This window comes from Podarcis vaucheri (assembly GCF_965113315.1).
Source record: "Podarcis vaucheri genome assembly, chromosome: Z".
Classification (NCBI taxonomy): Eukaryota; Metazoa; Chordata; class Lepidosauria; order Squamata; family Lacertidae; genus Podarcis; species Podarcis vaucheri.
Genome location: NC_138758.1, coordinates 3,421,091 through 3,563,153, shown reverse-complemented (window position 1 = coordinate 3,563,153; position 142,063 = coordinate 3,421,091). Strand labels below are relative to the sequence as shown.

Sequence of the window (142,063 nt, the reverse complement as noted above, 5' to 3'; positions counted from 1 at the left end):
ACCATGGACAGCCTATTTTCAACCCAAACACTTCTCCCTCCTCCATCCAGAGAGAAGGGAACCATCAGGGAAAAGCAGATGGCTCAGTGTGGACTGGTTGTCTGTAGTTAAGTCTTACTCAGAGTAGACCAATTGAAATTAATGACCCTTACTTAGCCATTCTAATTAATTTCAGTGTGTTTACTCTGGGTATATCTAGATGCAGCCTGTTAGGTTCAAATCACAGCTACATTTTGGCTCACCTCATCATACCCCACAGCAGTTTTTCCAAGCTCAAAACCCCACAGTCCAGCACAGACATGATAAACTGGCCCTCTCCAAAAATAGAAGCTTGATGTGATGCCTGGTCTATTTATGGCATTGACGGGCAATGCAAATCATCATTTCCTTGGCACAAGATCTGTTTGTGCACACAAACATCACACTCATTTATTCAGTCAGTGATCTGGAAATATGCCCCTGCCCCGTCCAACGGAATTACAATGAAAGAAAGAGGAAAATCTCTCCACTCTCTATTGGCTTGCCTGGCTAATTTGCCTCCCTAAAGCCCCCTCTGAAAATAGGAATGCTGGAAATGTGCTCTCTGTTGTTCAGGGTTGGCATTTGGGCATCCACTGTTATTTGATCAGACTTAACTTAATAACCAGCACCCAGTATTTAATGATTCCCTCTCTGATGTTGAGTATTGGGAGTTTATGTTTGATACTATTACTGAAAACCAATTCCTGGTTTCCTCTCATCCCCACACCCCAAGCTGAAGGATATACAGCTTCCTTCATTTTTTCCCCTTGAAGGACTTGCTTTTTTGGGGGGGGGGGTCTCTTCTGAATACTTTCAAACTTTCTTGAATGGTGGTAATTATTCACTTCAAGGATCATGCTTGGCTCAATGGCAGAGTAGCTGCTTTGCATGCAGAAGATCCCAGGTATCAATCTCTGATGGCATCTCCAGGTAGGGCTAGGAAATTCTGCCTTTACCCTGGAGTGAGAGTTCCCGTCAGTGTTGACAATACTAAGCTAAAAGAATCAGTGGTCTGGCTCAGTACAAGGCCACTTCTTCCTATGCTTCTATGATTATGCAAATCAACTCAGTTCTCCAGGTAAGGAGCCCTTGCGTTCAGAGTAAAGCCATACTGATCGCTTCTATATTGGTTAGACGATGCTATTAATACAGCTCAGAAATTGCCACGCCTGTTCAGTTTGTTGCTCACTCTGCTATCCTTGCCTCATTTAATGCAATACATTTTCCCTAGTTGAATTAAAAGAAAATCAACCCTAAGATAAATCCAGATTAAAACACATGCCAACACTTTACATATTTGGATTAGGTTGTCTAAATAAAAATATTTTTAGCAGGTGCTGAAGAGTATAGTGAAGGCGCCTGCTTGATATGAGCAGGCAGGGAGTTCCAAACTGTAGAGGCTGCGACACAAAAATATGCATTTCTTACAAATGCAGAATTGGTAGTATGTGGCACCTGTAATTGTGCCAGTTCTGCAGGTCAAAGGGGTCAACTGGGCACATATTGCAGATAAACTGGTCCCAAGTTATTAAGGGCAACTGGAAACTACCCTCTGTTTTGGAATTCTGTTTTGGAATACTGGGATTCCTTAAAGCAGTATTCTATGCCACACTCTCCTTGCCCCACATACTGAGGGTTAGCTTCCCATCCTCTTGTGTTAAAATGCTGGGAGGCCAACATGAAACAAAAGAGAAGATTTCCTTGGCGTATTCTGTGTGTGTTGGTTTCCCTAATTTAGATGACATCATAAAGCGCAACAAGAAAGGGCAGACAAATGCAAAGGAAAACAGATGGAAGCAGCCGCTCAAGAACTGGAATCCAGCCTATAGCAACAGAAGACGTCGATTTTGGGGCTGGGTACCAAGGAACCTGCAAGGTATGTGTGAGAAGCAATAGCAGGAAGAGAAGGGTTGGGAGTTGGCAAAATTCAGGAAATATGGGGGTAGGGCTTTTTGTAACGGTTGGCATCCTGAGTTATCAACCCCCCCTTCAGCTTCATGCAAGTACCTTTAGCTTGGGGTGACCAGAGGAGGGTACATAAAATGAACATTAAAATGAATATTAAATAATGAATGAATTAATATTAAAATGAAAATAATGAACATAAAAAGAGACAAAACGTTTAAGTGATTTATAGCATGAACTGGCTCCCAGTATGACTTGAGCACAGCTCTTTCAAACTGGAGCACAGAACTAGGAATACAGCACAACAAAGAATCTCCTTCTTTTATGGTTAATGGGCCTTTGATGAAGTGGGAAAATAATGTATCAAGGTAGGGATCAGTAGTGTTGTGGGAGAACAAGGATCTGCAGAGGAGGGGTGCTCCTGAATTGAGATAGGCTTTTCATGTTGGAGATAGACAGATGGGGCTTGTCAACCTGGGACAAGCCATCTAGGAAAAGGAAAACTCTGATCCTAAACATCATCATCATCATCATCATCATCATCATTAAAGTTTGTATACTGCCCTGTACCCGCAGATCTCGGGGAGGTTCACAAAAACAAAGACAACCCAATAACCCCCCTCCCTTCCATAACATATTTTAAAAGGGTATCAGATGTCAATCAGCCAAAAAGGCCTGGTTGAAGAGGAACATTTTTGTCTGGTACCTAAAGGTGCATAATAAAGGTGCCAGCTTGACCTCCCTGGGGAGAGCATTCCACAAGTGGGGATCCACTGCAGAAAAAGCTCATTCTCAAGTTGCCACCCTCCGGACCTCTCATGGAGGGAGCACACAAAGAAGGGTCTCAGATGATGATTGCAAGGTCTGGATAGGTTCATATGGAGAGAGGCGGTCCCTGAGCTATTGCAGTCCTGAGCTATTTAAGGCTTTATAGATTAAAAACCAGCATTTGAATTGGGATTAGAAACTAGGTGGTAGCCAGTGCAGTTGGACCAGGATCCAACTTCAACCAGGCCTCTGGCTGATTAATATTCTACAGCCTTTTAAATGTGTTTGTGGGGGGAGGTGCTATTGTTTTGCTGTTTTTATTTTAACTATTTATTTGTGCTCTACCCTTGTGAACAGCCCTGAGATCTTTTAATGAAGGGTGATATATTATTATTAATAATACAATAGCAAAAGTGCAGGTAATCTCACATACTCATCCCCCTTTGGAGGAAGGCGCAGGGGAGAGTCAGATGTGGCAAATAGCAGAGAAACATTGTTTTTAATGATAAATTGTCGACACCTGAGGATTGATGAGGAATCACATTCTGCATGGTGTGTCTCTTTAGGACCCAGCAAGTTCAGAGGAGAGTTTCCAAAGCAGCAGAATTACAGGAAGCCTTTCTGGAATGGGGTGACCAGTCCCAGGAGGAGAGCAGCCCTTGGGCCAAAAGGCATGAGCCCCCTAAATCGGCCCAGCTCAGCTCAACAGGTAGGACTATGGCAATCTTTGCCAACTGATACCCTCCAGGAGTTTTGGACGGCAGCTCCTATAAACCCAGACAGGACAGGATGGATGGGAGTTGTAGTCGACAACATTTGGCAGACTCCAGGATGAGGAAGGCTGGGCTTCAACAGCTGTTCCCCTGCCCATGATGCTTTATGTTCAAGAAGCCAATCCTGAGGCAAACTATGCTAATTTGTAGGTGCAGCAGGAAGATGCTACCTTGGTTGGGAGCAGGGATGGCACAACACCCAGTACCCAGCAGAGGGATCCCACAATGGTCAATCGCTTTCGAAGGGCAGGAGCTGCTCCACCAACCGCCCAAAGGTAAGGAAGCTTGGTTTCGGGAGGAGTAGACTTCTGTGCAGGGGGGGAAACCTGAATAAAATATTGGAGTGGGGAGGTAAGCCCTACTCTGCCCCATTGATCACAAAACGCAGCACATGCACACCAGTTGAATGGCAATGCCCATCAACTTTTGGGGGGAGGGGACGATCCTCTCAAATATTTTATTGGAGGAGCCAATGGGACCTCAACCCCTAGGAACTGGCTCCTATGCTTCCCTGTTCCCACAAAAGTGTGTGTGTGACTGCCGGCCACTTTGCAGGACACGGTGTCAGTTTTCGCCTCCCAATCCTGGGGAATCTGAACATTTGCAAAATCAAGTAGCAAATGGCTGGACAATTTTTCAACTGAGATTCCAAATTCAGCAAATGTATTTTTATATGTTTGGGGAGGGGGTCAGGATCCAGATCACCTGCCACCTACTTGGACACGACGTCATCGCCTTGTAACGTAGAAAAACAGAGCCAGAGTTTTGTGTGGGAATTTGGCTGATGCTGGAAGCTGAACTGTAAGGCTGTGATTTGCCTGGAACCCCAATGAAAGACCTGCTGTGGTGTGAGTGCTCTGAGCCCCTCTGTCCTATGCTTTGTAAGAGTAGCCATACTTACTAAAGACACCACAGCCTACTCTGACCTTCATTCCCTAGATACGGAGCCCTGCGTAAGAATAGTCACTCCCAGAGTCTCGCCACTTGGAGACTGGCGTATCTACCACAGTATCTATGGCTTGAGTGTGCGCAGAAATTTGTGTTAATATAGGGTCCTTTTATTTCCCCCCAGTAACCAGCCTTTCCGGCTAAACCGAAGACCAGCTTTCTTCCAGAGGCAATCCAGATTCAACTTCAACCGAAGGGTGAGTTCTTCATTGTCTTTTATATCATGCTTTTGAATTCTGGTGCTGGGGGAGACTCTTGAGAGTCCCATGGATCAAACCTATCCATTCTTAAGTAAATCAGCCCTGAAGATCAAACCTATCCATTCTTAAGTAAATCAGCTCTCAGTGCTCACTGGAAGGACAGATCCTGAAGCTGAGGCTCCAATAGTTTGGCCACCTCATGAGAACAGAAGACTATCTGGAAAAGACCCTGATGTTGGGAAAGATTGAGGACACAAGGAGAAGGGGACGACAGAGAATGAGATGGTTGGGCAGTGTTCTCGAAGCTACAAACATAAGTCTGACCAAAATGCGGGAGGCAGTGGAAGACAGGAGTGCCTGGTGTGCTCTGGTCCATGGGGTCACAAAGAGTCGGACATGACTAAACAACTAAACAACAACAACAACTATTTTTTCCCCCATCTGTACCCCAACCATTTCTCCAAGGAGCTTAAAGTGGTTTACATCGTCCCTATTGGGAAGACCTCTCTGAGTGCATGGTCTGGAAGTTGGGCAATAGGGGCAGTACAGGATTCCTTTTAGTGTACCAACCTCCCCACTGTGCCAAGGATTCCCTGCCCGAGCTGCTTCAGGTCATACCAGATGTTCTCCTGGAGACGCCTAGTTTGGTTGTCTTAGGGGATTTTAACATCCATGCCAACACAAGCTTACAAGGGGCCACTCAGGATTTTGTGGAAAGCATGGCCTCCATGGGGCTGTCCCTGAATAAGTTTGGCCCAACTCATAGTCGCGGACATGCCTTAGATCTGGTGTTCACCTCTAGTGACGTGGGTGATCTGACAGTAAGTAAAAGTGAAACAAAAGAAGTGCCATGGTCAGATCACTTCCTAGTGCAACTGGACTTCTCTGCGACCCTTCCCCTCTGCAGGGAGGTGGGACCGATTTGGATGGTCCGCCCCTGCCACTTAATGGATCCAATTGGCTTCCAGAGAGTGGTAGGGGATGTTTTATCCCATGTTGATGGCCTTTCAGCTGATTCCCTGGTGGATTCCCTGGTGGAATGCAGAGTTAACCAGGGCTATCGACTTTCTGGCTCTGAGTGCCCTCTCCAATTGCCTGGAGCCCGGACAGTCCTGTGGTTATCTCCAGAACTGTGGGCGAGGAAACAATCACTGAGACGGCTAGAGTGCCAGTGGCAGAAAACTCATTCTGAATTGGACCGGACATGGGTCAGAGCTCAACGTCAAGTCTACCAAGTGGCAACGGTGACAGCAAAGAGGACCTTCTTCACCGCCTCTATTGCATCTGCAGAAAACAGCAGCAGGAGACTCTTTCAGGTGCTTCACAATCTATCGGAACCACCTTCGTCACTGGGGCCTGGTAGGGACCCCAAGATCTCCTGTAATGCTTTTGCATAGCTCAGATTTGGGAAGAGGTAGACTCCACCATGGGAGCAGGGCTGGGGCGGGAGAGTGCTAGAGTCCTGTCTAGTCAAGTTGAATGGGATCAATTCCAATCTGTTACCTCCGAGGATGTGGACAGGCTGCTTGGATGAGTGAAACCAACCACCTGTCTCTTTGATCCTTGCCCATCTTGGCTTATAAAAGCTAGCCAGGAAGGGCTGGGCGATGGGCTTCGCGGGGTGGTGAATGCTTCTTTCTGTGAGGGAGCCTTCCCAGACCTGCTGAAAGAGGTGGTCATTAAACCGCTTCTTAAAAAAACATCTCTAGACCTGGCCAATATGGCCAACTATCACCTAGTCTCAAATCTTCCATTCTTGGGCAAGGTGATAGAGCGAGTGGTTGCTGAACAACTCCAGGCACACCTGGAAGAAGTGGACCATTTGGATCCCTTCCAGTTGGGATTCAGGCCTTATCATGGGACTGAAACTGCCTTGGTCGCGCTGGGCAATGATCTCCAGCGGGTAGGGACAAAGGTGAGAGCAGTTTCCTAGTTCTGTTGGATCTCTCAGTGGCTTTTGATACCATCAACCATAACATCCTTCTGGACTGTCTAGAGGGGCTGTGAGCTGGGGGCACTGTTATACAGTGGTTCCGCTCCTTTCTCCTGGGCCGTGTCGAGAAAGTGGTGTTGGGGGATGAGTGTTCAGACCCCTGGGCTCTCACTTGTTGGGTGCCTCAGGGTTCTGTCCTCTCCCTCATGCTTTTCAACATCTACATGCACCCTTTGGGAGAGATCATCAGGGGGTTTGGGTTGGGTGTTCATCAATATTCAGATGATACCCAGCTCTACCTCTCTTTCGAATCAGAACCAGTGAAGGCGGTGAAGGTCCTTTGTAAGTGTCTGGAGGCAGTTGGAGGATGGATGGGGGCTGAGGTTAAATCCTGACAGGACAGAAGTACTGTTTTGGGGGACAAGGGGCGAGCAGGTGTGGAGGACTCCCTGGTTCTGAATGGGGTAACTATGCCCCTGAAGGACCAGGTGCACAGCCTGGGAGTCATTTTGGACTCACAGTTGTCCATGGAGGCACAGGTCAATTCTGTGTCCAGGGCAGCTGTTTATCAGCTCCATCTGGTATGCAGGCTGAGACCCTTCCTGCCTGCAGACTGTCTCGCCAGAGTGGTGCATGCTCTAGTTATCTCTTGCTTGAACTACTGCAATACGCTCTATGTGGTGCTACTTTTGAAGGTGACCCGGAAACTACAATTAATCCAGAATGTGGCAGCTAGACTGGCGATTGGGAGTGGCCGCCAAGACCACATAACACCGGTCTTGAAAGACCTACATTGGCTCCCCATATGTTTCCGAACACAATTCAAAGTGTTGATACTGACCCTTAAAGCCCTAAACAGCCTTGGCCCAGTATACCTGAAGGAGCGTCTCCACCCCCATTGTTCTAACCGGACACTGAAATCCAGTGCCAAGGGCCTTCAGGCGGTTCCCTAACTGCAAGATGTGAGGTTACAGGGAACCAGGCAGAGGGCCTTCTCAGTAGTGGCCCGGCCTCCCACCAGATGTCAAGGAAATAAACAGATATCAGACTTTTAGAAGACATCTGAAGGCAGCCCTGTTTAGGGAAGTTTTTAATGTGTGACATTTTAATGTATTTTTAATATTTGTTGGAAGCCGCCCAGAGTGGCTGGGGAAACCCAGCCAGATGGGTGTGGTATCATCATCATCATCATCATCATCATCCCTTCCCCTCCTCATTCAATCTCAGCAGCAACCCTGGCCACCCACTCAGCTTCATGGCTGATGGGGATTTGAATGCTGGTCTCCTGGGTCCCAACCCGACACTCTCCCCTCTACACCACATTGGCTCTCAGTGATCCAGTGAGGGATGTGTTGCCATTGCCCTCTGGCTTCAGTTGGCCCTGCAACCCATTCTTAAAGGGGCAACTGTAAGACTGACCAGATTTAAAATTGCATTGTGTTTTCCCTAAGTAGTCACAGTATTCTACAAACATTTTCTCTGTAATCCTTACAACAATCATGTAAGACAGAGGAGAGGATCTTAAATAGTTTTTAACAAATGTGGTTTCTTACTGATAATTTTATTACTTTATTCTTTTTGTAATCTGTTTAGAGGTTCTAAGATTTTGCAAAATAAACAAGGAATCCACTTTAAGCTACAGTCTGTGGAGAGCTTCGATCCATACTGTGGAACAAAGTCTCCTTGCTTTGGGAGTTTTGGTTTCTGTCATGCTTGTTGTTCTCTACCCTCTTACAGCAAACAAAGTCCAATGTGGAAGGGAAGCCTTTAAAGAGGAGGAGGTAAGTTGTGGAAAGAGCCCCCCTTTTCTGAAGGAAGAAAAAGCAGTGGTGAAGGAGAGAAAGTAAGGATTGGCAATATGCCAGAGCACCTGCTCTGTTTTTCCCCAGGTGGGAGGTTCTAGGGTTGCACTGACCTTACTTTGTAGGAGAATTGTAGAGGGCACCTCAGTTGGATCTTGATGAGTGTCTGACCTTTGGAGCCTTCTCAACCTCCTCCAACGCTGGCATGTCTTCATCAGTCTGTGCTCCATTCACTCCAGTCCTCCTCCTCCTCCTGCTGCTGCTGCTAGGAGTCTGGTTCTTTGCTTCCTCTCCCTGTCTCTCTTTCTCTAGGTGGCAGCCAGAACCCAATCCTGGAGGTGTGCTGACCGTTTCTGTGTCTAACCCCCAAGCAAGTCAAGCAAGCATGTACGTTATGTTGCCTTGAGTGAAAACAATGCCCATTCTCTATTGTGCATCTCACCTTCCTGCTCTATCACTCTTTCTTTCTTTCTTTCTTTCTTTCTTTCTTTCTTTCTTTCTTTCTTTCTTTCTTTCCTTCCTTCCTTCCTTCCTTCCTTCCTTCCTTCCTTCCTTCCTTCCTTCCCTTCCTTCCTTCCTTCCTTCCTTCCTTCCTTCCTTCTTTCTTTCTTTCGCACATTTATCTCCCTCCTTTCCCCAAGCTACTCAAGGTGGTATGCAGAGTCCACCCCGCCCCCACTCACACACATTTTATGGTCACACAACAACCCTGTGAGGTTGGTTGGGCTGAGAGTGAGCCCAGGAAGCTTCCTGGCTGAGTGGGGGCTTGTACCCTGGTCTGCCAGTTCCTAGCACAGTACTCCAACAACTGTGCCACACTGGCCCTCGCTTTGGATTTCTGGCCCACCAGGCCTGTGACACTTGCAGCCAGCTCCCCTTTCAGAGCCAGGGGCATAGGCGAGGGGGGCCACAAAATTAGCTAGAAATATGTCCATAAATATGTCTATAAATAAATAAAAATATTGATTGCCTAATAAGGAAAGGTTTTTAATAGAGAGTGAATTGAATTGGAGGGGGGGTGTTGGAGGAGAGAAGGAAAGAAGAGCTAACTTGTCTGTAGGTAGGGGGCGCAATCTGGATGGTTCTGCCAGGAGTGCAAGATCACCTAGCTACGCCTCTCCGCCTCTGGACCAATGCAGGGGTGGATGGTGCTCATTGGGACTGGTAGGGTGGAAGGCAAAGAGGCCAACAGTAGGTGGCGCCAGAGGCAAGGAGTGGCAGAGCCAATGTGTTCTGCGCCTGAGATGGAGTGGGAAGGGGCAGGCAGCCCTCATGGACTGGCCAGAATCCACTGGGCAAATGCTCATCTTTCAGAGTGTGGGTCTTCTGCCCTCAAAGTACAGAACTTCTGCTGTTGCTCTCTCTGAAACCATGCGCAGGTGGGATGTTTCGTTTTTCTTAGCTGCTTGATCCCTGAGGAAGTTGTAGGTGACGCAACTCCGGCATCTCTTACTTGGGAAGGTTTGGGAGATTAACAAATTCCACCCTTCTTCCTTGGCTCCATGGAAAGAAGGCATATTTATATTCTGCGTGCATTTCACAGGCCAGGAGCCAAGCACCCCTTCCTGAGGGGGAGAAGAGGCCCAGAAAAGATGAGCCGTTCCCAGCCCAAAGGTGTTCCCCTGAGATTCAACTTCCGGGCTATGGCTAACCAGGTTAGGAGCAGGAATATTGGGAGGCTTTTGGAGCAGGAATATTGGAAGCAGGAAGGAACTGATGTCATCTGCCAGAGCAGCTGGCTAATTGAAGGGAATGAGGTGATAACAAGGCTTTCAAATCTTAACTCTTGTTTGTAACCAGGATAGAGGGAGGGACACGGGTGGCGCTGTGGGTTAAACCACTGACCCTAGGACTTGCCGATCAGAAGGTTGGCGGTTCGAATCCCCGCGACGGGGTGAGCTCCCGTTGCTTGGTCTCAGCTCCTGCCAACCTAGCAGTTGGAAAGCACATCAAAGTGCAAGTAGATAAATAGGTACCGCTCCAGCAGGAAGGTAAACGGCGTTTCTGTGTGCTGCTCTGGTTCTCCAGAAGCGGCTTAGTCATGCTGCCCACATGACCCGGAAGCTGTACGCTGGCTCCCTTGGCCAATAAAGCGAGATGAGCGTCGCAACCCCAGAGTCGGTCACGACTGGACCTAATGGTCAGGGGTCCCTTTACCCTTTACCTTAGGATAGAGGGAGGTGGAGAAAGAGGGCAATATGAAGCAGACTCTGGGTAGTTGGTTCCTTTTCTTTTTTCAGGTTCCTACGTCAAACCAGCAATTTAAATGGCAACACTCCTTTGCAAGATTGTCCGCCTTTTTAATTGTTTGTAATCAAGAAAATGATCAAGAAAATGATAAGTTGATCAAGAAAATGCTAAGTTGCCGCTGCCAAAGCATTGTATGTCATCTGGCTGAAGACTTTTTGTTAAAGTTCAATTGTGCTAAAAGTTGAACCTATGCTGGGGGTGCGGTAGGGGGTGTTCATGTGGCCACCTCTAGCCACCTGCTGAACTTAGGAGTGGGGAGGAAAGCCCTGTTCTTACCTTCTGAGCGTTCTCATGCTTCAGAGGACCCACGTAATGGTGCCCTGGGGGGCGGTACTAAAGTGTTCAGTTTAACCTGGAAATTAGCCAAGCTTCCCCTCAATTCTGGGGACATTAGTTTGTCTCCCTTCCAGTCCAACCCCCAGCTTGAGCTGGGGTTGGGTGGACTCCTCATCTCTTAACTCCTGGGCTTCAAAATATAGAAGGTGGGTTTTGTACCCTATTACACATGCCCTCAAGGAAACCATTCCTTGCCATGGGCAGTTCGTGCAGGAATGTTTGAGTGTGATGGATTTTTCTCACTTCAGAGCAGGTTGTGTTTAAGCTGAAGGTCGCCAGGAACTCACATGAAGATAGTGGTCATACATGTGTTGTCTCCAAAGCTAAATCTATCTGTGTTCAGCAGAGCTGTGTATTCACCATTCCACCCCCTCCAAAGAATAACAAGAACCTTAGTTTTCCTTTCACAGTGCTACAGTTCCCAGCACCCTTAACAAATCATTGTTCTCAGGACTTTTTGGGTGTGTGTGGGTGGGAGGAGATGTGCTTTAAATGTGCTGTGTGCAGACATCTCCCAGCACATGTGTGTGGGGATTCAAGACTAACTCTTATGTTTTTCTTCCTTAGACAAGCTTGACGTTGAACGAAAGGTTCTCTGGGTTGAGGAACACACGCCATTTCACAGCGAAGCAGAACACAGGCCGCATGGTCACTCTGCCATTGCACTTGGTGAAGTCAGACTGGCTTTGCAAAGGAGCTTGCCCCTGAAGCCAGTTGGTTGGTTGCCTGCCTCTGTCTGGGTGGCAGCTTGGCATCACCAAAACACAAAGAGACAGCCCCATGCAACCTCACACTCAAAGATTTCTGCCCATGCTTCAGACATGCAGCCCTAAGAGCAGCTCTGACTCCCACTCTAGGCCCCTCTGCCCCAGACTTCCTCCTGATGTAGCCTACTGTCTGATCCAGCTTTGAGGTGTGATTCCGTATGGCTGCTAGTACAGTTGTGTTTTTGCCGGAGAGCCATGTGTTAAGGAAGATCTCCAAGCAAGCTTCATAGGGGCCTTCTTTAATCCTCAGATGTGCCCACAAAGGCATGATCCAGCACCCTCATGCCACAGCTGCCTCTGGAGTGACCCTCCCTCCAGTAAGAGGCATGCCTCACAGCTGAGTGCCTGGTTGTTTGTGTAGGGCGGGGGCAGGGAATCTTGTGGGCTCCCAGATATTGCCAGACCCAATGGCCTTCTGCCCCAGCCAGCATGGCTGACCGTCAGGGGTGATGGAATCCAACAACATCTAGAGGGCCACACAATTCCTCATCCCTGGTCTAGTGAATTTGAGGTTCTTTGTTTCTCTCCCTCTGCCCCCTTTTGCCTGGAAAAGCACTTTGGCAGATTCCTTTGAAGGATTTGGGTGTGACAAGCTGTAGCAGTGCACTGAATAAAACAACTTTGAGAAGCTGAAACACCGGGCTGTTTTCTTTTCTAATAAAAATATTTACTATGGAGTTCACAGGCACAAAACACAATGTTGATATTGTCCAGGAAATGGGTTTCAGTTGGAGTGCATGGGTTGCATGAGAGCATGTTGTGTGGGATAACCAGTCTCGTATAACCAACATCTCATATAACAACATTCTTCAGTCTAATTAATGCTGGAAGGGGTTAACGTCATAGAGTAAGCTGTCCTGCCATCTTAGCCATGTCACTTCCCCTTACCTTGGGAGGAAATAGGTAATCAAGGCTATTGTCCCCCACTCCTGGTCTACCTGAAAAACTCAGTGTGTGGAGAGAGTTGAGCTACTTGCTCCAGCTCAACCACATGGCTCTCACCAGACACTCTGGAGCTCCTATACCAATAATCTTTTGGAGGGATTTAGATAAGTAGGAGAAGATACTTTATTTAGCCATTATCCTTCCTCTTTCTCATTTGTGTGAGAATGCAAATGATCTGTTTCAACATAGTTAAATATCACCATGCAGTTTACCTCTGGAAGCTATGAGGACAAGCCTGCAATCTTCTAGAACAAGGCAGTCCAACTCTTCATACCAAGTGGGTCTCAAGAGTACTTCAGTGGGCTTCTGGGAATTGGACTCCAGACTGGGGGGGGGAGGTCTGGCTGTGTGGTGTAGTGGGTAGAGTGTTGGGCTGGGACCTAGAAGGCCAGGGTTCAAATCCCCACACAACCACGAAGCTCCCTGGGTGACCTGGGGGCCAGTTCCTGCCTCTCAGCCTAACCTGCCTCACTGGGCTCTTGTGAGCATAAAATGAGGAGGGGGGAGACCCTTGAGCTCCATGGAGGAATGGGGGCAGAATATGGCTTGGCCTCCACAAGGGTTGCTAACATGAATAAAAATGAGGGGAGGGGAGTAAGCCCCTCCCTGCATAATCAATCACGCACACCAATTGAAGGGCAATGCCCATCCACTTTGGGCTGAGAGCCACCTTTGGAGTGAAGTCTAGCCATTGGAGATAATGCAATAAACACATCAATCTCCTGTTCCACACACTGGCTGACTAGATGCCTCTGGGAGGCCCACAAGCCAGGCAGGAAAGCAACCTCCCCACATGCTGCTTCTCCCCAATTTTACAAGGGTAAAATACAAAGGTACCCAAGCTGCCTTTAATTTGCCCCCCTTTGAAGCTTGGTGATCCAGGGAGGCAAAACGAGAAGCCGTTAACATCTATTTCACTTACGCTCCAAGTCTCCTGTAGAAATACAATGTCATACCCTTGGATGAATTGGACAAAAGACACGTCAGATGCCTTTTTAGACCATCCTGCTATATTCCATGTTGTAAAGCTAAGGTTGGGTTTGGCTTTGCTAAAATTTAGTCTTTGTCAATTATCTTCTGAAAAGTTTTTGGAATTTGCCTATTTATGTGGCAGCTGGGTGTTATTTATTTTAACAGTATCTTTGCACGGGGAACAGCCCAGGAGTTTGATGAATTCAGACAATGGATATAAAGTACTCACACTGAAAATTGTAGAGCCTTTGTTTACCAGGGCACCCACCGGAGGATGTTCCATCTGCCTGGAGCCTAGTTCCTCCTCATCTAAGTATCTCATTTTAGTCCTGAAACCCGGTGAGGTCACCATGGTGGTGGTTTCCCTTTTTGGGGGGGCAATCTACTACATTCTCCTATGAAGGCAGATTTATCTCTGTCATTACCTGAAAGTTGTGAGGGTGACAGACTGCCAAGTTGTGTGCCTGAGAAGGAAACTCTTCCACCATGGGAACCTTTTTGGAGGGAGTCTGGTCGTCTGCTAGATCCTCCTCTCTGGCATCCATACATTCGTCCTTTTCAGTTAATCTGTTTCTAAGTGTTGTCTTTCTAAAATTTTGATTTGTGCTAAGGAAGGTAATGACTTATTAGAGCATTTTCTTCTGGAGAGAGATTATCCTTCCACTCATTTGCAGGATGATGCAAACCATATAAGGGTGCACCTTTCCTTTTTGATTTTAGAGTCTCTTGTTTATGATGGTCGAACAGGGCTTTTTGGGACCAGTGCCCCTTCCTAAATTTTTCCTGTTCCTCATTGGTCATTGATTTGTCGCTCTTGGTAGCAGAGAATAGGGTCATTGGTAACCTATTTTCAAAAAGTCTTGGTATTATTATTCTTTTCTTCAGGAATAGATGTCTTAATCTGTGGATAAGTTTAGCCAGGTTCTGATCTTGAAAGGTAATAATTGTTTGTACCGAATAACCATCATAGTATAAATTATAGAAGCAATGTCGTTTGGCTTTACTACATGTGGCAGCATATCATTTAGGATGTTCAGAAGACGCATTATGTGGTCTGTCCATGATAGAAAGGACGTCGGTTATGGGTAGTTGACAAATACAAGCTTGGTATCAACATCTAATTCTATCCTTTTCCCTGGGCCAAAGTTTGCCAGGCAACTGAGTTTCCCTGTAATATGTCACAATCAATGTTATGGGTCATATCTTCTCTGATATCTGTACTTCCAGATGTTTTCCTTCCAGGGTTCAGGGGTATTGCTTCTATTGCTTCATTTGTTTCGATACCCTGCTTCAGGATAGTGGCTTGGCATCTTCTACACTTGAGGGATTGCCTTACGCCCTGTGTGCCTACGCAACCTGCACAGCTGGGACTGTTACGGCTGCCACGTCAGACACATTCCACACTTGCAAGAAATCTCTATTTTAGGGCAACAGCACTAACACTTTGGAACTCCCTGCCTTCACTGTACTCTCCCCCGTAAAGCCTCCGTAAAGCCTTCAGGTTCAGGGGCCTTTGGAAGACATGTGGAAGGCTGCAGGGTGTGGCAAGCCTTTTGCTTACTGCTGAGTTTAATGGTCATGGCAATATTTTGAAATGTGTGCCTGTATTTCACTGCTTCATTAAACATTTCCATGAGGAGTTTTTGTAAACTTGCTTTAAGTTTTTTTGACAATCTAGTGGGGTAGAAATGATATAGGATGAATATACATTAAATTTAAATGAACTCTGTTGAAATTGAATCCAAAGTGGTGAAGGTCTAACTCTCTGCTTGCAGCATTCTTGTGCTTCTGCCTGATTTTGTTTTGTCTGGAAACTGAGTGAGATAAAAACTTCTCATGCTACAGCACCCGTCCCCCTGCAGATGTTCAGGACCTCAAGGACGCTAACCCTTTCTCCAAATTCTTTTTAAAAAATCAATTTTTATTAAAAGATTTCAACGTAATACACAATACACGGCTCTGCTGTGCCTCATTCTGAAGGAAACGGGAATCCTGGGAAAGTGCCTGGAAGCCCTGGAACCTCGTGTTGCTCAGAGATTGGGGTAGCCTGCAGCATGTGTGCATATGTGCTTGTGTGCATGAAATAGAAATTTGGGTCTACTTCTGGGTGTTAAGGAAGAAGAAAATGCAGGGAGCTCATTTCCCATGGTCTCTCCAAGTAGAGCTGGCCATTAGATTAAAACATTGCACCCTCTGCCACAGCCACAGATGTAAAGATGAAGTAGAGCTGTGAATCAGCAACATATTGCTGACAAGGTACTCCAAAACTCTGGATGAACCCATTTAAACAATGACTGTGTTGCCTAGACTCACATATGTGTGTGTAACATAGAAGTTCAGGGGACAAAGTGCATGCAGTATGCTACTTGTGAGGTGCTCAGAAGGAAGAATATGCAGAAAGATCCTTCCAGGTGACCTGTTTATTGAGCATTCATCCTGATTTGTTTGTGGGGTGGTGATACTACATGCAGTCAAGCTTTCCAGGGCTATCGCTTTTCTTCTTGCAAAAAGCCCAGCTGGGGTGACCTGGAAGTGTGCGGGGAAGAGCAATTTTGTAGTGGGTTTGTTGCACAGGAGCACCAAGTTCACTAACTGGCTGATTCAGATTGAATCCCATTCAAAAAGAGTGCAATGGTGTGTGTTTCAGCCAGCCATCCGGCTGCTGCAACTATTCCCTGGGTGCCACCACACTATCCTGTCTGTGTGTTTGGAAGGGAATGGGAGCTATGCTCCCCCTGGAGACACTCCACTCCTTCTTCCTTAGCTGTGTTGCTCAACAGTTGAGGCAACCTTCACAGTTCTGGGATGCCAATGCCAACGACCTGGAAGTGTGCTGTCAATATATTTACAGTGCAGGGGTTCCTCCGGAGGAGACGACCACTTGTTTGTTTTGCGTTCATGTCTTGCTTGCCCAAAACTTAACACAGTGGTTAGACTCTACTAAGGGAATGGTCAGAGTGCTTTAATCCATTCTCATTGGAAAAGCTGAAGTTCTGGGCTGGACCTGAATCAATCCCACAAAATACTGACAGTCTGAAAACACCCTGGGTGCAAACATGTTTTACTGGGGAAAGGATCTTTGCCTCTTCCTCCTTCCTAATCTGCAAATCACAAAGTGCAGGTTCCCTTCATGGTACTCACAGCCACACCGCTTCTAAGATTATACAAATTTAATATATCAACAACAAAGAAACACAATAAGGCTATAATGATACAATCTGAATCATTAGGGGTGCATTGCAGCAGTCATTGCAAATCTCCATGAGTCGCCTTTCAGCCAGAAGCTCTGCAGCACAGGTGGTTCTGATGATTCCCCTGTAAGGAAGGCTTACAATGTAGGAGGCTTTGGGGCTTTGCGAGAGGGGGGAAAGTGGGGACATCATAGAAGTATACATGATGTGGGAAAGGTGCAGAGCAATGCTTTCTCCCTCGTAATATCAGAACCTGGATCTCTTTAAGAAAGCGGAATGTTGGAAGATTCAGGCCAGACACAGAGTGCCTAGTGACACTGAAATTTCCTCCTTCCAGAGGCACTGACGGGGATGGCTTTAAGAGAGGATTCGTCAAATTCATGGAGGGTTAGACCATGTTGCATCTCCAGCCGCAGAGGCAGTCTACCTCTGCCTACCCGTTGCAGGCGTCCCCAGTGGGGAGAGGGGGGCTGCATTTGGAATCTGCTTGGGGCTTCCCTTGGACATCTGCTGGGCTGCTGAGAGCTGGACTAGATGGGCCTTGGTCTGATCCTGCAGGGCTGTGACAATAAGAGCCTGGAGTATGGCTGCTTTGCGAACAATTCAGGGAACAGTAGTGCAGAATTTCATCTCCCTGGGAAGGAGCACATGCTCAGTAAAGCTGTCTCTTGCTTCTGGTCCTATGAGTTGGGGTGGGGACAGGGAGGTAAGGGGTGCAGGCTTCTGTAGAGGCTGGAATCTCTTTCCTACCTCTCTCTGCCACCTCTGATGTGCCCTAAAAGGCAGTTGGCATAGGAAGCAAACTAATAGTCAGGTCCATCTGTACTGGCTCAGTTTGACCTATTCTGCCAGATGCTGCCTTTCATATTCACGCCCAAGAGCCTTTCCGCTCCAGAGATCTGGGCCTGAACCCCAGGAGTCACTCCCCCCCCCTTTCCAAATGCGGTTTGGTTCTCCTCATTCTTTTTGTGCCCTCCAGGGTGCCAACTTGAATAAAATATCCCCACCCGACATAATCAATCACATGACATGGTGCATGCACACCATTTGAATGGCAGTACACATCAACTTGGGGGGGGGGGCGTCCCCCTCAAATATTTTATTGTGGAAGGGGTCCAAGGGGACCTGGGCCTGTGAGAGCTGGCTCCTGTGATGCTCTCTCGCTCCTTCCTTGCCTGGTCTCTCCTCCTCTCTCTGCCATCCTAAAACTCTCTCTGGGTTTTGCTCCACTCTCTCTCCCTCCCTCTCTCTTTCTGTGTCCATGTTGCTTCACTTTCATTGTCCTCCTCCCTTCAGTCTCCACTATGGCATTATGCCCCCTCTCCTGGCCCACCCATGGGCATTCCACTGCCTGCAGCATGCCAGGGTTCTACACATCCAGAAGCAAAGCCTCAGGTGTTTCCCCTGATTGCATCTTCACCACAACCCTGAGAGGAAGGCTAAGTGGTTGGTAAGGGACTGGCCCAGTATAGCCCAGTGAAGCTGCCAACGCCAGCAGGATGGCGGTTAAGATTAAACACACACACACACACACACTTTCCCCTCAGATGAGGAAGCCGGGATGAGTTATGCCAGCAGCCTGTGGCCTTGATGGGCTTAGAGGCAGCCCAGCACACCTGGTATTCCACCTCTCCACCAAGGAAGAGAGAAAGAGCCAAGCGCCACCAGCGCAATTAGCAGCCACCTTGATGAGGAGCATCCAGGACCCTTTCACACAAAAAGCAGCCCGTTAGCAAGAGCCACGCGGCAAAGGGCACGGGCAGAGGCGGGCACCCCAAGGCCAGGCGGTATCTCTGCCCGCCCCCGTCTCTGCCCCCTTGTCTGCAAGCAGGCTGCCTCCTGGGAGGATCAGCGCTTTTCTCACGGGACACCAGCGCACGACTTCCCCCTCCCACTTGCCGCCCGCCCCAGTCTTTCTCCGACGCCTCAGATCGGTGCGCGCAGAGACTCGTCCCAGGTGGGAATTCGGGTGGCGTTGCTTGCAGAAAGCGACAGAAACTCCAATTCTTCTTATTCGGTAGGTTTTCTGTGATCCAGACAACTTTTTACCAAAAAGTAGGGGTTGGTTACTGATTTACCATTTAAACGGCAAAAAGACCTAGGTTTGTAGGGCAGGTGAAAAAAAACCCATGAATTACATTTAAAGTTCTGCGAGATGCGAAGGAAAGCTTGCGTTTTAGACTTCTGTTTTACAGCTTGTTGCTTGGTGCGGTTAACGGAATGGGGGATATTGAGAAATAAGAGACTTTGGGAATTAGAAGGTTGGGATTTAAGGGTTAGATGGCTTGGATATTTGTGGTAGATAAAATTAAAGTAATTGCGCACTTTAAGAACCACTCTGTTAGACGTGCGTGGCGTGTTAAGAATCTGGAAATAAAGTTCGTTTATGCGCAAAGGCTCCATTTTGGGTTTCACCAGAAGCCGCTTTTTACAGAAAAGGGGTGACGGATAAAGAGAAATGGTTAACCTGTCGAGAGTTCTTAAAGTCGAAACGAGGAGATTGTAAAATTAAAACAAGGGAACAATTAATACGGGAAGGTTACAATTTCCAGTGGTTTTCTCTTTTACAATTTATAAAAGAGGGCTCGGTTCTTTTTCGGGGGAGGGGGTGGCGGGGATGTTTGCTGTTGCTGATGTTAATTTTTTACCTCTTTATTTTGGATCATATGATTTATGTGGAATATTATGATTTACGTGGATTTTTTCCAGTTTGGTTGTGTACCTTTTGACATTTTGTTCATTGTTTATGACTAGTTTTGCTGTGTTTGCAGTTATGTAATATTTTATTTTTTGTAAGCTGCCTTGCACATGGTTTGAACTTTGGAAAGGCAACATACACCACTGGGTTTTTCAGGTATCCAGAGAAATTGTGGATTTTAGGACTTAGAAATGGGCAGTAGCTTTATTTGGCACTGCCAGAAAAGACTGTCCCTTAAAATTCTGTTTCTAACGCGTAGTATTTAAACTATATAAAGGCAAATTTTATCCTGTTTTAAGGCAGGAGTTGGGAATTCTAGAATTCCTTTTTACACGTTCTTACTTCCTGTACTGCTTGAATGGAAGAGTAAAAACTTCACTTACTAATTAATTATGTTAAGCGAGGCAAACGTTAGGTCAGGAAGCGAAAGAGAGACTATGGAAAGAGAGACTAGAAAGCCGAGTAAATGGGACTGTATTGCCTTCGCTGCCCATTTCTGCCTTCAGGCACAGAGCACAATAATATTTCAGGTGTTCTAGTGTATAATTCGGAGACAGGAGTTGATTTTACTTATTGTAACATCCTGGTGAGCACAGAGAGAAGTACGGCTATGATAAATGGAGAAAGAGAAAGCTGATGGGTCTGTATGCATTTTGAGCAGAGGAGGAGGGTCTGTGGAACTGCCCACCACTGCCGTGTACTGTTCCCAGGATAGGTAAAGATCATTAAACAGTTTTCAAATTGAAAAAGGTGTTTCATTTTTTAGATCCTTAGTAACACCATCCAGTTCATTTAACCACAACCTACGACCCTTGAGGTTTTTACTGAAGCAAAAGGATTGATTCCATCCCTGTATTGTGATTTGAGGATCGCCTGTTTCAAAACCTTGGCCTACCCCCATCCCCTGTAGGTTCTTCTTCATAAAACTCCAAGAAATATTGTCGAAAGCTTTCTCCACGTCCACAAATATCAAAACTGCATTAGTATTTATGTTCACTTGTAATTTTTCTAAAATATTGATTCTATTTCTCACATTATCAGATAGATGTCTGAGGGAAGCTTTTAATAATAAAAGGGAAGCTTTTAATATCTGAAGGACTTTTGTATTTTAATATTTTGTTGGAAGCTGCCCAGAATGGCTGGGGAAACCCAGCCAGATGGGCGGGGTATAAATAAATTATTTTTATTCTAATTGCAATTTGTTTGAGATACATGGCAAGGAGTATAAGTAAGACTTGTTTTGATGATCCAACTCCCTTTGGGGTGATTTTTTTTCAATGTCTCCGGGGTGTTGACTGAATGGTCAGTTTATAAAACTGTGCTGTTGTGGTTGGTCGCTTTTCTGAATAATAGATTTAAGTTTTATATTGGTTGAGCTATTTTTACATAAAGTTGCTCTGTTAGGTGGATTATTTAATCGTATGTATATATTGTGATAATTTCAATTCTTTAAAAAGTGTTTTACAGGTGTTGTTCAAATAGATAGATAGCATTTCATTGTTTTAAATAATGCCCTTTCCTCTCAAAATGCCCCTGGCCTAGTACCCCGCTTTGGTACTGATCTCCCCACTCCTCTTCCTTTCTTTCCTTTTCTTCCTAATGATCTGATTTTAAAAGCGAATTGGAATTTAATTCAAACATGTTGAAGACCACACTTAAAGCTTTAGCAATGGAGTCATTGCTACTTTTTCCCATTGCAGAAAGTATCTTACCAGGCTGAGGCATTTTTCTGCTGGAGAGGTGGCTCCACAGAAACACCCTCGGTCATACAAGCAGTCCTCTGCAAGGAGATCCTTGGGCTGGGAGGGACCATATTCCAGATGAGGGGGAGCATGAAGCCTGGTTCTGGGCTTTCGTTTCATGTTGGAATGGAGATGTAAAATCACCTCTTTTGTGTTCAGGTCAGGACAACAGATCCACATCTGGGAGCTTGATGGAGGGTGAAGGGATCAACGGTAATCCAGGACAAGCTGCACTTGCTGCTCAGGTAAGGCCAGAAGGGCAGTTGGCAGATGAATGGTTTCTATAATAACTGAAATGTGCTTCATTTGCAACTAAGTAGAGCCTGTGATGCCTTTAGCACCCTGGGGTGGATCTCCTTCTCAGTAATAGCACTGTCTGCTTATTCCCAACTTCTTCAACCAGTGCCTCTATGCCTTCTGTAAATGTCTGGAGTAAATGTCTACCAGGAAGTGTCTGTCCTCTCCAGGTCATCGCAAACATGAAGGAGGTGCTCAATGGCCTTAAGACGGCGGTGAAATCAGTATTAAAGCAGGTTGAAGCATTTTTTGGGAAGCTCCAGGAGCTTGAAGAAAAACTCCAGCAGATGCTAGCAACACTCCAGCAAGCAAGAGGTATTTTTGAGAATCCTGTCTTCACAAATTCCAGGGACATGGCCCTCCCAATGATGTTGGGTCTCAAGTCCCATCATCCATGATGAGCGCTGGCCATGTTGGCTGGGGCTTAGGGGAGTCCCACCACAGTCTGGAGCACATTTCAGTGCGCCTTTGTGGGCAGCTGGTAGCCATGCCAGGGCTTGGCATTGGGTCTCTAGATCAGGGTTGAGGTGGTGGTTCCAGGAAATGGGCTCCAGTGATTCAGGCCCCTTCCATGGGCACTGCCATTACAGTCCCTCAAAGGGTTTTAAAATATTGATAAGAAATGGACTGAAAATAAAATAAAATAAAACTTGTCTTTTTGCTGTGGCCCCTGCACTAGCAGAGGAGGGCCCGTGCCTTTCTTTCCCCTGGCTGGTTCCTCTGTTCTTTTGCTCCAGTTGCTGGGGATATGGGCTTGGGGTTGGGCCTGGGCTGGGTGGTGCATTCCCTCATGGCTTCCCTGTCTCTCCCGATTCGCTCCTATCATTCTCCTCCTCCACCACATGTTAACTGTGGGTGCACTTTACCAACACAGTCATGCCTTGCATCCCAGAAGTGACTGTTCCAGTTTGCAAACTATTTTTGGAAGCCAAATGTCTGACGGGGCTTCCACAGCCAATCGGAAGCCGTGCCTTGGTTTCCAAATGTTTTGGAAGTTGAACGGACTTCTGGAATGGATTCCGTTTGACTTCCAAGGTACCACTGTATATGTTCTCAGAGCAGGGGCAACCCTATTGCCGCCTTCAGTTCTGGTAAAGCTAAGAACTGCTTATGCAGATCTTGATGCCCTCAAGACCGAGGCTGTCATCTGATGCGACCAAGTACTCCTATTAGAGAACCAAATCCTCAAATAGTTGAAATGCCTCACTTGTTCAATTGATTGTCCATTTAGGAGCCATTTGTGCTTCTTGGGCTGTGCCCCCAATACAACGGCTTTTGTCTTGGTACAATTTGTATTCAAATGTTTGTTATGACCCAGTGTCCCAAAGTTCTTTAGTACCTCATACCCACTTGTGTTTGTGCTAACAACACTGTATCGTTGGCATGTAGCGAAATGGATACATTATGCTATGAAACTGAAACAGGGGAAAAATCTGGCCATTTTGGTTCCTTTATTGCATCATTTACATAAATGTTAAAAAGCACAATTTTAAAAAGAATTTAAAAGTATTTAAAAATATTTAAAATTATTTAGGAATTACAAGGTTAACCTTTTTAAAAGATATTTACAAAGTTTTAAAAGCCTGTATGTGTAACTGATGATGATGTTGGGGGGGGGGTGGCGGCAGGTGTGGTTGTAAGACTCCCTTAAAACTGATTTACAATGCTGGCTCTTGGGGATTGAAAGGGCACATAAAAAGGCCTTACCCCAAATTAAAGAAAAAAACAGCAAACAACCCAGTCAAACAATTAAAAAAAAAACACCCGTAGAGCTCAGATGAACAAGTCCCACTTCGGTGCCAACTTCACCCGAATGACATGCACAGATGCTCCTTTCCTTTCCTGAGTTATAGCAGCTCTTTTGGCTGAGGTGTGGCATGCATGCTTGCCTAGAGAATTCGGGGACGGCCACTTCCAATCTACCAGGAAGCCTTTTTTCTGCTGGAGAAACAGCTTGCACCAGCAGAGGGAGGCAGCACTCCACAGAAAAAAACTGTCATACAAGCCGTCCTCTACGGCTGAAAAACATGAGGTATCCTAGCACTGCATGACAGAGGGGGAAACTGCTTTGGCTGGGAGGGGACTGGAAGTGACCATATCATAGCTGTCAACTTTTCCCTTTTCTTGCGAGGAATCCTATTCAGAATAAGGAAATTTCCCTTTAAAAAAGGGAAACGTTGACAGCTATGGACCATATTCCAGATGAGGGGGAGAATAAAGCTCTAGGCTTTAGTTTTATGTTGGAATGGAGATGTAAAATAACTTGTTTTTTATTCAGTTGAGGCCATGAGATCCAAGGTGACAATCAATGGGGATCATCCAAGTTTTGCTGTGATATCTGCTGAGGTAAGCCCAGAAGAGTTGCTGAGCTTTGGGGGGAAATCGCAAAAAATGGACATCTTTGAGCTTTTTTATAGTAAAATCACCCCAAACTGCACTGCTGACATGGGTTGCCATACGTCTGGATTTTTCTGGACATTTCGTCAATTTCTGCCCAGACATTGCTTCCTACAGCAGTATTCCATGTATGTCTGGGAAATTCTGGATGTATGGCAACCCTAGGGTGGGTGGCAGGTTAACTTAATCTGGTTGGATCATTTAAATTGCCAGAAAAAGGGCCAATTTAAAGCAATAGCTGCCTAGTTCACATAGTTCCTGAGCAAGCATACATGGAAAAATGGTTTCTATAATAACTGAAATGTGCTTCATTTGCAGCTAAGTAGAGCCTCTCTGCTAATGCAGAGCACAATCCAAAACTTCAGGCAATGCCATTTATGTACCCAGAATCCAGAGCAGCTCTGAAGTACCACCGCTGTAACACCAGCGCTTGGCCTTCTGGCACCTGCAGGCTAGGGAAAGAGCTCTCTGGGCACTACCTGTGATGCCTTTAGCACCCTGGGGTGGAGCTCCTTCTCAGTAATAGCACTGTCTGCTCATTCCCAACTTCTTCAACCAGTGCCTCTATGCCTTCTGTAAATGTCTGGAGTAAATGTCTAGCAGGAAGTGTCTGTCCTCTCCAGGAAGTTGCAAACATGAAGGAGGCGCTCAATGGCCTTAAGACGGCGGCAGAAACAGTATTTATGGCTGCGCAAATATTTCTTATGAACCTCCAGGAGCTTGAAGAAAAACTCCAGCAGCTGTCAGCGATACCCCAGGAGCCACAAGCAGGAGGTATTTTTGAGAATCCTGTCTTCACAAATTCCGGGGACATGGCCCTCCCAATGATGTTGGGTCTCAAGTCCCATCATCCATGATGAGTGCTGGCCATGTTGGCTGGGGCTTAGGGGAGTCCCACCACAGTCTGGAGCACATTCGAGTGCGCCTTTGTGGGCAGCTGGTAGCCATGCCAGGGTCGCCTTCACTGCGTGGAAGGGGTGGCATCCCTCCGCCCAGGAGTCCAGAGGCCAGTAGCAGACTGCGCATGTGCCTCTGAAGGGCACAAAGGTTTGCTGTCTTCCTTGTGTGTCCATTTTTTGCCATAAAAAATGAAAGTACAGCATAATGAAAACATACCCTCCAACATTTCTCTGATGAAAATAGGGTGATCCTAAGGGAAAATGGGACATTCTGGAATCTAACTGGAAACTGGGATGGCTTCTCTAAATCAGGGACACCCCTGGGAAATAGGACACTTGGAGGGTCTGTGAAAATACAGTTTATGGTTGTACATGCCATATATCAATTTTAACTGGTGGTTCTTTGGCTTTTCCCTCAGCTATTCTTTCACTTGAGGAAGAAGAGGAGGTGGAGGAAGTGGAGGAGGAAGAAGAGGAGGAGGAGGAGGAGGAAGAAGAGGAGGAGGAGGAGGAGGAAGAGGAAGAAGAGGAGGAAGAGAAGGACGAGGAGGAAGAGAAGGAGGAGGAGGAAGAAGAGAAGGAAGAGGAGGAGGAAGAGAAGGACGAGGAGGAAGAGAAGGAGGAGGAGGAAGAGGAGGAGGAGGAAGAAGAGGAGGAAGAGAAGGAAGAGAAGGACGAGGAGGAAGAGAAGGAGGAGGAGGAAGAGGAGGAGGAAGAGAAGGACGAGGAGGAAGAAGAGGAGGAAGAGAAGGAAGAGGAGGAAGAGGAGGAGGAGGAGGAAGAGGAGGAGGAAGAGAAGGAAGAGAAGGATGAGGAGGAAGAGAAGGAGGAGGAGGAAGAGGAGGAGGAGGAAGAAGAGGAGGAAGAGAAGGAGGAGCCCCCGAAGAAGAAAAACAAAGAAAACTGAGGGAATATATTTTCATTTATATTTCTCTTATCAGTTATATTCCTATAATTATTTTAAAAGTTTAGCAATATGATGTGTATTTATACTGAATGGAGATTAGTCTTCTGAGCACACTCTGTGAAAATGTTTCTGAAGATCAGCAGCACTTGGCTTTAGCTTGCTGCTAAGAAATCACTTGTTGCTCTTGCTTTTCATATATCACTGTTTTATTGCAGTCCTTGCCATAGCTGTCCAGAGAAGTATTCTCAGGATCCTGTTGAGGTTTCTGCCTTCCCTCCTTCCCCCCGGACAGAACCGGTTCTTTGGAATCTGGTAGCCACTGTCCTTTAAAGTTTAGCCTTTTGAGACGCAGGACCCACTTTTCACCCAAGCATGCACCTGAGAGCTCCTTTCTTAAATTTCTGGGGCACGCATTTATATTCCCTGAATTGTGGAGGCTCCATTGACAGCAACGAGAAACCAAGCCTTTAGAGTCATCAGCCCAGACCTGTGGAACTCCTTGCCAATAGAGATTAAGAGGGCGCTTTCTGTGCCAACTTTTAAACGCCTGCTGTTTCATTCCACCAGGCCTATGCGGGCACACCTCCCACAATGGTATATGGGTGCACTTATACATTTTGTCATTCAGTGGTATATATTCCTTTATTAATAAATAAAATAGTTAACTGAATATGTTGAGAGTGCTTCTGTTGTGACCCTCCCTGACCCCAGCTGAAAGCAACACTTTAAAGCAGGTGTGGGGAACATCATCCAGATGTTGTGAATCTGTAGCACCCCAACCTCTGGTTATCAGCTGGGCTCCTGGAGCTGTTGGGAGTTGCAGTTCAGCACCATCTGGGGGGTTGCCTTGGGTTTCTGCCTTCGGTTTCTGACACTGTGATGGAAACCCACAATGGAGATGGCGCAGCAGAGGAGGATGCACAGACCGCTTTGCATTACAGTGCAGAACATGTCTGGGTTCACTGGGATTAGAGATGGCAGCAGTGACCAACCCTTTTTCCCGCAGCCAAAGGGCCCCCCTGCCTCTCATCTGGGGCTAGTGTGTCAGTGATGGCTGTGGCCACTGCCAACTCCCACCTCACATGCACCCATCAGAGCACCACAGTGACCAGCTGGCAACCCCTCTCCTGTAAAATCCTCAGCAAAGGACAAGGGCGGGGGGGGGGGCAATTTCCTCCCCATCACAGCGCTGGGATGGGCAGAGTGCTTGAAATCTCTTTGCTCAGCCCAGTGCCAAGATGCGGAGGAAAACTGCAACCGCTCTGCTCTTCAGATGAGAGGCAACAGGACTTGGTGTTACCTATGAGATACTCAAGGCCACTGTCGTCCACCTCCTTCTTCCAAAATTCCTGGATCTGGGCAGTGCAAGGATTCTTCCATGAATCATTCTTTTAATTTCCCCAGGCAGTTTCAGTTTTTGATTGACTCACATTCCTGGGAATGTTGAACCTTCCTCTTGTTCCTGTGCTGTTACATAAACAGCCGTTCAGTAGTTGATGGGGGAAGTTTCTCTAGGGTGTCTCAGTCCAACCATCTAGTTTCCAACACATTCCCATCTAATTGGGGGGTTGGGGTTGGGAATGTGCCAAAAAATACTTCCAAAGCCTTTGGCAGCAGAATGGGGCTTCCTAAACATTTCTTGAGCTTTATACATGCTGCTGAGGTCTTCCAGGTTTCACTGAAGGTGAGGAGCCAGCCTACCTTCTCCTGGCGAGCGGCTCCAAATCTTTGCTTTCAAAGAAACAATAAATGTCATAATTCACGAGGAAATACTCAAAATGTAAGTCATTTTCAAAGGAGGTTGAATCGGTGCACATACGCTCTCTTTGACTTGCTCATAAATTCTGGTAAAATATTGCGGTGGCACATCAGCACAATCTGTTTCTTTTTTGAAACCTTTGTTTCCTGCTCTTCTGGTGCAAAAAACCAGCACACCGGGCGGCTTATGGCTTTTAACATTGCAATGACATTTGAAGCAATATAAAAAAATTGTGCAAGGTGACAAGGTTGGTGTTTGAAAAAAGGCTAAAACGTATCATCTGCCAGTATCACCTACATTGATGGGCAGCAGCTCTCCTGCATCCCAGGCAAGCAGAAGCCCCTGGGAGGACAATAAACACTTTTTGGGAACTGTGCAGGAGAGGAGTTTTCCCCTTAACTGAGGACTCTGGAAGAAGCTATTCTGGCAGCAGGACATCTCTGAAGACTCAGCTGGGGTTCTGTAAAGCCTGGTGATACATCGCATTGGTTGAAGTGTGGTGAGCTACAGACTGACTCCCACAAGTCACCAACTGAGAGTTCCATGGTCCCGATCCCATTACACCCAGAAGTACTGAAAACTTTAGCAACTTTAATGGCTTTGAAAGGAAATCAGAGAAATTCAATGTTGATATTTATATGCTGTCCATCAGACTGCCCCAGCCATTCTGGGTGTTCCCAGCAAACTAAAACATCAAAAACAGTAAAACATCAAACATTTTAAAAAAACCTTCCCTATACCGAAGCCAATTGGATAGACTGTTGAATCTTATTCCAAATACTTTGGAAAGGACAGGATCTTTCCCTGCACTTGAGAGCAGTCAGCTAATGTAGGGGTATAGGCCAGGCCACAGGCCACTCACAGGTTGGTCCCCTCACCTCGGCATCTGCTGCCTGAGGCAGCTGCCTCACTCTGGCTCATCAGAGGTCCGGCCCTGCTTGGGAATATGAGTGGGAGAGGGCCATTGCACTCAGGTCCTGCTTATGGGTTTGCTGTGAGCCTCTGCTGGGCAACTATGGGGAACAAGGTGCTGGATTAGATAATCCATTGGTCTAATCATAGAGTTGGAAGAGACCACAAGGGCCATTGAGTAATCCAGAAGGACTGTTCTTACATCCGGGGTGGAAATGGACTGGAGTCAACTCCAACTTGCAGAAATCCCTGGAACACCAAGACTTGCAGCCTCCCACACTAGCAGAAGCTGGCTGAACAAATGAGCTATTGCTTCACTTCTTTAAAAAAACAAAAACAAACCCCTTTTGCCAAGCTTGGCGATCACTTCTAGTAGCAAACATACAAATTAAAGTTGCATTTTTGCGTGGGTAGGAAGGGTGTCATTGCGTGTCAAAACCCCTCCCCCAGAAAGAAAGACACAGGACACAATGTTTAAGTTTAATGGGCATGAAATGGCCACAACTTTATTGATTAGAGAATTGAAGGTATTGGCCCTAGGCATTGGCTCCTATCCGCTACCCGGCATGATGTCCGGGAAGGGTTAACACTAACCGTGGGAGGCCCCCGTTGGAGTACGCCAACTAGGATCCCACGGGTGTCACCGCTTGGGGCGTGCCGGGGGCCCTTACCTAGGTAGGTTTCGGACAAGACAACGCCCCTCGGAGTCCTGTACCGGACTACCCCATTTCCTGGGGGAAGGTGATGGCGTTCCTTCCCCCCCCATCCATTTGCATAACAATTGAACCCCAGCCAATGCCTAACCGCCACTCGAGCAAAGCTCGCCGCCAATACCTTCAAACCTGTAACCAACTCCTACGCCCTGCTATGGAAACCCCTGAACCCAGGACCTAATCCCCGCTATGATATCACCCAACCATAGGTCGTTCCCTGCATCTGACAGATGCACGCCATCCCTTCTGTAGAGGGCCTCGTTGCTGAACTGGATGCCCGGGTGTCTGATGACGAACCCGCCCAGAGCTGCCACTCTACGTTCCACCACTCGTTCTAAAACCTTTCTCGCCTTGTTGACTCCTACTGGGCTCACGCAATCTCTCCATGTCCTCCTCTCAAGCAACGAGGACCAAATTATTGTGATATGTGGGTATGCAATTACCAACTCGGTCAGATCATCAAAAATGTGCCACCTCAGATCGATCGCCTTGCGATAAGCGAGATCGTTTTCCCCCAATTGAATCACTAGGGCGTCAGGCGGACCCTCGGCCGCAGCCCTGGCCATCACGGCTGGTTTGAATTCACTCCAGCGCATCCCTCTACGCGCTATCCAAACCAGCTCCACCCTGGGATGTAAACTCAGGTTGCCGCCCAGACTGCTTCTCAAGGCATGAAACTTGGCCCAGTGCACGATGCTGTGGCCCACCAACCAAATGCGCAATCTCGTGGGTTCTGAAAGGCAAATAGAAAAGTGGGCGGAGGTCAGGGGTGTAACACACAGTCACAAGTTGCTTCTCACATAGGCCTTGTACGCGTTAGATTTCCACCTCCCCAAGTCTTTAATCCTCTCCGTGGGGAGCCCCATATGTACTGCAGTGGTGGCTGCGCCAATACGGAAGGAGTGAGCAGCAAATTCTGATGCCGGGAAACCACAAGCCGACAATGCCGACCGCATAACCCTAGTGAACTGGTGTCTAGTAAGGCGGGATCCGTCCGCATGTATCAGAAGCGGATCGGGTCCGCTAGGCCTTAGGTAAAGAAAACGCCTCGTGTCCCGAACCGGACAAGGGCCCTTCCCGAGAGCTGCCGGCAGCCGGAGCAGGGCCCCCTTGCCCTGCTGATCTGTCTTTGAGCTCCGCACCCGCACTATGAGATCAGTTCTAGAAAGGGTCAGGTCGCTCATCAAAATTCCCCTCTGAGACTGGGTGGCATCCCCTTCACATACTACCTCGCCTACACGTAGGGCGCCGAAGAAAGCTATGGAAAACGCTGCTGAGAATAAACGCGCTTCGTGCTTTGACCAGCAAATTTCACGAAGAACTTTGTGAATCTTAAACAGAATTTCATAAGTTACGGGCTGCCTCCTGTCCACACATGGGGGTTGCTGTCTGCGCCATCCCTCCAGAGTTTTGCGCACAATGAAGGCTGCGCATGGGTCTTTCTCGAAAAATGTTTTACAAAAATACGAGATCCCTGCTGAGTGAATATTGAGTGTCTTAGGAGCCCGGCCTAACTCCCTCATGTGTGCCAAGTAGCGGAGGACCTCCCTGGTTGAGGGAGTGGTGTGACTACTAGAGAATAAAGCTACGAGCCACTTCCCTGCTAGAAGGTCCCTTTCTGTTGATCCACGTGGTCGCAGCGATGAGAAGGACGACCTGACCTCTCAGCTGGTCGGGAGTGAAGAGGGCGGACCCTGGGCGTGCCCGGCTTAAAATACCTTAAGCCACGCCTCCCCCCGGCCCGCCAAGGTTAGCCCCCGCGCTTGGGGAGGAGGGGCTAGACCGCAACCCCCTCTCCTCCCCATAGTCGGAAATGGCTTTTCCCTTTTGCTTATTTATGTCCTCGGCTTTTAGTCTCCACAAGTGGCACAAACACAACTGGAAATCTTGAAAGGGAGGTATGGTTTACAGGCAAGGTGACACAGCCAGTTATGTTTCCACAAAAAAGGAAGGGAGGAGGAGGAAGAGCGAGGAAAGAGCTCTCCACCTCAGCTCAGAATTATTTTGGAAGAGAGGAGGGGGGAAGAGGAAATCTTTCTTCCCTTTCAGTCTCTCCCCCCCCTTCTTCTTTTTTAAGAATATGCCAACTCACCCATAGAGGTAGAATAGGATGCAGGCCCTCCAAGACTTGCTCCTCTGCTGTAAACATAGTTAAAATTGAGCTGCAGCTAGTAAGACCAAGCGCTGGGCGCCTCTCACAGAAAGCATTCTCTCCAGAATCTCTTTACAGGATTATAGCTTCACATGTCTCCTTCTAATTGCAAATTCATCTGGGAAGACCTGATAGACGGTAGCCAAACACATGGAAAACACATTTGGGGGTGGAGAATAAGAGTGCACTGCTCCACAAACCTTAAAAAGCACCCTGTTGTGTCCCACCCCCCCGCCCCCGGCCCGGGGCTGTGGGTGATGAAACAATTACTGAGACAACTAAAGTGCTGGTGGTGAAAAACCCTTCCAAATGAGACCAAACACAGGTTAGAGCTCAATGTAGAGCCTTACCAAGTGGTGATAGCGACGGAGGAGGAGCGAGGAGGACACTGTTGCTGGATCTGTTGGTGAAAACAGAACCAGGAGACTCCTTCAGGTGGTTCATAGTCTAACAGAACTACCTTCACCATCAGGGTCTGATAAAAACTCCAAGATCTCCTGTAATGACTCCTGTAATAAGTTTTTTTGCAGATAAAATCACTCAGGTTTGGAAAGAGGCAGACTCCACCATGGTAGCAGGGCCGGGGTGGGAGGGTGCCAGAGCTCTGCCTAGTCAGAGACATAATATGGCTTGCCAGTTCCCGGGGCCACGTGGAGGAGGGGGTAGGAGGGAGGGAAACAGACGGAGTATGCATGCGCATTCAACTGCCTAATGGCATCCACATCACCCAGGGGATCACAGCCACAGAGATAAGAAAAGAAGAGTCATCCCATTGTCTGGAGAGGTCGCTTACTTGTTCTCATGGACAAGCCATTGTCATTGCACCCCAGTGATGGAAGAGTGCAGCTGTACTGAGGCAGCACCAGGTGCTGAAATTTTGCACCTCTAACAATTTTGTGCCTGGGGCAACTGCCCCTGTGCCTCCGCACCCCACTATGCCACTAGGTCTAGTCAAGTTGTATGGGATCAATTACAACCTGTTGCCTCTGAGGATGTGGGCAGACTTGAATGAGTGAAACCTACCACCTGTCTCCTTGATCCTTGCCCATCCTAGCTCATAAAAGGGAACCAGGCATGACTGAACAATAGGCTCTGTGGGCCGGTGAATGTTTCCCTCTGTGAGGGAGTCTTCTCGGACCCCCTTTAAGAAGTGATTATTAAACTGCTTATTAAAAAGACATATTTGGACCTGGCCATTATGTCCAATTATCGTCCAGTCTCAAACTTTCCATTTGATTGAGCAGGTACTGAACAACTCCAGGCATGTCTGGAGGATAATGCAAAATATAGATGTTTTTGGCAAAATCTCAGGATATACCATAAATAGGTCCAAATCGGAGTTGATGTTATTAGGAAATTTTTTTTTTTGTTCAACTGTTTAAACAATACCAATTTCATACTTGTACAGAAAATGTTAATTATCTAGGCACATTAATACCGTGAGATTTATCAGCAAAGTATTCCCCTCCTGACTAGGCTACTTCTGTGGGAGAAGAGAGCTGTCACGTACCTTGCCCACCACCTTTCTAACAACCCAGCTGACCTCAATGCATTTTGTCCTTTCCCTCAGGCAGCAAAATGTCTTAGGCTGGCCTTGGGCTGGGAGGAACACTGAGCATAAGTACTCGCCACATTGCAACATTTTGTTTCAGAACCCACTTGCATAAATTAAAAATGGGAAAGAAGGGAATGCTTTTTTAAAAAATGATTCGCTGAGAACTCCTTTCTCTGATCAGCGAGTAAGTCCAAACAGCTCTGTTATGTACTGAGTTGAATAGGATCCAAAAGGCAGCAGTCTGATTGGTCCTAGAACAATAGGATTCAGAACGCAGCAGTCTGATTGGTCCTAGAACAGTAGGGTCCAGAATGCAGCAGTCTGATTGGTCTACAGGAGCCACCCAATCCAGCTCCAGGTGAATCCACATGACAAAAAACAACTCTGCAGCTGAACCAGAAGAGATACTTTCAGAACTAGAGGAAGAAGGAGCGGAAATACTGCTGGTGGAAAGGGCCAACCAGAAGCCTACAATTGTGGTATATAAAGAAAACAAGGAAATTGTGGATTACAAAGAAAATAAGATTCGGATGATGAGAATTTGGACTGAAATTGAGTATGAAGTAGGGAGTGATCCCTTTATGGAGATGAAAGGGGAAGCCTTTGGGACATTTGGATCATTGGGACTTAAAAGAAGCAAGAAATATGATTGGGGCTCCCTTTTGGAATATGGAGGACTGGTTGGAAGAAACTTGGATCCTATTGGGAAAGAGCTCCTTCGAGACCCGATGACCAACATAAAGGACTATCAACAAAATCGGCGGAGAGGAACTGATGGGGACTTGAAGGCCTCGGACGTGAGAAATCCAGGCTAAGAACTGATATTGTGGACATATTTTGTTTTGTTTTGTTTTGTTTTGTTTTGAGGGATCGTAACCGGGAAAGGGGGGGGATGAGAGCTTTTGAATCCAAAAGGAGGAGAATTTTATGATGTTTAAGTTTAGGGTGTTTAGTAACTAATATTTAAAATTGGGAAATTTGTGGAAGGGAACTTAGGTCGACTTTAGAAAAGGATGTTAAGATTAGAATTGATGTAGAAGTTAAAATTGGTTAATTAAGAAGAATCAAGTAAAAAAAAAAAGATTATAATAATATTTTGAAGATGAGAGTAAGAACTTGCTGAGCCAACTACTGGAATTAGGATGTATGAGGGGGTGGTGCGGGGAAGTCAAAGAATGTGGTTAAGAAAGTAAGGTTTTGAAATTATGCATGTTTGTCTTTGTCTCTGTGTGTTTGTGATGTCAATGTAAAATGTGAAAACTCAATAAAAATTTATTTTTTAAAAAAGGAAGTGAATCCACAACCTGATTGGCCTACAGGTGAATCCCGGAATTAGCCAATCACGTGGGGCCCATTATGTAAATAATGTATATAAAGCAGACATTCTGGGGGAACTTCCATTCCTCCTCACCACTATGAGCTGAATAAAGAGCATGAAATCCACTCTCGACTCCGAGTATATTTCAAGCTCCCACACATCTGGGCTTAGGACTTCCAGAGTAGATGTGTGATCCCAAGCTATTGTTTGACATATTTTTCACTTCAGAATAGGAGCACTCTTGCAGAGACTGTCCCTTTGTTCAGAATGTCACAGGCCTACAGTGAAAAACTGACACTTCTGATTTCAGGTTCAGGCCCTCCAGGTGTTTCTGGACTCCAGATCCTATAATCCCAGATCATTGGTCATGATGGTGATGGGCGCTGGAGGCCAGCAAAATCTGAAGGGGGACAGATCCCCCACCTCAGCTGTAGAAAAATAAGCTTCACTGTCTTCAGGCAGGCTTTGAAATGTGGATCCAGCAACTCCCAAGTTAAGGGGCAGAGCAGTGATAGCTAACCCTAGTTCAGGATGAGGGCCACACTGATTCGTGGTCAACATCTGGGTGGGGGGGCACATGTCAGAGTAAGTGCCACTGAAGTGTAAAAGTGGGTGCAGGCTTTTTTTTTAATGACCACATTGTTTGGGGCTTGGTGGAGTCACAAAAAGCTTTGTACCTCACAGAATAACAGCAAGGGATCCTCAGGAGAGGTCAGTTATAACAGTACAGTGGTACCTCGGGTTACATACGCTTCAGGTTACAGACTCCCCTAACCCAGAAATGTTACCTCGGGTTAAGGACTTTGCTCCAGGATGATAACAGAAATTGCGCGGCAGCAGCGGGAGGCCCCATTAGCTAAAGTGGTGCTTCAGGTTAAGAACAGTTTCAGGCTAAGAACGGACCTCCAGAACGAATTAAGTTATTAACCCGAGGTACCACTGTATTAGGGACGCGGGTAGCGCTGTGGGTAAAACCTCAGCGCCTAGGACTTGCCAATCGTTAGGTCGGTGGTTCGAATCCCCGCGGCGGGGTGCGCTCCTGCTGCTCAGTCCCTTCTCCTGCCCAGCTAGCAGTTCGAAAGCACCCCCGTGTGCAAGTAGATAAATAGGGACCGCTTTATAGCGGGAAGGTAAACGGCGTTTCCGTGTGCTGCTCTGGTGCCGGTTCGCCGGAGCAGCTTTGTCACGCTGGCCACGTGACCCGGAAATGTCTCCGGACAGCGCTGGCTCCCGGCCTATAGAGTGAGATGAGCGCACAACCCCAGAGTCTGTCAAGACTGGCCCGTACGGGCAGGGGTACCTTTACCTTTACCTTTACCACTGTATTATTTTCCCCATATGTGGGGTGGAGTGGGGGGGCAGGGCTTATAAAGTGAAGTTGATCCTCCACTGTGGGCACTGGTGGAGGAAGAGGAGTGCGGGGGGAGCGCACTGCTCCTGGCAGCACAATCCCAGTAGGGTGCCATGGTGGCTGCCCCCCTCCCCCGTGCTGGGTGTCCCGCAGATGGTGCGCCCTGCGCCCAGGACGCGCACCAGCCCTGCTCCCGTCTGCTCTCCGCCCCCCAGTGCCAGAGCATGAAGCTCCGCCACTGACTGTGGGTTACTTTTGTTCAAAGCAAGGTTCCTCTGGGGGGGAGAGGAAGTTGCAAAGTAAGTCAGAGGCAAAGCAGCCAAAAGCCAGGTTCTATATTTGCACACATGATTTGCAGTGAGCCAAAGGCTCAATTGCTGCTGTTGTTTCATAGCCTAGAATAGCAGGTGTAGGCGAAAGGTCTAAAGTTAGACAACCAGGTCTTTGTCAAGGCATTTGCTGACCAGCAGGTCATAGAGAAGAGGAATATCAGCATTTCAACTCTGAGCCAAAAGTTTGGCTTTTGCTATTTTTTGACACCCTTGGTCATGAGCCAAGTGTGATTCTCGAACTCTGAATGCTGAATTTGCCAAATCCATACAGGCCCTTTTCATCTCTCATGCTCAGGAAGTAGCAGCCACAGCTCAGGAGAGGATTTTTCATTTGCTCCTTTTCCATGGGGTGGGGAAAACCCAACACTTTTAATCTTTTCTTATTTTTATGCAAATTGGGTGATCCAAAACAAGGAGGGTTATATCTGCACCCTCTCGTTAGCACAGATGGCCTGCAGGAGAACTTCCTGTCCTTAAAAGTAAAACTGAGCTTTTTTGGCTGGGAAGGCATTGTCTGCCACATTTGCAGTTGGAGGCAGAGCTGGGGTTTTTTTTTTTGGGGGGGGGCAGGAAGGTTCAGCAGAGGGCAACCAAAATTATCAAGGGGCTGGAGCAACTCCCAGAAGAGGAGAAGCTGAAACATTTAGGGCTTTCTAGTTTAGGGGGGAAATGAGTAACAGAGGACACAGTGAGGGTACATGCATAGTGTAGAGAAAGTGGAACGTAAGGAGTTTTTCATCCCTCCATAATTCTAGAACCCAATGGCACCATCCAATTGTGGGTTACTGGGTTGTTGTTTTTATTTTGATTACAGGTGTACCTTGGAAGTCAAACGGAATCCATTCTGGGAGTCCGTTTGACTACCAAAATGGCCAGAAACCAAAACACGGCTTCTGATTAGATGCAGGAAACTCCTGCAGCCGATCAGAAGCTGTGGAAGTCCCGTCAGACATTCAGCTTCCAAAAATAGTTTGCAAACCAGAACACTCACTTCTGGGTTTGCAACGTTCTGGAGCCAAAATGTTCGGGAACTAAGCTGTTCAAAAACCAAGGTACGCCTGTATTTATTTTATGGCTTTATGTTCTCATTTTTCTCTGTGAACCACCCTGAGACTTGTGGGTATAGGGTGGTATATAGATTCAATAAATAATAAATAATTAAATAATATATTGAAAAGCAAAAAAAGAGGACAGCCTGAGGCGCTGCCAGCCCATGCTGGGAATAGAGGTGTGCAGGGTTGCCACTGCCATGCCCCTTTCCCCAGCTCGGGCTGGCAGGGGTGATGGCGGGCAGAGCAGCCCAATCCCAATCCTGAGCCACCTGAGCCCAAGCCCCCCAACAACTCCTCCTCAACCTGGACATTTCCTTTAAAATGTAAAAAATCACCCAGATAGGCATGTTGGTCCCCAAAAAGAGGACATGTCCAGGTTTCCCCAGACATATGGCAATCCTAAATTGTGGTGAAAGATGACCCTGGAAAACTGGCAAAGCCTTGTATGGTACAGCATGGAAAGGGGAACTAGAATAAAGGACTGAAGGGGCTGCATTAGTGAGGTTGTTAGAGCTGTTTGCATAAGCACTTTTAGACATTAAAAGTTAGGGGTTCTCCAAAATGGGTGTTTTATTGTGTGTGTATCCTACACGTTCCTGCTGCAATTTCAGCAGAAGTGGATTTATTCTGCTTTATTTGGTGCTGTGATGCTGCCCCAGTGCTGCCCTATTGTTGCATGCCAACACAATCTCTGAGCAGTGCAAGATACCAGGGGTCCCAGGCACTTACCCAGGACTCAGTTTCCTTGGAATGAGGCTCAGCAGAGATTGTGGTGTCTTTATGATATATGGCTTATTCACACACACACATATACAACCTGAGCCTAAGACGGAGAGGCTCACAGCATTAACGCCCCAGCAGGTCTTGCTTCTTTCAGTTACAGCCTTCGAAGAAGAAATCAGGCATGGCTCTCTCTCTGTGACTTCTGCCAACTTCCAGCCCAGCTCTCTCACACAACTCTGACCTTTTCCTTTCTCATTACCAGCCAGGTGAAGGAGGAGGACCACCCTCATTTGCCCTCTGGCACAGAGCAACCTCAAGGAACATAGCTGGCAACTATGACCCTTGCTTGGTTAATTCAACAAAGGAATCCTCCATTAGATTTTCACCCTTGCAGACTAGCTCCCAAACTCACAAGGCTGAGGGACTAGAGAAGACATACTTAACTGCCAGAGCACTGCCTAACCTGTGAGCAGCACCTCTGTCTAACTGGGACAGAGTTGTTTGTATTCAGGATAGATGATAATTCAAAGGAGAGGAAATGTGCTGAAAAACGATCCTGGAGAGACTGACAATGCCTTATATGGTATAGCTTTGAAAGTGAAAGTAGAACCAGGACTGAAAATAGTTTGCTAGGGCTTCTGAAGAGCCACTTTTAGACAAGTTGTTGAGTGCAGCCTAATCTCTGGGTGGTCTGTGCTTCCCTTAGGCTCAGTTTCTTTGGAGCGAAGTTCAGTGGAGACGGTGAGGTCTTTCAGATAAATGGTTTTATTTACACGTTTATATGCAACCTGAGCATAGGCTGGAGGGGCACGCAGCATTAATGCTTCAACAGATCTTTTTAGGTTCCCATGCTATGCGTTATGTCCAGCATAGAGCAAGACAAGTGCCTGTGTCTCCGGTCTCCAGCATCAGCCAATCCACTCCCCCACCCCCATCTGTTGTTCTTCATCCTAGAATGATGTGGCATCCAACCAGGTTAAGTGGGGAAAGGTCCCTTTGCCTCTTTAGCAAATTCTTCGGACATGTAAATGGAAGTACTTAACTGTAAATGGCCAGCTAAGCCCATTATCTTACAAAGAATCTTGTCTGGTTCAACAGCATCTTCTACTAGATTCTAAACATCACTGGATACAGAACCACAGGCCTGGAAGGGGCCCATGGATACAATCCAGACTGACCCCCCCAAACTTATAACAATATAATTTCCACCATCCAAGAATGGGAAGTAGAGCATCTCTGTAGCAGGTGGAAAAGTGAAGATGAGTGATGGATCAGGGAATAGGGACAAGGCAACTGTTTGGCATTCAGTCTCAGGCTGGTCCTTGGTACCAACATCCCATTCATCCAGCACTCCCCCCACCCCAGAACAGGATGCTAATGCAACATGGCTGACTTTGTAACAACCTGACCTCATGGAAAGGGAGGAAATGAGAAATGTTGTGGTTAAGGACAGGAAAGGATTTCTCCACCAAGGCTATTTCAAAACCAATTTTTAGGTGCATTTAGCTTTGTGTTCTATAGCTTTTAGCCCAATATTGATCAATGGGGAATGGAGGCTTATTTTGGGATGATTTGTGGTGCACAGCCCTGTCTTGTCTTATGCTCTTGTGTGTGTGTGTTTTTCAAGGTCTTTTTGCTTGTTCATCGGGATCCTTCAGAAGGAAGAGACAAAAGAATACAGTGGTACCTGGGGTTAAGAACTTAATTCATTCTGGAGGTCCGTTCTTAACCTGAAACTGTTCTTAACCCGAGGTACCACTTTAGCTAATGGGGGCTCCTGCTGCCACCGCTGTTCTCATCCTGAAGCAAAGTTCTTAACGCAGGTACTATTTCTGGGTTAGCGGAGTCTGTAACCTGAAGCATCTGTAACCTGAAGCGTCTGTAACCCGAGGTACCACTGTAGTGGCATTTTGGGGCAACATAACAAAAATTTATGCAGGCATAGCCTATTCCATCAGACGCATAAAGGAGACTGGGGATGTTGATTGATAGTTCAAGGTATTGGTTGAGGCCAATTTATCTGAAAAATCCTATCACCCCTTATATACCCAATTGATCACTCTGCTCTGCAGATGATGGCTTCCTGCAGGTACCATCTTATGGGGGGTCCATTCTCTGCTGTCTTTTCAATGCCTACTTCCTCTTTCTCTTTCAAGAAGCCTTCTAAGGAGAGATTTTTGGTTGTTTAACTGTTGTGTCTTTGCTGCCCTGGACTCCTTTGGGAGGAAGGGTGGGATATAAGGATGCCGAGTAGTGCCTCCTGCCCATACCTGAAGGTTTTGTGGAGGCGCCATAGCCTCAGTGTGTCAGCACCTGCATTGCATGCAGAAGGTCCCAGGTGCAGTCCCTAGCACCTGCAGTTAGAAGCTCAATGTAGGTAGGAGCCTCTCTCTGCCCAAGACCTTGGAGAGCTTCTGCCACTCAGGCTGGAAGTGGGCAATACTGGGCTAAATGGATCAAGAAGGTTTAGGATCAGGGACCTCCTTCTCTTAAATGAGCTCCCTTCCCACTGCTCTTCACTTCCCTCTATAGCACAGGCAGAAACCGCCTTCTTGACTGTTGGACCTCCTAGTGGTCTCATCTGCTCAGTTGCCTGGAGCCTGGATGTCAGGCCTAATTCAGGTGCAATTCAGCACCGAAACTCAGAGATGAGCAGTAAGGTGGACTCTTTATTCAGAGAGACAAAACCCAACAGAGAAACTCCACAGGCAGGACTAGCCCCAGTTGCCAGAACGGAGGATCTTAGCCTCCTCCTACACCAACAACTTCTGGGTTGTCCTTTAAAAAGCTCAACAAATGTGGGGTCTTCCTAAAAATAGTTCAACAGCTTTCAGGGTGTCTTGGTTTCTACTTTTAGAAATATGGCATCCCTATCCTAACGCGGGTGGCGCTGTGGGTAAAACCTCAGTGCCTAGGACTTGCCGATTGCATGGTCGGTGGTTCGAATCCCGGCGGCGGGGTGAGCTCCTGTTGTTCGGTCCTAGTGCCTGCCAACCTAGCAGTTCGAAAGCACCCCCGGGATAAATAGGGACCGCTTACCAGCGGGAAGGTAAATGGCGTTCCGTGTGCTGTGCTGGCTCGCCAGATGCAGCTTGTCACGCTGGCCACATGACCCGGAAGTGTCTGCGGACAGCGCTGGCTCCTGGCCTATAGAGTGAGATGAGCGCACAACCCTAGAGTCTGTCAAGACTGGCCCGTACGGGCAGGGGTACCTTTACCTTTATCCTAAGGCTCCTCCCCAGTCAGCTGACTCAACAGCCGTGGAGGGGCTCTCTGTGCCTTTTGTTCTGCTACATGTAATGCCTCCCTTGTTCCTGGGGACAAAGGAGGAGGGGAGAAGGGAACATTGGACATGGCAGCTGCCTGGGGATCTGGTGCAGCCTCAGCTTCCACCTCCTCCTCAGCTGCCTCAGTCTCACTTAAGCCTGTTGCTTGTTTTAGCCTCCAACTCATCTGCTCCCCCTTCTTCTTCTTCTGACCTGTCTCCTGCATCCCACCAGCAGTCTCCTGGCTTGGAGCCTTCCCACTTTGATGCTTCCCTGGGGGGTTCCCTGGCTGTAGCCTCCCACCGTTCCTCCTCCTCTGGCCAGTACCCGACACTAGCTTTGCATGATGGGGAAGCCCCTAACTCACTGAAGGTTTGAGACCCATCAACTCCCCTCACCTGGTTTAGCCGGCCAGTTGAAGCCATTCCTGGGGTGTGGCTGCTGCTGCAGGCTGACAGTTTCTAAGAGCCGCAGGTGAGAGCTGTAGTGACCAAAGGTGGACAAACTACCCCAGAAGGAGCACGACATGCCCCCCCCAGAGGTACTACCCCTCCCCTCAGCACCCTTGAGTCATGAAGGACAGAGGGTGGCGAGTTGAATGTGTGTAGAAACCAGCCTCCCTTAGGAAAGCAAAGTTTACATTCATCACTCCACCCACATTCACTTGTGGCCCCTCCCACCACAGGCACACGGCCCCTGGAAGGCTTCCCAGAGGAGAATGTGGCCCTTAAGACTGAAAAAGATCCCCAACTCCAAACTAGTGACTGCTATTGATGGCTCCAGCTGGATGTTGAAATCGCCCTCTAAGTTCCTTCTCAGATCCATGTTCCCTTTCAACAACTGGCTTCCTCCTGCAGGCCAAACAGTCCCCTCAGTACAAGGACCCATTGTTTCTCTGTGTGCATTTTCAGCAGCCTCCCATGTGACTGCCAGTGATATCATTTTCCCATCCTCAAATTTTGCCCCACCCCCAGCAGCCTAAAATTCTCATTAGCTTATATCTTCAAAGGAAATAAGACATCTCCAGCTGAGCAAGACCTGGTATTTCCCCCTCTTCAGATAGCTCTGAATATTCAGCTGAAGAGAAAAAATGCCCACGGTCCTTTCAAAATTTCCGCTGTATTTGTAGGAACATCACTTGTCTTGGGAAAAAAGGAAGGGACAAATGTTCTTTTATCCATAATTGCTATTCTTAACTCCATGTAATATCATTCATTACCCAGTGTTGCACTGTATTCTTGTGTTTCTCCATGCCTGCTTTGTAGTGTTTTATTTTTCATTTTTGCAACAAAAGCCAAATGCCATGTCATGCTGCCCAGCGTGGAATGGTAAAGTGTGGTGGGGTTGTTCTGGGGCTTCTGTACCTTGAACTAATAATCTCTTGTTTGCATGTTCTACCCCTGCTGCTGCTCCCTGTTCAGTTCATCTAGGAATTAATTATGCTTTGTCATTTGATTTGTCAGGGTCTGTTCCATACATGCAGGGTGGAGAAATAAGTGTCAATTACTGGGGGGTTTTTGTGAGCCGTTGGGGGGGGAGATAATGGGGAAAACACACACATTAAAGCAGCTCTGTGTGCATGGAGAACAGAAACCAAGTAGTTAAGGGGCAGTTCATCAACTACCCTACCCTACACTACCCTAGTTGTGTAGAATGAGAAGAACTGGGGCAGCTGCAAGGATAAAACTACAGTGGTACCTCGGGTTACTTACGCTTCAGGTTACAGATGCTTCAGGTTACAGACTCCGCTAACCCAGAAATAGTACCTCGGGTTAAGAACTTTGCTTCAAGATGAGAACAGAAATTGTGCAGCGGCAGCGCAGCGGCAGCAGGAAGCCCCATTAGGTAAAGTGGTGCTTCAGGTTAAGAACAGTTTCAGGTTAAGAATGGACCTCCGGAACGAATTAAGTACTTAACCCGAGGTAATGGTAAAGGTACCCCTGCCCGTACGGGCCAGTCTTGACAGACTCTAGGGTTGTGCGCCCATCTCACTCAAGAGGCCGGGGGCCAGCCCTGTCCGGAGACACTTCCGGGTCACGTGGCTAGCGTGACAAAGCTGCATCTGGCGAGCCAGCGCAGCACACGGAACGCCGTTTATCTTCCCGCCAGAGCGGTGCCTATTTATCTACTTGCACTTTGATGTGCTTTCGAACTGCTAGGTTGGCAGGCGCTGGGACCGAGCAACGGGAGCGCACCCCGTTGCGGGGATTTGAACCGCCGACCTTTCGATCGGCAAGCCCTAGGCGCTGAGGCTTTTACCCACAGCGCCACCCGCGTCCCCAACCCGAGGTACCACTGTACTAATTAATGTTATGTCTAACTGGTTTGAGTGAAAGGCTTCTCAGAAGCTATGGCATGTAATAAAATACAGCAATGTACAAAAGCAGGTGGACAGTGGACATTAAAAAATTATTAAAATGTCCGGGTGCCAATGGCCAAGCAGAACGCATGGTGCGGACCACCAAGGACACCCTTCGCCGCATGACGCAAGGGGACTGGGAGTACCGCCTTGCCACATTCCTTCTAGCACAGCACAGCACCCCCAGCTCAATGACTGGCCGGAGCCCTGCTGAACTACTAATGGGTCGGCGCCTTGCAATCAGATTGGACCGCCTTCACCCCGATAGAGCTCAGGATGAGGTAGTGGTGGGGGAAGTCAGGAACCCCCGGACCTTCAAGGCCCAGGACACAGTGTACGCAAAGAATTTTGGGGCAGGCCCAGCATGGGTACCCGCCACAGTCACCAGGGTCACTGGCCCCGTGTCATACGAGGTGCTAACGGATGGGGGGCAATGCTGGCGCCGCCACTGCAACCAGATACGGCGACGATTCCCAGGAGAAAACCAGGAGGAGGAAAGGTCATAGGAGTCCCAAGGGAACAGAGGGGCAGTGAGGCCCATAGACCAGGAGGGGCCAGCAGGAGAGGCAGAATCAGTAAATACAGAGAGGGCCCGCGAGGCCGAAAGGACACCGGAACCAGAACCACGACTGAGCGAGCCGGTTGCGCCAGACCAAACAACCCCATCACAGCCAGCATCCTTGGAACACGAGCCAGAACCTGAACCCCAGACCAGGGAACACCCCAGGCCGCAACGCACACGTAGGCCGCCGGCGTACCTCGAGGACTATGAATGCAACCTCCCGGGCAGGACTGGAAGTTAGAGGGGAGGGGTGTTATGTACTGAGTTGAATAGGATCCAAACTGCAGCAGTCTGATTGGTCCTAGAACAATAGGATTCAGAATGCAGCAGTCTGATTGGTCCTAGAACAATGCAGCAGTATGATTGGTTGGGAGGAACCACCCAATCCTGCTCCAGATAGAAGTGAATCCACAACCTGATTGGCTTACAGTAGAATTCCGGAATTAGCCAATCATGTGCAGCCCATTGTGTAAATAATGTATATAAAGCAGATACTGTGAGGGGACATTCATTCATTCCTCCTCACTACTATGAGCTGAATAAAGAGCATGAAATCACTTTGCGACTCTGAGTATATTTCAATCTGCAAGGCTCACAAAGAATAGAGCTCTGTTTGAAGATGTCCTCTGTTTGGCAACAGGAGTCATTACAGCAGAGGCTCCCCTCCCCTCCTGTGTCTTCCAGCAATAGGTCCTCAGAAGCAACTACTGCCTCCAAATGTGGAGCCAGAGCATAACCGCCATCGCTGGCAGGCAATGATAGCCCTCTCCTTCATGATTTTGTCTAATCTTCTTCTAAAGCCATCCAAGTTGGTAGCCGTCATGGCCTCCTGTGGGAGTGAGTTCCATAGTTCATCAATGCACTGTGTAAAGAAGTCCTTTCTTTTGGCAGCGAGAACTTTATATGCACAGAAGAGGAAAGAGAAAGGATTATCAACTCAGGAGGAATGGCTTGTGAAGTCGGGGGCAGCATTTGAAATAGAAGCAGTGGATTACTAAAGATTTAATGGTAGTGGGGTTTAGATAACAAAAATATGTGTGTTATAAAACAGCTAATAAAAAGGGGTAAAAAACAAACATCAGGAAAGAAGGGGTGGGATGTCAAGAAGAAACTTTTTATGCTTTTTAAAAAATGTATATGATGATAAATGCTTTGAAATATTTTTGATCACACATACACCCACCCACTTTCCTTCATCTCTCCTGAATCTTCCAACATTCACCTTCATATACTTTTCAGTGTGGTCAGTTGTCAGGAGCTGGTCAGCAATAAATCACGCATCATCAGTGAAGTTAACTCTTTATTCAAGAAAACAGGAGGCCAGGCCTAGTGAGCACAGCAGGGGAGACACCTTGATCCTGAAGGAGGTTTTCCTAGGGTAGGATAATAGGAGAGGTGCTCCTACAGGAAACCCAAATTTCTAGTATGCATGGGCTTGGCCAAGGGGTGGGCAGCTGCCTCCCAATCAATAAAAAAATCAATACAAATCGAGGTTCTGTCCCCCCCACAAAAATCCTGGCTACGCTCATGCCAATATGTGCTTTAATCCCTCTTGCAAAATACTGACAGTCACAGATTGCAACCGGGGCTGTGGGGAATGTTTTTCCAAGGCTCCGTGGTCTCATTACAATACTTGCACCTGTCCCTCCTTGAAACTTACAACTTTTTTTTAAAGCGAGAGAACATAAGAACAGCTTTGTTGTGTCAAACCAGGGATCCAACTAGTTCAGCTTTCTGTTTCTCAGTGAACAGTGTTCCCTCTCTCTCCCTCTCTTCTTGTTAGTCCTATGACTGCAGAGATATGTAAGAGAATATTAAATCAAGAAATTATCAAGGATAAGAAATAAGGAAGCAGGTCTGAAATATGGAACTAAAACATGGAACTAAGATACTGAGTTCCAATTTTGGTTTTCCACCTCATAGCCAGTTCCTGTCTTGGCCCCCAGCCAAGTCTAAAAATAAATCTTCCTAGCTTGGCAAAGGCTGCAGACTTCAGTGCACAGGGCAGAATGGAGTTCCGCTTGTGCAGCAGGGCTTCACTTTCCTCTCCCACCCACTGCAAGCACAGCCTCAAAATCTGCTGGTGTGGGTTGGGCAGCAGGAGAGGAAAGTGAAATTCCATTGCATAAGCAGAAGCCCAGTTGGGCAGCCCTGGATTCTGCCCACTGACTGGGGGACTAAATCAAAACCACCAAATAAGCATGCATAGGATCTCCTAAGCTAAGGCCCTGCTAGGGCAGAATGCTGCAGCACAGCTGCCGGCAGGAGGGAGAGACTGTCAGCATATATAACACCTATGCTCAGAGATCTGGCTGCCAATTTGTTACTGTTAGTATACAGAGCCATTAATGACTTTGAACCAATCATCTTTCCCCATATATATCCACTCAACCACTTCAATCTGCAGAACTGGTACTATTACAGGTACCCCATAATACTCGTCCTGCAGTTGCAAGAAATTTATCTTTTAATGTGGTGGCACTTACACTTTGGAACTCCTTGCCTTTTGATATCAGACAGGCATCTTTGCTGTACTGAGATCACTCTGGGTGGCCTGGTCTGCAGCAATCTGGGGCTGCCTATACCCAGCTTGGGCAAAGCCAAGTTTCCCCCAAAATCAGCTTGATTCAGTTTGCATACCCTCCAAGTGTCCCTATTTTCCAAGGACGGAATTACAGAAGCCGTCCAAGTTTCTGATTTGATCCCAGAATGTCTGTTTTCCCTTTTCCCTCCCCTCCACCTCTTGGAGAACAATTAAAAGTAGTGTGCGCACACACGCAAAAACAGAGTCCTGTTTATACTGAAAATAAAATTCCCGTACCAAATGAAGGAGATGGTGTGAAGGAAATGGTGAAGCCAGCATGTGAAGCCTTTCCTATAATTTTGAAGGAAAATGCCACCAATCCACTTTTAATTCTTTAATTGCAATGTTTCAGAAGCCAGCCATTTTTAGGGAAATATGTGAAATGTTTTATTTTAAATGGAGCTTTACACTGTGTGCCGAGAAGTAAGTCTCATTGAATTCAATGGAGCTTACTCCCAGGTAACGGGGCAAAGACTCTGCAGCCTTACACTGCAATCCTAGGCATTTTTACTCAGAACTGAGTCCCACTGAGTTAAACAGGATAACAGGATTTACTCTCTGGTATGTAACTGTTCAACATCACAGTTTCCATTACTACTACTACTACTACTACTACTACTACTATTACTACTATTTTCCACCTTTATCCCTGACAGGGACTCAAGGCAGCTTACAGCTAAAATTTTATTTCATTCCATTTATCTGTTGAGGGTGTTGCACACAATCCCTCCCCTCACACATTTTTTCTTCACAACAATCCTTTGAGGTGTGGTAGGGCAGGCTGAGAGGTTGTAGTTGGCTCAAGGTGACAGGTGTATAGATGTGTTGGAGCAGGGGTCGGCAACCTAAGGCCTGTGGGTCGGAGGCGGCCCATTCACCTTCTCAATCCGGCCCACGGATGGTCCGGGAATCCACGTGTTTTTACGTGAGTAGAATGTGTCCTTTTATTTATAATGCATCTCTGGGCTATTTGTGGGGCATAGGAATTCGTTCATTCCCCCCCCCCCATATAGTCCAGTCCACCACATGGTCTGAGGGACAGTGGACCGGCCCACGACTGAAAGAGGTTGCTGACCCCTGTGTTGGAGGATATGATTTTGGACCCAGTGCACAGCCCTAGTTTTTATATTTTAAAAGGGGGAAGCAGGCATGTTTCTCAGTTGCTGAAACCCAGCCTTCACAAACCTGGTGCCCTCCAGATATTTTGGAGTACAGTTCCCATTAGCTAGTACAGTGGTACCTCGGGATGCGAATGGGATCCGTTCTGGAGCCCCGTTCGCAATCCGAAGCAAACGTAACCCGTATCTGCGCGTGTGTGGGTCACGTTTCTGCGCTTCTGTGCACGCGTGTGACGTCATTTTGACGGTCTGCACATTCGTGCGCGGCGAAACCCAGAAGTAATGCGCTCTGTTTCCAAGTTTGTTCACAATTGGGCACATCAGTATTCATGGGATTTATTAAACGTCTCTTGAGAGAATCAATAAAATGGAGAAGCTTACAGTCTGCCCCAACCCCAGCTGCCTGGGTTAGTTCTCTCTACGCTGGAGGCACTTCCCTGTGAGCTGATATGACTCAACCAACTTCCTTATCAGGCCAGGGAAGCTGTGGGTGAGGAAGGGGGACTGTCCAGAAGAATCCTCATTGACAGCTGTTTGGTTATGAATCCAGGGCAGAAAACAGTGCGGTCCCAGTGTAGACATCATAGACAAGAGGTAAAGGAACCGTAACATTTCCCGGTTTTGCCTTGGCAAGGTTTGCAAAAAGTCAAGGCAATCCTGAAGATTAATGGCAAGAAGGATGGCTGGAACCCAGCCAGATGAGTGGGGTACAAATAATAAAATTATTATTATGATGACACAATGAGTAGCTAATTATGTACAAGCTCTCTCTTTTGTGTGTGTGGGGGGGGGGTTCTAAAATTACATCATTTAGATTAAGTAAAATAAACACAATGTGGGGTGAATCATAAAGAAATACAATGTTATAGCAGGTTGAAAGCAACATAAGGTTGAATGCAGACCCTCAAAGTGTCCCTATTTTCCAGGGACAGTACTGGATTTACAGAAGTTGTCCCCATTTCTGATTTTATCCTAGAATGTCCTGCTTTTCCTTAGGGTGTCCCTATTTTCATTGGAGAAATGTTAGAGGGTATGGAGTTATCTGACCCCCAAGCCACCTGAAGGCAGCCCGTATAGGAAAAAAACTAATATATGTAATGTTTTATTATCTTTTTATATATGTTGGAAGCTACCCAGAGTGACTGGGGCAACCCAGTAAAATGGTCAGGGTATAAATAATAACATTATTATTATTATTATTATTATTATTATTATTATTATGGATGTCCCTATTTTCATCAGAGAAATGTTGGAGGGTATATTGAACATTATCATTAAACTTATTACTCCAAAACATCACTAACCTCCTACCCTGCCCCAAATTTTACATTAATCTGTTATGCTGGTTTATATGTATTCTTTTGAAAGGTATAAAATAAGACATGAAACAAGGTAACAATTTGCTGATATTTTTATTGTAAAGAACGCAGGGTGAGGGAGATGTGGGGAGGTCTAGTTGGTTGTGTGAAAAAGTTTTGGAAAGTTGGATTTTTTCTTTTTCTTTTTTTCTTTTCTCTTATTTCTTTCTTATATATCTTGTGTATATCTCTGACTTTGTATCTGAAAAATGTAATAAAAATATTTTTTAAAAAATAATATATGTATTCTTTTGTAATAAGTTAACTTAATCATCGTTACTATAGACCAGGTTTCCTTAATCCATTTGTCTACAGTAAGAAATATACTCCACCCCCTCCAAAAAGAATTAGAAATGTAAAATCTCTCTCTTTTTATTGCTCAGTTATATAGGCTGTATACACACCAGGGCCGGCCCACCTATGAGGCAAAGTGAGACAACAGGCTCAGGTGGCAGGATCCATAGGGGAGGCAGATCCCAATGTATATCTTTATTTCCTACCCTGTTCTCTTTTTTTGGAATATATTTTATTGGATTTTATAAAGAGAGATACAAAGATTATTATCTTTTTTGTCCAGACTGAAAAATTAATCTTGATAAAATAAATTTAAAAGATCCAGAGGAAAAGAAAGAAAAAGGGAGGAGAGAGAGAGAGAGAGAGAGAGAGAGAGAGAGAGAGAGAGAGAGAGAAGGAGAAATAAGAGAGAAAAATAGAGTTAAAAATGACTGAACTTCCAGTTCTTCATCTGTCAACTATATATATAAAATTCTTCAACTCATCCACTCCAATATAACACCCAGTACAACTACTTTCTGTAAACCAACATTGTCTTCAGCCTTAGAGGGGGGAGAGTATCAATTAAAAGAATTTAATGAATTATCAGGAAAATTAACAACATGGATACAATATCATCATTTGAATGAAGTATTTAAGAAAGATAAGATACGAGGGTTTGGGGAACAAATATCACAACTGGAGAGAGATCTGTTGGAATGCAATGTAAAAGTGCTGTCTAAAATGTATAAGATATTATTGGAATGGGAGACAAAGGATGAGCAGGTAAAATCCTCAATAATACATTGGGCAATAGATATTGGTCATAATATAGACATGGAAGCACGGGAACAATTGTGGAATATGGATATAAAATTTACAGCATGTTATGGTTTAAGAGAAAATCATATGAAAATGATATATTGTTAGTATCTAACACCGAGTAAACTGGCAAAAATGTATAAATCAAAATCAATTAAGTGTTGGCGATGCAAATAGAAAGAAGGTTCTTTTTATCGTATGTGGTGGTCTTGTAGTAAGGTTAAAGCTTACTGGGAAATTATAATGAATTGAAAAGGATGTTTAAAATAACGTTTGTAAAAAAATCCCCAGAAACTTTTCTTTTGGGAATTATATGATCAGAATTACCCAGACTGTACAGAAATTTATTCATGTATGCAACTACAGTGGCAAAAATGTTACTTGCCCCAAAATGGAAAGAAGAAGTCCCAGCAAAAGAAGAATGGAAACAAAAACTTATGGAATATGCAGAAATGGCAAAACTTATCGAAAAAATAAGAAATCAAAGATAACAAACTTTTATAAAAGAATGGAAATGGTTTGTTGAGTATTTACAAACAAACTGTAAACAGATAGGAACTTTGGCAGGATTATTGTAATAACCTGCAGTTTCACTCCTCGCAGAGTCACTGTGCCAAACTGTGACAAACTGCAGTGCCCAGAATTCTTTGAGGGGAAGAATGTGCTTTAAAAATATAGTATGTGTACAGAGCCATAAATCAGCCATATCTGAAATCTTACAGCCTAGGTCAGCCTTTGCCAACCCAGTTCCTGCACCAACGCTTTCATACCCTCCAACATTTCTCCGATGAAAATAGGGATGTCCCATTCCATAACGATAATTTTACTGCTTATACCCCACACATCTTACTGGGTTGCCCCAACCACTCTGGGCAGCTTCCAACATAACTCTGTATCCTCCAACATTTCTTTGATGAAAATCAGGACATCCTAAGCCTAAGGAAAAGTGGGACATGCTGGGATCAAATCAGAAACCGGGACAGCTTCTCTAAATCAGGGACATCACTAGAAAATAGGGGCTTTTGGAGGGTCTGCAGTTTCCTGATATTGAAGTCAAGCTGACCATTTGGAAATTGCCTGCATCCTATTTTTTTTCTCCTTTTTGAAGATGGGGACTAAGCTTGGCTAATTATCATAAGCCAATGAAAATTGTAAGAGGCAAGGTCCAGCTCATTTCCAGAACAGGTTTCTTCTTCCTTTATCTAGCAAGACCCTTGTGGCTGGAAATGTGTGTGTGTGCGCGCGTGTGCGTGTGTCCATCTGCTGATAAGTGCCGTTAATCTTTGTTTTCTTCACAACTCCTTTTTGAGCATCTAAAGCTCAGCTTAAGCAATGCTGTCTGAGAGCAGTGCAACCTCAGCTGCAAAAGCCACATCCTGCAGTTTCCTTTCCTCATCTCTCTTTAATCACCTTTTAAGTACATTTCTTGAGGCCCTGCAGGAAGGAGGGAGGGAGGGGCAAGCCGTGTATAAGAGTGTGGTCTGACAGTCACCACAGCCTTATCAGCCTCTCTTAATCACAAGTCACTCTTATCCAGTGGGAGGGATCAAATGGGTTCAAGGATCACCCATCCATCCTCAGTTCCAGATGCAGCTGCAACAGTCTTACAGGAACAAAAGATGGGGAAAGTGCTCAGCTGAGGACAACCATGAACTGTGATTCCTGAGCAATGCAGCCAGTGCTGTTGTTATGTACTGAGAACAATAGGATCCAAATTGCAGCAGTCTGATTAGTCCTAGAACAATAGGATTCAGAACGCAGCAGTCTGATTGGTCCTAGAACAATGCAGCAGTATGATTGGTTGGCAGGAACCACCCAATCCTGCTCCAGATTGAAGTGAATCCACAACCTGATTGGCTTACAGTAGAATTCCGGAATTAGCCAATCATGTGCAGCCCATTGTGTAAATAATGTATATAAAGCAGATACTGTGAGGGGACTTTCATTCATTCCTCCTCACCACTATGAGCTGAATAAAGAGCATGAAATCACTTTGCGACTCTGAGTATATTTCACTGGCGACGAAGGTGGGATCCCGCTGAGCTGACTGCCACACACAGCACCGCAGCACCGCCACCTGCCGCACCGCTGCCTCGCACCGTGTATCCAGGCTTCAGCTCCGGGACACAAGGAACTCAGAATGGCAGCCAACAGCAACTTCTCGCCATTCAACCCAGCATCTGGAGACTGGGAAGCATACGCCTCCCGTTTCACCTTCCTCCTAGAAGCCACAGGGGTCACCGACGAAGAAGACACCAAGAAGAGGGCGATATTCTTCAGCGTCTGCGGAGAGGAGACGTTTGAAATCGCCCGGGCTCTCCTTGCGCCTGAAGACGTCGCTACTGTTCCATACAAAACAATAATGGAACAGCTGAAGGGGCACTTTTCGCCGCAGCCCTCAGTGGTGGCTCGTCGAAATGCCTTCTACGCAAAGCGACAAGCCCCTGGGGAAACCATAACTGGGTTTGTGACCTCTCTCCGCCAAGCCGCCCGGTTCTGCAACTTCTCAGAGCTGGAGAACATGCTTCGTGACCGCCTCGTCGGTGGCCTGAAGGATGAGAAGCTGCAACGATGCCTCTACACTAAGAAGGACCTAACGTTCCAGGTTGCTCTGGAGGAGGCCCTGGCAACGGAAGCTGCCGAGAGGTCGACGCAAGAGGCACGGCCGAGCCTGCCATCCCAACCGAGGGTCCACCACGAAGACCTCACCGACGACTCAGGATCCGACAGGGAGGAGGTGCACCGAGTACAGCAGCACACTCAAGCAGCGCACAGACCACAGCTGCCTCGATGAGAAGGAGGAAACTGCGCAAGCTGCGGGGAGAGTCACGAGAGGAGGACCTGCCGTTTCCGCAACGCAGAGTGCAGGCAGTGCAGAAAATTGGGACACATCGCCCGGGTGTGTCGGGCTCGGCCCACCCGACACCAGGCATCAGATGACCAACCCAAGAGCCCCAGGTCCCGGGGCCCAACGCACCAAGGCAACTCGACAGAGCTCACGGACTGCCAGGTATACCAGTTGCCCCACCCCAATGTAGAGAAAATTTATGTAGAGGTACAGATAGAGGGAGCCCCATGCCACATGGAGCTTGACACGGGTTCAACTCTATCCATAATCTCGGCAAAGACTTTAAGGAAACTGTGTCCTACTGGGGGTCCCAAACTCAGGCCGGCCCCATTCACCCTCCGGGACTTCCAGAAACGTAAGGTCCCCACAATGGGGGTGGGGACCTTCAGGGTGCAATACCGAGGGCGGGCGCGGCAACTGGACTTGCTTGTGGTCAAGGGCCCCTACATTAGCTTACTGGGATTGGCATGGTTTGGACCACTGGGGCTAGCTGTCACCGGGGTGAACCACACTAGCTTACAAGTGGACGTGGATGCCATATGCAAGGAATTTCCAGGGGTTTTCGACGGGAAATTGGGACAGTATACGGGCCCCCCAATTGTGCTACAGCTTGACCCCGCAGTACGACCGGTCAGGCTCAAGGCCCGTCGGGTCCCGTTCGCCTTGAAACCCCGTATAGACGAGGAATTGGACCGACTCGTGGAGCAAGGAGTGCTGGAGCCGGTGCCTAATGCCCCCTGGGAAACTCCAGTCGTCACACCCGTCAAGCCTAATGGTTCGGTCCGCATCTGCGCAGACTACAAATGTACCATAAACAAGGCCCTCACGGCCCACGCATACCCAGTGCCAGTGGTCAGCCATGTCCTTGCCACCCTGGCTGGGTCGAAAATTTTTGGCAAGCTGGACTTGGCCCAAGCATATCAACAGCTGCCAGTAGATGAGGCCACAGCAGAGGCACAGACGATTGTGACGCACAGAGGAGCGTTCAGGGTAAAGCGGCTGCAATTCGGGGTCAGCGTGGCACCAGGCATATTCCAGAATCTAATGGACTCTCTCCTTAAAGGGATTCCTGGTGTCACCCCCTTCTTCGATGATGTGTTGATTGCCGGGCCCACACCAGAGGAGTTTGAGGACCGCCTCCGCACCGTTCTGCACCGTTTCCAGACGGCGGGTCTCAAGGTGAAGCGGGAAAAATGTCTACTAGGAGTGCCTCAGGTGGACTTTCTGGGATTTATGGTGGACGCAGAAGGGGTCCACCCAACTGGGGACAAGGTACGGGCTATTTGTGATGCCCCAGCGCCCAAGAGCAAGACTGAACTTCAGGCCTTCTTGGGACTATTGAACTTTTACCATTCCTTCCTTCCCCACAAGGCGGCGGTAGCGGAGCCCCTACACAGACTCCTGGACAAGCGGGCCCCTTGGGTGTGGGGCCAGCGCCAGGAGGCCTCATTCCAGGCAGTCAAGGACTTGCTTGTCTCAAACTCTGTCTTGGCACACTTCGACGAGAGGCTGCCGGTGGTGCTAGCATGCGACGCCTCACCCTATGGCATTGGCGCTGTCCTGGGACACCAACTCCCGGATGGAAGAGAGGTACCGGTGGCGTACTTTTCCCAGACACTCAACGCAACCGAGCGGAACTACTCGCAAATTGACAAGGAGGGTCTGGCAATCGTGAAGGGAGTAAAAAAATTCCATGATTTCTTGTACGGGCGGCCCTTCACCGTGCTGACTGACCACAAGCCGTTGCTTGGCTTGTTTGCCCCCAAAAGGCAGACCCCCCAAGTGCTGTCTCCTCGCGTCCTCAGGTGGTCAATTTTCCTTGCCAGCTACCAGTATGCACTGATTCACCGACCTGGGAAGGCGATGGGCCATGCGGACGCCCTCAGCAGGCTACCACTACCGGAAACAGGCCCTGACCCAGCACCTGCACAAGAGGTTATGAGCCTGGAGCTGCTTCCCGACCGCCCCATTCAGGCACAAGAAGTTGCACACCATTCCAAGAAAGATAGGGTCATCTCCCGGGTCCTGGACTGGGTGTGGAGGGGATGGCCCAGCAGCAGCCCCGGGCCAGAATTCGCCGGCTACACAACCCGCAAACATGAACTGTCGGCCCACAAGGGGTGCCTGTTATGGGGAAGCAGAGTCGTTGTTCCCCAGCCCCTCCGCAAAAGGGTCCTCACAGCCCTACACGAGACACATCCAGGGGTAGTAAGAATGAAGGCCCTTGCCAGGAGTTATGTGTGGTGGCCGGGGATTGATGGAGAGATAGAGGCCTGGGTCAAACACTGCCAGGCCTGCCAAGAATCCCGCCCAGATCCCCCAAGGGCCCCAGTCCAGTCCTGGGAGTCCGCCCGAGCACCATGGTCACGCCTGCATGTGGATTTCGCTGGCCCCTTTCAGGGGAAAACATTCTTCATAGTGGTGGACTCCTACACCAAATGGCTGGAAGTCGCACTGGTACCGTCCACTTCCACGTCCGCAGCCATCCGGGTACTACGCAGGCTGTTTGCAACCCACGGGCTCCCTGACACTCTCGTCTCAGACAACGGGACTGCATTTACGTCAGGAGAATTCCAAACCTTCACAGCGCAGAACGCCATCCGCCACATCCGTTCGGCGCCGTTCCACCCTGCCACCAATGGCCAAGCAGAACGCATGGTGCGGACCACCAAGGACACCCTTCGCCGCATGACGCAAGGGGACTGGGAGTACCGCCTTGCCACATTCCTTCTAGCACAGCACAGCACCCCCAGCTCAACGACTGGCCGGAGCCCCGCTGAACTACTAATGGGTCGGCGCCTTGCAATCAGATTGGACCGCCTTCACCCCGATAGAGCTCAGGATGAGGTAGTGGTGGGGGAAGGCAGGAACCCCCGGATCTTCGAGGCCCAGGACCCAGTGTACGCAAAGAATTTTGGGGCAGGCCCAGCATGGGTACCCGCCACAGTCACCAGGGTCACTGGCCCAGTGTCGTACGAGGTGCTAACGGATGGGGGGCAATGCTGGCGCCGCCACTGCAACCAGATACGGCGACGATTCCCGGGAGAAACCCAGGAGGAGGACAGGTCAGAGGAGTCCCAAGGGAACAGCAGGGCCGTGAGGCCCATAGAGCAGGAGGGGCCAGCAGGAGAGGCAGAATCAGTAAATACAGAGAGGACCCGTGAGGCCGAAAGGACACCGGAACCAGAACCACGACTGAGCGAGCCGGTTGCACCAGACCAAACAACCCCATCACAGCCAGCATCCTTGGAACACGAGCCAGAACCTGGAGCCCGGACCGGGGAACACCCCAGGCCGCAACGCACACGCAGGCCGCCGGCATACCTTGAGGACTATGAATGCGACCTCCCGGGCAGGACTGGAACTTAGAGGGGAGGGGTGTTATGTACTGAGAACAATAGGATCCAAATTGCAGCAGTCTCATTAGTCCTAGAACAATAGGATTCAGAACGCAGCAGTCTGATTGGTCCTAGAACAATGCAGCAGTATGATTGGTTGGCAGGAACCACCCAATCCTGCTCCAGATTGAAGTGAATCCACAACCTGATTGGCTTACAGTAGAATTCCGGAATTAGCCAATCATGTGCAGCCCATTGTGTAAATAATGTATATAAAGCAGATACTGTGAGGGGACATTCATTCATTCCTCCTCACCACTATGAGCTGAATAAAGAGCATGAAATCACTTTGCGACTCTGAGTATATTTCAGCTGTCTTTTCTTTTCTTTTTAAAGTTCAAAACCTGAATGACATGTTTCCTGAGCAGCCAGGGTTTGTTCATTCCCCAAACAAAAAATGCTGAAAAACATTATTACCTGTGCTGTGCTTTCAAGTACTGAAATCACTAACGCAGAAGTGGAGAACCCTTTTCAACTTGAGAGCCACATCCCGTTCCAGGCAACACTCATGTTTCCACACACGTTCTTTCACCTGCTCTCTATCCTCCCTCCAGGTGAAGCAAGAGGCATCCTCTGAGTTCAGGGACCCAGTCCAGCCAGGCCAAAAGACTCAAGGGGGTTCAAAGCAGGGCCAGTGAGTAGCGAGGCCTGAGAAGAGTCCTAGGACCAGATAATAAATAAAAATGAATGTGTATTCAGCCCCTGGATCTGAAGTACCACAACCCTGCACAAAAGGCACATGCACCACCATTATTACTTATTAAATCTGCATACAGCCCTTCACCCATAGATCCCAGGGCGCTTCACAACACAGTAATTCAAGATTACCCCCCACCCACAGACACAGAATACATGATAGAAACAGAAACAAACCCCCACCTCCCACCCACAACACATTTAAAATGTTAATCAGCCAAATTTTTTGGTTATGTTCAATGTCAGACAATATGGTATCCATATTTTTTTCATTTTTTTCAACTTGGCATATGTGAGATGTTTTTATGTCAGCATCATTTGGTAGGTTCTCTTTCTACACATTTGTTGGTTTACATGGCAATGAGAGAAGGTTGAGGGGGCCCCAGGGCCTTGTTGTTTGCCTTTGATGGACTGCATTGAGATTTGTTTGCATGTGTGGAAGGGAATCCAATGCACAATTAAAGCACCCAACTGCCTCAAAAGAAACCTGGAAACAATCACATGCTATAGGTGCTGGGAATTGTATTTCCATGGGGATTCTTTTGGGGAAGTCATGTGCTTTAGATGCATGTTAAATGTTCTTTAAATGTGTAGTGTGGATCCCAGTTTAAGCAATCACCATGCAAATACAGTGGTACCTCTACTTATGAACGCAATCCGTTTCAGGGTGCCATTCGCACCCCGAAAAGTCTGTAAGTAGAGTGTCACTACTGCGCATGTGCAAAGCGCGATAGAGTGCTTCTGCATGTGTGTGAAGCACGCATATTGTTTCTGTGCAGCTAACCCAGAAGTAAGCCATGTTCGTAACCTGAAAAGCCACAACATGAAGCAAACATAATAATAATAATAATAATAATAATAATAATAATAATAATAATAATAATTTATTTATTTATACCCCGCCCATCTGGCTGGGTTTCCCCAGCCATTCTGGGCGGCTTCCAACAAAATATTAAAATATAATAACCTATTAAACATTAAAAGCTTCCCTAAACAGGGCTGCCTTCAGATGTCTTCTAAAAGTCTGGTAGTTGTTTTTCTCTTTGACATCTGGTGGGAGGGCGTTCCACAGGGCAGGCGCCACTATCGAGAAGGACCTCTGCCTGATTCCCTGTAACCTCACATCTCACAGTGAGGGAACCGCCAGAAGGCCCTCGGTGCTGGACCTCAGTGTCCGGGATGAACGATTGGGGTGGAGACGCTCCTTCAGGTATACTGGACCGTGGCTGTTTAGGGCTTTAAAGGTCAGCTCCAACACTTTGAATTGTGCTCGGAAATGTACAGGGAATCAATGTAGGTCTTTCAAGTGTTATATGGTCTTGGTGGCCGCTCCCAGTCACCATTCTAGCTGCTGCATTCTGGATTAGTTGTAGTTTCCGGGTCACCTTCAAAAGTAGCCCCACATAGAGTGCATTGCAGTAGTCCAAGTGACAGATAACCAGAGCATGCAGCACTCTGGCGAGACAATCTGCGACCAGGTAGGGTCTCATCCTGCGTACCAGATGGAGCTGATAAACAGCTGCCCTGGACACAGAATTGACCTGCGCCTCCATGGGCAGCTGTGAGTCCAGAATGACTCCCAGGCTGCGTACCTGGTTCTTCAGGGGCACAGTTACCCCATTCAGGACCAGGGAGTCCTCCACAACCGCCTGCCTCCTGTCCCCCAAAAACAGTGCTTCTGTCTTGTCAGGATTCAACCTCAATCTGTTAGCCATCATACCTCATGACACAAGGTATGACTGTACCAACTCTTCCCACTGTTGTGGGCTCATTTCTCTATGCCTCTCAGTGAAGCGCAACAACAAGCAACTTCTGCACATTCCCATCTCCCCTCTAGTACTTTGTATGCAAACTCCTCTCAGAATCACTTCCTTCCTGCGTTTATATTTCGCAGCAAATGTTGCTGGCTTGTTTGCGATGGGAAAATATGCACCAACACTATGCATTAAAGGTTTTTTCATCTGCTAATATGAGCCAGAAACACCATACCCACGAGTGAGCATGACTGAGGTCTTGCGCACTGGAATATTGTGACAAAGTTACTCATCTCCATCTACCTGCTCCCCTGCGGCAAGAGAAAGAGGAGGCAAGCTAGCCTTGAGAGCGAAAACAAAAGAAGCATGTTGGGACTAAGACATTTTGAGGGAAGCCTCTGAAAAATGCTTTTGGATGGCTGCCTTTGGGGTAGGGACAGTTGTGTCCCCCGTCCCCATCCCCCCGGTCTGGCACTCAGAACTCTCCACAGGCCACACCTCTCACTGGCTTTGCTCCCCACCCCCAGTATATTTTGCCTGTCTGGAATGTGTTCTCGAACTCTGGTAATTCCTCTTTCCACTTGCTCTCTGTAACACTGAATACCAGCACCATGGGTTCTAAGCCAAATTTCCTCAGATTTGTTTACACCTAGTTAACCAGGCCTTCTTAGTTCAGCTTTCTGTTTCCCATAGTAGATAAACAAATACCTCTGGTTCTGTATGACCCCCCCATCTACTCAAACAGGTCTAAGGGTAGCTGAACTAGTGCAGACCCTCCAGGTGTCCCTATTTTCCAAGGACAGTCCTACAAGGAGAGGGGGGTAAGGTGGTTGGGCCACTACTTTTGATAGGATTATTTCTTTCTCATTCATATTTATATTCTGCATGCAAGGCTGCTTAAAATTACAGTGGTACCTCAGGTTAAACACTTAATTCATTCTGGAGGGCTGTTCTTAACCTGAAACTGTTCTTAACCTGAGGTACCACTTTAGCAAATGGGGCCTCCCGCTGCTCCTGCGCTGCCGCCGCACAATTTCTGTTCTCATCCTGAAGCAAAGTTCTTAACCTGAGGTACTATTTCTGGGTTAGCGGAGTCTGTAACCTGAAGTGTCTGTAACCTGAAGCATCTGTAACCCAAGGTACCACTGTAATACTAAAACTGTAGTACTAAAACTAACCATCAGCAACTGTCTTCAGTATACAGCTCCCGACCCCACCCCAGGACTTTAAAACACATGCAGAGAAAGATCAAGGCCAGATTTGATCTCTAGCTTTCTTTTCCGAGTGCCGGTCCTAGACTGGTGGCTCTGAGGCATTGCCAGATATTTCCTTCACATCTAGATGCTGCTGCTGGAGTGTGAGGAATGTAAAAGAGGTTTAGACAAATTCAAGGAGAACTAGGTGATCAATGGTTCCTGGCCACGATGGCCAAGTTTTCTCTCCACGGGGCTCAGGTCCTGCTTTCTGGCGTCCCCCATCAGACATAGTTGGCCACCATGAGAGCAGCATGCTTGTCTAGATGGGCAGTTTGGCTTGACCCAACAGGGCTTTCCCTGTGTTCCTATGACAGCTGCTGCTCTGCACCTAGGCTTGGAGGCACTTGGGGGGGGCGGAATCAGCTGCAGCCACTTGTTCCTCTTACTTGCATCCTTCCCCTTCTGCCATTTCTGTGCTAAGGTTTTATGTTCTCAAAGCAGCTGCTGACAAGGCAGCTCATTCCTCTCAGCATCTGGGAGGGTGTGTGTGAAATCATCAGCTGCTAATATCTGGGGCACAAGTGAAACTTTGCACAAAGCTGTTTGTTCCCAGAACACTCAGGAAGGACTTTAGCACATGGCTGAATGTTTCTCTACTTTGAATCTGAACAGGTGCATTGCCACACCGCAGAACGCCAGACACACTCCAAACATCCAACAGCAACAACCACTACATTGCAGCAACTGCAGAGGTGCCTGGACAGAGCCAACTGCACAGATAAGCAAGGGGGGGGGACAATGTTACAAAGCGTAACTGCAACTACCTCCCCCAACTCCTCAAACTTTTGTCACATATGAGTTCTATATATTGTTTTGCAAAACATCAACACTTGCGCCAGCAGCACACACTGCTAAGCTGTTTCTTGAATCTTGACAAAAGTAATTGGCTGCTGCAACTTTTGTCCAAACACTCATGCGAGCACAATGGCTCTGCAGGACCATGGGCTGGATGCATAGAGAAGGAAAAGCTGCCTCTGAAAATTGTGACTGGCTGCAACTATACACCACATAAGCTGAAGGTGGGGAAGGGCTGCAACTCAGTGGCAGAGGGTCCCAGGTTCCATCTCCAATGGCATCTCCAGGTCGGGCTGGAAGAGAACCCTGCCTGAAACCTTGCAGATCGGCTGCCAGTCAGTGGAGACCAGTGTTTTCCAAATGACTTGGTTTTTGGACTATAGTTCACATCATCCCTGACCGCTGGTCCTGCTGGCTAGGGATGATGGGAGTTGTAGTCCAAAAACAGGTGGAGACCCAATTTTGGAAAACAGTGGTATAGACCAGGTCGAGGCGACATGATAGAAGTTTATGGAACTATGCGTGGCATGGAGAAAGTGAAAGGTTTGTCTCCTTCTCTCATAACATTGGACCTAGTGAACCCCCAATGAAGCTGAATGTTGGAAGATTCAGGACAGATTGGGGTGGGGGGAGAGCTTATTCACCCAGAACTGAACTAGGCAGGCCATTGGCCTGATCCAACAAGCTCTCCTTATGTTCTTAAGAGGTAGATGGGCCAAAGGTCTGACTCTGTATCATAGCTGTCAAGTTTTCCCTTTTCTTGCGAGAAATCCTATTCGGAATAAGGAAATTTCCCTTAAAAAAAGGAAAACGTTGACAGCTATGCTTTGTATAAGGCAACTTCCCATCTTCATTCATGGGTAGGCAAACTAAGGCCCAGGGGACGGATCTGGCCCAATTGCCTGCTCAATCCGGCCCACGGACAGTCTGGAAATCAGCTTGGTTTTACATGAGGAGAATGTGTGCTTTAATTTAAAATGCATCTCTGGGTTATTTGTGGGGCATAGGAATTCATTCCTCCCCCCCCCCAAAAAAATATAGTCCACCTCCCACAAGGTCTGAGGGACAGTGGACCGGCCCCCTGCTGAAAAAGGTTGCTGACTCTGATATAGATAGATGGTGGATAGATGATAGATAGATGATCGATTGAAAATACCTAATTACAAGTGCACAGAGTAAGAAAACACAAAAAAGAAGAAGAAATAGTACCAGTGTATGGGGGGGGGAGCCAGAACAACAAAAAATTGTAGACCTTTTTTAAAAATTGAATTTATATACCACTCTATAACCAGAGGTTGCAGAGCAGGTCACAGAAAATTCACAATATATAAAATAAAAACAATAATCCAATAACAACCCCCCCCCAAGAGTCGCATTTTAAAATGGTACAGGATGTTGATCAGGTCAACCAAAGGCCTGGTTTAAAAGGAACATTTTTGCCTGGCGCCTAAAGGTTTGTAATGAAGGTGCCAGGCGAACTTCCTTGGGAAGAGCATTCCACAGACAGGGAGCCACTGCAGAGAAGGCCCCGTTCTTGTGTTGCCACCCTCTGGACCTCTCGAGGAGGAGGCACACATTACCAAAAAAATGTTATTGTAGTTAACCAGTTCTTATCCCAATATAGTAGTTATAAAAATGAATTCCAGCTATCATTGAATTTGTCCATAGCAAGTCTGCATCTGTATGCAACTTGTTCACATGTAGTGAGCATGAAGGGAGGTGCATTTTTATTTTTCCAGTTCATCAATACTTATATTTTTGCTGAAATAAGGGTGCATAGAAAGGGAAAAGGCTGTCCTATGGGGTGAGAAAAAGCAAGTAGCGGAGGTGGATGCTAGCGGAGTCCTAGGCCACATGTCCTTTTCTTTTCTTTTCTGATGTAACATAAATCTGGCTATAGAGATCTTTATTTGGATAATTTTTATAAAAGATTTCCCCCACTCCCGATACATTTGTTACAATTATTTTATGTCACAGCAGAGAAAAATTGTGCCTGCCTGTCAAAACTCTTCAAAATCATGTTGACTGTTAGGCAGGAAGGAAACAAGTCACACTTGAGCTGGAATGAACATTTGCATCTGAGGTTTTGTATCTATGAAAGGGATGATATGAATCACCCAGCCCCAACCTGCCTGTGACAGCCTCTGGCCTCTGTTTGCTTTGCAGATCAAGCTTGTTTTGCCATGAATTACTCTGAATATTTTATTTTAGAAAAAGGAGCTAAAAGCACAGTCTTGTCTACAACTCAGCTCAGCTCAGCTGGGTGGGATGGGATTTGATTGGTCCTCAATTTCTGTACAGCAGAAAAGCACACAATTGAAGCTTGTGGGGGGTGGGAGGTATCTTATCACGGCATTGCAACATTTGTACACACACAGGACTGCCATTGTTGGCATCCGTCTGTCTTGCAAAACAATGGAGTGTGCCTCTGGGGGCAAAGTCAACTGCTGGAGAATCACAGTGCCTGCTGTGCCTGCAGAGACCCTAACTTCTGCCTCCTGCATTGTCTTTGCTGTGTTAGCAGCACCGAAGTGACCTTCCTGGGGAACAAGCTTGGGAAGTGTGTCTAGAGGTCCTGGACTGCCCAGAGGACAAGACCCCCCCCCTTTCAGCCTCTCTAGTGTGGTCCAAAGGAAAGCAGAGCAAGACATTTGGCAGCAGCTTGGTTGCAGGAGTTTTGAGAAGGAGGCATACAAGGCGCCACCCAACTGTCTTAGAGTCTCCACTCTTGTGTTCACTCCTTAGTCTTCTCTTCTCCTGAAGATGTCCCACACAGATAGCAATAGCAAGTTGATAAATGGGGCTGTATACACACCTTGCATTTAGAGCACATAGATTCCTCAAAAGAATACTGGGAACTCTAGTTTGTTGAGTGTGCTGGGAATTTTAGCTCTGTGAGAGGGAAACTGCTCTGGGGTGCTTCGGGATTTTATCTTTGTCGCCAGAGGCCCAGGTGGCCACAGTGGCTGGGACTAACTTCTACCAGCTTCAGCTACAGCTGTTTCTCGATCAGGATAGCCTGACCACTGTTGTGCATGCACTGATAACCACTGGCTGGATTACTATAATGTGCTTTATAGGGAGCTGCCCTTGAGGTTGGTCTGGGAGTTGCAGCTGGTGCAAAATTTGGCAGCTCAATTGCTCATAAGTGCAAGATATTGCCAGCATACATAGGTGACCTCTCCCTGGGGCCCTGGGTGCCCAAGCACCCACAGATTTCCCCATTAAGGGGCTGAGCAGAGGGTGGCAGAGGGTGTTGGGCATACTGCAGGGCATGTACATGCCATGTTAGGCTGCCTTACTGCCTTCCACCCTACCAGACCAGTAACACCAGTAACAATTGCTTTGAGAGGATATATAGTATGTGTTTGGTTAAGAAACAGGAAGTGAAAGGAACAATTTGCAAAACAACAGTGAAATATTTAACAAATGGAGGAAGTTGTAAGATGTTGAAAAATGGCATGAGCCCAGAGCAGAGTCTTGAATTTCCTTGCATTGAAGCATCAGAGTTTTTGAAGCTGAGAAATAACGTTCTCAGTCCTCAGCTAGTGAGTTATGGGTACCTTTGATGTGCACCTGCCATTCCAAAGTTTTGATACAGGTAAAAATGGTCACAATCTAGGCACTGTATGCGACACTGTGAAGTCCCACTGGTTTCAACGGGAAAGAGTTAAGCATGCACTTAGCTTCCCACTGAAACTGGGGATGTGTGAAACTGCTTGCCTGGGGTTGGAATGAACCTGATATGTAAACACATAAAATAAAATGAAACCAATTAATTAAAGTAAAATAGCTGGAACCCTTACAATATTAAAACTGAGCCCTCAGAAAACTCTGAACCTGGCTTTCTGAAATAAGCATTGCAAAATAAGATGTGTTGGCAGTGCTTTTTTCCTAAAAAATATTTAGGAGTACTCTCCTTTCCCTATTCATATTGAAATACTGCTCTCAATGAGGCCAAACTTAGATTCACAAAATATTTAGGGGTATGCATATCCCTGCGTCCCCCCAGAAAAAAAGCACTGTGTTGGTATGCCTGCAATGGAAAAGAGTCCTGCGACTGATGGACAGTCATCACAAATGGTACCATGATGAACTAATTCATTAAACTTGTTAACTACTTGCTCCATAAAAGGTATCCCAGTGAATTACAATGTATTTAAATCATAAGCATAAGTAAAAAATACATTCTAATATAAACACACTCCCACAAAAACACTTGCAGTTCTTTTTGCACTACCCATCTACATTGGTAGGGACGCGGGTGGCGCTGTGGGCTAAAGCCTCAACGCCTAGGGCTTGCCGATCGAAAGGTCGGCGGTTCGAATCCCCGCGGCGGGGTGCGCTCCCGCTGCTCGGTCCCAGCGCCTGCCCACCTAGCAGTTCGAAAGCACCCCCGGGGGCAAGTAGATAAATAGGTACCGCTTACCAGCGGGAAGGTAAACGGCGTTCCGTGTGCGGCTCTGGCTCGCCAGAGCAGCGTTGTCACGCTGGCCACGTGACCCGGAAGTGTCCCCGGACAGCGCTGGCCCCCGGCCAATAGATGTGAGATGGGCGCACAAACCCCAGAGTCTGTCAAGACTGGCCCGCTCGGGCAGGGGTACCTTTACCTTTACCTTTATCTACATTGGTATCTCAGGTTAAGAACTTAATTCGTTCCGGAGGTCCGTTCTTAACCTGAAACTGTTCTTAACCTGAAGCACCACTTTAGCTAATGGGGCCTCCTGCTGCTGCCGTGCCGCCGGAGCACAATTTCTGTTCTCATCCTGAAGCAAAGTTCTTAACCCGAGGTACTATTTCTGGGTTAGCGGAGTATGTAACCGGAAGCATCTGTAACCTGAAGCGTCTGTAACCTGAGGTACCACTGTACTGCTTAAGAGCTGCAGAAACAGCAAACAACACCACCACAGTCTATTAAAACTTTATTCTGCATTCATTGTGATTTGCTTGCACAAAGTTGATGTGATGTCATTCTGATTTGTTTACAAGGCAGTTTTATGACAGTGAGTATTCATCCTATGCTCATCCTGATTTTCTTGTGTGGTGTATAAACATCTTTCCATTATTCATTCATCCCACAGTTCCCAGTGCAGTTCTCCAACACTTTCCAAACTGCAAAAAGCACACACATAGTCCACTTGTTGTGCCAGGAGTGAGAGTGTGCTTTAATCTATTCTATATTTTGGAAAATGGATTGTCTGTCTGTCTGCCTGTCCCTCTGTTCCTTATGGGTTTGGACGCCTCTTGAGATATTGTCACCAAATTTGCCATGAGGGTCCCTGAGGTGGTGGTAGCGGTCTTTGTTTGCCATTTGGGTGCCAGGCACCATTTTGAATCAAGATGGTGTACCAAAACATCACTTTGGTGTGACTTTGCCCATTTTGTGGCATAGGTTTGGCTGCCTCCCAAGGTATAATCACAAAACTTGTTATGGGGGTTCCCAAAAAAAGACATTAGGGTGCCAAGTGCCATTTGGTTCAAAATGGTAAACCAAAATGAGACCTTGGCATGACTTCATGCTTTCAGCATGATGGGCCCAAACTCACAAATTGCACTGGCCATTTGAAAATTGCAATATTTTTTGGTTTCTACAGATTCCCCAGGCAACACCAGGCACTCCCCACTCATCTAATCTAATTGCATAAAACTAAAGCTTTAACCCAAAAACTACTGATAGTTCTGCAAGGCAGGGGAGACCAACAAACAATGCTGTTCCACTCTGTGGTGTGGCAGGCAGGGCACCTGTGGGGAACTGCCTGAGGTGGCTGCTTCACCTTACCTCATGGGTGTCCCAGCTCTGCTGGTCCAATGTCATACCAAAGCTTTTTTTGCTTCCGGTTTAGTTTCTGAACCCTATGTGTATGGGCAGGTCTATGCCACATGAAACCTGCCTGCTGTAATAGAATTGCCTCAGTTCAAGACGTCATGATTCTACCTTGCTTTGGTACCAACCTTTTGTTTTGTTTGGTGTTATGTTATAATATTGAAATGGCAGTGTGGGAGAGGTTATGGAATGTAGTTTCCAGGGTACAAGTGGTCGCCCTGACTGATCCGAGCACCTTGTCCACATCCTTGAGCCTTACTAAAGGAAACTCACCCAACATAACTAGTCCTGTATCTGGACGCCCTTGAGATTCATCTGCTGTAACAGCAGGGTCAAGTTCCAGGGGGATGCAAATGACTGTCCTCAAAATGCTTTGCAAACAAGTCACAGCGAGCTGCTGTTGGTTCTGTTCTTTCAGGCCAGACTGTAAAAGGCCCTGTACTACCCCAGAAAAGCCCATAGTGCTGACATCCCATGTGCAGTGGGATTAAATAAAAAATCCAGTTTAGCAGTCATGTGCATCTCATGCACACACATCCCATGTTTGTTTCACATGCCACACATGCTATAAACAGCTGCAAACGGCAAATATGCACACTCACATCATCTCCATATGCATGAGAACATAGATACAGGAGACATACAGGGAAAACTTCCTTGTGATAGAAATACTTAAAGTGTGTTTAATTTTAAAATCTTGCCTCATTTTAACATGCAATTGCATTTAGCATATATTGTTTGCAGCGCCTGATGATTCCCAAGGGGTCAGTCCGTGAAACTAACTCATCCGGGCTCGGCTCCCTCAGCTTCGGAGTCACCGCTAAGAGTTGAGCAACCACTACCTGGGCGGGCAAGCCTCCCTCCAATCCCCGCCTCTGGAGAGTAACAGACATTCCTTGCCACCGAATCACCTCCCGGATCGGCCTTGATGTGCGGGCGCTCGGCCCAATCCTTCCTCGGCTGAGGGGCGGACCTCGGCGCTTGAAGAGCGGGTGGGCCGAGCGATGCTTCTGGGCTGGGGAGGTGTCTAGGGAGCTGGGAAGCGCCCGCGGTGCCAGTCGCAGAGCAGAGCGCGAGCGAAAGAGGCAGTCGGAGAGCGTAACGCACAACTGTGAGTGTCCCCGCGAGCGAGCGAGGCCGGGGGTGGGGTCGCGCTCGGGGGCTCCTTTGGCGCTGCAACTTTCCCGCCGGCCGCTTCTGGCAGAACTTGGGGAGCCTTTCCGCCCCACCTCCCGCAAGCGAAGCGCACGTGCCTTTATTAGTGGCGCCTGCCTCCGCTTGTGGGGGCTTCGCCCGCCCTGCTTCCTTCGGGCCACTGGCCAGGAGGCCGGGCTGGGCAGCAAGAGCGAGGCCAGCTGGGAGGATGGCCTGCTGTAGGCAGGGGTGGGGTGCTCTCCGGACTCTTCCAGGGGGCTGCAGGGCAGAGGGCTTGGGGCGCCAAGCGCGCTTGCTCCAAAGAGAAATTCTCCAAGGTAATGCCGCCAAAGCACTCTTGATCCTTGGGTTCGTTGGGGCGGCGGCGGTCATGCTTTTCCCAGAAGGGAAAAATGCTCCTCAGAGAGAGAGAGAGAGAGAGAGAGAGAGAGAGACGGACTGACCAGGACTGCTGCAATATGCAACGGGGACTCTAAGCTCGATGGCTTTGAAAGGGCGCGTGGGTGTAAGAGAAATTAGTGCCGGAAGCGGGTGGTTGGTCAGTCGCCGGCAATTATTTGCGGTGGCTGCGCGGGGCTTCCATGCTCAGGGGCAGTCTACCTCTGGATACTTTGACCAGATGGGCCCGTAGACCGAGTCAGCGCTTCCTGTGTCCTAACGCGTTTCCTCTGCAAGACTGCCGTTTGCAAGGGCTTTGGGAACATGCCGGGAGTGTCTGTACGTCCCTTTCCAAAAGGGCCTTTCAGACTACTAAACTTGTCGCACGTGCTTGAGAAAAGGGGGGGGGCGTTGTTTCCTAGTTCCCATCTATGCAATGGAAAACTAGTGTGGATGCTCATTGCTCCTGACCACTTCCATGTCGGTTGCATGTTCAGTACTAAGTGCATGTGAAGCAGCAATAAAGTGTGTTGGGAGAGGAGCTCACTCACCCCCGCCCCTCAGTTCCCCCCAGGTTATCTGCTGTTCTTTATGGGCACTCCCACAGCACACATTTCCACTAGCCGTGACAGGCTACCAGACAGAGCTCTTTGCGTTGCAGGTTCTTTGGGGGAGGTGGAAGAATGTGCTTTAAAGAACTGGTGCAGATGTGAGCACGCCTGCTCTTGCCCTTCCCCTTTCTTCTGCAGCTGGCTCCTTGGCCCCACCCTTTGCAAGACCTGCATGGGTGGCTACTCATCTCACTCTTACAGCAGCCCAGTGGAGGCTACACTAGACAGAGAGGGAGTGAGAGCCTCTTGAAGCATCACATAGCTTAGCACACTGGACTCTTGCTTCTGATTCGCTTGCTGCTGATTCTCAGGTGAGTGGAAAGTTACAAGCTGCCCTGCTTCCAGCCATAGGCAGGTGGTGCCTCTGCCTTTCCAACCTGCTTGGTTCTACCACTGAGAAATGTAGTGCACAGGGCAAATGCTGGCTGTAAGATTAATTTTGGGGCCCTCTGTTCAACGGACATAAAAGCAGCTGGCAACAGTTTGCACGTGGGCACGCTAAACTGCCTGGCTGCATGTGGCCTTCCGCCTGCTGCCATTCAAGGGGGTGGGTGTGAGCTGCAGACCTTTTTGAGTGAATTGCAGACCTTTCGCATGTCCCAGTGACTAACTGGACTGAGCTGCGTGACTCATTGACTTTTCCTATGTTCACCAATCTTTGTGTGTGAGAGACACATTCCAAAACTCGCCTTTCTTCTGCTTCTTCCCCCATCTCAACTTGCAAGTGGCTCCATATTTCCTGGGGGAAGTGCTGAATGGGGAAGAGTATTGCAATGCACTTCGCAGCTGCTCCATTTCCAGGCTGTGCAGAGAGAGGCAGAGTGTCTGTCAGGAGCCTCCTCACCTTCCTCTTCCCTTCTTCAGCTTCAGCCAGAGCACCCTTTGAGTTTCAAATGCCTGCTTTGATTCTTGGGATCTCCCCTTCGCTTCCCTTCGACTTGATCAAAGGCCCCCCACTCGCGAATAGGCAGGTATGTCCCCCAGAGAAATGGATGTACTTTCTCTTGACTTGACTAACCTATCATTTCTGACGGGAAAGCCCTGCCCTCGTGTGTGCCTTGGCATCAAAACACGTGCTGCTGTAATCCTCAAGTGGACATCAGGTATTTTCAACACGCCTTGTTCCATGCTTTGGCCATGTACACACCGTAGACTTAAAGCATATTTGATGCAAACTTCCCCTCCCCCTGATCCTGGGAACCGCAATTTAACCATTGCGGAACTGCATTTTGCAGCAGCCTTTAAAAGAAAAACCAGGGACGCGGGTGGCGCTGTGGGTGAAACCACAGAGCCTAGGACTTGCCGATCGGAAGGTCGGCGGTTCGAATCCCCACGACGGGGTGAGCTCCTGTTGCTCGGTCCCTGCTCCTGCCAACCTAGCAGTTCGAAAGCACGTCAAAGTGCAAGTAGATAAATAGGTAGCGCTCTGGCGGGAAGGTAAACGGCATTTCCATGCGCTGCTCTGGTTCGCCAGAAGCAGCTTAGTCATGCTGGCCACATGACCTGGAAGCTGTACGCCGGCTCCCTCGGCCAATAAAGCGAGATGAGCGCTGCAACCCCAGAGTCAGTCATGACTGGACCTAACGGTCAGGGGTCCCTTTACCTTAAAAGAAAAACCACCTACAGTTCACAGGATTCTGTTGGGGAAATAATGTGCCTCAAATGTGGTGTGAAAACAGGTGTAGCCTTACTATGCTGAAGTTTCTAATTTGTTGGTGTCACCCCAAGTTCGTTGCTGTTGTTATCTGAGGTTAGCACACATTTATGACTGGGTTGTGTGTGTGGGGGGGAAATGTGGATTTCAAAGGGGGCAGGCCATGGAGGCACACAGAAACTTGCTTTGGGGCTCAGGGACATATAAGACTTCATTTTAGAAACAAACAAGTTTTCTAATTGTGTTGTGTTTTGAATTTCTGTGGTATTAAGGAACTAATTTCAGCATCACGCCTGAGTTCTTTGTGATAATGGTCTCATCCACAGCATACCTTAAAAAACACACTCATATTTCACTTTAGGTAAAAGGTAAAGGACCACTGGACAGTTAAGTCCAGTCAAAGGCGACTATGGGGTTGTGGCACTAATATCGCTTCAGGCTGAAGAAGCTGGTGTTTGTCCGCAGACAGCTTTCTGGGTCATATGGCCAGCAGGACTAAACTGTTTCTGGTGCAACAGGACACCATGAGTGCCAGAGCACACAGAAACACCATTTATTCCTCTAACAGTCATGGCTGCTCCTGAAAGAATCCTGAGAACTGTAGTACGTTGAGGGGAGCCAAGAGTTGTTAGGAGACCCCTTATGCAGCTACCTGTGCTTAGCACCATTAACACGCTACAGTTCCCGAGAGACTTGGAGGAAGTCTTGTAACTGTTAAAGTGGTGTAACAATGCCTTGAATGTGTTGGTCACAACAGATGTGACCAATGCTGATTGAGACATTTCATCTGGATTCCCAAGTTTGGTTTGCTGGTCATCTTCTTTTTAAAAGGCTGTTTGGATTATTGGGAGCAAGTCACTGACAAAAGAACTTGGCAGCGTTTGCAAAAACTCTTGACAGTGGCACACGCCTTCCTTGCATCCGGTTTGGATTACTGTAATGGACTCTGCATGGGGCTGCCTTTGGAAAAGAGCTTAGAAACTCCAGCCGGCTCAAGCAGCTGCTGCCAAATTGGTGACTGGGAGCTTATACGACTCCCTTGTTACAGCAGATCCACCGGCTCCCAGCCTGTTTCCAAGTGCAATTCTACCTGCTGGTTAATACCTATAAAGCCATATATAACTTAGGTGCAGGCTGTCTGAAGGACCATATTTTCCCATACAAACCTGCCCAGGCTCTGGGATCTTCAGGGAAGAACCATCTCTCAGTCCCACCACCCTCAGAGACCCACTTGGTAAGGACGTGACAGAGGGCCTTCTTGGTGGCTGCTCCCAGACTTCGCAACTCCCTTCCTGGAGAAGCTTAGACTGGCTCCCTCCTTGTTGTCCTTCTGCTGACAGGTAAAGCCTGTTTCATTCTGTCAGGCTCTTGGGAACTGACTGCATTTTTTTTTTAAAAAAGGAAAGGGCTTTTAACAATGCCGTGCTGTTTTTATTATCAGGATTTTAATAGATTAGGTTTTTTTAACTAGTAAGTTTTAATTAATTAATTAATTGGTGTAAGCCTTCTTGCCTTCCAGTCAGGGGAAAATATGGCATGCAGATAACACAAACAACTCTGGTACTTGTGGTGCAATATGACTTAGTGGTTGCTGTACCATAAACCTGAAATACCCTCTGTCTACCTTCTTGCCCCCCTCCTTCCTTGCCTCCCCTGCAACTCCAAAAGTGCTGCCTCTGCCCCTGCAAGAGTGTGGACATGAAACTGCTGCCACCTCTCTTTTAACATCATGCCTCCCCTCTTCTGCTAGGGATGCATCAAACCTTTTGTGTTAATACTTGCGACTATAACAGTTTTTTGTAAAGTAAAATCTTAAATCTATTGCCTTTATTGTGTGTGTGTATATAGCAAATCCATTAGAACATAAATGTCTTGCTGGATCCATCCAAACTAGTCCAGTGTCCTGTTCTCATAGTGGCCAGCCAGATCCCTATGGAAAGCAAACATGGAGGATCTCTGCGCAACAGCAGTTCAAACAACAGCGGAGGGAGAACAAAGCCACTAGTCAACTTCCGGGGTGGCGCCATCGGCAATGGCGGACTCCCTCTGATCTGGAGGGACTAGCTCCACGCGAAACGGGTCTTTACCGCTACGGCGAAGCGGGGACCCTTTCAAAAATCACAGGCGGATGAAGCCTGTGACCATGGGACTCGGCGGGCAACTTTAGCGCCCCCCAACCCGCAAAGGAACCCACTAACGGGCTCCGGAGCGAAGAGGGGGAAGTGGCGCGCTGCTGAGAGTCAACTGCTTCTTCCGTGGAGTGAAGCCGCACAGCCGTTGCTGGAGAGCACTGCCTTTTTCCTGGGACAATTTGGCTTCTAAAATAATCACCTGTGAGTATTTAAATCTCGGACAATTGGACTTTAAATAAGGACTTGCGAGGAAAAAGGAAAATTGGACTTAAAAGTTTACTTTAATTTGGCACTGAAACGGGAAGGTCTAAACAGGAAGTCAGCCTTTCGTTTCTTTGTAGATAGATTAAAGCAAAGACATGGCAAACTAGAGCTCAGAAAATCGGTTGTAAAAGGTTAACTTTCATCATTTAAAATTGTTGAACCCCCTTCGGAAGCAGGAGAAGAGGGGGGATTTTTTTCGGACTGTTTAAACCTGCAGAAGTGATTGCAAAATAAAGTAACTTTCCACCGTCTTGATCCTGGAGCGGGGTGTCAGGACTGACGTTTTTTGAAGCTCATTGACCGGAGACAAACGTCTTTGACAGATGGCTAAAAGAAGAGAAGCATAGTGATTCCATTGTTCCCCTTCGCATTTTAAAGGAACAAATATTGACAAAATATCTGAAAAAGGAAACTTTGTTGTCAGACTTGTCTTTAAAAGAAAGAACAAATAGAAGTTTTCCCCCTAGAGGGAGACTGTGAAACTGTAACCAGCTTGCAGCTGTTACTGATTACAATCGTGGGAATAGACTCTGACCTTGCAGGACAATGTATTTAGAAGCTCTGTTGTGTGCTTTCTCTAAAACAAATGCCGTACTGGAACAGCTACATGAGAAGACAGACTTGATGACTGATGCGATCAGAAATTTTGAACAGGCAGTGGGAAATTATATGGAGCCCACCCAGGAATTAAATCAGGAGTATGCCCTGACAGAACAGATGAGGGAAGAGGATGTTGCTGAATCTGGGGCGCCAGAGATGGAGGGAGCTGTGGCCCAGCAGGATCATGAGCTTTTGGATTTGACAAATGAACTTGGAAAAAGCCAGATTTGGAAAGATAAAGTTGGGTCTGGTTTGGAAATGGGGGGTTGGATAGACCCCCCTATGCAGGGATGTTTGGACTTTTCAAGTCTGGCAATGGGCCGTGAGATGTTTGGGGTTGTGGGGGCTCTTAATTTTGGAGGGACTTTGAAACATGTTCTTAAATACCATATGGAGTTTAGCGTGGACTATGGAAAAGGGGCTGATTTGTCGAGATGGGTCAAAAACATTGTTAAGCTGGAGTTCCCACGAGTGAAAGGAGCAGGAGACAAAGGAAAATACAGCTATAAATATGAAGAAGAGCCGCGGAAGGGACATGGAAGAGACTTTAGGTCCTCGGATACAAGATTGCCAGGTTAATGCGCTAGATTGATGGGATAAAAAGGACTGACAAAACCCGGGACCAGGAGGAAGGGACGTTGGATGAAGATTGGATTGTTTTTATTTATTTTTTATTACTAGGATTATCTTATAAAATTGATGAATGTTAGAAAAATGTTGGAACGAAATTACTTGACTTTAGCAAAAATGTTTAAAGAATTATGTAAGAATATTATGGTTATGAGAAGTTGGTAAAAATAAGACTTAAGTTTTAAGCTTTAAGGTTTTTTATAGTAAGATAAGATTAAAATAGATTAAGGTAATGTAATGACAGAATATCATGAAATATGGAAAGGATTTGCTGCGACAGTTAATAACCAGGATACAAAAAAAGGGAGGAGGAGGTCAAAGAAATAAGGCAGTGTTTCCCAACCTTTTTTGGGCAACGGCACACCTGTTTAATGAAAAAAATCTCGCGGCACACCACCATTACAGCCCTGTGACGTCAGCGTGCAGCGTCACGCCGGGAGGGACGCACGGAAGTGAAAGTTTTTTCCCTCCCCCTTGCCGGGGAACCTCCAAGCTTTGGGGGTGGGAGGAGGCAGCAGAGCGAGGGACTGAGGGACGGCAGCAACTGAGGCGGCGGCAGCTGTTGTGGTGGCGGCGATAGCGGGCGGAGGAGGGGGCGGCGGCGGGGCTTGAGGAGCCGTCGCCGGGAGTTGCTGCTGCTGTTGTTGCTGCTGCTGCTGCCCGGACATGCCGGCCTCCTCCTCCTCCTCCTCCGCTGTCTCGCGCTCCTCCCTTTTGCACGCGCTGCCCCGCCGCTCGGCACCACCACCGCGGAGCCGCCCCCGGCTCGACGCGGATCCTCGCCGCCGCCGCCCGACTCGCCCGCCTCCCTCCCACGGCACACCAGCCAACGTCTCACGGCACAGTAGTGTGCCGCGGAACACCGGTTGGGAAACACTGAAATAAGGTAATGACAGTTGAGGATTTGAGAATGATGGATTTGTTTTTGAGTGTTTGTGGTGTATTTTTGATTTTTGAACTTGTATTGTTTGATGTATTGTTTCTTGTTTTTTCTTTTTCTGCTTTGTTTTCTTTTGTAATTCTAAAAAATTTTCAATAAATATTATATTAAAAAAAAGAGAGACCAAAGCCACTAAGCAAGTAGCCATTAATAGCCTTCTCCTCCATGAATTTATTTAAATCCCCCTTTAAAGCCACCCAAGTTGGTGGCCCTCGCTGCTTCCTGTGGGAGGGAGTTCCACAGTTCTGCCACGCGCTGCATGGAGAAGGACTTCCTTTCACCTGTCCTGAATCCTCCAACATTCATCTTCATGGGGTGTCTACAAGTCCTAATGCTATGAGTGGGGGAGGAAAACTTCTTCTTTTGTATGAACCTCAACTTGAGTTTCTTTGTTGCTCTTTTCCCCTCCTTTCCCCCCATCCATTCCTTCACAGGGTCCTATTTTACTATCACACCTTTGCCCCGATATCCACATTCCTTGCTGGAAGGCACCACACACCTCATCAACCTTTTTTGGGGGTTGCTGGGGGACAGTTTGTGGCATAACCAAAGGACGCCCCCCCCAAAGCCAGCCTTGCCTTCGCCACCAGTAATTGGAGGAGGGGGTGTATATTCACTCTGACAAATAACCTCCCACTGAGCTGACACAGCAGGAGGAGAGGAAAGGAAGACTTAGCCTCCAGGCTGAAGCCTGGCTGAAATGAAGATGCGCATCCCAGGAATCCTCCTTGCATCCCTTTCCTCTCAAAGCACATGTGGCTCTTATTAAACTAAAGCACTCTTAAAAAAAATATTGAGAAGCCCTCACCCCAGCATGCTTTGTCTCAACTTCTTCCTCAAACTGGGGGTTTCTGCTCCTGCCATGGGGCCCCTCATTTGGAGATAACTGCACTTCTGCCAGATAAAGTCTTCTCTGAATGGGTTGATTCATTAAGATGAATTGGCTTGCAATGGGTCTGGCTGCTCAAGGCTCCCTGGGGCAGTGACTCCAATAGATACTTGCTTTGTTGAGCCTTTACTGCTGCAAAGGGAAGCACTCCTGGGCATCCATGTGGTGGTGACCCTTCACTTAGCAGCTCAGAAGCATCATTGATTCATTATTATCTTTTGAGAACGGTAGTAGTGCTTTTTTATTGGAGAGAATGTGCAGCCACACCCTAGCTCCAAGATGACTGTTCTATTAGCAAAGACAGATCTGTGCGCTAGACAATTTCTCAGACTGGCGTCTCTGTCTCTCCACCCCGTCCCCCAGTTTTAAGAAGGCATTGAAAGCATCTCTGGCTTTCCTGTCAAATGCCAAAACTGGCACAGTTTCAGAGACGTTATACGCTTAAGGTTAGATGCTGAGCTTGTGGTGAGGTTAAAAACTAGTTCGTTTCGGGTACTGAGCTGATGGGGTTGTATATCAAAACATTGAAATATGAAATTAAGCATTCTTTGCAGCAGGTTGAAAAGTCCTCTGGGAAATTTGCTACCTGTGTTTTAGAACTTTCATTCTTTACTCTTCCCCACCCCAGAGTATTATTTATATATCCCCAAGCAAACACCACTGAATTACAAGAGCAAGTTGCTGTTATATCTTGCATAATCCCAGTGGAATGTGGATGTGCAACCCAAACTCAGCTTCCTGTTTTTTTGTGAGCTTTTCTTCCTCTTTTCTGCAGATAAAGGCTATTAAGTGCAGCAGATGCCACAGGTTTTTAACATTTTGGAGGCAAGAATCAGATTTGAAATAACACACGGAGAGAATTGTCAGTATAAAAGCAAAGGTCACCATAGATATTAGGGCTGCAGAGAATTCAGTGCAGAGAAACTTAAAAGTTTCAGTACAGAGACTTTGCCTCAAGGAAAACAACATCACAGAAACTCAAGCCTATAATCGTGGGCAAGGATGTGGAACCTGTGGCTCTTCAGATGTTGGGATTACAGTTCCAGTAATCCTTGAGTCCATTGGACATACTGTCTGAGGCAGTTGGGTGTTGGAGTCCAGTAACATCTGGAGGGTCAAAGATTCCTCTATCCCTGATCTTGGGGCTTCTATAGCTCTCTGTATGTCAAGACATAATTGGTTTCCTCTCTGTGCTCAGGGGATTACTCCATTCACTCAGTGGAGAGGCTTAGTTGGTACAGCATGGGACTTTTGGATCTCAGATGGATCTTTTAGAAGGGAGCCAGGGATGCTGCTACTTGTAAGAAAGCTTTTAGATTAAGTCTGGAGGCTGAAATCTTGTTCTCCATTCTCATGTATAAATTAAACTTGCAAATGAACGCTGACAGGATTCCGCCCGATACTGCTTTGCTATTAACAGGTAGAGGAGCCATTACTGCATTGAAGCGTTGGTTTAGGAATGATTGTGCATAGCAAACGATGTGCATAATTCCAAGGATGCTTGTAAGATTCCTACAGCAGTTCTATAGCCCCGTCTGCACTATACCGTTAAAGCAGTATCACAAAGAATTCTGGGAGCTGTAGTTCATTGAGGGTGCTGAGAGTTACTAGGAGGCCCCTATTCCTCTTGCAGAGCTACAGTTTCCAGATAATTTTAATGATCAATCCTTTTCCCCAGGGAACTCAAGGAATTGTAGCTTTGTGAGGGGAATAAGAGTCTCCTAACAACTCTCTGCACACTTAATAAACTACAACTCCCAGGATTCTTTGGGTGGGGAAAAGCCATGGCTGTTTAAAGTGGGATGCTTCTTTAAAGTTCAGCTAACCAGTGATTCGTAACTGAGGTATGGGTTGGAGGGCAGGCAGGCTGCGTGGGAGCCGGACATAGCATTTGAAATATACCATCTCAGGTAGCTTTTATTTATTTATTAGATTTATATACCACCCTTTGTCGTAAGATCTCATGGTGGTTGACAGAATAAAGCAGAGAATAAAAGCAAGTAAATAATTAGAAGCAAAACAGCAAAACAATAACCCCCACTTCCCACAGACATATTTGAAAGGCTGTAGAATATTAATAAGCCCAAGGCATGGCTGAAGAGGAATGTTTTTGCCTGGCATGTAAAATATATACAATAAAGATGCCAGGCAAACTTCTCTGGGGAGAGCATCCCACAGATGGGGAGCCACCACAGAGAAGGCCCGTTCTCATGCTGCCACTCTCTGGAGCTCACATGGAGGCGGCACATGAAGAAGGCCCTCAGATGATGAACAGAGTCTGGGACGGTTAATATTGGGAGAGATGGTCCTTGTGGCAAAAAATAGTGGTCCTATGCAGTTCCTCATTCCTTATTGACAAAAATCAGATGTGGAATATCAGAGGATACTGTAAAATGCAGCTAAGGCGAAAACATTTTCCTGTCTTCTTGGTGTTTTTAAGAGAGCCTATGGAAAACTTGTAAGTATAAAGAAGAGTCAAATTGTCCCATTAGTCAGTTATCTGTCAATGAGCTTTAAAAGGGCCACTGACTTCGCTTTGGAGGACACAACCACCTGACTTCAACATGAAATACCCCCTTGCAAAAATTTTGTGTTCTCTGTTCAGACCCACACCATATATTTTAGAGCATATGGCTGGGAACTTGAGTTTACCCCCACAGAGCCACAGTTTCCAACAAATTACAGGTCCCAGGATTCTTTGGGGAAAGCCATGTGTTTTAAATGTTTGGTGTGGATGTGACCTCATTTGCACCTGGGGTAAGTTGGGTGCTAGAGCTGCAGAACTGTAGAACCTCCCAGTCCTCTCTCTCTCCCCCCCCCCACGCTTCTCCTTCTCCCTCCCTCCCTCTCTCTGGAATTGTGAATGTAGCTGTAAGCCAAGGTGCAGGAAGTGCAGAGTTTTCATTTTGCTGCATTTTGGCTGTTGATTCAACTGAGCATTTAATTTCCTTTACAGGAGCCAAGGTGCTCATATGAAAGGGGGTTATGCTACATTTCTTTCAACCTCCCTTCCTGTCGCCTCTGAAAGGATCTGTCTGCTACTGTGGCAGCTTCCAGAAGCTCTGTGTCTGCGTTTGCACATGTGTGAGTGTTCACATTGCAAACAGCTGTATAAAGAATCAGGAACTTCAGGCCACACAAGAATGACTATACTGTAGCGCTAACAGGAATGTTGGTTCAAATCCTACCACCAACACTGCTGCCCCAAACTTTAAAGCTCACATGCTTTGGGGAAAGGCAGTAATTTGGCCTGACCAGCTTCAAAGGGTTGTTGTGAGGCTATAATGTCACTGAGAGGCTGTAGTGCAAATTCAGCCAATTAATTGGCACGAAAGCCTCTTATTTATTTATTTGGAGCATTTTTTAACCCTGCTCATCTGCCATAACTGTTCATACAGCAGCTTCAATGCAGCAAATTAAAATAAGACAGCCTTTTTTCGTAGAAGAGTCCCTTTGGGCAAATGGACGCATTTACAAAGCTGTCGTGAGCGCTTCACGCACCTCATGGCCAGTTTTGTTGAGTATGATATAATGCTTCTTCCAAACCTAATTTCACAGAGGGGAGGCGGCCCTTCGAATGTCAAGGAGGGCATCTTAAGGGTGCATGTTATTGACCGCTGCCAAAAGACATGGCACAAAAAGGAAAAGGGATGGGGAGAGAAAGGGGCAAGCAACCCCAAGCACCAGTTCTTAAAGGAAAATAAGCAATTCTCACAATGTTGCAGCTTGCAGTTTTCTGCTTTCTTTCCAATGTACAGGTATGTTCATTTCAGTGGGATCTGCAGGGCAGTGTTAGAAAATACCCATTTTGCAACTGGTGCGGTCCAGTTGTGCCAAGGTGGAGCTCTCTGGATGCCAGGATGGCGACTGGGAAAGCCAAATGCCACTTAGAGAAGAATCTGAAATATTTTCCTTGGAGCTTGAGTTTGTTTTATACAGTGGTACCTCTGGTTACGTACTTAATTCGTTCCGGAGCTCTGTTCTTAACCTGAAACTGTTCTTAACCTGAGGTACCACTTTAGCTAATGGGGCCTCCCCCTGCCGCCGCGCCGCCGGAGCATGATTTCTGTTCTCATCCTAAAGCAAAGTTTTTAACCTGAGCTACTATTTCTGGGTTAGCGGAGTCTGTAACCTGAAGCGTCTGTAACCCAAGGTACCACTGTACTGGATTGTTTTATTTGATGTTTAAATGTGTTGCAAACCACTTTGAGATTTGTTCTTCAAAATATAAAGTGGCATAGAAGTGAGATGAGCAATAATAATAATAATACCCCACTGCAGAAAAGCACCTGCGCATTCCATTGTCGCAACTGTACTATTTGGCAATTAGATTATATACCAGAGTATCTAACACTGATGCAGAGTGAACAGATGTAATAAATGAATCTTCTGAGAACTGCTTTGCTCAGTGGGTCTTGGAAGGGTGTGGGGCACCTGTTCAAATGTAACTTTTGCCCAGCTCTGAAATCCTTAGCACATCTTGTGGGATGATGCTCAGTATGCGCAGCAGTTGTCTGCCCATATGTTTCATAAATCCTCAGCTCCACAGGGTGAGCTAGCTCCCTGGCTTAACTCTACATGAGGAGTTCTCTTCCCACCCGTCCCTTTCGAGCAAATGGTCCCAGAAGTTATCTTCTTTCCCCTCCCCTCAGCAAATGTTGCGGACAGCTGCTTTGTGATATACATGTGTCAAGAACCCGCAACACACGCTACCCAGCAGCATATGCTAGCTTGCATTCTTTCTACACCATCTCTGCAATAGTGTTCGCAAATGATTAATCTGGAAGACATGAGGCTCTGAATTAGTAACTCGGAATGCTGCAGAACGCCAGGAACATTGGAGACGGCAGACTTAAAAAGATGTAGAGGCCCCTATCCACTGAGCCTGCAAATGAGTATTTTATGCAGGTAGAGTAGTCTTGTTTCACTTTACCTTTAGCCTTCCCATCCTTGAGAAGTGAAAGCTAAATCAGTGGCTACTGGCCACAATGGCTATGCTCTGTCTCCATGGTTCGAGGTAACATGATTCCCAATACCAGTTTCTGGAAACCACAAGAGGGGAGAGGGCTCTGGTGCTCTGGTCCTGCTTTCAGGCTCCCCTCAAGGACCTCTGCTTGGCCACTGTGAGAACAGGGTGCTGCAGTTGAGGGCCTTTGGTCTGATTCAGCAGGGCTACTCTTACATTCTAACTAGGGATGGGCAATACTAGGTTCTCAACGTTGTGATGTATCACTAGCTAAGCATCATGATGATGTTGAAAAGGAAGAAGCACTGGTCCTCATCCTGCGAGGCACCAGGGTGAAACTGCTGCCACCCCTGCTGCTGCCAGCATGTGGAGGGAGGAGGGAGGGGCGCTGGCCCCACGAGGCACCGGGCAGAGCCACTGCTGCACCTGCCAGAGCAGGAGGAAGGAGGCAGCCTGCCGGCTTGGCTGGAGAAGCAAGTCAAGGCGCCAGCTGACTGGCAAGCGAGATACCTGCAATATCTGGGTCAAACGCTATCACAATCTTTTTTTAAAAAATAAATATTTATTAAATTTTCACAATTTTTTGAAAACACATGCAATACACACAATACAAAGATATACATACAGTAACAAACAAACACGTATAATTTCTCCTTTTTTCTTAAACTTACTTCATCGACTTCCCCATACCTCCCCTTTCTGCATTCCAATTCCCCAAATTATTTCAGCAAATCCTTCCCCTTAATTTTATCCAATTTTTCCTTTTCTTTTCTTTTACTTAATCTTTTACAGCTGTAATCCCCTACTTTATATAACCACAACATTTTAACATTCATTAATTTTGCAATATTTTTTAAGATAAATTTTAAATTTCTTCCAATCTTCTTCCGCCGTTTCTTTCCCCTGGTCTCGGATTCTGCCAGTCATTTCAGCCAATCCCATGTAGTCAATCACCTTCATCTGCCATTCTTCCAGGGTGGGTAAATCTTGTGTCTTCCAATACTTTGCTATGAGTATTCTTGCTGCTGTTGTAGGGCGATCTGGCTGCGACATCTGTCACCCCATTGATCGCCAGGGTTGATTCGGCTGATCTGGCTGGCTAGGCTGGTGTCCCCTTCCTCCCTCACCGCTCCATGTGCGTCCCTCCCGAAGCTGCGCGCTCGGCGGAAGAGGACGACCATCCCAGATAGAAGGAGTGTACCGTTCTTCGGTCAAGGGTATACGATAGCTGCGCTCCCCTGCTAGAACCTCCAAACAAGCAAACGCTATCACGATCTGGCCCTCAATCTGATCCTGGAAGATGTATCAATACATCGCCCAGGCCTAGTGCTTACTTGTCTCTGTGGAGTCAGGCTTCATTTGAATGTGCTTCACAGGAGTAATTCAGCTGTCAGAACAGGAATCATTCCACCTAACATGCTTAAGACGAAAAATGTCCAGGAATGGAGAACTCTGAAACAACTTGCTGTGGGTTCTTGTCTTGTTGAAGGTTTGCACACCGTTCAGGTGCTGCTGCTGAATACTTTTTAAAAATGAGTTGGTCTGGGATGTAGCCAGTGAGAATTCTGGTGGGCCAGTTGCTTTTATGGGCTTTTTGGAAAGCTTACTCATAGCTGCTGGGCGCAGTCCTCCAGGCACTTTCCTTGTGCAAGGCACATTTGCATAACCAGGAATTGCTTTAAATGGATTAAATCCCATGTGTCACTTGCTGTGTCTCAGTCATGAGCATTGCTGTCTGGTGACCTGGCTTCCTGATAGCCTTCTTCCCTTTCTTATGTGTGGATAGTGAGGTCATTGGAGCAGAGGAAGCTGCTGTGTACCATGTTCAGACCATTGGCTTGTCTACTGGCAGTGGCTTTCCAGGGTTTCAGGCATGGGCTCTTCCCATTCTCTGCCCTTCCTGGGTTGAATCCTCGACCTTTACCACTTGAAGATTGCTGATGGTCATGGTGGACCACTTTTCTCCCTGTTCTGCCAGTTGCAGCATGTTTTGCTAGATGCCAAATGATTCCACAGAATTCAGATGGTAATGCAATAAAACACAATAGAAGAAATAAAAGATTTGTTTTGGGGGGTGAGGTCGGGAGAGAAATGTCTTGTTCTGGGGACTTTGGCACCCTGCGTGGTAAAGCCTTTGCTGCCCTTTGCCCCCAGCCTTCCCTTCCTCCTGCCCTCTTCCAGCAGCACTACTGCCACGTGGGCAAGTTTGGCATGTTCCACGGGACATACTTGACCAGTGAGGTCCTGCTGCTTGTGAATTGGGTGGGGCTGGTCGACCCCACCAACAGGTAAGGGGGTGGGGCAGCATCTTGGCTTACAAGCTGAGCATTCACCACTGGATTACAACTCCTGCATTCATTACCTGCAATTTCTGCGTTGCAGGGGGTTAGAGTAGATGGCTATTTGGGTTGCTTCCAACCCTACTGTTCTATCATTCAAAATACAATTAAAAATCAGTATGAATTTTTAATGCAGACATGTGGTAGACTGCCTGAGTGAAACTCACAGACCACAGTTTGGGAGCCCCTGGTATAGCACTTAACATTAGTATACTGGTTATAAAGAAGTATGTAAGAACAGAACTGCAGGTCATAATTTTAGAAATGGCAGTAAATCAAAATGCAAAATAAAACAGAATCACAGATTAACAATCCAGTATTGAAGCAACTCAGGAGCAGTGGGGGGATAGGTTTTCAAAATTAATTCATATATTGTGCACATGAATTGTGCTAAGCCTTTTGGGATCAAGCAAGAAACACATTTTAAAATAACAATAAAAAGGGGTGGTGATTTCTCACGGCAATGTAGGAGTGACAATTTAAGCTTTCCACATGTCAGGATTGCTTTTCTTAAGCGGATGTAGTTTTCCCTTCTCCTGTCCATTTAGCATCAGCTGTTGGGTGTCCCTGTGTTTCATTTCTCCAGGATGGAGAAACATCAGACTCTTGAGTAAACAAGGATGATTCCATTTGCATTTATGACTGCTGCCTCTGAGAGAAACCTTATGTACAGATTTCTCCTGTCAACACATGGAAAATGTGACTCTGCAGGTGCACCTGTCAGATTTGGTTAATTTGTGACATGTAGCTTCAATATGTTGCACGGCGGGCAGAATACTGAACTCCTAAGCCATGTATTCAGTTAAGCACAAACCCTAAATTGAACCTGCTTGCTTGTCTGACTTCTTTGCATGCAAGTTCTTTCCTTAATTATGCCAGGTGGTTAATGCACCCAGGTATTGTATGCACAGAACTATGTACTATTGGATTGTGGATGAAAGTAAGTTTCCTTTCAATCTCTTTCTGTTTGGAGCTTGGTAGAGGAAATAGCATCATCCCAGAGATGCAGTATATAAAATTTGGTATGTGTGGCAGGGGCTTTAGACAAGTATGAGGAAGCTGTGCTCTTTTCTGCTGTCTGAGTATGTGAATTAGCTTGGCATATCAGTAGCTTGGAAGGGAGGGCAAAAAGAGTGAGAAAAGAATCAAACAATTTATAGAAGCTGTTTCGTTTAGGCTCACTCTGATGTCCACAGGAGACCAGATGAGTTACTATTTGCAAGCCTCCTGTATGGGAACGTTGTTTGCCCTGGTTTTAAATAAAATTAAATGCAGATTTTTCTTTTTGTTTCTCTTCTGGAGGAGTGGTATGTGTCTATATTTGTGGGTGGGTGTTTGAAAAGCAAGTACAGGATCCCAAGAAAAAACAACAACCCACCATGCTCATTCTGAACTCCTGCACTGCCCACCTTCCTTTAGCCAACAAATACAGAGGGCGAATGGATTTTCCTCCCAGTTGATTATCCTGCAGATGTTATTGTATATTTAAAAACCTCAAAGAAGTGAGGTCACTTTCCCTAAATAACAGAAGATGTAGATCTATAAATAAAGGTTGCCAGACATTGGTCTTCTGAGAACATAATAGTTATTTTGGCCTCTGCTAGAGTCTGAGGCACACCCAGATTTGCGTTATTGCAAAAAACCAAAAAACCCTTTCCCCATAAAGTAAGTAGCCATTTACACTGTGCCGCCATATCTGCAGAGGATTCTGAGCAGCATGGATTTTAACTTTTTTTAAAAAAAACCTGAAGAACATTTGGAGCTTCTAGACGGAGGTAACTCAAGGAGCCATGTTAAACATTAGCTGTTTCCAAGCCATTCTGCAAGCTTCCAGGTAATTTTGGCCAGCTAGTTATCAGCAGGTGTTCTCTGCTCTGATGTATTTTCCCTTTTTAATATTTTTGGAAGAGGGTATGTATAAATGGGAAGTTTAACCCCCAACAAAGTGATCCCTGAATTGATAAGGTGGGTCATAAGGACTTTGCATTAGATTCACCAGGAAGCTGACTGGCCAAAACATCCCAGAAGAGCATCTTGGATAGACTGTAGTTCTGCATGCTTTTCCCAGCTATGGTCAACCAGAGATGACTTTGGAAAGCTGGCAAGCAAGGCATATCCTCCTGTTCTGTCTGTGTCCTCAGCATCTGGCAATCAGGCACCCTGATTTTGTTCCTGAGTTGCCAGAGGATGGGAGGATTAAAAACTGGAACTTACATCCAGATCCCAAGCAGAGACAAAATGATGAGTAGAGAGTGAAATCTTCTGTTCTTTTTCTTGGAAAAAAATCTGGAATAAAATCCAGCAGTGCAGCAGCAATCCTCACTATTCAGACTGATAATTTATGTTTAGTGCTCTCTTCTGGAGGCTGAGTCTCTTAACCATGCTGAGACACTTCTTCGAATTCACTGCTTTCCTTCTGGGAGATACCCAGGAGAAGAAAACCAGGTTCAAAACAAACAGTAGCTTTAAAAGGGGCTAGTGGATCATTTTATAAACAATTTCAGGAAAAGGAACTGGAAATGTTTCCTCTTAGAATAGGCTACTCTGAATACTTGGTGGTGGTGGGAAATCCAATGAGAAAGTTCAATGCATGCATGTAGAGTCATAGAATTGTAGAGCTGGAAGGGACACCGAGGGTCATCTAGTCCAACCCCCCTGGAACGCAGGAATCCTGCCCATGATATATTCAGAAACTGATGCATACATGCTGTGTTAGCCTCTGCTTCCAAAGAAGTCAGCTTCTCATTACTAAAGTTGATGCTGCAATAATGGTTAAGGAAATAAGAACTTGTTTATACCATTTGTCCATTGAGTCCAGTGTTGTCTGCTCTGAGTGGCAGCTTCTCTCCAGAGTTTTGGGCAGAGGGATCTTTTCACATCTACTGCCGCCTGATCCTTTTCTAACCTGAAGATGCCAAGGGTCGGACCTGTGCTCAAGCCCTGAACTACTGGCTTTACCCATGTGCCACAGGTGGGGTGTGTCTCAGTGGAAGCCTGGCCACAGGGATAAAAAACCTGTTCATTTTTTTCACCTGCTTCTCAGAGACCAACCAATGAGGTGGTGATCTTCTTTGTACCCTGCCAGTTTAGACTGAGGGTGAAGGCTGGCTCCCATATTTTGGGAATTTCTAGATGTCAAAAAGTAGCATGTCAGGAGAAGGATAGATTTAGCACCCCAATAGCTCTCATGCAGTATATATATTTGCTCCAGAGTGAAGCAATCCAGACCAGACAGAGGTTTTCCACCTCATATTATGTTTATGAGAACTGGGCTTTTGTTTTACTGTTTCTGATTTCCTAGTCCCAGCTGCTTTCCTTCTCCCTGGTCATTCACTTGATTGATGGAACTGTCTAAACTTGTCAATTTCACTCTTAAGGTTTAAAAAAATAAAATTACTGGATGTATTGAAAAGCAGGAAGTGCCCCCTTTCAAACATGTTATGTGGGAACTGCATTTGGTCAACTTGTGCAATATAAACCTCTTCCTGCATGAGATGCAGACATCTTTTGTCCTACAAAGATAAGGGAGATATGATTTCTGATATGGTTTCACTGTTGTGACTGGATATAAGAATGGAAGGAAACGGCCTGCAAATCTATACTGTAGTGCTCCAAAGGTCATTCCTATGCCAGCTCACTCTGGAAGAGTCAACTGTTTATTTTTCTACCTTGTTTTTCTTTGCTTGGGAGATCTTACTTTGAAGACACACACACACACACACACACACACACACACTTCTGCAAGCAAGTGGTGGGTACCTGCTCAGGCAGGTAGCCTCTTGTCTGCCTTTAGAAAGGTAAACACTCAAAACAAGAGTACAAAATCTGCCTTCTACACAGCCTGTTACAGAAAGAGTCTGTTAATGCATTTCCCAACTCCCTCCTTTGTTGCATAGTTGCCCTTCTGTGGCAACTGTCCTGACTCATCCAAAGGCATAGCTACTGCCCATGGTTCTCTTGCTCAAGATGATTATAGTCATTTGCTTTCTGCTTAGCAGCTTAATGAGGCTTTCTGCCATCAGGTCATTTTCCTTCTTCAAACCCTTATTGAGATGTGTTGATGGTGTTTGACTCTTCACTTAGATGTTTTCCAATTTGGTGCTTTGGTGGGGAGAACCAATAAGTTTGGGGGCTTTAATCCCACCTGTGATTTCAGCTAGAATGTCCCCTCTTTCAGCTATGGTTGGAAGATATTATTTCGTCCTGTTTGGTGCCGTGGTTGGCACTGCTCCTGTCCTGGCTCTTGCAATGTAATCTTGAGATGTGTGTGCCAAAGACCAGTGGAAAGGAGTCACAGAATCATAGAATTGTAGATACTCTGTCACTTAGTCCCATGTCCTTGTCTTTAGCAGGTTTCTTTAAGGGGCAATTTCATGCCAATTAAGGATGAGGAGTATAGTAACAGAGCCACCTTTTGCATGCAAATATCCCAATTATGTGACCTGTCCTTTTGTCTCTACTCTGTTGTCACCCTGCTGCTGTGGGTGTCTTCTGTAGCAGTCTCTGAAGCAAAAGAGAGGAGTTACTGGCACCACTTAAAAACAAGAAGCGTATGCATTCTCCTTGCTTTTACTGCCACAGAGAGATGCAGAATTGTAGGCTAAAAGCATAATCTGAGCACAATGCAGACAAATGTCTCTCTTGGAGCCTCTAATAAGCTTCTACCCATTCATTTCCTGATGCTGACAAGCTGAACAAAGAAGAAGGCATGTTTTAAATTTAGCTCTGAGTCACTGGCTTTCCTGCATCTCAGACCTCTGGGTAAGTGTATAGGCAGATTCCCTGTAATGAAAGCCAAATATACATCTGTTGCAGGTTTGCTGGACAGTCTCTCCTCATAAGCATTTTGCTTCTGTATTAATGTTGGGCAGTTGGGGGAGAAGGGATCTGTCAGGATGAAGGTGGGCATTGGCTTCAGTGAGATTTGCGCAGTCTAAATTGAATGCCAGGTTGGCAGCCATAATTACTTCCGTAGCCCACTCTGAGCAGCTTGTCGGGTGCAGACGTCCTCTTTGCATGATCATCGGTTCCTGGGTCACTGCAAGGGAAAGCGTGCTCCCTGCAGCTCCCCAGCCCATGAGAAAGTGGCTGTGGGAATAAGCATCCTTCTTCTGATGTTCTTTGGCATCTTTGTCTCACTTTTGAGAAATGATTAAAAACTTCCTTTTTCTTCTTCATGTTCTGTGTGGTTTCTTTGATCTTTTCCCTACTCGGAGGTTAATTATTGCACTTCTAATGCGCTTCGTTGCTTTTTGTGCCTGCAGTCAGAGATCTGTTCATTCTGTTTTTGCAAAGCTCGTAGCATATGCTGGGTACTTTATGAAGGCACCAATTGCTGCGTGCAGAATTCAGTTTTCTGCACACTGGTTAGAGCTGGAGTGGCATGGGTCTCTTATCTCCCTTAGCAATAGCTAGGGATGTTAAGAAGGCAGTGGGGTTTTTTTATTCCACACTCTATTGGTTGTATGCAACACTGTTTCTTTTCTGCTGCTTTTCATCTTCCACCAAACATTGCATTATTGGTCTCGCTGTCTGCTGCGGCAGAGTTACATAACTCGCTAAAGTCATTACATGCATTTTGATGTTGTTATGTTATTCCACTTTGTTTGTTTCATTGCAAAGGAAATACCATGAAAATGGGGTGAAGAGGAATGTAATTAGTTATTTATCATTTGCAGGCTGAAAAGATCCACAACCATGAATACCGCTTGTATTAATTTAATTGATTTCCATTCTGGACATGGGATGAATAACTGAACACTGGCAGTTTCCACTCGTGTTTTTGCTTTCATTTGAATTCTCTGATATCCCTAGCAATACAGTGGTGCCTTGCAAGACGAAATTAATTCATTCTGCAAGTCTCTTCGTCTTGCGAGTTTTTCGTCTTGCGATGCACGGTTGCCCATAGGAATGCATTGAAAATCAATTAATGCGTTCCTATAGAAACCGCCTTCAGACCAGGTCTGGGGACAGTCTGTCCCCGACCTCTTCTGAAGGCTGGGGGGGGGGACAAGGGCTTTTCTTCCCACCCCCAGCATTTTAAAAAACCCCGGGACAGAGGAGGACTTCTCCGCTGTCCGGGGCGATTTAAAAGCCCTTGGGAAGGCAGGCAGGGGGGACACAGACTTTTGCCCCCCGCCAGCCTTCAGAAGAGGTCCAGGACCTCTTCTGAAGGCGGGCGGGGGGCGAAAGTCTTTGCCCCCCCGCCTTCAAAAGCTGTCCTGGACAGGCTTCGCGGACCTCTCCCGCTGCTTGCGGAGAGTTGCCAGCATGCCGAAGCCTGCGCGCGCTGAGATCAGTGCGCCCAGGCTTCGCGGCCCCGCCGCCCGGCTTCGGAGCATCGTTCCGAAGCCGGGCGGCGGGGGGAGGTGTTCCCGCCCCGCCGCCCGGCTTCGGAGGAGCCTTCCGAAGCCCGGCGGCGGCGGGAGGAGGTGTCCCCGCCCCACCGCCAGGCTTCGTAGGAGGTCCGAGGACAGTGGGGAAGACGCGCTGCGCTTCCCCGCTGTCCCGGAGATTTCCCTATGGGCTGTAGTCTTGCGAAGCAAGCCCATAGGGAAATTCGTTTTGCGAAGCGCCTCCAAAACGGAAAACCCTTTCGTCTAGCGGGTTTTCCGTCTTGCGAGGCGTTCGCCTTGCGGGGTACCACTGTATTGTGCAAGATTTTTCAGGAAGGCAAGGAGGCAAGCAAGAGTGGTTCCCTGCTATGTTTGCCCAGCTAAGTTTGCCCTGTGGTGCTCCAGAACGTGAAATGTCTGTGAAAATCTTCTTCCAGTTCTCTCTGCTCAGGGTGTGGCTGGGGAAATGATGAGGGAAATGGAAGCTGGCACCTTCCTAGGAACCCTGATGTCATTTCCTGTGCTTCAGGGCCTCTTCTGTTGCCTGTGGAGGCGCTTCTAAAGGTTTTCTGTGCTGTTTCAACATGCTGATGTGCATCCGCAGTTCCTTTTTCTTCCACTGCATGATTGCAATGGGCCTTACCACGCAGCTTTTTAAAAGCAGGTGTTCCTCAACATGGGAATATTACGCAGGGTGTTGATGAAGCCTTGCTCACCAGGTAATCATAGAATCATAATAAAACACTCCATTCCTCTAAGCCCCCTAGTTGATGCTTGACTCCCAACAATTCTGAATAATTATTTTTATTCTAGAAAAGCCAAACAGGCATTGGGGAGTAATGTGCGTTGCTAAAGGGGGTTCTTACAATCTAAGAGGCTCCCACATTTCTCTTAAGCTTATATTTCATTTCAAAAAAGTTTCCTAGTTTAAAGCTGGAATGTTCAAGCCTAACATTCACAACTCTGGATTATTTGAAAACTGGTTGTTGTTTTTTTTGCAAAAGACACCCCCTCACACCCAGCTCCTCTCTCAGGGCTGAACAGTGCATAATGCAAAAGAGCCATGGTTTTGATTTCCTTACATGCCTTGATCTTTCTCAAAACAAAAAACAAGAATTATTTCTGGATTCTTATGCCTTAATTCAGCCTCAAAGAAAAGCAGCACTGGTTTATGAACCATGGTTTGCTTTGAGCCTAGTTAGGTATTGGGTGTGTGAGCCTGGCATCCTTCCTTGACCATGGTTTTTTTGGCCACCCTGTCCGGGAGCTCCCTAAGCTATAAAAGCACAAAGCAAGAGCTTCTGAAAAGCAAACGGAGCTTTGCAGAAACAAACCATGGCTTGTTAGATCATCTGTGGGGCAACTCGTGGTTAATTTGAGGTTTGGCTTCACCAAAAGCGTGACTAGAAGTCATGTGTGAACAAGGCCCTTTGTGTCTATTAGGTGGCCATAAAATGACAATTGCACGCGCATGTTGCTTACCTGGTACGCATGTTGCTTGTCTCTTTCACAAGCAACCTGCGTCCCTGCCTTTCAGGTTGCAAGGGTGGAATTAGTTCCTCAATGCTATTTAACCAGCCCATCATATGTTGTAAAAGGGACGCGGGTGGCGCTGTGGGTAAAACCTCAATGCCTAGGACTTGCCGATCGTAAGGTCGGCAGTTCGAATCCCCGCGACGGGGTGAGCTCCCGTCGTTCGGTCCCAGCTCCTGTCAACCTAGCAGTTCAAAAGCACCCCTAAGTGCAAGTAGATAAATAGGGACCGCTTTATAGCGGGAAGGTAAACGGCGTTTCTGTGTGCGGCGCTGGTGCTGGCTCGCCAGAGCAGCTTCGTCATGCTGGCCACGTGACCCGGAAGTGTCTTTGGATGGCGCCGGCTCCCGGCCTCTTGAGCGAGATGAGCTCGCAACCCTAGAGTCGGTAGGGCAGGGGTACCTTTATCATATGTTGTGCTTTTTCACTGAAGGGAGTAGGCCTGATGCAAAGTGGCAAGAAAAATGCAAAAGCCAGTAGTTCAAAACTCCCATCATGAAAGAGCCTGTTAGGTGTTGAGATGACATCACAATGTTTTAAATGTACAGTTCCTTGCCACCTCTGCCTTTCTGGTGGGGCTGGAGCCAAGTACAGTTGGAGCCAAGTACAGCCAAATTAACAGTGTCCAGGCATATAAAACAGAGAAGCTCAACTGATTTGATCCCATGTATTGCAGAGTTTGGACTTTTTGGCTCCCTTCCAGGTCTGCAATTCTGTGAGCCTGTGATGTGACCAGCAGATTCCTTCTCCTTTGCAGCCAAGGGCCTTATAACAGAATTCCTTCTTGATACAGTGGTACCTCAGGTTACAGACACTTCAGGTTACATAGGCTTCAGGTTACAGACTCTGCTAACCCAGAAATAGTGCTTCAGGTTAAGAACTTTGCTTCAGGATGAGAACAGAAATCGTGCTCCGGCAGCGCGGTGGCAGCGGGAGGCCCCATTAGCTAAAGTGGTGCTTCAGGTTAAGAACAGTTTCAGTTTCAGAACAGACTCCGGAACAAATTAAGTACTTAACCCGAGGTACCACTGTACTTAGTCCCATGGGGCTCCTTCTACAAAGAAGGCCTGGGATGGCATTAGCCTTCTCCAGTTTCTCCTTCTCCAGCTGTAAAGGTAAAGGTACCCCTGCCCGTATGGGCCAGTCATGTCCGACTCTGGGGTTGCGCGCCCATCTCGCTTAAGAGGCCGGGGGCCAGCGCTGTCCGGAGACACTTCCAGGTCACATGGCCAGCGTGACAAGCTGCATCTGGCGAACCAGAGCAGCACACGGAAACGCCATTTACCTTCCCACTGGTAAGCGGTCCCTATTTATCTACTTGCACCCGGGGGTGCTTTTGAACTGCTAGGTTGGCAGGCGCTGGGACCGAGCAACGGGAGCGCACCCCGCCGCGGGGATTCGAACCGCCGACCTGACGATCGGCAAGTCCTAGGCGCTGAGGTTTTACCCACAGCGCCACCCGCGTCCCTTCTCCAGCTGTAGGCCCTTTCCGTATCACCTGCCGTTCTCAGGATCCTCCCACCCCAATAATGGCATTTGGGGGTGGTGATCTGCAGTAGGAAAGGAGACAGGAACTCCCCAATGCAATCTCTTCAAAAAGCTTGGATCCACCCCTTATATTTAAAGCACACAGACACACTTAGAACCTTGGCAAGTGTTTACCTCTCTGGAGAATTAGCTACTAGTAGCTAAATTTCTAGGTCATGGCTAAGGAAGGCCAGTCAGGAGAGTGACTCACTTTCCTGGCTCAAGGAGGACTCTTTCTTCCCTCCTGAGAAAAAAAGCAACAGGGAAACATTTTGGCTAAATCTCTCCTTGGTCAGGACTACTGTACTCTTTTAACAATGTGAAATCTTTCCTTAGTAAAGCTGCATGCCATTAGCACTGGCAGAACAAAGGAACTGCCTTCCTTTTCTGGGCATGGAGAAAAAACCCACAATTTTAATCTGTGAAACAGAAGTTCTAACACATTGCTTAGAAGTAGTTTATGCCTGAAGATGTACCTTTTTCTTGTACTGAAGTTTTGGAACAATGTGCAGGGAAGCTGTGAATGATCCTTGGTTTGCTCTCTGCTTGCAGCTGAAAGCTTCTGTTTGATTCACAAATCAAATTTCAGAGAAGCCGCTGCCCCACCCGCTGGGCTGGATCTGTGATCTGTCTGCCCTGGAGCTTAGAGGCAGGTGAGGAGAGCTACTTGCTGGGAGTTTTGCTGTGTAATGCAAAGTTTCTAGACAGTGGGGAAGGGGCTTTTAAACAGCTCAGGCTTCTGTCAGCATGCTCTCATTTGCTGGCAGGAAGTGTTGTGACTCGCTGCTTAGAATTACAATTCTAAGAGGAATGCTGGGCTTCCAGAATTAACTTTCTGGGCGTGGAAGAATGTTCCATATTTTGCTGTGGGGCTAAGTGAAGAAACAGATCTGCTATCCTCTGAAATCTGGACGGGGCGAGGTAAGGAGACTGAAACAATTTTGGGGATCTAAAGCGGGAAGTCTTGGCTCAGTGTTGCTGCAGTGTGGCAAAATGAATTCTTGAGGCTAAGCTGACTTGCAAGATTCCCCTCTCTTTTTACATTTAACTTCCTCTTTACCACTGGTGTGTTAAGCAGTCCTTTTGATAGAAGTGTACAGGAGATGGAATTCAGTGGAGACAAACCTTAAGATTAGAGTTTTTCTTGTGATAAAATAAGACCAGTTTTGAGCAGTGTCTTATGTTTTTGGACAGGCTGCGATGGCGGACTAATAGCTCTGCAGTTCTGGTTTGCTTCTCCAAGAAAGCAATGAGTATAATGAGAGCAATTCTGGTCTGTCATTCTCCACCCCAAGTCATTTTTTCTAGATATAAGCAAAGGAACTGTGCCCTTAAATATGATTCCAAAACTCACAGTACACTATTATAACAGAGCCAATCAAAATAGTGAGGAGGTTTTTTTACTTCTCTCAGTGATTCTTCTGCACACACTTATGCTTTTAGATCTGACAGTTAATTTTTGTGAAGTAGGAGAAGTGATTTTTGTGTGTGGGGGGAGGCTTTCGTGGGATGGGACACTTCTTTGCAGAGCATTCTAAGTAAATATTTTTTGCTGATTTGATATGTGAAGCTACAATTTAGGTAATGGGAGGTATTTTCTAGGTTGCTCTAGACAGGAGTGTGTTGATGTTTTAAGTCAAGAATTAAGTTATCTAGTAATGAGATGCTGCGTTGAGCGAGATGAGCGCGCAACCCTAGAGTTGGTCACGACTGGCCCGTATGGGCAGGGGTACCTTTACCTTTACCTTTAATGAGATGCTGCAAGCTCCAGTGTTGAAAACAAACTTTCTCGTTGTCTTCATTCTGACACTTGTAATGTGATACATGGTCCATGAAGCTATTGCAAAATGGGCTTTGGATCTTTATGTAAAACTTCATTTGCTCTAGAGTGAGAACTGGGGTTGGGGTGTGTGTGTGAGAAGCTGAGCAGGATTCTGGAAGGGGAGTTCCTGCCATCTACAACCTCCCTGGCTCCTTGTTGTGGGGCTGTTTAGGCCAATATGACCAACTATCGCCCAGTCTCAAATCTTCCATTCTTGGGCAAGCTGTTTGAGCAAGTGGTTGCTGAACAACTCCAGGCACACGTGGAAGAAGCAGACCATTTGGATCCCTTCCAGTCGGGATTCAGGCCTCATCACGGGACTGAAACTGCCTTGGTCGCACTGGTTGATGATCTCCGGCGGGCTAGGGACAAAGGTGAGAGCTGTTTCCTAGTTCTGCTGGATCTCTCAGTGGCTTTTGATACCATCGACCATAACATCCTTCTGGACTGCCTAGCGGGGCTGGGAGCTGGGGGCACTGTTATACAATGGTTCCGCTCCTTTCTCCTGGGCTGTGTTCAGAAAGTGTTAGTGGGGGATGAGTGTTCAGACCCCTGGGCTCTCACTTATGGGGTGCCTCAGGGTTCCCTCCTGTCCCCCATGCTTTTCAACATCTACATGCAGATGCTGGGAGAGATCAGGGGGTTTGGGCTGGGTGTTCATTAATATGTGGATGATGACCGCCTCGTTCAGTGGGCCTGGGAATTCTCCCTCACGGAGGGAAGCATTCCCCACCTCACGAAGCCCATCGCCTAACCCATCACCCAGTTCTAGACTACGATTCTCATCATCCCTGGTCAGCAGGGCCATAGGATTTCATTGGTGCCTCTAGTCATGTGCCCCACACTCTGAGCGTTCTCCCCCCCCCCCAAGAAAAAGCAAGTCTCTAGCTCTCATAGAACTTTATGAGACAAAATACGCAGGTACTTTTTGAGTGATTTCTGTGAAATGAGGGTGTGGTGTAGCCACGTTGTATATTTTTATTGGTACTGAGGAATGCGCCCTGTTGCTATCAGACAGAAGTAGCACCTCCCCCCCCCTCTGTGTGAAATCAATACCTTGTGATCTCCACAATTGGGACCAGTAGGACATAATGAAACGGTCTCCCTCGGGAGGTGGTGGACTCTCCTTCCTTCCAGGTTTCAAAGCAGAGGTTGGGCACCCACCTGTCCTGGATGCTTGAGCTGAGATCCCTGCCTTGCAGGGGGTGGACTGGATGACTCTTGGGGTCCCTTCCAACTCTACAATTCTATTGATTCTATGACTTCCCATGGTAAGGTTTGTGGAGGTGACTGTCTCTCTAATTTTGTGTTTTGCTGCACTCCCCACAGCAGCCACTTTGTCCTATGCCCCCGCACAACAGTTCTTTGGGGACTGGTACCCCCTGTGTTCTCTCAAAATTCAAAATGTGCCCATTGGTACAAAACATTGGACAACTCCTTACTTACATCATGCAATAACCTAAAAGAAATTCTCTCTCCAAGCCAGCTTGATTTGGGGGGGGGGGGAGTGTGTTAGGTGTGGTTCAGATGGCTACTTAGCCAAAATGGGTTTAGTATTTCACTGCCTCCCACTTAATCTGTCTTGCAAAGCAGGATATGTGAAATTGCAGGGTGAAATGAGAGCCTCTAAACCTTCAAGTTTTGTAAGTAATTTCTTTCTCGTATTATTAACAAGGTTCACTAAAACAATATTAGAAAACATTTTAACAAAAGAGGGTAACTGTTAGCTGTGTTGTTGTTTTCTTCAAACAACAACGCACAAACATCTTGGCAGTGACATAATAATAATAAGAAGAAGAAGAAGAAGAAGTGGGATTTTCACAAGTTTGCCGATAATGAAATCTCAATTCCATTTCACTCACTCCCTCTGAAGACAAAAGAAGATTTCAGAATAGCTTGTGAGGCCTGAATTGCAGCTCAGTTCAGATAATGTTGGGCTTGGCCAGGGAGGGGCCGGTTCATGGCTCTAGTTCCAAACCATTTCAGAACATAAGTAGCAAAGAAAACAGCTGATAGCCTCTGTCTCCCATCCCACACTGAGGACTGGCACCTTTAATCTGTTGCCAAGTTAATAAATAGTTTATATATATATTTAAATTATTCTGATTAGTTTTAGGAGTTCTCCTACTACTAAATTTTAATGGCCCAGAAAGCCCCAGCTCCACTGCTTGCGTGCCTGCCTGCCTCTCTCTTTGAAGACTTCTCACGTTCGAGCATTTATTCCATCGTTCCCCAACCTGCTGCTGTTTTTTGGGACTACAGCTCCTATCAGCCAGCATAGCTCATTGGAGTTGTAGTCCAAAACAGCTTATCTATGGGCAGGGGTGGGGAACCTGAGGCCTGGGAGCCAAATGTAGTCATTTTGGGCTGGCCTCCTCAAGCCACTTCCCTCACACTTGCTGCCCTGGGGCTTCCTCAAGATGTTGGGCTTTTTGCCTGGCTGGGGTGCATAATGATCAGTGATAACCACTTTTGCTCGCCTGAGTGGAGAGAGGTGTGTGTAGGGGTCTTTTGCATGTCTGGAATCTGACACTTGGCTCACTTTTGCCCCAGATGAAATGAGGCCTCCAGTCTAAAGAAGCTTCCTCCCCCTTGCTCTAGTCCAGTGTTTCCAAAACTGGGGCACCCCAGCTGTTTTTTGGACTACCAACATCCCTAGCTAGCAGGACCAGTGGTCAGGGATGATGTGAACTGTAGTCCCAAAACAGCTGGAGATCCAAACTTGGGAAACGCTGCCTGGGGCATTAGAAAATCCTTGATTGCAGAAACACTAATGGCTTGGTGTGGGCGTGTTTCTTTTTTCTTGCTAGGAATGCCTTCGCTGGCAGTTTGAAATTTACTTTATTTCATTCCTGTTAGAATCTATTGTTTATGATCTGCAGTGTTTGTGCCGTCTCGGTCCTAATCTTTGTGGCCTAATGGCAGCCTCTGCCTGACCTGCTTGAGAGCTGTGGTGACCTTGCTGAGTTTTATTTGTTTTGTTTCCTTGGGAGGTGGTGGACCCAGTAAAAGGACTGTTGAAAGATGCTGAAAGCTGCTGGCTTTCAGGTAGAGGAATGTGGAAAGGTTTCACTCCTCATACCTTTAAGGAGATTGAGTAAGTACTCTGCTCTGCTGGCTCCAAGAGTTCTTTATTCTATTTTTTTGGAATCTCTGCTTGTTGCTGCTGCTAAACAGTTAGATGATATGAGAGCTTAACCTTTTTGAACCTGGATTCTTCTGAGTGTAGGTCACTTGGAACAGAAAGTGACTGGATTTCTTTTCTTCAAATATTTGTTTGTATAACTTCCACAGTATGTGTGGAAAGGGCTTCGGGACAGAAAAATAAAAACCCACCCTGAAAAAGGCCCATTCAAACACAGAGGAAACAAAACCATCCTAAAGCAAAGCTACTATAAGGGTACAACAGCAACTAATAGTACTAGTACTATGAGTAGTAATAATGGTAGTAGTATTAATACAGCAACATCAGGAGGGCCAGAGGTCTCTTAAAAGATACATTGGGTAGATGTGAAAGGTATTAGCCTTCACATTTTTAGAAATGTATATTTTAGTGTGGCAGCACTCACTCTTTGGGACTCCTTATGGTTGGCATCAGGCAAACACCTTCGCTGTGCTCTTTTCAGTGAAAATATGTGTCTTACCAAGCCTATCCAGACATGTAGGAATTTGGCATGTGTTTTAATCTGGTTTTTACCTTAGCATTGATTTTAATCATTTTTGAATGTTTTAAATTGTTTTTAACAACAATGACCAATGGCTCATCTAGTCCAGCCCTATGTTCTGACAGTGGTCAAGAGCATGCCCTAATTGGAAGCACCCAGGCAGGACCCAACTCATGTTTCCCAGCCAGTGTTAGAAATTCAGATACATATAAGCCAGGCACCAAATGGCTTCTTAAATCAGGATGGCTCCTTAAGCCCAAACAGAATGCCTAGTTGCCATTTTGGGGCCAGACGGCTCAAAAGTTGTATTTTTCAATAGGACTTTTCAGTTCCTGAAATTCATTCCGAATGTGCAGATAAAATATAACAGATAGAATTATACAGAATGTCTTGCTAGTGTGTGAAAACAGGATCCACAGGCATGTACCTCCAAATGGTAGAGACGTCAGGTGCCAATCCTGGTGTCCAGGCATCTTCACTTGGTTGTAAGTGGCTACTAGCCAAGTGCAAACTTCACTTGCTGAATTTCAAATGCTGTATCCCAGCAATGGATATTCAGAGACATATCACCCTTGACGGTGGCGGGTTGCTGGCCATCACTGCCTCCATTGCTTTAACTATGGAGTGGCAGTCATCCTTCCTGCACTTGCACTGGGCTTTGAAGGACCTCCAGAGGGAAGTGCAGCTGTGGGGGACTCCTAGATTATATCTACACCTCCAGACTTGGGGTTGTGGGGAAGGGGGGCACAGGATTGGCCCCATGCTCACTGGGAGACATAACCTGGTGTCAGGGACCAGCACCCCATTCCTGTGCATATCTAGTCATAAGCTGGTCCTGCAGTGCTCAATGGGGCTTGCCCCCATCTTCATAGGGCGGCAGCAAGCATGGTTTTGTGGGACCAAAACCCATTGGGACTTACTTCCAAGTGGACATACATGGGGCTGTGTTTAAGGGTGAGGGCAGGATATTGGTTACCAACCAAAATATGTAGAACTCTGATATTTGTATAGGGCCTTATCTGTTCAAAGTCCTTCTCAATAGTCTTCATGAGAAAGGTGTTGACCATTAATATCCCCATATTACAGATGTGTGTATCGGAGGTGGAGAGATAAGATCTCAGAAAGAACACCTATAGCTGCCTAGTGAGCATTCAGACTGAAGTGTAGGAGGAGGTCACAGCACATATTTGGCATGCAGAAAGAAATTAAAAGTTCCTGAGATCTTTGAGAGTTGCTGTCAACCAAGACTTGCATCCAGTTCGGTGCTAATTAAGCATCCCGTCAGCACAAGGATTTCTTCGTGTGCAGTGGGACTTGCCCCCATGGCATGGCCAGCACAGTTGGTTAGAGTGTGGCACTAAGGATGCCAAGGTTCCAGGTTTCATCCTCATTTGGGGCCGCTGCATATTCCTGCGTTGCAGGGGGTGGGACTAAATAATCCTCAGGGTCCCTTCCAACTCTACGATTCCTCCTGCTTGCCTCTCCCCCCCCCAAACTGTTCTGAGGCTTTCCCCCAATCTCCTAGATCATATTTGGGGAGAGTGCAGGGTGCATGTTTGAGCATGGAGGGGGGAGAGGAGGAAAATCTCATTGTGCATAAGGGAATCCTTGCACTGACAACGGGATGCTTACTTAGCACTCTGTTGGATACAAACCCAGGGATGTTTCAGTTTAATGACCCCCTGGATGAACTAATTTCTAGATCCAGTATACCTGAAGGAGCACCGCCTTGCCGACGTGGGGATCCAGGGCACAGTCCTTCAATGGCTGCACTCGTTTCTCTCTGGTCAGGGACAGAGGGTGGCGCTTGGGGAATTGTCATCGCGCCACTCCTTGGTGTGTGGAGTACCTCAGGGTGCGATACTCTCCCCGATGCTTTTCAACATCTTTATGCGCCCCCTCGCCCAGCTTGTCCGGAGTTTTGGGCTGGGTTGCTATCAGTATGCTGATGACACCCAACTCTATCTGTTGATGGATGGCCATCCTGACTCGGCCCCAGACACACTGACCAGATGTCTGGAAGCTGTGGCTGGATGGTTACGTGGGAGCCGGTTGAAGTTAAATCCTTCGAAGACAGAGGTCCTGTGGCTGGGACGGGACGATATGGGATTGGGGGGGCAACTCCCATCTCTTGCGGGGGTGCACCGTCCGTTAAGAGTTTGGGTGTAATCTTCGACACCTCCCTTTCCATGGAGGCGCATATTGCAGCTATAACAAAGGCAGCATTTTTTCATCTCTGCCAAGCTAAGCAGTTGGCTCCTTACCTCTCCTGCCCTGACCTAGCCACTGTGATCCACGCGATGGTCACCTCCAGACTGGATTATTGTAACTCGCTCTACGTGGGGCTGCCCTTAAGACTGACCCAGAAACTCCAGCGGGTGCAGAATGCTGCAGCGAGACTCCTTACGGCTTCGGCTGGGGAGGGCGGGATATAAATAAAATTTATTATTATTATTATTATTATTATTATTATTATTAATAATAATATTTTGTTGGAAGCCGCCCAGAGTGGCTGGGGAAACCCATCCAGATGGGTGGGGTATAAATAATAAATTAATAATAATAATAATAATAATAATAATAATAATAATAATAATAATAATAGATAAGAACATAAAACCAGGCCAATGTCCCACCCGGTCCAGCATCCATCCTGTTCTCACAGCAGCCAAGCAGATGCCAATGGTAATGGAAATCCCCCAAGTGGGACTTGAGCATGTTACCTCTCTTCCCTCCTGCAGCTTCCAGCAACTGGTACAGTGGTACCTTGCAAGACGAATGCCTCGCAAGACAAAAAACGCGCAAGACGAAAGAGTTTTCCATTTTTTGAGTCGTTCCGCAAGACGAATTCCCCTATGGGCTTGCTTCCCAAGACGAAACCTCTTGCGAGTTTGTTTCCTTTTTCTTTAAGCCGCTAAGCCGTTAATAGCTGCTAAGCCGCTAATAGCCGTGCTTCGCAAGACGAAAAAACCGCAAGACGAAGAGACTCGCGGAACGAATTAATTTCGTCTTGCGAGGCACCACTGTACTCGAGGCGTTGCTGCCTCCAGCTGTGAAGGCAGAGCATAGCCATTGTGGATAGTTGCCATCAATAGTTGCCTCCCCCATCTAAGTTGGTGGCCATTACTGCCTCCTGTGGGACTTGAGTTCCATAGTTTTATCCCTAAATGTTTTGGACTACAACTCCCATCATCCCGGACTGAGGCTTCTGGGAGCTGTAGTCCAGAACCAAGCAGACTGCTGAAGTGCATTTGCAATGTGAAAGAAGGGAAGCTCCTTTTGCACTAGCTGTTGTGATCAACACAGGAGAATTTCCATTATGCTTTGCTTCTGGGTTAGAGGAAAGGACACCCACAGCATAATTAATAGCCTATTTCTCCATGGTTCATGTCTATTGTCTGAATGAAACCAGCAGGGCAGGCACAGGTGGGAAAATTAATTCTGATTCCTTGGTGCCACCTTGGTGCCCTTTTTGTGAGCCAGGTTCAAATGTTTAAGAACTAGCTAGAACTTCATAAAATACTCATAATTCTGTTTGCTAGTGTCAAATGTTCTGGCCTAAAGAGAGAGGCTCGCCCTGTGTAGACAGACTCTTCCTCCCTGCTTGCTGTTTCTTGTAGCTCTGGCACAGCTTGAAATATCCACGGGTCATGGGCTAGCTTGTTTACAAGCAGTCATCTAATATACATTCCAGTGGTGGCTACCCAAAGGAAAAATAAATAAACATGAGTTTAAACCAGATGTTGCGAGGGTCCCCCTGCCCCAAGCACTGAGCATAGGATGGGCAACACCCAACACCCCTCTCTTGAGCACATCTCCATCTCACTTCCTGTCACCCTCAAATATGATCCTCCAGTACTTACTGTCTAGCCCTGCTTTGCCCCACACTCGATGCTTGAGGGCTTCTGCCCTGCAGGAAATGTGCTGTTGACTTCTGATAATGCCTCTTGCTTGCCTGAGGGGGAGAGAGAGAGAAGGAAGAAACTAGCCTACTAATGGCTAGAGCAGGGGTCAGCAACCTAAGGCCCATGGGCTGGAAGCGGCCCGCAGAGGTCGTTTGACCGGTCCACGAGCCACCGCTAAACCGGTGCAGCGTGGTATGGGAACTCAATTCTGCAGCACCGAAAATCATGTCTGTGCATGCGCAGATGCCGAAAATGTGCATCTGCGCAGACGCTGAAAATCATGGGTGTGCATGCTCATGGACACGTGTGATCTGGCCCAGGCAAGATAAACCTTGCTGACCCTGGGCTAGAGTGTCTGGAACTTGGAAGACTAGGGTTCAAATCCTCACTCGGCCTTGAAGCTCACTTCGAGCAGTCACTGCCTCTCAGCCTAGCCTGCCTCAGAGGGTTGTTGTGGAGATTGAACAAGGAGGAGGAATCATAGAATCATAGAATCATAGAATCATAGAGTTGGAAGAGACCACAAGGGCCATCGAGTCCAACCCCCTGCCAAGCAGGAAACACCATCAGAGCACTCCTGACATATGGTTGTCAAGCCTCTGCTTAAAGACCTCCAAAGTAGGAGACTCCACCACACTCCTTGGCAGCAAATTCCACCGTCGAACAGCTCTTACTGTCAGGAAGTTCTTCCTAATGTTTAGGTGGAATCTTCTTTCTTGTAGTTTGGCTCCATTGCTCCGTGTCCGCTTCTCTGGAGCAGCAGAAAACAACCTTTCTCCCTCCTCTATGTGACATCCTTTTATATATTTGAACATGGCTATCATATCACCCCTTAACCTCCTCTTCTCCAGGCTAAACATGCCCAGCTCCCTTAGCCGTTCCTCATAAGGCATCGTTTCCAGGCCTTTGACCATTTTGGTTGCCCTCCTCTGGACACGTTCCAGTTTGTCAGTGTCCTTCTTGAATTGTGGTGCCCAGAACTGGACACAGTACTGGGAGGAGAACCACATAGGCCACCATGATCTCCTTGGTTGGGTGGGGGAAGCAGGATAGAAATGCAATAATTAAATACAGGCAGTCTTACAGTTGTTGCTCTGCCTGCTTCTGCCTCTGGCCCACTGGATGAAAAAGTCTCCACATAGCTGCCACAGGATGTGAACAGATGTGGCTTTAAGAGGGTCAGCCACAGCATGTGAAGGAGCAAAGTGAAACGTGGGGGTGCACATAGGGCACCGCCCATTGGGAGCATGCCTGTGAATATTAGTAGCTAGTTCATGTGGAAATGAAAGTGCCAGGGCTCTTAACTATGACCTGCAAATGGCGCACGCGCGCGCACACACACACATACACACACACAAAAGCATTTGACACTAGCTGAAACATTGGTGGCAGCCCATTCATCAGGTGAAGCGGATCATGCTCTAGACCAGGCAGCTGCTGCCTTTTCCCTGATCCCTTGTCTCCTGAGGCAGGGCTGCGAGTCTGGTCTTAGTCAGCATGATCTAATTGTGCCGGCTTCTCCCACAGGATTGCCCTGCCAGCTGGGCGTTCCCTGGCCTCTCCCTGGCCTCGTGGTTTACTCCCTTGTCATGGCATCCGATCGCATTTAGAAAGCAAAAGCCAACACTTAACTAATTTGAGATTAATGCTTCCCTTGAGTGAACAAATAGCAACATTGTCATCGAGACAATGTCAGCAGTCTTTTGGGTGGGTTCCCTGTAAGCACGCTTGGAAGCAAGTTCCGAGTCCTTATAATCGTGTGGCTTTTTAAAAATCAGATAGTTGCAGGTTATGTCACAGCTGCTAGGATGCTGATTTCATAGTTTCTCAGACTGCACCAGATTTAATGGATGTTGGAAAGGTGTTTTGTTAGCAGTAGCTAAACTTCTAGGCAACTCAGAGTAAAGTAGCCCACAATGGAGGTTCTTAACTCTAAGGCAGCAGGATCTGGTATGTTTTCTAGTCTGTTCTAATGTAAGTATTGGGGAGGAATTGCAGCCAGCTGGCTGGAGCACTTACTCTGCATGCAGAAAGTTCAAAGGCTCCATGGTTAGGTGATGGGCAAGAGCCTTCTCCAGGGACTTGGGCAGAACACAAGAAGTGTGGTGCAGAATCAGTCACAGGCTCATCTAGTCCACCAGCATGTTATAGTGACCAGCCAGAGAACAGCTGCTGGTCAAAGGAATCTTAGAACTGTAGAGTTGGAAGGGACCACGAGGGCCATCTAGTCCCAACTCCCTGCAATGCCCAACGTGGGGCTCAAACCCACAATCCTGAGATTAAGAGTTTCCTTTACCCACTGAGCTATCCCAGGGGTGGGGGATCTCTGGCTCTGAGAGCCACTCCTGAGTTTTTGTGTACCACTTTGAGCCCAGACCTATTTGTAGAAAATGCAGTAGATTAATTAATTGACTATGGCTCTGACTGTGCTGCTGAGTCTGCATGCCGTTCGTTTGCCCTAATCTAACAAGTGTTAGAAAGCAAGAAGAATGTGTAAACTCATTTAAGGGAGTTTGGCTAGAGCAGAGAATGGAAGTGTTGAACAGGGAAAAGGAAGCGCAAAGATGATGGAATAAAACACGGAGGGTGTGGATGAAAAAATGCAGAAGGAGAGATGCTCTTGAGCTGTGGAACTGAGCCATAGCTCAGTTGCAGAGCACATTTCTTGCATGCAGAAGGTCCCAGGTTCAATGCTCAGCATCTCTGGGTGAGGCTGGGGGAGACCCCTCTGAATCCTTGGAGAACTGCCGTCTGTCAGTGCAGACACTACTGAGCTACATGGACCATTGGCAGCTTCCAGAGTGCCTGTCCATCCAATTAAAACTATTTCATTTAATTAATTCAGCAGATATGATCCAGTCACACCAGCTTTTCAAAGTCTGATAGTCATTGACACCTCCAGACCCCCTTTGCTGCCCACTTGCCTCCCCTAGGTAATTCCCCCTTCCTGCTCCCCCCCGGGGGGGGCATTGCTTTGGGAACCACTAAGTTAGAAGTTTGAAGGACCCTTTCATCTGCTCTCCACCCCTGCAATCTTGTCCTGCAAGATCTCTTCTCTCTTTAAGTAAGTTTTAAGGAACACTATAGCCAGTTAACTTCAGAATTATCTTTCAGCAACAAACAGAGCCTCTGGCACGGAAGGAATTTGATAAACAAGGAAGTAAATTAATCCTTCAGGCTTTGAAGGGATGATGGCAAAAAAAGAGGAGATATTTAATCTGAAAACACCCTCCTCTCCTCTTACTGAGCGTATTGGGATGGGTGGTAGGAGCCAGCCCCATGAATAGAGGATCTTTCCCATCTGATGTCTCCTTCACACATTAACTTTTGCTTCCCGAGAGGAAATATTCAGCTTCATTCCCACCAAACATTTAAAGCAACACCCTGTCACTCTAGTTTAAATGAATATGGCTTCCCCCAGAGAATCCTGGGAAGTCCAGTTTGTGAAGGGTACTGAGAATTGCTAGGAGACTTCTATTCCCTTTCTAGAGCTACGGTTTCCAAAGTTTCCTGTGAAGAAGGGTTGGTTGTTAAACCACTCTGAGAATTGTTTAGGCGAGCCCATCAAGGCATGTAGAAATCTGACATTTGTTTTAAGCTGGTTTTTAGCTTTTATTTTAATTATTTTTGAATGTTGCAAAATGTTGTTTTAAAATGTTTCCTGGATGGAGATTATATATATATAATATACACACATACACACATGGAGATTATATATATATAATATACACACATACATTATATTATATACATATATATAATATTATATACACACACACACACACACACACACACATATATATATATATATATATATATATATGGTGTTTTACCTTTCACAAAATGTTTTGAGGTTACAACTGAGCAGTATATGTAAATTTTGAGAAATAAGCCAATAAAGTAGTGGAAAGGGAAGTTGGAATGATTCCATCACAGCCAGAAAAGTTTGGGGACTTTCCTGTGCTCACATGTAAATGAAGAGCCCCTGCATCAACTGGGAGCTTCCCTGTGACATAAGATTTGTGGGACTTGGAACTGAGAGGAGCCAATGCTTTGTTGCACCAATGATGCTCTCTGTGGTCTGCATGCGATGGATGAATACAGGATGCTAGGGGCTCTCCCCTATCGACTTTGCTGCTGCTTCCTGCAGAGGAATCCTCTGCTGTGTGGAAGTGGAGTTTCTCTCTCAAACAGGCTTCAGAAAGGGGTTCGGTGGCTCATAAAACTATTCTGCTCTGCCTAGAGCTGAAAACTGACCCTTGAACCCACATCCCAATTGCTGCATCCTCTAAGCCGGCCTCTGTGGCGCCTCTGGGTGGGGGGACAACTCCTCCAGAGCCTCTTTTCTTCCATTTTAAAACAGCAGAAGTGGTTTTATTAGTGCTCTCTGCTTTCAGAAACAGGAGCTGACCTCACTCTCTCCGTGTTTAATAGAGTCAACGAAGCATTACTAACCATTGCATGCATCTTTCTCTCCACCCTGCCCCTCTTTCTGTCCCCCAACAGGGCTTGAAAAGCCAACAGCAGTGATTTCCACTTGGTGTCTGCTGTGATTTTACTGTGTTCCTGGCTCAGAGGGCGACCGCCCCCCACGCAAAACAATATATAGGTAAGGCAAACCATGTGGTGCTTTAACTTATTTGTATATTTATCACAGCGGTTCTCCAAGGAGGAGGAAGAGGCCATGGCAACGCCTGCTTTTCTTCCTCCCACCTCACATTCTGCATCCTCTCAACAAATCCTGCTTAGAGAAACTCAGAAAGTATATCGCTGGGTTCAAATTCATGGGAAATGGGGATATGAATTAGGCATGAGGACTGTTGCTCCGCCTTCACTGTTGGAGGCATCCATGCTTCTGAACACCAGTTGCCGGAAAAGACAGGTGGCGAGAGGGCTCTTGTGTGCCAATCCTGCTTGTGGGCTTTTCCCATTGGTGCCCCTGGTTGGCTCCTGTGAGAACAGGATGCTGGACTAGATGGGGCAATGACTTTTTTCTTTCTTAGTCTTGACATTCTAGCTGAACCACCTGCTGGGGCTTGCCTTTCCAGTTTTCCCCCTCTTGCTTTTCCCTGATAAAGGTTGCTTTCATTTCCCAACATGGGTGTAAACAGGGGTGCACCAGAAGTAACTCTAGCTCACACTAGTAGCATTGTGTGGTTGGCCTGTTGAGACATGAGAGCTGCATCAGCCAGTGAGGCTTGCTCACAACGATCTCTTCACACCAGCAAATGGGAACGCCGGTTCCAGTTGCGTCTGAAGTCTTCCTGTGCTCTGCTCACCTGCAGTTTCTCCCCACCTTCTCCAGTCCCTCCCCCTGGGTGCTGCTCCTTAACCTGTGTTTAAACTGTGGGTGTGTTCCTCAGGTTTTTAGCAGTTGGCGAAATAAAACCTCAGCTATTGACTCATTCACTTGCATTAGTCAGTTTAAATGATGTGTGGACTTAAAACAGCCAGTCCCTGAGGTGAATTGATGCATCCAGACCAGGAGACACTTGGTCAGGACTGTTACGCATCTGAATTAGAGCCAGCCAAGGTTGGCTGATGTTCAGGTTTTGTTGTTGTTGCTGCTGCATGGCTATTCTGTTGCATGTAGGCAGGTGCTCTCAGCCTTTGCCCAGTGCTGGAGAGTGCGGAGTGGCAGAATATGGAAAACACTTTCTCATTCCCTTTTTCTTTTCCTCTTGCAACTATTGTGTAGTGATTTGCCTTCACTACAGCACTGTGTGTGTGCATGTGTGTATTATATAAAGGTAAAGGGACCCCTGACAATTAAGTCCAGTCGCGGACGACTCTGGGGTCACAGTGCTCATCTCGCTTTACTGGCCAAGGGAGCCAACGTTTGTCCGCAGGCAGCTTCCGGGGTCATGCAGCCAGCATAACTAAGCCGCTTCTGGCGAACCAGGGCAGCGCACAGAAACGCCATTTACCTTCCCACAGGAGCAGAACCTATTTATCTACTTGCACTTGCCGTGCTTTTTGAACTGCCCTAGGCTCAGTGGTTTAGATCACAGCGCCACCCACGCCCTGTATATTTTATATATATGTGTATATTTTGAACCACTTCTCCATTGATGCCAGGAAATCCCCAAAGATCCTGTAGGCATGGGGAAAATCCCTTTCTAACTGGGTTTTGGCTTGAGCTGGAAGAACTGAGACAACTTTTGTGTGTGTGATTGCACAGAAGCAGCTGTCTATTCCAGTCATCATTGGAGGAGAAAGGAACTGTAGAAGAACCTGCTGGATCAGGCCAATGGCCCGCCTTGTCCAGTACTCTGTTCTCAGTTGCCTTTGGAAGCTGACAAGAAGGACATGAGTGCAACAGTGCTCTCCTCACTTGTGATTCCCAGCAACTGGTATTCAGAAGCATGGAGGTGGAACATATGTGTCAGGGTTATTAGCCATTGAGAGCTTTATCCTCTATGAATTGGACTAATCCTCTTTTAGAACTATCCAAGGTGGTGGCCATAGCAGTCTCTTGTGGGTGTGAGTTCCACAGACTAACTTTGAACAGCATGGAAAAGTACCCTTTTTTTTGTCACATCTGTCCTGAATCTTCAAACATGCAGCTTCCTTGGATGTCAACAAGTCCTAGTATAGGGGAGAGGGAGAACAACTTTTCTCTATCCACTATCTCCATTCCATGCATAATTTTTATGTGCTGCTATCACGCCCCCTCTTAAACTTGCCTTTTCTCTTAAGTAAAAAACCCCAAATGCCTTTCCTCGTAAACCACATAAGCTGGAGCTGGGGAAGGGCTGCAGCTCAGGGGCAGAGCGTCTGCCTTGCATACAGAAGGTCCCACATTCAGTCTCCAATGGCATCTCCAGGTCGGGCTGGAAGAGAACCCTGCCTGAAACCTTGCAGATCGGCTGCCAGTCAATGGAGACCAGTGTCTCCCAAACTTGCTGTTTATGGACTACAGTTCACATCATCCCTGACCACTGATCCTGCTAGCTAGGAGTGATGGGAGTTGTAGTCCAACAAAGACCCAAGTTTGGAAAACCCTGCCCAAGGTCATTTGGAAGGCCATTGCCCGCTTGGTGGGAGGTGAGAACTTAAGAAGAGTCCACCCAGTCTGGCACCCTTTCTGACAGTGGCCACCTAGGTGCCTGTGGGAAGCAGGACCCCAGTGCACCAGCCCCCTCCCCAACTTCTGTTTCTGAGCAGCTGGAACTCAGAGGCATAGTGCCTTCAGCAGCGGGAGTGGAACACAGCCATTGTGGCTAATAGTCACTAGTAGCCTTATGCTCCCTCCCCTTTGCTTTTATGGAATTACGGTGATGGACAGGCAAGCAGGCTGGCCTTGCTCTATTCAGCTGACCTCTGTGTGTTCCCAGTGCTGAGCTCAGTGTGTCCTGATTGCAAAAGGTGAAAACTGCAAAGCTTAGCAGAATAAAAGCTTTCGTTCAGCAAACAGGGGGAAGAGGGAGTGTTTTGTTCCACTCCTTCTTTCTTGACAGATCCTAAACTGAGCATCAGGCTTCAAAATATATATAGGGATAGTAAGGGCTGGAATGAGGATTGCTAGTGTGGTACCCAGAGGTGCACCTGCCTGGGCCCTGTATTTCCTGTGCCCTTCAGAGGTTTTTTGATTTGCAGATGTGCCACCTGGCCATAAAAGATGGGCAAGCCCTGGGTCAGAAGGTTAATAAATTCAAGGCTGCTTCCACCACCTCAGCACCAAGGCAGGTGTCCCTGTCACCAGCTCATCCGTGCCATGTGTTTGGCACAAACTGAGAGCAGGAGAGATTGCAGACTGCATTCAGGCCACGGTGCCTCACAGTGATGGATCCCTGAAGCACATGAGCCAAGCTTCATGCCAAGCCCACCATGTTTTACCTACCCTGGTCAACTGCAGTGATCTGGGGCTGGATGGAGTAGAGAATTGCTTCCTGGCACTCAATGGCAGCAGCCAGACTCTGGGCAGGAAGTAAATAAAGGTCACCCCAAATATCAGAGGTAGGGAAGCTGCATCTAGGACCAGGACATTTCCACCCTCCACCACTTGTGGGCCAGGTCTAGCAGGTGGTTGGAGCCAGTAACCCAGCGCTGCTCAAGATGCTGCTTCTCCAGATCCCACAATTAGCCAGTATTTTGGGTCTTCAGAAGCTGCTTTCAAGCTCACAGAGTGTTTTTCTTGGGGTTTTGAAGGCATCACTGACCAACAGATTGGCGGTGGCAGGCAACCTCCTTGGGGCTCAGACAGGGTTTTACCTCTGCCGCACCTGGTGCCATGTGTGACACAGGACATGGCATATATAATTATTGGGCTGGAAAGGGGCACTGAGCGTGCCATGTTTATTTAACCTTTGCTTGTTTTCTGCCTTCTCCCCCACAACCCTTGTGAAAATGGATTCTTAAGCACACAGAATAAAAAAACAACAACAAAGCACCAAACCTCAGCAAATGTTTGCAACCCCAGACAAACAGGGCCTCCAGACATCTCCATCACCTGGAAGCACATGCTGAAGCCTCTAGCTTGGAACAGCAAGTGGGGCCTATTGAGCCGCTCTGCAAACAGAGGCAGGGGGAATGTTCATTGGTGCCAGTTCAAACAAAGGATCCTGGCAGGTGGCCACCTTTAGCCACACAACAAAACACTCTGCTTTGATTCATTTCACAGCACGCTCTTTCCTCTCCTGAGTGGTACCAGGCAGCCCATATTCACCTGAAAACACACAATCCTTTTTTATTATTATTAAATTTAGCAGTGGGGAGCCTTAGGGCCAGGGCACAAATGTGACCCTCTCTTTGGCCCTTGGAATTCTTCCCCAGACCACAGCCCTTCATTGCTCTTTGCTATGTACTCTCCTTGAGTGCTTTTGCCTGGTTGGAAATATGGCCTTGAACTCTGATCATGCCTCTTGCTCACCTGGCTGTGTAGAAAGTACCCTCCTGTGCACAGGTAAAATCTGCCAATTTTCCCCTCTAGCCCCTCCCACCATTGTCCTGTGACCTTTGGGAAGTTGCCCCAAAGGAAATGCAGCCCTTCAGCTGAAGCGGGTTCCCCACCCCAATTTACTTATTTATTTGTTACATTTCCAAGAATATGCACACTGTGTATAACTTGTTCTGCACCATAATCAAAGAATTATAACCCCACTGAGCACTGCACAGTTAATTGCCATCACTTGGAATTTTACTGTGTTATTATCACGGCCTTAGTGGAAAACGCTGTTTTGAATAATGTTTTTTATAAGATAGGGCAGTGAGCACTTGGGGAGGAGTTTATGCAACCAAGGATGTGGTGGCATAAAAAAGTTTGAGAACCAGTGATTTGCAAGTTTTGTTTTAAACATTTCTGTCCTAGATTTATGGTCTCCTGTTCTTATTACACCGAGACCGAGACCACGACACCTAAACCAGTTAAGAGTAAAGAAGCTACCCAGCACGCTGTCAGTGATAATAAGCCAAAACTTTGGTTCTGCGTGAGCCTTGAGGAAACACTCTCCCCAAAACCAGACTGCGAATAAATCACACATGGAAGCATCCTGGCTGGCAGTATTAATGCAGTACATTGAGGCTTGGAGGTACCTAAAGAGCTTCCTCCTTGATACTGTTCAGGGTACGGCATCGTTCCTTTGCAAAACCCGTGAGCTTGTGAGATCTTCTTCAAGCCAAATTAGGAGATTTCAGGTCTGCTTGTTGATTGACTTGGATAATAAGAATCTGGGATGGGATATGTACACCAGCCTTAATAAGAATCTGGGATGGGATATATACACCAGCCTTAAGAAGAATCTGGGATGGGATATATACACCAGCCTTAAGAAGAATCTGGGATGGGATATATACACCAGCCTTAAGAAGAATCTGGGATGGGATATATACACCAGCCTTAATAAGAATCTGGGATGGGATATATACACCAGCCTTCCCCAGCCTGTTGCCCTCCAGATGTTTCAGGATGGTGGGATTTGTAGTCCAAAATGTCTGGAGAATGCCAAGTTGTGGGGAGGGGTTGTAGACAGAAAACATGTTGTTGTTGTTTAGTCGTGTCCGACTCTTCGTGGCCCCCTGGACCAGAGCACGCCAGGCACTCCTGTCTTCCACTGCCTCCCGCAGTTTGGTCAGACTCATGTTTGTAGCTGTGAGAACACTGTCCCACCATCTCGTCCTCTGTTGTCCCCTTCTCCTTGTGCCCTCCATCTTTCCCAGCATCAGGGTCTTTTCCAGGGAGTCTTCTCTTCTCATGAGGTGGCCAAAGTATTGGAGTCTTCTCTTCTCATGAGGTGGCCAAAGTATTGGAGCCTCAGCTTCACGATCTGTCCTTCCAGTGAGCACTCAGGGTTGATTTCCTTCAGAATGGAGAGGTTTGATCTTCTTGCAGTCCATGGGACACTCAAGATTCTTCTCCAGCACCATAATGACAGTAAACATGGCAGAGTTTAATTAAGGCAGATAACAGGACAGCATGTTCATTGAGAATCCCTTTTATTTTGTAATAAGGAGACCATAAATCTAAACACTTGGTTGAGTAAAATTTAATTATTGGGAACAGAATCAATATCTTCAGTGTCCTTTATTAGAATAGCTATAATAATCTTGCCTTTTTATTTTTCCACCCCTCCATGTTTTCTATAATATCCACTTTCTTCTTCTGTATAATTGTTTGATTTACACTTTCTCTCTTACTAACCTTGTTGAGATACTCATAGAATTATAGAATCACAGAACTGTAGAGTTCTAGCCCAGCCTTCCTGCAGTGCCGGAATCTCAGCTAAAGCATCCATGACAAGTTGACATCCAACCTCTGCTTAAAAACCTCCAAGGAAGGAGAGGCCACCACCCTCCGAGGGAGTCTCTTCCATGGTCTAACAGCTCTTAATGTCAGAAAGTTCTTCCTGGAATCTCCTTTCTTGTAACTTGAAGCCATTGGTTCGAGTCCTGCCTTCCAGAGCAGGAGAATTTGTCTATAAGTCTTTTAGAGCCATCCAGGGTGATGGCCTTCGGTGCTTCTTCTGGCGGGAGCGAATTCTTCGGTTTAACAGGCAGCCACAGTGTGCCCTGTTCTCAAAAGTTAACAGGGGGATTGTTAGATATTGATAGCATTAATGGCTTAGCTAGCACACTGCTCTCTCATGCCTGGAGAAATCCCACTGGCGGAGTAGCAGACACAGCAGCCCATTTTCTGTTGCAGTCTGTTGGGAAAGGAGGGATTTCAAAACTAGACTGGTGCTCCTGATTTTATTCAGTGTTCCTGCTTCTCTTCCCCCTCCCCCCTCCCTTTCCCTTGCAGGTGCTTGTTTTAATGCATGAAAATGGCCAGCACTACACAGATATCCAAAGATGAGCTAGAGGAACTCAGGGAGGCCTTTGCCAAAGTCGGTGAGTGTCTATTATGGCTTTCAACACCATGAATTATGCATCCGGGTGTCAGGAGTGGGTGCCTCTGCTCTAGGAGCAGCAAACTGGGTCCCAAACACTCTCCAGCGTGGTGTCTCTGTGTGCCAGGTTTGTTCGTGCTTCCCCCTAGTGGGTGATCTTAGCCAAGCAGCCAGATAATATGTAGAACAGAGCCAAAAGTCTGAACTGAAAGGAACCAGTGCTATTTAAATGATCATAAAAAGAAAGATATATTTATTGAAATGTATTCAATAATAATAATAATAATAATAATAATAATAATAATTTGTTATTTAAACGCCCCCCCCCCCGATCTGGGCAGCTCCCAACAGAATTAAAAGCACATGAGGTTGTGATCCAGCATCATCCTGTATTTTCCCCGCAACATTAACCCAACATAGCAGAAGCAGTGTTTCCTTCCAAGTAGACCTGGGTTGGTCTTGAGATCTGCAATGGAAGCCTTGCTACTGCTTTAATGCCGCCCTCGTGAGATTCATGGGGGTGGGGGCATGAGAGGGGCTTCTCTGCGGCACTCCCTAAGCTGCAAATTGCCTTGCTTTTCTAAGGAGCCTGTGGCCTCAGCATGGGATGTGCTTTGGAAGTCAGGTTAATAAGCACCTTTTGGGGAGATGGAAGATAAGATCAGGCTGTCCCTCCCATTGCAATGTTGCTTTGATTTCTGTTTGCTGTTTATTCGGTTTCATGGTGTTTATGTATTACTTGGTTTCCTTTCTGCGCTGAGCCGTATGTAGCCTCGCCCTGGGACCACATGGTGAAGCACAGGCTACAAATGCATGCTTATATATGAGTATGTACACCTGCTTTCCCCTTTTTATGGGATGCGCTCCTTAGTGGGGCGCACCTGTCTCCATCATTATGAACTCCCAGGAGTCATTTGAAAACTTTCCTGTTTACCCAGACATTTGATGGCTAAGAAATACAGTTCCTGGCAACCCCAAGATCACTGGATGATAACTGTTTTTAGAATGTTTTAATGGTTTAAGAATGTTTTTTTAAATAAATACCTAATTAAATAAATGTGGGTGTTGTGGGCTCATTTGAGAGCAAGGGCAGAATACAAATTCAGTAAGTAAGCAAGCAAGCAAGCAAATGAATGAATGAATAAATCTATATTTTGTGACTTAGAAGCAGCTTAGAACAACCTAATATCAAACAATAAAACTCCACAATATTTTTCTCACAAGCCTTGTGTTTTTTTCTTTTGCATTAAAGATCTCAACAGCAATGGATTCATCTGTGATTATGAGTTGCACGAACTCTTCAAAGAAGCCAACCTTCCCCTTCCTGGATACAAAGTGAGAGAGATCATCCAGAAACTGATGATAGACGGGGACAAGAACAAAGATGGGAAGATCAGCTTTGAAGAGTTTGTTTACGTAAGTATCTAAAAAAACTCCCTCCTGCTAGTCCTCCGTGTCTCTTCCAGTCATAGAACCTCGGTGCCTGCTTCTGTTGCAAGGCAGCCAGCCTTTTATCTGTGATGGTAAGGGGGTATTGTGCCACACACAGCAGAGCTGAATGGACTGATATGAAATTTGGCAAGGTTTAAGAATTTTATTCCACTTCTTAAAGGCCTTGAAACCTCTGGGCTTCTTTTTCCCAAACAACAATGCCATCCACCCCCAAGACCACTTGGGAAAACTTGAGGGAATCTCAAAAGCAGTTTGTGGTGAGGTATTTTGGCAGTCGGGGGCTCTGCTATCCAAAGACAAAAATCTCCCCAGACTTCCTCCAGCCCTTTGACTCCTTTAGGTGTTCTAGTTGATTCTGATCTAATAGCATGCGAGGTGCTTACATGCTGTGCTTTGGAGCTGCACCAACAAGCGCAGAAGACTTAGATCATCCGATCTTTCAGGAGAGGTGAATTTGCAGCTCACCACATGTTGCTGAATTACTGTTCCCACCCCCATCCCTGATGTTTTTCTGTGCTGGCCCTGGCTGATGGGAGCTAGAATCTAACAAGATCTGGAGGGCTGCTGGTTCTCCAATCCTGATCTCCATTCTCCAAGTGCCAAGAGAGCACCACCCAGGCATAAGAGAGTACTATCAGCAAGTTGTATAGAATCATAGAATTATTGTTGGAAGGGGCCGTGTGGGTCATCTAGTCTATCCCCCTGCAATGTAGGAATATTTTGCCTGTTGTGGGACTTGACCCCAGATTAAGAGTCTCATTCTCTACCAACTGCGCTAGTTTGTGGAAGCTCCAAAGTTTGTAGAAGTACCATGAAATATTTAGGGGTGGGACCCTTGTGGGTGGGGGGTGGGGAGACTAAAAAAAAACAGCCCAATGCAGACTTTGTTCAGTGGTCATGAAATGCTCGCTGTTTGTTTGTTTGATGGATGGGGTATCATAAACCATGTGCCAAGTGCACTAAAATGGAGTACAGTCATACCTTGGGTTGAAGTAGCTTCGGGTTGCGCTCCATGGCAACCCAGAAGTGATGGAGCATGTTACCTCTGGGTTTCGCCGCTCGCTCATGTGCAGACACTCAAAGTGACATCACGTGCATGTGCGGAAGCAGGAAAACACAACCCGTAGACACGCAGTCACGTCTTACGTTTACTTCAGGATGTGAAAAGGGCTCCGGAACGGATCCCGTTCATATCCAGAGGTACCAATGTAGCTGGAATCCTGAACAGAAAAGACACTGGAAAATGTTTTGTCTTGTGAGCTGGTTCTCACTGAGGTGGCAAACCCAGGTTGTGGTTGCAGCGTTTGAAACGTCTATTAAGGGTTTTCCAGGATTGGGTCTCCTTCATGCTGAGCATTCTGCTTTACATACACCTGGATCCCCATTTCCTACCTGCTGAAACTCCGTATTATTGAGGTTGGGCTTGGCAAAGCGCACAACCACAATCAGCCTCCAAGCTTCAAGTCTAACATGGTGCACCTCAGGTACAGGCTTAATATGTCGCTAAGAGCCAGGCCTATCACTGACTGCACGTGTTTTTATTTGCGCAGATCTTCCAAGAGGTGAAAAGCAGTGACATCGCCAAGACTTTCAGAAAAGCCATCAACAGAAAAGAAGGCATTTGTGCTATCGGTGGGACATCTGAGCTCTCCAGCGAAGGCACCCAGCACTCCTACTCAGGTATCCCCTGAAATAATCTTTTGGACTAAGTTGAAATACATTCCTGCATCCTATGCTACTGAGGTTTATTTTCTCTGCCTCTTTTTTGTGCCCTTGAGGTGTAAATTGGGTGCAGAGACAGCACTCCTAGGAAGACCCCATCAGTTATTTTCAGGCACCACCTCAATTACCTCCATGCTGGTGATGCAAATCCCTAGCTCCAGCTGCATCCTGGGACCCATGTGCTCTGGCTGAAATGATGCACGGAGTCACACACCATAGCAGTGTGGTGTAGCGGTTAGCATGTTGGGACTAGTACATTGGAGCCCAGGGTTCAAATCCCCACTCAGCCATGCAGCTCACTGGGTGACCCTGGGGGCCAGGCCCTGCCTCTCAGCCTAACCTACCTCGCAGGGTGGTTGTGGCGATTAAATAAGGAGGGGGAGAACCATGTATCCCATCCTGAGCTCCTTGGGGGGAGAAACTAGGATCTAAGTGCAACAATTAAACAATTGCCCGGCAACAGATACTTAGGGGTGCTTTTGCCACCTACTGTGGAGGCAGATCATCGCTGTCATGGTGAGTGGTCCTCTTTTAAAGCTATCTAGATTGGTGGCCATCACTGCCTCCTGTGGGAGGGAGTTCCATAGTTTAACAAGGTTCCTTTTGTCTGTCCTGAATCTTCCAACATTCAGCTGTCTTGGGTGTAACCAATGTGGTGGCCTGTAGCTCCTATTCTTCTGACCCTTGGCTAAGCTGGCTGGGACTGATGGGAGTTGGAGTCCAACAACACCTGGAGGCCACCAGGTTCCCCAGCTTTGCCATAAGCTATTACTGGAATGCACTCCCTGTTGGGTGTGAGATTACAAGGAGGCCTCGTGGAGCCAGGGATCTCACTGGGCCTTCTTCACCCAGTCATGCTCTCTCGACCTAACCCAGCTTGTCTCCCTGTGTTTTTGTGAGGATGAAAGAGAGAGCCATCCCATCAGTGATCTGTGGTAGAAACATGAAGGCTAAATAAATAGAGGGTGGAACAGATCAAAACTTAAGAATTCAGTTTGCAGTCATGGTTCCCAAAGTGATTGGTAGCGCTCCGTGGTGGGCAGTAAGATCAGCTGGAGGTGTACTATGGGGGATTTGACCCTAGATACCACTGGATCAAAGTTCAGTTTCGTGGAATTAATTAAATGAATCAATTTAATTGTATTCCGAGTCAATGTGCAATTAAGCTTTACTGTTTTGAATTTATCTCCACGGCCTTAGTGGGTCTTGGAAGCTGCTTTGTGAATAATTCTTTATCAAAGATAGGGTGCACTGGGAAGGAGTTTTATCTGAACAGTTCAGATGGTCTCTGCGTATGTGACACAGTTAAAAGTTGTGCAGATTTGTGGGAGGCCTATAGTTAATTGCTTGAGCCCCAGGTGTTGTTTGGTGTTTCATTGTGGAACACACAAACACCAAGGCCATGAACCTCCTATGGGTCAGCCCCCAGCTTCTGCAGTATCTAAAGTGATTAGATGTGGGTGGGGGGAGACTGTCCCAGGGTTTTCTGGTGACTGATGATGCACTGAGTCCTCTTGTTTTGCTTGCCACCTGTGTGAACCCTAAACATACAATGAACTTGACAGTCTCCTTCTTCTTCAGAGGAAGAAAAATATGCCTTTGTGAACTGGATAAACAAGGCTTTGGAAAACGATCCGGACTGCAAGCATGTCATTCCAATGAACCCAAATACAGACGATCTCTTCAAAGCCGTTGCAGATGGGATTGTGCTGTGGTGAGTTTTTTCTTTGGACGGCTTTTGTTCTCTGGAGTTATGGAAGCAATTAGAAAGGTGCAGAAAGGGGGAAATGGTAATCTCCAGTTAAGTGACATTTTCTGTCGATGTTTTAGATTGTCACACTTCACATGGGTTCATTTGATATCACACTTCCCTCCAATAATTTTATTTTATTTTTTGCTCTTTAGTCTTTATTCCATTATGTTTTCAGAGAGCTCAGTGTGATGTACATATTATTAACCATTCATTTAAAGGATTTTTTATCCCACTCTTCAATCAAAAAACTCCCCCAGAGCAGCTTATCAATTGCAACTTTAAATAGCAAAATGAACCAAAAAATCAGTCTGTATAATTTAATGGCACAAAAGGAAAGTGAATTTGGAGTGAGATGGAAATAAGGAAACTCGGGTACAAGTTCTTAGTTACCAGCTGGGATGGAAAAGCTCAAGGAGAGGTCAGTGTTCAGAGAGGTCAAGGAGAGGTCAGTGTTCCAGTGGAAGTGTGGACTCTCACATACTAAAGCACACATGATTTTATTCTTTAAAAAAGGAGGTCAGGCTGAGAAAGACTGATTGACACAGCTAATTGGGGATTTGAACCTGAGTCTCCCTCATCTACATCTGCAGCACTGACTGCTCCCGATTGACTTAGCATATAGCACCAGTGGCAATGTTGAAACCAACTCTTGTAACTCTGTATGTTAGCTCTTCCCTCCTGTCTAAAGTTCACAGTGTATGGTTTAGGGTGTCCTGTTGGGTATTGTGTATGTGCTATAGAAGTTCAGCCAAGTGGCTAAGCTCACCACAGGAAGAAAAAAACTGTAGCAGAGATTGCTTTTACTTGGCCTACACAAACACATGCACAAAATATGCACACACTATTTAAAGCTGCTACAGTAAATTTTCTCTTCCTGAGCCCAGAGGGGTTCTTTGCTTGCCAATTCCTTGCAGAATCCACAAGGCAAAGGCAAAATCTAGTGGCTAACAAAGTTCTGCAACTTCCAGAGTTCTCAGAGTCCAGAGGTTCTGAGTCTAGAGGTCTTGCATGTTGTCCGACGTCTGTCAGACGAACCCTTTAGAACGTCTTCCACATTTTCACAGGCTTGTTCCAACAACCTCCACATTTCCCACAGATTCTCCTGCACTCCCCAGCACTGCAGCTTGAGTCCTTTTCTGCCCTGTGCCTAGTGGTAGTTGGCCCAGCAACAGAGACAGTCACAAGATGCCTCAGCTGCACATGGGCAAAATAACATTTCTGCCAACTCATGGAGAGCAAACCCATGGTCCCCCCCCCCCCAGTTTCCTTAACACTTTCCTTATTCCCTGATTAAAAGTACATGATTTAAGCCTTAAGTATATGGCTTGGGTCCAGTCCACCTGAAAGATCCTTTCTTCATATACGAACCTACATGGATGCCAAGATCCTTTGTTGATCACCCGCTCTTCATCCCATCAACTTCAGAGTAGCAGTTTATTCATTATTTCTTCATTACATTTGTACCTAGTTCTCCCTGCTCTTCTTTTCATCTGCACAACAGCCCTGTGAGGTAGCTTAGGCTGAGAGGCAGGGACTGGCCTAAGGTCACCCAGGGAGCTTCATGTCTGAATAAGGTCTCCCACATCTTGGTCTCACTGGTGGTGATGCGAGAGAGCCATTTGTGTGGTCGCTGCCATATTGTGGAATTCCCTCCCAAGAGAGGCTAGCTCCCTCCTTGGTAACTCTTCCTGCGGCAGCCTATATGACCTTCCTATTCAAACAGACCTTTTGAAATGGAAGTGCAGACTATTCTGATCTCTGGGATGCTGTCAGGGCAAATTGCATTTTAATCGCTGGTTCTGAATTCATCCTGTTGAGGTTTTTTTTTAAATGTTTTTAACTGGTTTGTTTTATAACTTAATAGTTATAAAGTCGTTTAACAATTGTTGGAAGCTGCCTTGAATCCCAACTTAGGAGAAAGGCAGGATATAAATACTGATACTAATTCTAATACTGTATTCCCCTCTGTCCAGCCTCTACCTGCAGCCATCAATGGGAAGCACAAGAAAGAAGCCAGCATTTTAAATTCCAGGCTTCTCTCTCATTCATTTCACAGGCCTCATACAAGCGATTTTGACAAGCCACCTGTCAGTCATGTGGCATCATAAGGATGTGTGGTTGCTGGTTGTGTGGCCCCATCCACCTGCCCAGTTTGGTTTGCAAGGCCAGTCCTGGCAAGAATCCAGGACATGGAGCAAAAAAACTCTCTGCACCCCTGCTTTTAAGGGTAACTTTGCTAAAAATAATTTAGATCACAGGAGGAGAAACCTTTTCCCCCCGAAAATTAAACCTCTTCACTGATCTGCTTTGGGCAGAAAAACAGCTGCTTATAAGTTCACATATATTAATGAAGAATTCGTTTTTTAAAATCCCTTGCTTCTTTGAGCAACATTGCAGTAATATTGCACTAATATTATTTAGAGGAGTTATTCTGCAAATGCCGTTTAATCATGCCCTGCACCTTTTCACAGAATTCCCCCCCCCCTGCTCTCGCATGAGTGCATAGACCCTGACTAATCTCAGTTTGAATCTTGTTCTCCCCTGCTTCTTTCCGACAGTAAAATGATCAACCTTTCTGTTCCTGACACAATTGATGAAAGAGCGATCAACAAGAAAAAGCTAACACCATTCATAATTCAGGTAGGGAATCCTCCTCCAACTGGCCTTCTTCCCCCCTCACTTCCCCAGTGGGTTAAAATAATGCTGGAGTTGTTCATTGACCCAAGGGGGATGAGGATTTTTTTTGCTTTTAGTTATTGAAGGGGCCTCTTGTTCTGTGCTTTTGTTTTATATCAAAAAGTAAAAAGGTAAAGGGACCCCTGACCATTAAGTCCAGTCGCGGACGACTCATCTCGCTTTACTGGCCAAGGGAGCAGGCATACAGCTTCCGGGTCATGTGACCAGCAGAACTAAGCCGCTTCTGGTGCACGGAAATGCCGTTGACCTTCCTGCCAGAGCGGTACCTATTTATCTACTTGCACTTTGACGTGCTTTCGAACTGCTAGGTTTGAAGTAGCTGCCTGTAAATATTAATATAGGTTAAAGAACAGGTGAAAAAAACCACCACTGGGTTCGAAGCTTATTAAATGGAAATGCATTGTAGCAACAGCGTTTGGGGAGCAATTTTTGCTTTGAGCCCTACCCCCCCAAAACCCCCCAACACCTGTTGGATTTGTTTCTGTTTTTTCCGTATCAGGGCCCCAAAACCTAATTCAACAGGCAGAAAAAAGCTTTAACTGCAGTATTTAATGTTGCTTTCAATGAAACAACATTAAATGTTAAGGAACGCTATATAGCTCAGTGCTGGAACATCTGTTTTGCACACAGAAGTTACCCAGGTTTGGTCCCTAGCATCTTCAAGGTAAAACTCAGAAAGACTCCTCAGAGAGCTTCTGCCAGTCAGTGTAGACAACACTGAGCTAAATGGACCCAATGGCTTGACTCTGTATAAGGCAGCTTCCTGTGCTCCTGCAGTTTGCTAGCATAGGGTTCAAGATCAACAAGACAGGATTTTTAAAAACAACAACAATGGTCTAACATTTTCATTTGAACCACTGCACAAATAGCCCCTTTGTGGGGAAAGGCAGTGGGTAAAGGAACAGCCAGGCAATTTTGGGCTTCAGTAATTTAGCTGCAAGGGATGCGGGTGGCACTGTGGGTTAAACCACAGAGCCTTGGGCTTGCTGATCAGAAGGTCGGCAATTCAAATCCCCGCTCCCATTGCTCCCATTGCTCATTCCCAGTTCCTGCCAACCTAGGAATTCGAAAGCAAGTCAAAGTGCAAGTAGATAAATACGTACCGCTCTGGCGGGAAGGTAAACGGCGTTTCTGTGCGCTGCTCTGGTTCGCCAGAAGCAGCTTAGTCATGCTGGGCACATGACCCGGAAGCTGTACGTCGGCTCCCTCGGCCAATAAAGTGAGATGAGTGCCGCAACCCCAGAGTCATTCATGACTGGACCAAATGGTCAGGGGTCCCTTTACTAATTTAGATACAGTGCACCTGACCACCCATAGAGGGGACAGCTCTTAGGCAAGAGATAACGGTATGAAAGGGATCCCTTCTGACTTGAGCCCCTTCTGTCTTCAGGAAAACCTGAACTTGGCCTTGAACTCGGCCTCTGCCATTGGGTGTCATGTGGTCAACATTGGAGCAGAAGATTTGAGGGAAGGGAAGCCACATCTGGTTCTAGGGCTTCTGTGGCAGATCATCAAGATTGGCTTGTTTGCAGACATAGAACTCAGCAGAAATGAAGGTAAGCCAAAGGCTGCACTCTCTTCCCATCCGGATGACGGACTAAGAACTACCCAGCAAAAGTCACTGCTGGACCCAGCCACCCTCTTATTTTCCTTTGAGCAGGCCAAGTTTTGCATTTCGTTGTCATCACTGCTGCTGCTGTTTTGGAAAGTGGCTGACCCCTATTTGTGGGTGTGAGCAAGCCAGTAGGATGCCATGGTTAGAATGCTGGGGGTTTTGCCACGGTTAGGGTATCCCTAAGATATTTTAAGCTATCCAGGTGCAGTCCCCAAAACTTGCCAGGTGGGACTGAGAAATCCTCCTGCTTGAAACCCTGGAGGTCCTCTGTCAGTCAGTGTAGACTAGGTCTGGAGACCCTTTCACCCTCTAGATGTCGTTGAAGGACAGCTCTCATCATCCTGGGCTGTGCTTGTTGAGGCTGATGGAAGTTGTAGTTCACAGAATCATAGCATTGTAGAATTGGTAGGGACTTCAAGGGTCCTCTAGTCCAACTCCCAGCAACACAAGGATCACCACTAAAGCATCCATGGCTGATGGCCATTCAACCTCTGCTTAACAATCTCCAAGAAGGAAAGTCCACAGCCTCTTGAGGGAGACTGAGCTAATATAGACCGATTCTACATAAGGCAGTTCCCTATGATAAATGGAGGGTCAAAGTTGTGTTTCCTGCAGAAAGTCCCAGATTCAGTCTATCACATATCCAGGTGGAGAACTCTGGATTCTGTAGTTGGGGACAGAAAGAATAGCTCAACAGTGCCAGGGAAGGGCCATAGCTCAGTGGCAGAGCACCTGATTTGCATGCAGCAGATCTCAGATTCTATCTCCAATGGCATCTCCAGGTAGGGCTGGCAATGACTCCCTGCTTGAAACTCTGGAGAGCCTCTGCCAGTCAGTGTAGGCAGTACTGAGCTAGATGGATCAAGGGCCTCATTCAGTATTAAGACAACTTACTTCCTCCCTTAGCCAAATGTGATTATGCCCCTTTTAAATTAAGATAGCTTCATTTGGGAGGAACGAAATGCAAACCTAGCCTCTCCCAATGGTGCCATCCAACATCCCTGACCCCATCCTTTTGTTTCAGCCTTGGCTGCCTTGCTCCGAGATGGGGAGACTTTGGAAGACCTGATGAAGTTGTCTCCAGAGGAGCTGCTCTTGAGGTGGGCCAACTTCCACCTGGAAAATGCTGGGTGGCACAAGATCAACAACTTCAGCTCAGAGATCAAGGTATCCGTGGGGCTGGAGACAGTGGGGTGCCTTGTCTAAGCAATAAAGAAATGGGCTACAACTGATGTTCTGACTGCCTTGCAATGATTCCACCTTAAACATCTGGTTACAGGCATAGTTCTTGCTTTGCACAGAGAACAGTGGGGGAGAATTTCATGCCCATCTCTTCCGGGTTGAGGGGTTTTGCCGAGGCTGCCTGGTCTGAGGGCCCTTGAAATCAAGTTATCTTTTCAACTAGGGAGGAGCATACCTGTGACGCTCTAGCTTTTATGGGGCTCTCGCCTTCCCTAACCAACATGGCCAATGGCCAAACGGCCTTCTGTGTGCTGTTCATGAGGCAGAAACATTGGCAAGATTTCAACATTGCCTAAAGACCCATCTATTGAAGCAGGCATTCCCAGACTCAACAGATGCATTTATTGATATTTAACATAATACTAAATCAGTAGCTTCTCTGCTTTTACCAATGTATTTCTTTGTAATTTTGGTTTTAAATGTTCATACATTTTTATTTTTATTTATAAAAACCACCTTACTGTGCTTTATGTAAGCCACTTGAGGATTTTGCACATTAAGTGGTATATAAATATTGCTGAGGGTGAGGATAATGAATTAATCCCACAGATCTTGCTGTAGCTTTGGGAGTGGGAGACACCCCCCTCCCAAAAAGCTGGATTATCTACTGGGGAATATTCCCTGGTTTTTGGAATTGAAACTATTTTCCACTGGTTCCCATCTAACCACCTTACTTCTCTTCTCTCTTTCTCTCATGCTTCCTGGATTTCTGCTGTCCTTCTTTCGCTCTCTTGCCTTCCTTTCTCTCCCCGTCCCCTTGCTTTTATTTTTGCAAGCTCACTGACTTCAATAACTCTGTTAAGGTATCAAAGCAATGTATACCTCCTCAGTGTTTTAACTAATTTAATGGTGCCCAGTCTTGTATGTGTCTTCTGCCTTGCAGTAGGCAAACCAATGGCTGACTCTCTTCTTCCTCGTTTTTGGTCTGCTCCAGGACTCCAGAGCATACTACCATCTCCTCAACCAAATTGCACCCAAGGGACAGAAGGAAGGGGAGCCGCAAATTGATATCAACATGTCTGGCTTCAGTGTAAGTCATCCCCATTCTTGGGCTGCTACAAATCTCCTTAGCATTGGGACATTATAGTTGCCTGGCTTTTGGTTAATTTAAAACACCAGATGCTGTTGAAAGAAAGTGGCACCTTCCCACTGAATTTTGCATGCGCAGCCCCATGTAGAACCCAGGTCTTCTCCATGCATAGCTTTATAGCCCTTCCCCTACCATACAAAGCTGCCTTCTACTGATTCAGACTGTTGGTCCATCTGGCTCACTATTGCCTACACTGACTTGCAGTCTCCAGAGTTTTAGGCTTTGCAGCACTACTTGGAGATGCTGGGGACTGAACCTTCATGCAAGGCAAGTGTCCTAACACTGAGCTGTGGACCTCCCCCACCCCAGCTTGTTTTGTTGGTGGTGGGTGGTGAGGAGGGCGAGCCCTGAACATGTGGGATTGGGCAATAAGTCTGCTAATCATCACTGCCCTGTGATGAGTTTGAAGAAGGGCCTCTTGATAGTTCATGGTGCTATCCCTGCTTTTCCAGGAGAAAGACGACTTGAAGAGGGCTGAGTGCATGCTTCAGCAGGCAGACAGACTGGGCTGCCGGCAGTTTGTCACCCCAGCGGACGTTGTAAGTGGCAACCCCAAACTGAACTTGGCTTTCGTGGCCAACTTGTTCAACAAGTACCCGGCACTCACCAAGCCTGAAAACCAGGACATTGACTGGACACTGCTGGAAGGTAAGGAAGGGCTGCATTTCCTCTCCAGGGTTCTTGTTGGAGGGAAGAGGGGAGAGAGAGAGAGAGAGAGAGAGAGAGAGAGAGAGAGAGAGAGTGTTGCAGAGGTGGAAAGCTGCAGGTGCTTTTCTCTCTCCTGCACTCAAAGAATGGTTATGCAGGGGGCAACTGGGAAGAAGACATTTCCTGGAGACTCACATGGTGTGTTCACAACTCTCTCTCTCAGAAACCATGCTGCCCTGTTCTGCCCAAGCTTTGCAGATTTTTAATGATTAAATGGATTTTTTCTCGTATACTTGGATAACTTTAATTTTCGCTGTGGTTGCTTTAAAAGTTTTCTGATATTTAACTTTTTAAGCTGCCTTCAGTGTTGTTGTTGTTTTGTAAAAGGGGCACCTAATTTCCTGTCTGTCTCTCCCCCCCCCCTTAACTTAGGTGAAACCCGAGAAGAAAGAACATTTCGCAACTGGATGAACTCTCTTGGCGTGAACCCCCATGTGAACCATCTCTACGGGTAAGTAGCAGGCTCACTGCCTGCCTTGTTTGGAGCAATCGGTTTCTGATACATAGAAGGGGAGCGCCCATTGTCCCTGACTATTGGGCTTGCTGGCTGGTGGTGATGAAGTCCTTCTGCATCTGGGGAGCCACAGAGGGTTTTCATCCCTGCTGGAACCTACAGGTGACTCTACACATGTGGGGGTTATGTTCTGGGGCCCTGTGCATGAAACCGTGTAAAATGGGGAGCACCCTCTAAATGCCCTTTCAACGCCCTCTCTGCCACTTCCTCTTCAATCCTTACCAAAAATACTGTATCCAAAAATATCCACAACTAGAATTGAAGCTCTAGGGAGAAAGCCGCTGCCGCTGCTGCTGCTGCTGCTGTGCTGCCCCACACACCAGTTGTTAGGCGGGGAGGTCGAGCAGTATAAACAAAGCCTCCGTGCCTCCAGTCTCTTCGGGGCTTCCTCCTTCCTCACATGTCCTTTTTGCGCTCTGGGGAGGGTCTCTTCATGAGCCACGAAGACTCCAGCTCTCGCCCACCTTTTCTGGGTTTGAATTGAACTATTTAATTATTTCCTGGCAGTGCGTGTATGCCCAGTTGTGTGTGTCGGATGCATGTAACTCTGGTGGGGGTTGTGTCTGTATTTTAAATATTGAGCTGGTTTAGCTTTAAAAAGAAAATGTCCCATGTGGCAAAAACACATCAACTATTAATTGATGCTCTCTGTTTCCAGTGATCTACAGGACGCATTGGTCATCTTGCAGCTCTATGAAAAGATAAAAGTTCCTGTTGACTGGAGTAAGGTCAACAAGCCCCCGTACCCAAAGCTTGGAGCAAACATGAAAAAGGTAACGATGCCTGCTGGCGGCGCTGCTGCTTAGAAATTGTTTTGTACAAATTCAGGGTTCAGATTCAGTTCACATCACAGACGGAGAGAGCCTGCTGCCTCCCCCACCTCCCCAGCTTGCATAATTGTGTTCTACAGCACACAGAACACCTGGCAGCTGTGCGTTGTAGGAGTAGAGTAGAATCACAACAAAGATTCTTCCCAGGAAGGTTTGCCCATAATTGCTGTTTTCATGGAGGAAGGGAAGGGAAGGGCTGTAACTCAGCAGAAGAGCATCTGCTTTTTCAGTGGTGGTTCCCCAATTTGTGGAATGCCTTCGCTAGTGAGGGGCACCTGTCTCCATTATTATTAACATTCAGGAGGAATTAAAAAACTTTCTTTCTCACTCAGGCATTTGGGAGATGGGGAATATTGTTCCAAGTAACCCCAAGATTTTTCTATTTATTCATGGAATCTGTATCCCTTCTTTTTCTCCAAGGAGCTCAAAGTGTCATACATTGTTCTCCTCCTCCTTGTTTTAACCCCCACAGCAACCCTGTGCGGTAGATTAGGCTGAGAGGCAGTGACTGGCCCCTAAAATCACCATGTGAGAGCTTCATGGCTCAGTGGGGATTAGAACCCTGGTCTCCCAGGTCCTAGCCTGACACACTTAACTGCCAATACAACTCCATTTCTGCCCAGGTGGGACTGCACCATAGTAGGCTAGCTGGATTGCATCAGTATAAGGCACATCACACAATCTAACCTCTCTCTCTCTCTCTCTCTCTCTCTCTCTCTCTCTCTCCCTCCCTCCCTCCCTCCCTCCCTCCCTCTCCACAATTTCCCCCTTTCCCCACGAGCAGCTGGAAAATTGCAATTATGCTGTCGACCTAGGGAAGCATCCAGCAAAGTTCTCCCTGGTTGGCATTGGCGGGCAAGACCTCAATGACGGCAACCCAACTCTCACACTGGCTGTAGTGTGGCAGCTGATGAGAAGGTATCGTTGAGCTTTAGTTTTTGACGTGTGCAAATGCTTCCTTGCAGGACTAAGGCCTTGGTGTGGGCTGGCCACAGGGTTTCCACTGTGGGCAAACGTTTCAGAAAAGGCTCGGGGCCTTTTGTGTCTGGTGTGGTTGCTTTTGCTGTTGTTAACCCAGCTTCTGCTGTCACACGGAAAAACAAAGAAGGTCCACTGCTGCAGCTTCTTTCTCCCCCCCCCTTTTTTTTAAAAAAAGGGAAATAAAAATTTGTTTGCTTATTCATGTGGAAAATTAGGGTCTGGAAAGAATTTGAAGCTCCAGCTGTAAGGGAATGACTATGGAAATGTCTTGAATTAGGGAAAATTGACAAATCAAGAGTTGACAACCCACAGCATATGGAGGGCGCCCCCTCCTGATTTAGCACAAGGCCTGCAACTCTTGTCCCTGGTTATCCAAGGAAGACTTCTGAGAAGTTTTTTCTTGCTCATTAGCCACCTTTTCACTGCTAAACCCCAAGCAGGTTATTTATTTGGAAGCTGTCCTCTGTCTTTTGTGATGAACAATGATATCTCCCTTTTCCTGCTCCTAGATATACTCTGAACGTCCTAGAGGATCTTGGAGACGGTCAGAAGGCAAATGATGACATTATCGTAAGCTGGGTAAACAAGACCTTGGCAGAAGCTGGGAAATCGAGCTCTATCCAGAGCTTTAAGGTGCAAAGCATTCCTCTCTCTTTCTTTTAAAATGGGTATTGGATTTCTTGCCTTTATTCTAGCATAAATATTCCTGAAATGTTGCAGCCTGGTATTTTTAGGTGGGTGTGTCTGTAGCCACATTCTGGGCCTGAGGCCTGCATAAGTAGCCATCCTGACAGGGAAAAACAGGAGGCTTCTCTTGTGGAATAATTTTCCTCGTGCAGACACCTCTCTTGACAGTGAGCAGTTTGCTAGCTTCTTCTAAATCTGCCCTCATCCACAAATAACTTAGGCCTTGTTCTAACTGAAGTCTGTGAGACTTGAGGCTGTCATCAGTATCTGGGTGTGAGCTGCTGCCGTGAGTTCTTGTTCCTCCATTTAAACATCTCCCTGCTTATAGATAAGGAGGCTACGCTCAAACTATCCTCTGTGACATGCTACTGCTCTTTATTTATTCATGGAGGTGCAGTTCACCAATTGAGTGGCCACCATCTGCAGTCCGGTTCACCCAAGGCATCGTTCCGCACGATTCTCAATGCTACAGGGCTGCACTAGTGCTGATCCTAACTCAGGGTAAACTGATTGAAATTAATGGGCGTGGCTAACCGAGATGGTTTAATTTCACTGGAACTGCACTTGAGTGAGTAGCTGGACTTAGCTGGATGCAGCCTGTAGATACTGAATATCAGCAGGGCTTCCTTTCAGCCAGAACTCGCCAGATCTCAGCTCCAGTTCCTTTCTGGTGGGTGCCATTGCCATTCTAAGAGAACAAGGGAGATATTCATGGGGAGTTCTGGTACCTCTTTTTCTAGAAAAACAGCACTGAATATCAGGTTGTATGGCAGATTCTTAGAGATGATTAAACACCCACAAGAGACAGTAAGAGCTGTTCGACAGTGGAATTTGCTGCCAAGGAGTGTGGTGGAGTCTCCTTCTTTGGAGGTCTTTAAGCAGAGGCTTGACAACCATATGTCAGGAGTGCTCTGATGGTGTTTCCTGCTTGGCAGGGGGTTGGACTCGATGGCCCTTGTGGTCTCTTCCAACTCTATGATTCTATGATTCTATTCTATTCTAAGAGATTTTTGTAGACCTCAAGAAAGAAATATTGATTCTTCCCAAGTGTAAGAGCTGCTGTTTGTTCCATTGCATTGGTTTTTCCCCTTGCGTGGAGGACTCCCTGGTCCTGAATGGGGTAACTATGCCCCTGAAGGACCAGGTGCACAGCCTGGGAGTCATTCTGGACTCACAGTTGTCCATGGAGGCGCAGGTCAATTCTGTGTCCTGGCAGCTGTTTACCAGCTCCATCTGGTACGCAGGATGAGACCCTCCATGTCCACAGACTGTCTCGCCAGAGTGGTGCATGCTCTGGTTATCTCTCGCTTGGACTACTGCAGTGCGCTCTATGTGGAGCTACCTTTGAAGGTGACCCGGAAATTACAACTAATCCAGAATGTGGCAGCTGGACTGGTGACTGGGAGCGGCCGCCAAGACCACATAACACCAGTCTTGAAAGACTTACGCTGGCTCCCAGTACGTTTCCGAGCACAATTCAAAGTGTTGGTGCTGACCTTTAAAGCCCTAAATGGCCTCGGTCCACTATACCTGAAGGAGCGTGTCCACCCCCATTGTTCTGCCTGGACACTGAGGTCCAGCACCGAGGGCCTTCTGGCGGTTCCCTCACTGTGAGAAGCCAAGTTACAGGGAACCAGGCAGAGGGCCTTCTCGGTAGTGGCATCCACCCTGTGGAACACCCTCCCACCAGATGTCAAAGAGAAAAACAACTACCAGATTTTTAGAAGACATCTGAAGGCAACTCTGTTTAGGGAAGCTTTTAATGTTTAACAGATTATTGTATTTTAATATTTTGTTGGAAGCCGCCCAGTGTGGCTGGGGAAACCCAGCCAGATGAGTGGGGTATAAATAATTTTATTACTATTATTATTATTATTGTTGTTGTTGTTGTTGTTGTTATTTATACAGTTCAACTGTGTGTGTTCTGTGTATGAATTGTCTGTCACCTGCTTCCTCAAATTTTAAATTACGTTAACATACTGCCCCCCTTCTCTCATCTAGGACAAGAGTATTAGTAGCAGCTTAGCCGTTGTGGACTTAATTGATGCTATTCAACCTGGCTGTATAAATTATGATCTTGTGAAGACAGGAGATCTGTCAGAGGAAGATAAACACAGTAATGCCAAGTAAGCCTCTTTCCTTCTTTTAGCATTCTACCAAATGTATTCTCATTTGAAACTCCGGCTCCAGGTCTAGTGTGCAGACCTCATAGTCCAAAGACATATGCTGATCCCAGAATTTTTGCTTTCAGGATTCCACATTTAAAGCACATGACTCCCTGCAAAGAATCCTAGTTGAACTGCGGAACTCACTCCCACAGGAGGCAGTGAGGGTCGCCAACTAGGTGGCTTTAAAAAGGGGATTTGGCAAATTCACAGAGAAATTTGGAGCTGTCTGTGGCTATTAGCCGTGGTGCTCAGTCTCCCACTTGGGGGCAGCAGTGCTTCTGAATGCCAGTTGCTGGAAGCAGCAGGAGGGGAAGGGGCTCTTGTGATCGGGTCTTGTTTGTGTTCTTCCTCCCAACGGGGTACCTGGTTAGCCACTGTGAGAACAGGATGCACGACTAGAAGGGCCTTTGGCCTGATCCAGAAGGGGTCTTCTTCTGCAATTTGTTGTGGTTACTGGGAATTGTAGCTCTGTGAAGGGGAAACTACAATTCCAAGGATTCCTAGGAGGATGAAATCATGTGCTTTAAATGTGTGCTGGATGTGCTTTCATGTATGTTGTGGATCTGCCCATAGTTGGTAAAATGGGGGAAACTATTCTTTGACAGTCTCAGACCCCCAGGGCCAGATTTAGGTTTGATGATTTAGGTTTGATGATTTAGGTTTGATGAGGCCCTAAGCTACTGAAGGTAATGGAGCCTTTTATATGTCCAGCTGTCCTTTGTCAACAACAAATTGTCACTGTTTTTTATGTTGAATATATGCTATATGGTAATTGATGGACCTAATAGGTATCTAAAGCCATTTGCACATAACAAATAGGAGCCTACACAACACAAAGCACTGTTGCTGAATGTAGGTTTTATTTTATTCATTTTTTATCTTATATTTTGGAAATGTACATCCAGGGGTTTTTTTGTTTAATTTTTTTGGGCGGCCCCCAAGAGAGTGGGGCCCTAAGCTATAGCTTGTTTAGCTTATACATAAATCCGGCACTGCAGACCCCACATGTTTGGGTGTAGATCTCTTCCTCCTCCTCCTCCATTGTTGTCAAGTGGCAAAAGGGTTCAAGACACCTGACACCCCTTCATTTGCTCCTAGGTATGCCGTGTCAATGGCTAGGAGAATCGGGGCCCGTGTGTATGCTCTCCCCGAGGACCTGGTGGAGGTGAAACCCAAGATGGTAATGACAGTGTTTGCCTGCTTGATGGGCCGAGGAATGAAGAGAGTTTAAGAGTCCAAGCACCAAAACCAAAGCACCCAGACCAACCCACCCCCACCCCCACCCGTTTGTGTCTTGCGAAAGCAGCTGATTCCAGAGGGAAAGGCTGCCAGCTTCTACAGCAGCAGCAGCAGCAACAAAAGAACTCTTGGTGTGGTTTTTGTTTTGTTTTGTTTTTAAAGGTGAACTCTCCATTTTGTCCTGCGAAAGGCAGAAATGCGATGAGAATTCTCAGAGAAAGAGATGGGGGGGAGCGTTAACCAGCCACAAGAGCTCTCTTCCCTTTCTTTTTTAAAAAGAAAGGTTTGTTTTCTCAAGTGCCTGCAAGAAAGCATTTGGATATTTTTGTGGAGCAGGCTGCTGGGCTGGCAGCTGAGGCTTCCATGCTTAGATGCTCCGTTCTTTAGTAGGCTGTCAGAGCTGGCTGGCATCAGTCCTTAATAGTGATGCATCTCACTCTTCTGTCTTAACAAAGGGGGGGGGGGAGTCTAGTTTTTATTTTATTTCAGGTGGTCTTAGAATGTGTGGCAGCATTGAGTTTCCATTGAGTTTTTGCTGCAGTTTCATTGAGGCAAAGGCAGTAACCAGAACTGTGTGTTACCCCAGGCACAAAAAGAAAGAAAGAAAGAAAGAAAGAAAGAAAGAAAGAAAGAAAGAAAGAAAGAAAGAAAGAAAGAAAGAAAGGATTCTACATCTTGCCTAATAAAAGGCTGCATTTTGCAGCTAGTTGTAAATTATAGAACTGGGTGAGGTTGTACACATTCTGTAATTCTGCCTCATTTTCTCAGCAACTATAGGCTGGTAGGTTTAATTTGTCCTGCATGATTTGGGCCGCAACCCTAACCCCACTTATGAGGGGTAAGCCCCGTTGAAGTAAATAATACTTTTGGGTGGGTATGGTTAGGATTGCAGTGACAGTCACAGGGAGGGGCAATGCTAGGTGCTTATTCCCTATCACTTTCACAGTGGTTTCTAAAATTTCAGCTAGCATGGCCTACACTTCCTCAAACATGCTCTCTGTAAAGATAGAAACTTGTTTTTTGAAAACAAAAGCCCAATTAACCTCACCCAGTTCTTTTCCCAGGGGTCCTGTGGGATGGAAATCTGCACACAGCTGGTCTCAAGGGAGGAGACAGGAAGGGGCAGGGTGGAAATGGTACTTCCAAAGATGAGTCTTCCAGCAGTATTCTCAAAACATGGTGCTGCTCTTATCTTTATTTTTCCTCCGTACAGCCTAACGATGCTTTTTATTCTTTCGCAGGCACAAGCATAGCAGGGTTCTCCCACCCCCCTTTTGGCTAAGTTTTCTCTTTATATATAAAATAAATTCTTTCGTTTTGAGAGCACCACCTTCAAAGGCTACTGCATGCCAACTGCTTCAGTAAACCAAAAGAACCAAATGAATGCCTTTTTTTGTAATATTATCTTGGTTCAGTTTGTATTTTGCTAGAGATCTTTGTTGTTTAACCCCAGAATATGTATGTGAAACATCTTAAGTTTTTAAATATGCACACACACACACACACACACACACACACACACACACACCTACCTATCTTATCATCCATCTATCTACAGGGCTTTTTCCCCCAGCCAGAACTCACTGGAACTCAGTTCTGACCCCTCTCAGGTGGGGGCACCATTGCCATTATAAGAGAGCAAGGGAGGTGCTCATGATGAGTTCTGGCACCTCTTTTTCTAGAAAAAACAACAGTGTGTGTGTGTGTGTGTGTGTGTGTGTGTGTAGAAAAGCATGGCAGATGAGGCCAGGCCAATTCCACAAACAGCAGGGACCAGTAATTGCAGAATGTGTTGAGATTTCAGAAACTATTTTTTTATATAAATAAAAAAGGGAAATGTTATCAGCAATGAGAAGGCATTCTATCCATAGGAGCAAGTGTACTCTGGCTTTGGCGAGCTGTTAGCTACCCTTCAGGTCGTATTGTTATCCTGAGCTATTCAAAATGATGTAATATGGAGACAAAGCAAAAGCTGTTTAAAGTTGAAATAAAGTTGTTTAAAATACAGACCAAATCTGATTTCTGTCAGCGTGCCAGTTTCTCGCCCCTCCTGGTTCAAGCCCAGTATAAGGCTGTCAGAAGAGCCTGCTGCTGGATGAAGGCCAGTGGCCCACCCAGCCAGTCCAGCATCCTGTTCTCACGGTGGCCAACCAGAGATCAGTGGGAAGCCCACAGTCAGGATCCAAGCCCAAGAGCAGCTCTCCCCCTGCTGCCTTTCCCAGCAGCTGGTATTCAGGAGCATGGCTGCCTATGACCATGGAGGCAGAGAATAGCCATCAGGACCGGTAGCTGATTGCAGCCTTCTCCTCCATGAATTTGTCCAATCCCATTTTACAGCCCTCTCTGCCTAAGTTGATGGCCATCATTGCTTCCCAGGGGAGTAAATCCCATAATTTAACTCTGTAACACTGTGTGAAGGAGTTACTGCCTTTTTTCTACCCTAAATTCAGATTCATTGAATGCCCAGTGAAATTCAGCTTGATGCATGTAATAGCCCTTTCTTGCATCATCAAACACGTGGCTCAGAAGAGGTGTTTTGGCACAGGGAGGGGGGCATGCAGTAAGCAGGTGCAACCCTACTTCTCAGTTCAAAGCTTGAACACTCCTTTCCACTCACATGACAGGATAGGGGACCCTAAATTAGGATGTGGGCTCCTTCATTGGAAGTGTTCACCATTCCTGTAGGAACAGCTTGCTGAACCAACTTACCCAGGAACGCACAGAGGACTGAGCAACATTCTATGTAAGAGATTCTGGGGACGGAAAACTTGCAGTGTACGTAGCTATGTTCGCTCTTCCCAGCCCAAACAAACAGTTTGGGATTTTGACTGTGAAATAGCATGGAGGAAGGGGTTTTAAAAAATGATCCCAGTGCTCGTGTTGCAAGCAAACTGGCAGCTCTCCTCATGGCTGTATTTTGAGTGCGGAATTCAGAAGCTCAATAATGTATCACTTGGTGTAATGTGTAGTTTGGCCCTGTGTCACTGGTTGCAATGAAGCCCAAATGGTGCTGCTTTGTACATTTCTTATACATCCCTCTGGCATGCCTATCATAGATCATTCTGTACCGGTTGCATTTCTTTACTACTAGCTGGAGAAGCATGCATCTTTCAAAACATACCTTGTAAATAATATGTATCCATATCTTGCAAACTTGCTGGAAATCTTAGGAAGGCTCCTAGTATCCTAAAAAGTGAAGTTATTCTCTGCAATGAAAGGACATTTTGGACTTTGGAGGGTTATCCAAGATTCTAGTCCTTATTAGATGAAACAAAATGAAAACCTTTTGGGGGCATCTATTGACAAACTCAGAACCTAGAAGAGGCCACTGTTACGTTTGCCCTGCCTGTTCTTAGGTTTTCCTTCCCCTTTCCCCAAGGATGGGAGACTGGTAGCCCTACATATGTTACCAGACTACAACTCTCCCTTTGCCCCAGCCAGCCTTGCCAATGTTCAGGGGATGGTGGGAGTTGTAGTCCCAGCAACATCTTCAGGACCTCAGGTTCTCCATCCCTGACCAAACCCACCTGCTTCCAACATGTTGCAAGTTAGGGAGTGTGTGAAGTGTGTGAAGGCATCAGGACCAGAACATTCTGCAAGAAGAAAGGATGGACTGAATAATATCTGAAAGGACTTGGGGAGATGGCTTCCTGTACTGTAACTTGGGGCAAAGAATATACTCTAGTGGCCAGAATTGTGGAAACCTTTAGGGAAAGTTGTATTTCTAAGGTTTGGTGGCTCATAACATAAATCTTATGGGACGTGGGTGGCGCTGTGGGTAAAACCTCAGTGCCTAGGACTTTCCGATGGTATGGTCGGTGGTTCGAATCCCCGCGGCGGGGTGAGCTCCCGTCTTTCGGTCCCAGCTCCTGCCCACCTAGCAGTTTGAAAGCACCCTTAAGTGCAAGTAGATAAATAGGTACCGCTTTATAGCGGGAAGGTAAACGGCGTTTCTGTGTGCTGCGCTGGTGCTGGCTCGCCAGAGCAGCTTCGTCACACTGGCCACGTGACCCGGAAGTGTCTCTGGACAGCGCTGGCTCCCGGCCTCTTAAGTGAGATGAGCGCACAACCCTAGAGTCGGACATGACTGGCCCGTACGGGCAGGGGTACCTTTACCTTTACCTTTAACTTAAATCTTGTTTTAGAATAATACCAGAAAATGATGCCATAAAAACATATAGCAATAGAAAGATTATTTAATGTGGAATATAATGCAACAATTTTTTTTTCATCGTTATTGTATCAAAAGGTATAGCCAAATAACAAGAAAAAGAAAGCACAACTGCCTTGTGTGGCAAGAAGTAAAGGTAAAGGGACCCCTGACCATTAGGTCCAGTCGTGGCCAACTCTGGAATTGCAGCACTCATCTTGCTTTATTGGCCGAGGGAGGTGGCGTACAGCTTCCGGGTCATGTGGCCAGCATGACTGAGCCGCTTCTGGCGAACCAGAGCAGCGCACGGAAATGCTGTTTACCTTCCCGCCGGAGCAGTACCTATTTATATACTTGCACTTTGACGTGCTTTCGAACTGCTAGGTTGGCAGGAGCAGGGACCGAGCAACGGGAGCTCACCCCGTCGCGGGGATTCGAACCGCTGACCTTCTGATCAGCAAGTCCTAGGCTCTGCGGTTTAGATTTCCTTAACTCAAAAGTGGCCAGTGGCAAATGGAGTGTAAAGAGTTGACTAGTCACCTAGAAAATGGTGTCATAGCCCTGACCTAAATCCAATAGAAAATCTGTGGAGCAAATGAAAGAAACTATTTTAGTCAGGGGCAATCAAGGAATAAAGCACAATTGATAGAAGCAATCATGCAATCTTGGTTTTACATTATAATACCTGGTGGTCTAAACTCCTTGGTTCACTCCATTGGATGCGGATGTAGGGCTGTGATTGTGGCCAAAGGTTTCCATACAAAGTATTAAAACAGAAATGGTGAGAAGTTATGAAATACCCTTTATCATGTTTTTTTGTGTTTAACTTACTTTATTTTGCTATACAGTAGTTTTTTATAGAATAAAGATAATTCATCCCAGATTGTTGCATTATATTCTTCATTATAATCTTATTCCAAAAAAGACTGATGTTATAAACCATCAAGCCTCAGAAATACAACTTTTCCTAAACGTTTCCATAATTTTGGCCACTAGTGGGGAGCGGCCATAAGCTCAGCGGCAAAGCGGATGGTCCTTCCTTGCCGATGGTCCCAGATTCAACCCCTGGCATCTTCAGGTAGGACAGGGAAGCCTGGAGAGCTGCTGCCAGTCAGTGCAGACACTGCTGGGCTAGATTTGACTCGGCATAAGACAGCTTCCTATGTTTGTTTATCATCTTCTTCATCATCATTATTTTAATAACTTAAATATCCACTTAATATAACAACATCTTTAAACAGTTTGACAGATTGCAATCATGATACCACAAGCAAAAAACAAAACAAAGCAGAGTATCAAAATGCAATAAGAACCCAGTAGAACTTTACCAAAACAGAAACACTGAAATTGTGCCTGCAGGCTGTTACAATGATTCAAAGAAAAGACAGTGACCCATGTTCAAACCCTAAACTGGTTAATCTTAACTACTGCCTGTTGAAACAAGCCAACTTTACGACCCATGGTTCCCATACTATGCACACAAAGACTCAACTTTAATCCCTGACATCATCAGAGAGAAAGCTCAGATAGGAAGTCCCTGGAAGGACCTTTCTCTGCATAAGACCTGCATGGGGAAGCTGAGCTGCAGCCCACAGATCCCACACCAAAGCATCCTTTGGCAGTTGTCTTGGAACAGGCAGCAGCATTCCAGATTAAAAGCCCAGAGCCCTGGCGGTTAACTTGACCTACTGAACTTTTGGCTCTCTTAAGTATCCATATGCCCTTGCCCAGCCAAACCACCACGAAATTAGTATCTCACGAGCATGTCTGCAGCCAGTGCCCAGGGCCACAAGGAGCAGTGGGGAGGGGAGGGAAACAGGCAAAGTACATATGCACGTTAAGCTGCCCAACAGCACCCACATCACCCAGGAGATTACAGCCACAGAGATCTGAAAAGAAGAGTTGTTCGTTCTCTGGAGAGGTCACTTCCTGGTTTGCATGGAGCGACAGAAGCACACAGCTGTATTGAGGCAGCACCGGGTGTTGAAATTTTGCACCCCTAACGATTTTGCGCACTGGGCAGCCGTCCCTGTGCCCCTCCCCCACACTATGCCACTGCCTGCAGCATTAATCACACTTTTGCTAATTGATAGCTTGGCGGGGGCTAAACTGTAATCACAGTTTATTAATGGACAGGGAGCAAACCCCCCTCCAAAAAAGGGATTAGAGAAATGATCTGTCCCTTTATAGCAAGGCAGCTTGAAATTAAGGTGGGTTACAAAGCCTTGACAATGAGATTGTGGATACCCAGTTGCTTAGGTAACGAGAACACAGCTGAGTACGAGGCCCAACAGGCAAGGAGGAGGCAAAACGATTTCTCAGCAGCAGCAACAACAACCAGGGGAGAAGCCCCGCTTGGGTAGGGCCCATCGCAGCCTTCTTCCTTTATGACCCCAGACCGTGGCGGGCAGCTGGGTAAGGCCCCCTGAGCATGCTGGCCAAGCTGAGATGTGTTGTGAATGGTGGGAAAGGCACAGTGCAAGCCCTCAATGACCCCTTGGTAGGTGAGGATCCAAGTGGCGAACCACAACATTCCGCAGTCACACTGCCAAGGGTTGTGTGACAGGAAGATGTATCTCAGCTTGGGGAGCTCTACCAGGAGGTGGCTGGAGAGGTAGCTCAGGTTGTTCCTGTTCAAGTGGAGGAAGTCCAGTTCCTTCAAGTGGGCGAAAGCAGGGCCTGCAGTCAGGGAGGGGAGAGAAACTGGATTTCATTTGCATTTCGATGGCAAGCAATCAAATTCACGATTCTCAAAGCAATAGGCAGACTGAAATGCAGCTGGTCCTTTGACACGTGCCCTTCTCAGAACTTTGTGATGTGGTTCTACAGACAACCAAAGCACAGATTAGGCAGAAATGTGCATAAATATGCATATATACATAGTACAATCACAACTTACATGCATTTAACTGGCGTGAAGGTTCACTGGTTGAAACACTGCAAGCAAGATGGAGAACTTGGAAGAATTTTTTGCACTGCATTTTCCAGGTGTGGAAAGAGCTTTTAAGCTCTCTGCCTCACTTGGGGGGCAAGGCCCACTTAGCATGCTGGCTCCAGAAGGCTGGGGATGCTTGTGCAGCGGCAGTTCCAAGGGGGCAGTTTGAATATACACATTTTCGAGTGTACACAGAAGCCTTGGAACTGAACCCACACATAAGCTGTGATCATACTGTGTACAGTGGAACCTCGTGTTACATACCATCCTCCTTGTGAACGCTAGGAGGTTACAAGCTCTGCTAACCCGGAAGTAGATGCACCTTGTTGTGAACTTTGCCCCAGGATGCAAGTGGAAGTCACGCACCGGCAGCACAGCAGTAACAGGAGGCACCATTAGCAGAAGCGCGCCTCAAGTTATGAACAGTTTTGGCCTAAGAACAGACCTCCGGAATGAATTAAGTTGGTAACTGGAGGTACCACTGTATATACACAAGGTTCAAGGTCTTTGCATGAATTTACAAAGCCCAGAACAACTTAGACTAGGCCAGCTCAGGGACCACCTAAATCCTTATCTCCTTGCTTGATCAGTGAGATCAACACTGGAGTGTTATTGATCATTCTTTGAGTTGGTGAGGCTCACTTGATAACAGCAAGAAATAGAGACTTTAGTGTTATCAGCACAGTCCTGCAGAATGCTCTGTCAATAGAGATTCAGCAGATCAAATAATAAATTAATAAATATTGATGAAAATTTTGTGTGCAAAATTCACATTAGTAAAAATCATTTGTGCTGAGAGTACATATTAGCCATATGTATATTAGTCCATTGTTTCTTAGCTTAATGTATACAAAAATGTGTTTATTAGGTACAATTATCATGGAAATGCTGATGAACTTTCGCAAGGCTGTTGTTGTTGCTTTTAAAGCCACACATTCCTACAGAAATGTGGGAGATTTTAGAATTTAAGATGGGGGGGCATGATAAACTAAGAGGAACTGAAATGGACAAGACCTGTCCATTCTTACCTGCAATGGACAAAATCCGGTTGTTGTTGAGGTAGAGCCTCCTCAGGTTCTGGAGACTGTCGAAAGGGCAGCTGATCCTGGTGAGCCGATTGGCCTCTAGGTGGATGCTCTTGAGCTGTGTCAATCCGCTGAAGAGCTGATTAGGCAAATTAGAGAGACGGTTGTGTCCTAAATTTAACGTGCCAAGCCTGTCCAGTTGGAGGAAGGCGTCCTTCTGGATGGTCCAGATGCGATTCTTCCGGAGATTCAGCTCTCTCAGGGCTCCCATGTCCTTCAGGGAGTCTCTACCAATGGCTTCGATGTGGTTCCTCTCCATTGACAGCTGTGTGAGGCTCGTCAGGCTCCGGAAAGCTTGTGGGATGTAACGCATGTTGTTGGAGGTTAGGTCGAGGGCTTCCAAAGAGGGGAGGTGGGAGAAAACAAAAGGGTGGATTTCAAAGAGATTGCAGTGGGATAAATCCAAACTGATGAGGTTATGAAGGCCTTGGAAGGTGTTGGCATGGAGGTAGGTCAGCCTGGGGTTCCTGCTGAGATATAAGACCCGCAGGTTGCAGAGTGACTTAAAAGCTCCCGGGTACAGGAAAGTGAGGTTGTTGCGATCCAACCAGAGGCTGTTCAGGTAGGTGAGGTTGCTGAAGGCGTCGGTGGTCAGCAAGCGCAGAAAGTTATTGGACAGGTTCAGCGAGATGGTGGAAGCAGCAATTTCCCTAGGGAGGCTGCGGAGTCCAGCGCTGTTGCAGTAAATAGTGGCACCAGGGGAGCAATTGCACGAGGAGGGGCAAGTCGAGGGGCCCAAGCCAGGCCTCAATGAACTGGTGAAGATCAAAAGAAGAAGCAGGAGGTGCATGTCCCAGCATTGGATAAAGAACGCGGACTGCCTTGCAGAGAGAAATGGCAGAGGGGACTGAGATGAATGAGGTGGCTTTTGACAAGTGAAATGAAGCCAAGGGAGATTAAGCTTCCTATGAACAAGGAGGGATAAAGTTCTTAGTCAAATGAGAGCTTAGAAGAAGGACTGGCCAAAGAGTGTCTTAAGTTCAGTTCTCTGCATTTCCACATCAATTTACAGCTCCGTTTTCAAAACCAACCCGTAAGAAATTTAATCTGCATTTTAGTAATAATTCCTCCTGACCCATAATTTTTGTATTCAATTTTGCTCAATGCAGACAGTTTTGCAAAGCTGTCTCCTCAATATAGATGCTGTTCTCATTTTTATGCACACTTTAACCTAGCATTTGCAGTTTTAGAAACATTAACCAGGATGGAGAACCACATTGCAAACATTAGGAAAAGTGAAAATTCCAATATATGTGTTTAAGTTTGCATGGAAAGAGCAAATTAGGCAGGTTTGCCTTTCTGTATATATTTATAAAAATATTTGAATAACAAAAATCAAAGTGGTTTGCAACAATTTTACACTAAAATAAAAACCACACATAAATTAAAACAGTTTAGAAACTATTCCCAAAAAGCAAGTGTGAACTGAATCCAATTTCTACTCCAGACTGGAACAGCATGTCATTAACCACAACAAGGATGTCTGCAGTCTACTTGTTTTGACTGATGAAGAAACATAGCTGTCAACCTTCCCTTTTTTGCGGGAAATTCCCTTATTCCAGCACGGTTTCCCACTGGTATCCCGAATTGTTAGATATTTCATAGACTGTCCCCGGGACAGGTGAGGCTGCTGATCCCTTATTTTCAAATCTGAAAGTTGACAGCTATGTGAAGAAAGCATTTAATAGCTTGCTTGTCTGCAGACCTCGAACATCCTTAGATGCTCTTCACCTATGATCTGCCTTTTTGAGAATTTTGTTGTAGCTGTTGCTCCCTTTAACTTTCTAGTTCAGTATGTGAATCTGTTCTGATGCCTTCTGTGACTTGAGGATTCTGCCTCAACCAGGGCATCCCTGGGGTTGGGGTCCCATGCAACACTTTTCTCCCCAACTAGGCTCCATTACCTGAAGAGGGTCTGGCTAAGCAAGAACAGTATGGTGAGTTGCTGGTTCCAGGGAGTAATGCAGACTCGGGGTATTACGCTGTGGTGGA

The 142,063-nt window shown here is 46.8% G+C and overlaps 4 protein-coding genes across 7 annotated transcripts in view; 3 read left to right on the top strand and 1 right to left on the bottom strand.

Moving 5' to 3' along the window:
- LOC309523870 (UAP56-interacting factor-like) overlaps window positions 1-11,993 on the top strand; it is a 12,666-nt gene extending 673 nt beyond the window's left edge. Inside the window, exons 2-9 of the mRNA XM_082208052.1 lie at window positions 1,760-1,897; window positions 3,261-3,403; window positions 3,618-3,742; window positions 4,540-4,612; window positions 8,286-8,329; window positions 8,663-8,737; window positions 9,894-10,005; window positions 11,504-11,993. Coding sequence (XP_082064178.1) covers window positions 1,760-1,897; window positions 3,261-3,403; window positions 3,618-3,742; window positions 4,540-4,612; window positions 8,286-8,329; window positions 8,663-8,737; window positions 9,894-10,005; window positions 11,504-11,644 — 851 coding nt within the window. The 3' untranslated portion in view covers window positions 11,645-11,993. The remainder of the gene's footprint in view (window positions 1-1,759; window positions 1,898-3,260; window positions 3,404-3,617; window positions 3,743-4,539; window positions 4,613-8,285; window positions 8,330-8,662; window positions 8,738-9,893; window positions 10,006-11,503) is intronic.
- Window positions 11,994-18,762: 6,769 nt separating this feature from the next.
- On the top strand, window positions 18,763-26,375 carry LOC309523571 (uncharacterized protein). Its single transcript, XM_082207502.1, has 6 exons — window positions 18,763-18,828; window positions 21,411-21,496; window positions 21,719-21,863; window positions 23,827-23,894; window positions 24,569-24,719; window positions 25,264-26,375. The coding sequence occupies exons 2-6, from the start codon at window positions 21,443-21,445 to the stop codon at window positions 25,749-25,751; spliced, it is 906 nt and encodes a 301-aa protein (XP_082063628.1). The 5' UTR covers window positions 18,763-18,828; window positions 21,411-21,442; the 3' UTR covers window positions 25,752-26,375.
- Window positions 26,376-67,517: 41,142 nt separating this feature from the next.
- Window positions 67,518-132,517, top strand: PLS3 (plastin 3). 4 transcript variants are annotated; one of them, XM_082207441.1, is made up of 18 exons: window positions 67,569-67,642; window positions 93,037-93,137; window positions 106,383-106,485; window positions 113,116-113,204; window positions 114,456-114,619; window positions 116,206-116,335; window positions 117,959-118,091; window positions 120,689-120,770; window positions 122,218-122,383; window positions 123,467-123,609; window positions 124,619-124,714; window positions 125,227-125,422; window positions 125,855-125,933; window positions 126,655-126,769; window positions 127,611-127,744; window positions 128,317-128,440; window positions 130,496-130,620; window positions 131,761-132,517. In XM_082207441.1, the coding sequence occupies exons 4-18, from the start codon at window positions 113,132-113,134 to the stop codon at window positions 131,891-131,893; spliced, it is 1,893 nt and encodes a 630-aa protein (XP_082063567.1). In that variant the 5' UTR covers window positions 67,569-67,642; window positions 93,037-93,137; window positions 106,383-106,485; window positions 113,116-113,131; the 3' UTR covers window positions 131,894-132,517. The 4 variants fall into 4 exon arrangements, with proteins under 4 accessions (XP_082063566.1, XP_082063567.1, XP_082063569.1 ...); XM_082207440.1 differs by lacking the exon at window positions 93,037-93,137 and having other exon boundaries at window positions 67,518-67,642; XM_082207443.1 differs by lacking the exons at window positions 67,569-67,642; window positions 93,037-93,137 and adding an exon at window positions 68,968-68,986.
- A 4,488-nt stretch (window positions 132,518-137,005) lies between these two features.
- On the bottom strand, window positions 137,006-141,269 carry LOC309523899 (uncharacterized protein). The gene is made up of 2 exons (XM_082208124.1): window positions 140,015-141,269; window positions 137,006-138,730 (listed from the first exon to the last, which is right to left on the bottom strand). Exons 1-2 carry the CDS (start codon window positions 140,859-140,861, stop codon window positions 138,267-138,269), a joined length of 1,311 nt encoding a protein of 436 aa, XP_082064250.1. The 5' UTR covers window positions 140,862-141,269; the 3' UTR covers window positions 137,006-138,266.
- Window positions 141,270-142,063: the final 794 nt, after the last annotated feature.

Excerpts from the sequence above, each read along its gene's own strand:
- LOC309523899 (XM_082208124.1), bottom strand. The coding sequence starts at position 140,861 with ATGCACCTCCTGCTTCTTCTTTTGATCTTCACCAGTTCATTGAGGCCT. Across the intron at positions 138,731-140,014 it reads CCGGATTTTGTCCATTGCAG|GCCCTGCTTTCGCCCACTTG; the intron begins GTAAGAATGGAC and ends CCCTGACTGCAG.
- LOC309523571 (XM_082207502.1), top strand. The coding sequence starts at position 21,443 with ATGGAGGGTGAAGGGATCAACGGTAATCCAGGACAAGCTGCACTTGCT. Across the intron at positions 21,497-21,718 it reads AAGCTGCACTTGCTGCTCAG|GTCATCGCAAACATGAAGGA; the intron begins GTAAGGCCAGAA and ends TGTCCTCTCCAG. Across the intron at positions 23,895-24,568 it reads TTGCTGTGATATCTGCTGAG|GAAGTTGCAAACATGAAGGA; the intron begins GTAAGCCCAGAA and ends TGTCCTCTCCAG.
- PLS3 (XM_082207440.1), top strand. The coding sequence starts at position 113,132 with ATGAAAATGGCCAGCACTACACAGATATCCAAAGATGAGCTAGAGGAA. Across the intron at positions 118,092-120,688 it reads GCAGATGGGATTGTGCTGTG|TAAAATGATCAACCTTTCTG; the intron begins GTGAGTTTTTTC and ends TCTTTCCGACAG. Across the intron at positions 127,745-128,316 it reads GTGTGGCAGCTGATGAGAAG|ATATACTCTGAACGTCCTAG; the intron begins GTATCGTTGAGC and ends TCCTGCTCCTAG.